General features: G+C 55.6%; 3 protein-coding genes and 1 long non-coding RNA gene across 7 annotated transcripts; 2 read left to right on the top strand and 2 right to left on the bottom strand.

The window, feature by feature from the left end:
* Positions 1-3,992: 3,992 nt before the first annotated feature.
* Positions 3,993-25,564, bottom strand: RAPGEF3 (Rap guanine nucleotide exchange factor 3). The gene is made up of 28 exons (XM_052641535.1): positions 25,273-25,564; positions 24,581-24,793; positions 18,873-18,926; positions 18,679-18,785; positions 18,358-18,479; positions 18,046-18,214; positions 17,382-17,466; positions 16,995-17,055; positions 16,832-16,908; positions 16,505-16,651; positions 15,881-15,993; positions 15,509-15,597; positions 15,133-15,211; positions 14,795-14,945; positions 14,633-14,715; positions 13,853-13,892; positions 11,043-11,124; positions 10,627-10,773; positions 8,709-8,806; positions 8,215-8,340; positions 7,947-8,128; positions 7,593-7,683; positions 7,404-7,454; positions 6,431-6,518; positions 6,038-6,102; positions 5,538-5,592; positions 5,371-5,442; positions 3,993-4,395 (listed from the first exon to the last, which is right to left on the bottom strand). The coding sequence occupies exons 1-28, from the start codon at positions 25,276-25,278 to the stop codon at positions 4,277-4,279; spliced, it is 2,772 nt and encodes a 923-aa protein (XP_052497495.1). The 5' UTR covers positions 25,279-25,564; the 3' UTR covers positions 3,993-4,276.
* A 16,478-nt stretch (positions 25,565-42,042) lies between these two features.
* SLC48A1 (solute carrier family 48 member 1) lies at positions 42,043-50,926 on the top strand. The gene is made up of 3 exons (XM_052641120.1): positions 42,043-42,250; positions 47,933-48,100; positions 48,739-50,926. Exons 1-3 carry the CDS (start codon positions 42,115-42,117, stop codon positions 48,873-48,875), a joined length of 441 nt encoding a protein of 146 aa, XP_052497080.1. The 5' UTR covers positions 42,043-42,114; the 3' UTR covers positions 48,876-50,926.
* Positions 50,890-88,116, bottom strand: HDAC7 (histone deacetylase 7). Of its 4 annotated transcripts, none has more exons than XM_052641115.1 (26): positions 87,974-88,116; positions 71,822-71,872; positions 67,853-68,040; positions 67,664-67,754; positions 67,201-67,312; positions 66,295-66,410; positions 65,998-66,123; positions 65,568-65,659; positions 65,285-65,380; positions 64,973-65,153; positions 64,592-64,788; positions 64,194-64,367; positions 62,813-63,032; positions 61,161-61,294; positions 60,888-61,008; positions 60,583-60,632; positions 59,318-59,425; positions 58,390-58,445; positions 58,112-58,199; positions 56,659-56,778; positions 56,340-56,437; positions 55,020-55,138; positions 54,277-54,410; positions 53,875-53,959; positions 52,272-52,422; positions 50,890-52,127 (listed from the first exon to the last, which is right to left on the bottom strand). In XM_052641115.1, exons 1-26 carry the CDS (start codon positions 88,017-88,019, stop codon positions 52,082-52,084), a joined length of 3,000 nt encoding a protein of 999 aa, XP_052497075.1. In that variant the 5' UTR covers positions 88,020-88,116; the 3' UTR covers positions 50,890-52,081. The 4 variants fall into 4 exon arrangements, with proteins under 4 accessions (XP_052497075.1, XP_052497076.1, XP_052497078.1 ...); XM_052641116.1 differs by having other exon boundaries at positions 52,272-52,410; XM_052641118.1 differs by lacking the exon at positions 65,285-65,380.
* Positions 81,357-83,182, top strand: LOC128048693 (uncharacterized). Its single transcript, XR_008199398.1, has 5 exons — positions 81,357-81,437; positions 81,976-82,107; positions 82,408-82,463; positions 82,739-82,898; positions 83,088-83,182. It is a non-coding gene; the product is annotated as an uncharacterized LOC128048693 (long non-coding RNA).
* Positions 88,117-109,797: the final 21,681 nt, after the last annotated feature.

Genomic DNA, 109,797 nt, shown 5'->3' with positions numbered 1-109,797 from the left:
GTTACTAAGACTTTTTTTCATATAGTTCTTCTGTATATTCTGGCTATCTCTTCTTAATTCTGCCTCTGTTAGGTCCTTACTGTTTTTGTGCTTTATTGTGCCCATGCTTACGTGAAATATTCCCTTGATATCTGCAATTTTCTTGGAGAGACTGCTAGTCTTTCCCATTGGTTTCCTCTATTTCTTTGCATTGTTCACTTAAGAAGGCTTTCTTGTCTCTCGTTGCTATCGTCTGGAACTCTGCATTCAGTTGGGTGTATCTTTCCCTTTCGCTTCTCTTTTTTCTCCCAAGTTACATACCTATGTAACAGGGACCTCCTAGAGACAACTGGAACTCAAGTAGGCTGCAGAAGGCAATATTAAGGGGCAGAGAACTCTCTGAGAATGCTTCTAACAAAATTGTGCTTGGGACTTCCCTAGTGGTCCAGGGGCTAAGACTCCCAGCTCCCAATCCAGGGGGCCCAAGTTTGATCCTTGGTTAGGGAACTGGATCCCAAATGCTGCAAGAGTTTGAATGCTGCAACTGAAGATTCTGCATGCTGCAAAGATCAACAATCCTGCATGTTGCAGTTAAGACCCAGCACAACCAAATAATTTTGTGACTGACTGTCCCTCCCACAGGCAGTCTGGCTGGGGGTTACCACGGGGAAGATTCTCAGGAAGTGGGGAGGATCCACACCCTCACGACCCAAGAGGGTCACATCGCATGTGACGCCTTGCGCTAAGTCAAAGACAGCAGTTGCAAGAAAATATCACAAGCCCTTCTAATCCAAATCCCTGTTTATTAATAAGGAAGCTCAGCCCCCAGGAGAGGAAGGGACTTGCCCAAGGCCACTGCTCGCCCATGGGAGGACTGCCCTGACACCAGCCTGTGCTGCCTCAAGCTCTGGTTTACAGAGCGCTTTTTCTGGGAGATGGAGTAAGTTTTAAATGTCCTGTTGCCAAGGACGCAGCAAAAGGTTGCCCTCTCGCCACCCCTGTGCTGGCTAGAGTCCCTTGAGTGCCAGGAAAGCCTTGCAATCTCCTTCACTCAGCAACCGTGAAGCAGCTCCAGCTGCCCACAGCTCACACACCAGTGAGGAAACTGAGGCCCAGGCCCTCCTCAAAGGCCAACAGCATGGCAGGCAGGGTCAGGCAAGGCCCTGGGCTCCCTGGCCCACAGGCCATACTGGACAGAATCTAAACACACACAAAAACCCAGAATCTTACTCTTTCCCACATGACGTGGGTCTGGGCTCCAAGCCCAGCCGTCCTCCTTCTTCTGGGGGTCCTGAGGCCCAAACTCCTGCAGCAGCAGCAGCCCTTTGGCCCCAGCAAGACCACTTGCTGGGACATACAGGTGTGGGAAGGATGACATACAGGTGTGGGAAGGATGAGCTCTCAAAGCACAGGGCAGTCGGACGCGGCTGGCTGGGAGGGATGGTAGCCCCATTTCAGAGCACTGTCAGGTTGGGGTCTATGCTCAGGTCTTGAAGAGCCCAGAGTCTCGGAGAGGGTGCCTGGATTGGCTGGGGCAACCGGATGGGCCTGAGAGGATGCTTATTTCCAGCCCATGGCCTTGGCCTTCGCGTGAGAAGCCCAGGACTCTGGGGGCAGGGGCAAGGTTTGAGGACACATTCTGGAATGCATTTATGTTCTGGCCTACAGGTCCATGGAAGGGAGGAGAGATGGAGAACAATGGCCCAGTCAGAGACTGTCCCAGCCACCAGCCACCATACTGATACTTGCATGGCTGGTGCCAGTGGTGAGCTCAGAGCGCCCCAAGCCTGGGAGGCAGAGCTGTGCAGGCAGGCGTCCAGGACTCAAGGGGGCCAGAGAGTTGCAGCCAGGGGTGCTGCTGTGGGCCTGAGTGCTTAGGGGCAAGTAGTGAGATCCCATGGCCCCAAGGATCCACTGCTCTCTGGACTTGCCCTCTGTGGCATCTCCTCCCCTCTGCCGGCCTTCTTCTGCATCAGTCTCCCTAGCTGGGTGGTCTGCTCCAGGAGGCCATAACCGCCTGTCTCATAGGTAGGACTGCCCTACCAAGCCCACAGTAAGTATTTCAAAATAAAAGGAGGGACTGCTGTGCCATTCTCAGTCGTGTCTGACTCTTTGAGGCCCCATGGACTGTAGCCCACCAGGCTCCTCTGTCCATGGAATTTTCCAAGCAAGAATACTAGAGCAGCCATTTCTTCCTTCAGGGGATCTTCCCGACCCATGGACTGAACCTGCATCTCTTGTGTCTCCTGCATTGACAGGCAGATTCTTTATCGTGGCACCACCTGGAAGGAGATATTTATAGGCAGGGTCTAGCCTGGCAAGGCCTTCCCAGACCAGCTCAAAAGGTGTCCTGCCCCAGAGACTGAGGCAGCTGGAGGTGGCCAGGCAGTCGAGGCAGAAAGGAGATTCCTGCACTGCCAAAGCTCCTTGGGGACATGGGTGTGACCACAGGAAAGAAAAAGAAAAATGCCGATGGAAGATGCCCACCATGGTTGGTTTCCACTCCTTGTCACAGGGCTGGTCTCCCCTGGGTCTGAAAGGATGCAGAAGAGCCATCCAGCTGGCTGGTCTGGACTTGGCCGAAACTTTGACACGGTTTAGGAGACAAGAAAAGCCCTGGAGTCCTGACTCACCTGGTCCACACCTCATGTCATGATTACTCAGCTCTGGAAGCTTCCATGCCCCTGGGTCTTCTATCTCCACCCATGGGTAAGGGCACTGGCTTGGTTACCCTGCTCTCTGCTCCATCCCAGGCTCTCCCTGGGGAGTGGGCTCCCCTAATTCCTCTGAGGAGACACTGCCCCCAACAGGCAGTGGACATGGGGCAGCCCTCAGCTGTCACCTCAGCTGCAGAGGCAGAGAGGCCGTTTACCTTTTTGTCGCGAAGAGCTGACCTGGGATCTTCACACCCACCTGACAAACGGAGAAATGGAGGTGAACTGTTCACTGACTTGCCCCGATTCACTTAGAAACCTGAGGTATGATCCCCCAGTTGGGCTGCCTCCTGCCAAGAGCTCTGACCCTTTCTGGAGACCAGTGCATGTCCATGACCTCAGGGATGAGATCTGGCAGCAGAGGGGTGAGGGAAGAAGGGGGTGTTCACCCTGAGCCCCTGCGCATGTGCCAGCTGCCTCCCCTCTCCAGGTGTGGGGCCCGCTTCCTCCATATGCCCCAGGGCCCTGGTACTCAGAACCTGCACCAGGGCATCTCCAAGGCTGAGAGTCCCTCTCAGGGTCAGACAGTGCACCTCACCCTGCCAAGGCTCGAGGCCACGGGAGCAGAGAGGGCTGTCCCACCTGGAATTTCCTCATGTGAGGGTCCCTATGCAGGAGGGTCCTCACGTGTGGCTGGTTACCAGGGGAGATGTGGAGGACTCAAAACCGACAGAGCTGACGGGCCCACTCATCACCGATGAGAGATGTGACTCCAGGAAGCCTCCGCCTCTGCATCACTGCCTCCGCTCAGAGCACCACCCAGCGGCAGGAGGCAGAAGGCAGGAAGTGGAGTGGGAGGGGAGGAAGGAGCAGCCTCTCAGACCGACGTGGGCTGAGGGCCACTTGGACCAGCCCCCCGCAGGGCTGCAGGCTCCCACAGCCCCTTTCCCCCGGGGGGGGGGGGGGCGGGGGAGGGGGCTGAGGCCTGGATGCAGTCAGCCACGGAGCCCTGCCGGGTCCCAGAGACCACCCCGAGCAGGGGGCGGGGCTTGGCCCTCCCTGCCCCGCCCCCAAGGGCTGGCTGGAGAACACAGCCTCTGTGCACTTAGGGTAACAATACAGCTCCTCAGGGGCCACCGCTCCTGGACAAACAGCCCTGACCACACCCAGCTGTTTATCGCCCAGGCTGTGGAAACAAAAGCGCTGCTGCTCCCCGCCTCCACCCGCTGCCTCCCCAGGCAGGGCCTGCTCCTGCCGCACGCGTGCAGACGCTCAGCCCACCAGGGAAACACACCCCAGGGGCCAGAGACGGCTGGACAACAGAGCCATGAGGCGCAGAATCTGGGAAAATCCTGTTGTGGAGAGCTCTCTGTTGAACACAAAGGAAAAACGCGCTGCTCTCCCGCTCACTCCAGGGCCTCTCTGCCCCCCACTCCTTGGCCTTGGGCCCCGGCTCCTTCCATCCGCAGGTCCTCCGTGGCCGCCAGTCATCGCGGGGGACGGGTGCCTCCACGCTGCCCGCTCCCGGGCCTCAGGTCCAGTCCTTGGAGAGCCCTGCCTGGCTCGGCCAGCCCCTGGGCCTCCTGGCCCGGCGCGCTCCGGGCTCTCCTGGCGGCCAGTGTCTGCTCCAGCCCAGGCCCTCCTCACGGCTCCAGCTCCCGGGAGAGGCGGGACAGTTCCCGCTGGTTGTCGATGACCTTCAGCTGCTGGACGTAAGCCCAGGTGCTGGCGGGACTCCGGGTGCTCAGGGACTGCTCCGAGCCTGGGGGGCAGGGAGGGCGGTCAGCACTTTGTAGAGCCCACCTTTCCCCCTTCCAAGAGGCAAATCGACCCTCCTACCTTCTGCCACCCAGCCTGCCACTCCCCACAGCCAATCTGGAAGACACCCCACCCCCCATCTGCGACAGAACAGCACAGTGAAACGGGCCCCAAATTATATGCAGCTTCATACCCCTTTTACTAAGTTCAAAAACAGTGAAAACTAAAGAATATTTTGTTGTCATAATATATATATGAGATATTTTAAAGATATATGTATATGTATATTTAATTATATGTACACACGATAAAGCTATTTTTTAAAAACAAGGAAATGGGTAACTCAAAATTCAGCATAGTGGTTTCCCTGGGTGGGGAGGGGCAAGGGAACAGGAAAGGGGACCACCACTAGGGAGATGGAAATTATTGTCAGTGTGCTCAAGCTTGGCTTGGGTCCAGAAAGGCTCATCTTATTTTCAGAATAGATCATACATAACCTAAGATAATGATGATGATGTGGTATGAACTGTGGATTACGACTAATCCCATTTCACACAAACTGAAGGCCAATTAAAAGAATACAGGTCTGGAGTAGGAGTGTGTGGGTCCCAGTTCTAACTGCTTATCTAACCAGCTCTACCTCACTTCGGCTTCCACCTGTTTTTTCAAGGCCCCAGCCCACTGTATACCTTTAAGTGGGGATAACACTCTACCTACTTCATACAGCTGTTGTGAACCATTATCACCATCGTGCTTTGCAACCCCATGGACTGTAGCCCGCCCGGCTCCTCTGCCCATGCGATGCTCCAGGCAAGAATACTGGATCTTCCCAACCCAGGGACTAAACCCAGGTCTCCCTCATTGCAGGCAGATTCTCTTCCATCTGAGCCACCGGGGAAGCCCTTTCATGTATGGATGTGCCTGTAAGTGCCAGCCAGCCATGGCCAGCTTGTCAGCACCCACCCCTGCCCTCACTTACATGTGGAAACCCTGACCGCCTGGCTGTCCTCGTGCAGGTGGGAGACTCGGCTTCTGAGCGGTGACAGAGGCACTGGGAGGTGAGGAGGGAGTTAGTGAGAGGAGACCAAGTTGGTGCCTTGCAGGGGACATCACTCAGGGGCGCCCACCGGGGATCTGCCCTCTCACCATTACTGTGGCTTCGGCAGTGGTGTAGCATCCGTGCAGCTCTGGCCATCATTCTCTGGGGGCCAAGCAAGGACATGAGACCAGATATGAGGGACGGGGCCCTGGCCTGGCCTAGGGGACAGCTGAAATGCTCCTAGGCACCAGCGGCTGTAGGAGATGGGGCTGTGCCTACTGCACCCCAGCTCACCCAAAGACCCAGCGGGAACCAGGCACTGGGAAGACAGAAGTAAGGGAGGGCTTAGAGAGGAGGAGGCCTGGTGGGGAGGGGATTCTGGTTGAAGGGCGAGATAGCTGAGGCCATCACCCCACCACTCCCTGGTGGAGACCAGATCCTCTGAGGGCATGCAATGGAGTAAGGCAGGGGCTATTTTAAAGGAAGTCTTCATATTTATGTTGTTGAGAACAACTTTGGACCGTCTCCCAACCCCCGCCCCTTCCAAAGCCATCGTCACAGCCTCCAACCTGTTCTAGCCTCAGACACCCGCTCTCCTTGGACTCACCATCTTCTCAAAGTTGATGAGATTCTCCACCAATGTGTGATTTCCCTCGTGGATGAAGGTCATGTCTGCAAAGAGATGGGCTTTGCTCATAGGTCCCCAAACTCCTTCCCCTCCCAGCAGCCAAGGAAAGGTTAGGGACCAATAACAGGGACGCCACATGGCCCTCTTCCTCCCTGCTAACCTCCTGGAGCAATTTCTTTATATCTCTTAGGCCTCATGTCATCAGCCATCTAATGTCTGCATATGTTCATTCTGCTTCTATCTGGTGAACTCCTAGTTCACCTTTGTGGCCCCAGGGCATTGGCACACTGGAATCACCCAGAGGGTCAGGTGGACACTCTGGGGCAGGGACGGATGGGATGGGAGCAGGGTGGCAGGCACTGGTGCCCTTACCTTTGAGAAGAAGGGGCATGAAGGGGATGAGGGGAGGGGAGAGCTTGGTGAGGGCCAGACGATACACTCGGTGGTTCCACGAGGGGTCCTGAGAGGGAAGAAGCCACAGTGAGAGAGGGAGGGTCCCGCACACCATGACCTACTACATGCCACAGCATAACCACATTCCCACCCGCCAAGGAGAGGCCGTGCGCACACTCCTTGGAGCTTAGCCTCCCCTCGGCCCCAGATCTCCCCAAGGCAGGCTGTGCGGCAGGCAGAGGGCCTGGAGCTGTGATGCCGGGCTGCACGACGTGGATTCCTGGCCTCCAGTTAGCCCCCAGACACTCATGGACATTGTCACAGGGGCTCTGAGGATTCCCGGAAAACTATTCTGCCCCTGTTTCTCCCTCTCTCCCTCTCTCTCTAGTGGGTACACCCCTTTGAACTTCTTCAGCCCCAGGAGGAGAATTTTTTCCTCAGGAGCTCTTGGAGCCTTGCTAATGAAAGCAGCCTGCACGAGTTCTCTCCTGAAAGCTATACACCTTTCGCTACCCCCGCTACAGTTCCCGGGAGTGGAGGGCTCAGCTCCTCAACTCTTGCCTCGTTTTTTGGCCTAGGCTCCTTGAGTCTCCTGAGGGGCCTCTGACAGACCCCAGAACACCATGGGAGTTGGGTCAAGACCTGCTTCCTGGGTCCTGAGGCAGGTCAGTGCCCCCCTGGTGGTCCCCTGGCACCTCAGACCCCAGGGCCAGCAAATGCCGCAGCAAATGCCACACGGGCCCCTATACACCTGCTGAGGCATATAATACAATACACAGACCCCCATAGTGCTAACACTGCATTTCTCAGCCAGCCCCCCAGAGCCACAGGCCAAAGGGAACCAGGCCCTGACCCAGGGTTGGAAGCCGGGAAAGTGACCAAGGACAGGCAGGGGTGCTGTGGGGAAGAAGCCGGGGGTTGGGCCAGGGTGGCGGGGGCGGGGAGCACTCACCAGCAGCCTCTCGAGGGCTGAGTAGAGCTTTCGGACTTTGTGGGGCAGCCGCTGTGAAGGAGAGGCAGGCGAGGCTGTCACTGCTCTGAGGTGCGGGCCCCATTCCCAGCCAGGACGCCCAGGACAGGCAGGGGCCTGACTCAGGACTGAGGTGGGGAGGCCCTGACCCACCCAGCAGATGGCACTCACCTCCCAGGTATGGGCCAGGCGGCTGATGGCTGAGTTGCTGAGACCAAACATGACGGCAAAGAAGGAATTAAGATTCTTTTGCTCCTTGAGGCTGTGAACAGAAGACCCAGAGACCCTCAGGGGAAGCAGCCACACACAGAGCCCCACCCCCACGCCACCCCCAAGCCACAGCACAAGACCCGGCCAGGCCAATGCTGCCCTTGCAGGGACTGGAGCTGTATGGTGTGGGGAGGCGGGGGCTCCAGGGGCCCTAGGCAGGCACGAGGGTGGGAGACTTGGCCGCACTCCGACCACAGATCGGGGGGTTAAATAAAGGCACCATGGGGCTCTGCCACCCAGCCCACCGGCACTCACTGGGCTGCCAGTTTGATGAACTTCCTGAGCAGCTGGGCCCGTAGGCCGGGCACGGAGCAGAGACACAGCTCTGTGGCCACCCAGTACTGCAGCTCGTTGAAGCGGCGCATGAAGCGCTCCAGGTTGGCGGTGGTGACGTCCCGCAGGTGCTGGGGGCCCAGTACATAGTGGATCAACTCCACCTGGGCAGGGGGGAAGCACTGCAAGGTCAGCACACAGGGCGGGGCGTCCCCATTGCCCACTCCTCCCCTCCGCTCTGCCTCAGCACCTGGTGGATGCTGTTGAAGAGGCTCCAGTCATGATCCGTGAGCTGGCCTGCCAGGTCCTTGGTGCTCACCAGGTCCAGCCCCTCGGCAGAGCCCACCGTGGGCCCCAGCTGCTCGGGGTGTGGGGTCTGCAGGTGGAAGGGTGCTCAGAGGGCTGCCTGGGGGGTCCAGGGGGCATGGTGGGAGGAGAGAGTCTGGGGCCAAAAGTCTGTGCCCAGGGCTGGAGGAACGTCAGGAGGGCAGAGGTGCTGCAGGGGTGGAGGGGCTCCCCAAGGAGGCATGCCCTGACAGCTCCCCAGTGCTGGGGCCCCTCTCCCACTTGAGAGCTCCCAACAGTTCTCCCCTTGTGACTTCCTCCATTGGCTGAGGCCCAATCCTCTCTCTTCCTCCTTAGGAGCAGCCAGAGCCAAGCCCTGCTCTCCTTTCCATGTGGCCCCCTCCTAGCACCCACCCAAAACAGCCCTTCCCGGGGCCCTGGCGCCCTGCCTGGCCCTACCAGCTTGTGCACTTCCTGTGGGTTGACAACAAAGAGCCGCTCGTTAAGCCTCAGGGATGTGGCCACACCACGGGCATCTGGCTGCAGGCCAATGGCATCTGCAAAGAGAGCAGAGGCTGTGCTGGGTGGGGACAGAGAAGGAGGCCAGGGAGCAACCAGAGGCGGGGTGCAAGCTGGAAGAAGTCTCCCAGTAGCGGCACTGGAGTCCTAGGCAGGTGTTCTAAATGCAGAGGTGTGCATGCCCACACACGCACAGCGGTAGCACAGCCAGAGGACAATGAAAGAGGAGTCTTGGTGAGACAGGCTGACACTGGGCAACGCTGGAGCCTCCCTGAGTCCCAGCTTCCTCCTTTCTCAAAAGCAGACACCAAGATTTCCCGTGACTACTCATCAGTCAAATGAAGTCACTGATATAAATAGTGGCTATAAGGATATGATACATATACAAGCCCTTTGAAAATTGGGAAATGCCTTACAGAAATCTTCGTGTGGATTTTCATCAGCTCTTGTGGACTGGGACTGTGTTTTCAGTCATGTTTGAGTCCTCAGTCCCTAGACCAGTAGCCTCCAAAGTAAGGTACACAAGACCATTCCATGCGTCCAGGAAAAAAATATTAGCACTTGTATTGATTTTTCTTACCTGTTTTGCATTTGCTTTGTGTATTGCTCTATGATCACGTAGCAACAGTGTAGGAACGTATATATGTGACTTGCAAGGAAATATACACAAATAAGGGAGTTTGTAATAAAATACTGACTACTGACATAGATGTCCATCAAAACAATCAGTGCTCTAAACAGAGACCCATGTAGGGTCTCAATTAACACTGGGTTTGGACAACTGCAACTTGCCACGTGGCCACCAGAGGGCAGTGCTTCCCAGAGGAGCACACAGGCACCGGTGCCCTCATCATCTCTCCCTCCTGAAGAAGGAGGCTTTGCTGGTCTCCCTGCCACTCCTTGCCATTATTCTCTGGATGGCCAGCTGCTTACCCTGGGCTCCCGCTGTCATACCCATGCTGTGTCTTTCATGGATAACAGTGGTTTTTAATGTCCCAAGTTCTCTAAAGGCAGGTCTTAATAATCCTCATGCTGCCATACTCTGAGCACCAACTTTACGCCAGGTCCCATGCTAAGAGCTTCAAACACAGTAGCTCATTTAATAGCCACAGCAGTCCTAGGTGATAGGTAGTTACAGTGGTCATTCAACAGACAAGGAAATGGAAGCTCACAGAGGTCAAACAACTTGGGCAGGATCATATATTCTGTAAGCAGTGGGTCTGGGAGTCCACAGTCTAGGCTCTTAACCATCAAGCTGCTCATCTTACCTGCCATGGTACCTCTGCCTCCTAACATGCTGCTGGCCCATAGATGACCCTCAAAGATGTTGATGGACTAAATGAGCAACTACCTAAATTCAAAGTCTGCCTATGCACTCAAGGGGTGAGCCTGGAAAAAATCACTGAATCCATTTGAGCTTCAGTTTCCTTGTCTGAAAACAGGATAAAAGTACCTATCTCATAAGACTGCTATTAGGATTAAATAAATGTGTAAGCATGGTAATAATGTCAGGCATCCCTGGTGGCTCAGTGGTAAAGAATCCACCTGCCAAGCAGGAGACACAGGTTCAGTCCCTGGGTCTGTGCCCATCACCTGGAGCAGGAAATAGCAACGCATTCCAGTATTCTTGCCTGGGAAAGCCCACAGACAAAGGAGCCTGGTGGGCTACAGTCCATGGGGTCACAAAGAGTCGTACCAGACTTATGCGTAATATGTACAAGTAAGATGTAATAAGCCTCTCATAAATGCTAACTACCGTTAACATTGACAGAGATGGTGATGATCTTAATTCAGGGGGTGGGCACAGCTCTGAGGGGGCCCCCTCCCTTGGGCCACCCTACCCAGAGACACAACTCACCACCTGCTGAGTTGACCTTCACCAGCACCTGCCCCTTAGTCCAGCCGTCCTCCTGGGCCAACGCTGCCATCACCTCTCTCACTGAGGCCGTCACAGGCAGCTGCAGGGTTAGCACGGAGTGGTCTGGCCGGCAGATGTCGTAGGGAACTGGAGAGGAAGATGGGACTGAACTGTGGGAGGGAGCTGCCTGGTCTCCCCGCCCCAGCAGGGAGAGAGGGAGGGAGGGTCTCAAGGATGGGGGGCAACAGCACTAAGGAGAAGCCTGGGCAGGCAGGTGGGAGAGCCTGAGGTGAGCAAGGGGGGAGCCTGAAACAGAGGCCCCGAGGAGCACAACATGCCATCTGGGCCAGGCACCCCGAAGTCCAGGTGATGAGAGCAGGGCTCGAGCTCTGCCCTGGCTGACTCAGACCACCAACCTTTGTCCCCAACTCTGATGGCGCAGTTGCTGCTGGGGAGAGGTTCATCCTGGCTGGGGAGCCAAACGGGAACATTCCGGGCCTGAGAAGGAGAGGAAGTAAGGACCAGAGGACACAGGAGAGCATGCAGGGACGGGGAGGGGCCTGTCACCCGGAGCGTGGGTCCCGCACAGCACACACACCACCTAAGGGATCTGCGTGTCCCGCAAACCCGGGACAGGTAAGGCGCTGGGGACCTGGGGACCGAGGCTGCCGGGGAAGACAGAGCAGAGCTCAGAATGAGTCTGTGCCCCTGTATATGTGTGTTACCCCCTCTGCCAAATGGGTCCAGAGCCTCTCTAATATGAACACAAGGCAGCTGTTGATCCTGGTCTTTTCCTCCTTCAGCTACCATTTACTATTTTCTATATGCTTATTTTAAGTATCTAAATATGCACAAAAGCCCTTTGACAAAATATTATTATCCCCATTTTACAGATAAAATCAGTGAGGGCTCAGAGAGCTTAAGTAACATACCCAAAGCAGCACAGCTGCTAAGTAGCCCTAAAATCCTAAACCTGCCCCCCCCCCGCTCCCCCTCCCCCATGCTCTTGTCCACCAACACTCAACTGTTAGGTGCCCCATAACGCTTCCTCCAAGGCCCCACCACAGTGGGCTCTTGGGGGCCCCCACTGCCTAAAGGCCTCCCTCACACAGCTCCTCTGCCTACCGACTATTCTTTCCAGATTTTGTACTATTTTCCTCCTCCCAACTCTGAAAGAGGCAGAGGAGGTTTAGACCTTGGTTCATGGTTCTTCCCTGGATTGCCAAAGCTCTGCACTCCCCTCAGGGCTCCTCCCAGCATCATGTACCAATGCCCCCTTTCTCTCCACCCCCAGCATATGGAAGACTCTTAAAACCATACCACTGGGCACTGAATTCTCTTGCAGACCTTGGTCTCAAATGCCCCCAGGGTCTTCCATATCTGTGCTGCCTCACCCCAAACTCGACACACTCCTCGGATGCCCTCATCCCGCCTCCCAGGCTACTCTTCCGGCCATTCCCCTGGGTTCAAGGCTCCTGCTCCCCCATGCTCCCCTCCCCCACTTCCCCACAGAGTATCATCTAGTTCCGGGGTCTCTGTGTTCCCCCTTCCGCAGCCCAGGCCATCCCCAGATCCACCAGCCCGTATCGCCTCACGCCTTATCTACTACAACAGCTCAACTATTCTCCGCCAGCCTTGCCTCTCGGGTGCTTCCCTCCCTCCCACTCCCATCTGCCTGACCAGAGCCAGATTAACCTTCCTATCATAGTGTCCAGGCCACCATTGTCTGCTGAATAAAGCTCAGGCTCCCCAGCTGACCTATTCAATATACAAATCCCATCTTGTCAATCCTGGGCTCAAATACCTCCAATGGCTTGCAATGCTTAAAGGACAAAGGCCAGGCCCCTTTCCAGGGCCCACAGGGCCCCACCTGCTCTGGCCCCCCAGGGCTCCATCAGGAGGCAGGCTTCCTTCCCCACACCTGCCTGCAGCCTCTTCTCCGTCCATCCTCTCTCCCTGCATCTCTCGGTTCCAGCAGTCACTTCTCCCTGACCCTGACACTTTCCTTTTCAGCCCTTTCCTTCCTGCCTCCAGAAACCCCATCTTTGTCCTTATTCAGCATGAGGTTGCTCTGTAGCTCCGTCCCTCACTTCCCTGTGAGCCCCTCGAGGCCAGGTGGCTCTCCCAACCCTGTACAGCATCCTTGGCACCTAAGGCATGCCGCCTGCCCTTCACTGAGCATCAGCAAGAGGTGAAGGCCCCTCAGGGATGGAGCCAGCATTCTAGTGGGCTGTGAGGGTCACCAGCAGACAATTAGCAAGGAGACAGCTAAACAAAGAAAACAATTCCACTAGGACAAGGCTTTGAGGAAAACCATTGAGGACCCCCGTGGAGAGGAGCCAGTTGGGGAGGGGCTCTCACAGGGAGATGGGAGGGGACGGCAGGTGGGGGCAGGAGACGGAGGAGGGAGGGAGCTTCACCTTTAGCAGAAAAGAAGTCAAGAGGAAGAAACGAGAAGGATGAGGTGGGAGAGCCAGCTGGGCCCTGCAGGCCCAGATGTGGCATTTGGGTGTGATTCTCACTGTGAGTCTCCACAGGCGGCCCCAACCTACCTTCCCAGTCCTCCCCACCCCATTCTTCAAATTTCACTCCACTCAGGACTCCTCCTCCCACTTTCCTCTCCCAGCCCACTGCTGGGCATGGCACTGGCCCCCAGGAGCCCCGGGGTTTCCGAGATGCCTCCAGGCACCACCCCTCACCTGCCAGGCGGGAACTGCTAACTGGCTAGAGCTGTGAGCATGAGGGGGCTTCCCAGCTGGTGCTAGTGGTAAAGAACCCGCCTGCCAATGCAGGAGACATAAGAGATGTGGGTTCGACCCCTGGGTCAGAGAAGATCTCCAGGAAGATCCCCTGGAAGAGGGCATAGCAACCCACTCCAGTATTCTTGCCTGGAGAATCTCATGGACAGAGAAGCCTGATGGACGGGCTACAGTCCATGGAGTCGCAAAAAGTTGGACACAGCTGAAGCAACTGAGCTCGCACGTGAGCATGACCAGATGGAATAAACCCCTTGTGGGGGTGGGGAGCAGTGACCTTAGACCTCTGTCTCCTGCAAGGCCCAGCCCCAGTGTCACACGCAGCCCGAGCTCCATGATCACCTATCCCAGACCAAGGATGTGCCTGTGTTTTGGGGGGACCTTCCCATGCAGAGGGGCCTGGAGGTCCTTGGAGGACGGGGAAAGCAGGGACCCGGCAGAGGCATGAGGAGCCCACTCTGGTCGGACACCTTCATCTGAGGAGACGCGTTCCCACAGCCGTTCTCCAACCTGTAGAGCAAGTGAGAGGGAGGTGAGACTGGGGGCAGGGTCCCCCAGCAGGCAGGACGATGCAGGCTCAAATGCAGAAGGATACCAGGCTCTGGATTCCCTCCACCGTCACCAGAGGCTCAGAGGTTGGCAGACTTGGAGAGGATGACCCAAAACAGGCACAACTTGAAATCCAGCCCCTGGATCCTACGATTTTCCCAGGCTATCAGGGGAGGGAAGGAGCTCAAGGGAGAAAGGGACCCAGTGTGGTGTCAGGTCAGGGAGGCCACACGTGAGCTCTCCCCGAGCCCCAGCTGCCCCCACAGGAGGCCTGGGAGGGCGGGAAGGTCTGGGAGCATGAGGTAAAGGCTGGGAAATTGGGTAGAGCAGGCGGGAGCTGGCACCAAGGGTGCTCAGCAATAAGCAGGAGCCAGTGAGCAGAGCAGGTATGCAGGGCAGTGGGAAGATGACGCACAAATGACTGTGGGCTGCCTGAGCATGGACGGATGCGTGACAGGAGGGTGTGCAGCTGGTGAGAACACTCGCTGAGATGAGCAGGACTAGACAAGTGAGCACAGCACAGGGTTTTACAGCCAGGAGCAGGAGCCCTGGGGGTGGGGTGACAGGCTCAGGGCGGCACAGCTGCAGGGCTGCAGGCTGGATTGAAGCCACGTGTTTGCCCCCCAAGGCGGTGCTCCCAGCTCCTGCCACACAGCCTGTCCTGCCCGCCCGTGACAAGCTCCCTTGAGCCAAAGCATTACCTATGGTGTCGCCGCCTCTCTGGCCACTGCTCCCGCAGCAGGTTGCTAAGCCGGGCGTCCCTGCTCACCAGGTCCGACAGTTTCTGGGGGAAGCCAAGGTTCACTGAGACCCCCGTGTCCACCCCGGGCAACCCGGCCCAGCCCCTCCTGGCTCCCAGGTACCTTGAGGAAGCTGGTGGCCACAGGGTCGGTGCGGAGCGTAGGGCCGTACAGGGTCACCCACTGACTGACCAGCCGCAGGATCTGCTGCCTCTTGTTGCAGACGTAGGAGCTGTGCTCCTGCTCGCTGCCCCCCGCGGGCTCCGCGTGGAAGGTGGGTCCCAGTCAAGGGAACCACAGTGTCCAACAGGACCACCCACCACCCTCAGGAACAGGCACAGGAAGGGCAGGACACCCGGAGCCCATGAATGGGCTGGGCCTGGAGGGTTCAGTACAGCCATGCTTCGGGGGATCCCTCCCCGCTCCACACACCATCCTCACCCCCAGGGCTGGAAGGATATTGGTGCAGGAGGGCAGCACAGAGCTGGGCAGTGGGCATGAAGACACTGTGGGTCAGGAGGAAGTCACTGAGGAATGTCTCTGTAAGGCAGGGGACAGGTGAGGGACTCAGCAGTCGAGTCTCCTGAGCTCAAGTATACGTGCAACCGGGGCACCCCTTTTACCAACCCCGCCATAGGCCAGGGAGCAGCGACACCCTGTCCCTGTCACAGCACTTCCTACACAAGCCAAGAACACAGAAACGGAAACTTCTGGCCAGCTGACCAAAGAGACCAATCGAGCACCTGATGAGGCCGGATGCAGGGTGCCTGGCCCTCTCCCAGGCGGTGCTGACCACCCTCTGAGCCAGAAAGCAGGCAGGGTGCCTCCTGCCCCTACCTGTTGGGTCATGAGCACTGGAGTCAGGCCGCATGGCCTCCAACAGAAGTTCTAGGATCTTCTCTGGGGTGCCAGACATCACCGTATACCTGGCAGAAACAGCCGGTCCATAGCACTTGAGCCCAGACTCCCCCTCCCGCAGCTGGGGCAGACATCAAGAATCAATCATATCACTCATCCCTATTTGCCAGCCCTTTCCCCACCCTATGTGGTGGAGGGGGGACTCGGGGGATGCATCTTAATCCCCGGAAGCCTCCCCACCCACTGCGGGCAGATATATGACACAGAGAAGGGAGTAAAGCCCGGGAAACAGAAGGAGAGAAGGTGGGCAAGAGAGATGGTATGGAGAGGGGAGCATGGCGGGTGTGTTACCGATTCCCGCCTGGGGTTGGGGGACGGGAAGGGCCGGTGCCCTGAGAGGTTCTCTCCAGCACTAACACCACTTTGCCATGTTCTTCCAGCCTCATGGTCTTTGCTTCCACGTCCTGGAGAATAAGCCACACCCAGTGCTCAATGCATACCACAACTCCTTTACCCATCCTAGGGCCTCTCCCCCTGCCTCCCCCATTCCAAACTCCAAGCCCCACAAGGCTCCCACAAGGACCCACAACCCTTCTCCTGCCCTAGTCAACACCCACGACCTTAGATTTGTCCCTCACAGCTGCCTCTCCCCCAGCCTGAGCCCCTCCTCCACCCTGTCCCTCCCAGTGCTCCTTCTGTGGACCCCACTCTCCATTACACTGCCTCCCCCTGCACCCCAGACCCCCACCCCTCTGTAACCTCACCCCTGGTCTCCCACGGCTCACTGAGCCTCCTCAGCAAGCCACGCACCTCCTCACACACTCAGAGCTGGGCTCCCTCCTCCAGCCATCATCCCCAAGGTTTCCACCTCCGACCTCTCCCTACTCCTTAAAGTCTCCGTCCGGTCCCTACTCCTTGCCCCACACCACTTCTCCAGACACATGTCCCTGCCCTCCCCACCCCCAGCAGCAGCACCTTGATGATACGGTTGAAGTCCTGCTTGTCCACGCGAAGAAAATGACAGTTGTCTTCTCCCAGGATGATGGTAGCTGCCCGGGGTGCATCGTTCACCAGAGCCAGCTGTCCGAAGTCGTCTCCCTCGTGCAGGGTGGTCACCAGGCCCTGCAGCCAGGCCCGAGTTACAGCCCAGCCCCCCAGCCCTCACCGGAACAGACCCAGAGCCACCAAAGCAGGAGGAGACCTGAGACGCTGGCAGCCTTGGGTCCATTAAAGGCACTGCCCACAAGGACAAGGACCAGAGACCAGCTCTGCCCCAGGGGCTGGGCATGGGGGAAGACTCACCTTGCCATGGGTCACCACGTTGACCGATCCCTTCCAGATAATGTACCACGAGGTGCCCTTGTCCCCCTGGCTGAACACTGAGAGAAGCAGCAAGAATCAGACATGCCCCCGGCACCCATCGCTTCTTCCCTGTGGCCTCCGCCCACGTCCAGGCAGGACTTACACACAGTTCCTGCCTTGCTGTGCGGTTCAAAGAGCAGGACTGCAGCCAGCTCCCGCTTCACCTGTGGGCAGGGGGACGAGAGTCAGAGAGGCGAGTCCAGGGACGAGGGGCCAGGTGAGGAAGTTAGGTCCAAAGCCACGCATACTCGGGGGACAGAGCTGTGATGAGGTCAGGTGACCTGGGATTCGGCAGGAGACAAAGCAGAGGAAGAAATGGGCACAGAGAGCCAGAAGGACCTTCAGACAAGGATGCCATGCCGGGGACAAGACATTAGACTGAAGTATCTAGGCCACGGGTGGAAGGGGAGGGGCGTGTCTTCTGGCCTAGCAGGGGTCACAGGAAGGGAGGTTTGGGGGAGGGCAAGGTGGGGCGGGGTCAGGGGCTGACCGAGTTGGAGAGGTGGGCCACAGCCTTGATGTGCAGCAGTTCCTCGAAGATGAGGTCCAGCTCCTCGTCTGTGCGCTGACCAGGGCTGCGGGCACAGGGGACCAGGAAGAAGTGATGAACAAGCCAGGTGTGGGGAGCCACAGCACCCACTCAGCCTGGGCTGGCCGGGGCCCCAGCAGTGGCCGTTCATCAATAAAGGGCCAGCCTTTGATGGGAGCACACCATGTGCCAGATGCCGGGCCAAGCACTTTACATATGACTTCATTCCACCCTCACAACAACCCCATGATGTGGGCTATCATTATCCTTTGACAAAAGAGGAAGCTGGCCAGCAGAGACCCAAGGACACAGAGCTAGTAGCCAGTTGAACTGGAATTTGAACCCAGACCTGCCATGACTGTCTTGGCCACGGGTGCTTCTCAGAGAGGGCAGGGTCCCTGGAGGCCACAGGCTGCACGGCCTCAGTTACAGAGGAAGGACCAGGTTCAGAGGGGGCAGGAGGGCTCGAGATCACACAGCATGTCCATGGCAGGTGCAGACCACAGCTCAGGCCTCGGGTCCAGCCAGGGTCCTATCCCTCCACGAGAGGTCGGGGAGAAGTCGGGGCTCACTCCCCCTCAGAGGGGAAACTACGGAGTCTGAGAGCGGGGTTTTGCCCACTTACGGCTTTCGAAGCGCCACCGTGAGCAGGGCATCGGGCCCCCGCTGGGACAAGAGGGCCAGAGCCTCCACCAGCTCCTCCTCCAGCTCATGGGCGCCCACGGGCTCTGGCTCCGGCCCCGGGAAACGGTAGAACTGGGTGTCTCGGTCCTGGAAGGCCCAGTCGTGTTTCACTGCGGGGCAGAGGCCCAGGCGAGGGGGAGGAGAGGAAATTGAGGCCACATAGGTATGAGGCTTCCATGGAGATGCCCGGCACAGGCCTGCTCCCCAGGACTGCCTGGCACTGGGTGCCCACCCACCCGGGGCTCAGGCTCACCGTGGCAGAGGGCGCCTTCATCCAGGAGCACCTGGCAGATACCCACGGCTTGGCTCCGGGAGTGGATGCCCAGCCCCAAGGCCAGGATTCCATCCACCAGCTCCCGGCCGGAGCAGCACTGCCTGGGAGGAGAAGGGGACAGGGCAGGGAAAGGAGATCAGATGGCAGGAGGGAGAGCGGGGAGGGAGGAAGTCCATCCGAACAGCACCTTCTAGAGCTAGCAGCAAGGCTGGGTCCAGAGCCTGGGCAGAGTGAAAAGGAGAGAAAACTGCTGGGGGTGGCGGGGAGGCGGGCGAGGAGGCAGCCAGGGCCGCCACTCACCGGTGGAGCCGGAGGTGGTACTTTCTGTCTCGGATGAGGTTGGGGCAGTTGGCCAGGAGGTGTCGATGCAGCTGCTTTCCCGCCCTGAGCACCCGCTCCGTGGAGGCCTGGAGGAGGCAGGCACAGCTAGCTGGCTCAACACCTGAGTCCAGGCGTGCGGGCCCCCTCCCAGCCCCACCCCTCTGGACTCATACCTGCTCCAGGCTCACGCTGAAATCCAGAGACTCCTCGCTGCTGGTGAGTGGCGTCTGAGGGCAGTGGGGAGTCTGAGTGTTAGTGCCAGGCCTTGAAACCCAGCTCTCAGGCCCCTTCACCATGACTCCCAGCCCCGGCCCAGTTCTTGACTCCAAGCATTCATTTAGCTAACGGTTCAACAAATACTCACTGGGCAACCCCCCATATGCCAGGCATCTGCCTCATCACCACCCTGCAGCCCTATTACTAGACCCATGTCTTCATGACACCATCAGCGCATCCCCAGGGATAAGGTCCAGGCTCTGCTTCCTCAGCGCCCAGTGTGCCCAGGCATCCAGGTAATTCAGCATGTAGGGGAGGGAGGGGCACAGTGGACCTGGGGGAGCATGGGGACATGAGATAAGAAGGCCAGGAAGTGAGCAGCTCAAGAGGTCCGGAGACCCACAGCCTGATGCCGAACCAGGGTCGGTCCCCAGTCACAGGACTATGGACAAACCTCCTGCCTTCTGTGGACCTTGGTGCAGCCTTGTAGTTAAAGACACAAACCCTGGAGCCAACTCCTGGATTCCAGTCCCTGCTCCTATGTAACCCTGAATACATGATTTAATCTCTCCCTGCCTATAAATCTATAAAACATTCATAATAACAACTCAAGCTTTGGAAAGGATTATGTGAGTTAATAGAGATCAAACATTTAAAGCAATGACTGGCATATACATGCAGTTGTGTGTGCACGTTAGTTATCATTACTCATCTGTGAAGCACAGCGCCGGCGGCCTGCTGGAAGGCCCTTTATTCTCCAAGATGCTGCTGCTAGTCCCTAGCCCTGCAAACATGAGTCAGTCTTGGCAGAACATGGGATGGCTCTGGAAATGGGGTTTATGTAGAATCACTGGTGAACGAGGTTCCCTGCCCTTGGCTTCCATCAGGCCATGCAGGACTCGCTGGTCTGTTCGCCCTGGGATGTCGGCCATAAAAGCCTCTCACGCTCCTCTCCTACCACCTGAGGACTGGAATTCATGAACACCCCTGAGCAGGATGCTCTACCCTTTAGGAGCCCTCCCAAAGGCAGGCACTACACAGTTCATACAGCATGTCTTTCTCGTGATTTCATCTGACTTCATAGAGAATGGGCTTCCCTTGCGGCTCAGCTGGTAAAGAATCCGCCAGTAATTCGGAAGACCTAGGTTCAATCCCTGGGTTGGGAAGATCCCCTGGAGAAAGGAAAGGCTACCCACTCCAGTATTCTGGCCTGGGATCAGACAGGAAGTAGGCAGAGCAGGCAAGGTCAGTCCTCCTTGACTTATCAGGAAACAAAACTCTAGAGGTGATGTGCCCTGGTAACTCAGACACATAGCCAGACAGCCAGGGATAAACTCAAGCCCCTTCCAGAAGTGCTCACATTCTTGGTCTCACTCCACCCAGTACACCTGCCTGTTTCTTCTCCCTCCCCTTCCTTCTCTGCAATGCCTCCCTATCAGCACTCAGGGCCTGAAGAGGACCTGGCCTGGGGCCAGAGCCCTCTCCCCTGGTCCCAGCATCTTCCCACAGTGCACTGGGCAGAGGCCTGAGGTCCAACATGCGTAGACGCCTGGCCCAGTGCCGGGCGGAAGTTGCTAGGTGTCCCAAAGGTATACTTACCCTAGTCATGGGGCCCATTCTAGGGCCAGACATGGCCCTGGAGACTCAGCAATAGGATAGGAAAAGAGAAGGAGGAGCCAAGGAGGGAGGAAGGGCAGGAATGCTACCCGGCCAGCCTCCTGTGTTGGAACAAACAGTGCCAAGTGCTAATGACTTGTTGTTGTTCATGTCAGACTACCCAGGTGGCCCCAGTCCCCCCAAAGCCCCTTGGTGTCCAGGACCCAAGCTCCAGCACACACTCCCTTCCTGGTATTATTCTGACCCTAGAGGGCACATCAGGAGGGGAGGTGCCCAGTCATGTGGCCAGGCTGGGCAAGACTCAGATCTCAGATCCGCAGGCCTCGCTTCAACCATTTCCTGTCCTGCCCCAGGGGACGTGCAGGAGGCTCAGAGCTGGAACACTGGCCCATCAGAGCTGAGGAAGAGACCTGAAGGCATCCCCCTTATTTTTCCAAGAAAAGCAGCAGGAGCCCAGAGAGATGAAGTAACTTGCCCAGAGTCACACAACTGCTTAGAAATGTACGATCCTACTGAATAATTGTTACCAACACTGATCCAGAAGTAGGTGTTTGTCTCCTGTTTCCTGGCTAGAGAAAAGGAGGCACAGAGGCTATGTAACCTGCCCTTTTCAAGCTGGTAAATAGGGGCACCAGAATTCACCCTGTGCCCATCTGATTCCAAAGCCCATGATCTTAGCCACTAAGCCCTGTCATCTCCCATGGCACCTCCACGGTGCTGGGCCTCCCCCACTGTGCGCGATGGACGCAGAAGTGGTAAATTCTGTCCTCAGGAATGTTCCGCCGGCAGGGAAGTCTGAACAATCCTGGGTTAGACGAAGTTCCCTATCTGTGTCATCACAGTCCCTCTGAACCCCTGCCGTGTTCCTATGCATGGGGACCTCCTGGGATCATGGTGGGGGTGCTATTCAGGGGCTGCGGTCAGCTGTGTGGGCTCTGGAGTCAGGTGCCTGGGTTCAAATCTTGGTTCCCCGCTACCAGCTTGTTGTGTGACCCTGGGCTGCTTATAAAGCCCTCTGTGCTTCAGCCTCCTCATCTATAATGTGGGGTTGGTCGCAATAGTACTTATCCCATAGGGTAATTTTGAGGATCAAATAAGTTAATTAATAATATGGAGCATTCAAAGCCATGCCTGCTTTGCAGTAACTACTTACTCAATGGTAACTTAACATAACTCTTCCCTCATGATGGGCAGCTGTCACCTGGACACGGTGAAAGACATGCTGTACTCTGACTGATGCTGTACCTGATCTGATGACCCTGAGTGTCAGCTTAGGGGCTTCTCAGTTAGAAAGCAGCGGCTGGTATGGGTAGGGGTGGAGGCCCTCACCCACCACCTCCTGTCAGGTTTGGACAAGAAGGACTCAGGGTGGAAGAAGAGGTCTTAGTTTCCCTGCACAGGATCATGGCTTGCCCCACCCCCCTCCCTGTCACTGAGTGTCAGAGTCACACTGGAGGGGCAGGCACAGAGCCAGACAGCCACATGGGGACTCGTCAGACCAGTTCCCTTAGGCCACGGCTAGGGTCTCAGGCCAGGGTTGTGTGCGATGGGACTGGGAAAGGATGCATGAAGCAGGGTGAGGTTCTGGAGTGTCAGTGGTACCTTCTGTAGCAAGAGAATATACACCACAAACTTGAACTCTGCAGCCAGACTGTCTCGGACCCAAGCCCAGCTTGTCCCTTAGCAGCTGTGTAACCCTAGACTGTCACTTAGCCTCTCTGGGCTTCTGCCTTTGCATCTATAAAATGAAATGATGGCGTTAGTAGCTATTTCTCAGGGCTTCTGTGAGATTATTTGATGTGATTAAAGCTCATAATAGCACTTTGGATATAAATACTGCACAAACACTAGCTACTTCCATCATTTGGACAGGCTGAATGAAAGCATGTTTTCTGAGTTAGAGACTAAAGACACCTCTCCTAAAACAATCACTCAAAGAGTAGCATCTCAGGGTTCTCTAAGCTCAGGGGACCCACGAGAGGTCATCCTGACCTTGCCCCTGCCTCTAGATAGACTGGTTTCTGTGTTGGCTCCCAGACATCCGATAAGATCTCATGTACCCCTAATGTTTATCAAAGGAGACGTTCTTCCATCCTATTCCAGCATCAACTTTGCCATGGTTGTTAAGTCCTTTCTGTATCAAACCTCAGGGTCTCCTGCTGTAAACTGCTTTAATTTTCTCTTGTTCTGGTCTAATGGGAACAGAAAGTGCTCTCTTCAGGCCTCAGGAGGTTGATGGATTTCCCCCTCAGTTTTCTAAAGGTGGCCATGGCCTGGGTAACTCCCAGCACTGTCCTCCTGGGACCCTGGGCTCCACCCCCTTAGAACATCCACCCATCACCCTGTGTGTGCACATTCCCTGCCAGACACTTGTTCCCTCACATGAGCCCCCTCAGCCAAAGGCATCATCCCAGAGGTGAGAATTAATAGCTTCACAGGGACCCAGAGTCTCTTAAACAGAGACACAATGGGCTGAAACCACCTCACCCCTATTCCCCAGAGACGGTCCTCAGGAGAGGATGTGGCCCCTGCCTCAAGCCCTAAAAATCTAAGTTCCCTCTAATCATCAATTCATGCACATACACCTGGTGGGGGAGGGGCCTTGTTTCTGTGCCTCTGATTCCATCCCTCACACCACTGATCCTCACCCCCACCTTTCTGGCCTCCCCTCGCATACCAGCCCTTCAATTCTGGGACTGAGGGAGTCAGGAGACAGCCTGGCAGCCTCCTCCACTCTCTCCCTTACTTTGGGTCCCAGGGGATCCTCCAGTGACCTCATTGTCCTGGCCCCTGACCTTCCCCCCACTCCCCACCTAGCCTCCACAAGCTAGGAAAGGGACAGGAAATGCACAAGTAATTATAGCCTGAGAGGGAAGGAGGGAGGGAGGGTTCCAGCCCACAGGCTCCAAGCAATAGCTACTGCCAGTGACCTGGGGTGGGGCTGGGTCTGGGGATGGGGGTGGGAGGGACAGACAGCTAAGCCCCAAAAGACCATGGCTCCCCTGCTCCGTGCAGAGTGCCATCTGCAGCAGGACCCAGGCCAATGAGGCCCCTTCTCAGTAAGACCCAGGGAGGGAGGGGATGGAGGACAGCTGGGGACTGACACCTAGATTCTCCTCTCGCTTCCCAAGGGGGACCCCATTATCTTGGTGGGCCTTGGTTTTCTCAACTCAGCTTCATATTTTGGCACATTTGGTAAATATAAATGGCTATATTTGGTAAATATATAAATGGGTGAGGTAGGAAGAGGGAGGCAGAAGGTGGTGGTCATTCTACTCAAAAGAATGCTCCTAAGAAAGGGGTTCTCCCAACTCTATCACCTGATCCAACTCCACCCCTTTGCCCCTATGCCCTCCCCATACCTACTTGCACACACATCACAGACACATACCAGAGCTCAGGTGAAGAAACTCAATTATTAAGTCTGGGTGGTTGGGGAGAACTTCCCTGATGTTTTGGATCCTGCAACCATATCCTACCCACCATCCACCATCTCCCCCCTCCCCAATTCTCTTTCCCTCATTCTTGCAGCTCCAGAGATGTTCTTAACTGGCAAAGGGAGCTCCGTTCATCTCACAGTCTCCAAACTTCTCATAATTCTCCCCTGAGCCCCTCTAAGCCAGATGCCAAGCAACGTTCACATGACCATTTCACCCCAGATCAAGACACAGACTCCACGCAGTTCAGTCCTCACTAAAGGAGAATGCTGCCACGGTGATGTTTAAAGAATAGTACCAAACTTACCTCCCCAGCACTTGACCTGACCCCTGTATTTCATACATGTCTCCCACCCCCACCTGAAGAACACACGAGCACCTAACTCAAGCCACACGGAAGTGACAAGTTCTTTTCCCCTTCGCCACATGCCTGAATAGGGGGATTGGGCACCACACGCATGCACAACGCAGTTGTGTGAGCCACCCACACTGCAGCCAGGCTGCCCACCCCAAGTGTATCCCCCATGCCTGCAGAGCAAGCTGGACTGCCAGCAGCATGGTCGCCCTCCCAGTTGGGCCCCCTCCAGCCGAGGCACGGGGATGGGACTCACCCAGCGCAGCCCCTGGATGCAGCTGGGGCGCTGGTGTTCGAGCAGCAGCTGGTAGGAGCAGCTTCGGGACCGGTACATCCTCCTGAGCACCATGTTGAGCAGCGTCCCCTCCGGCACCACGTCCGGGAGGCCTCCCAACGGCGGTGCTCCCAGAATCGAGTCGCCCTCCACAGCCAGGCCCACCTGCCAGCGGCTCTCACCTGGCCAGCCCACCTGTGATGGGAAGAGGACGGCAGACAGCCATGAGGCTGGGTCCGGGGCAGCTGGACCAAAGCACGGCCCGGCCGCCCCAGGCAGAAGCACTTCCTTCGAATCCTCTGGACTGGTCAGGCGGAGGTGCTGCGCCCCTGCCAGGAGCCGGGGGAGGGACAGGAAGACCTTCACTGGGGCCTGCCGCTCTGGCTCACTTAGGGGTCTCCAGCCGGCGGCGGCGGCGGCGGCATACCAGAGATCTGGCCCTTCTTTGGAATTCTGCCCCACCCCACCGACCATAGACCTGCAGGGATCTCCACCAACTCCCAGAATGGAGCTGTGGACTCACTGGATCCCCGAGAAACGCAGCTTCAGCTCAAACCCTTCTTTTCTCCTCCTTCCTCACCCTTGACCAAGCCTCTGTCTCCCACCCCAACTCCCCCACCGTGTCAGCTTCCTCCCCTGCTCCTCCTCCCCTGCTCCCACCCCACCATACCCACCTTCATGTTCCTCCTTCAAGCTCGCACAGCCGTGCAGGCTCTAGCAGAAGGCAAGGGGTGGCGGGAGCACCCGCCCGCCCCACAACGAGCCACTGTGTGCCCCCGGCCTGTAAGTTCCAGGCGAAGTGAGCAGACCAATTCGTAGCTGAAGCCGCTTCCAAGGCAGCCCCAGCCAGGCTGGGTGGAAAGGCTCCTCTCGGGTTGGGGGAGAACTGGGGACTTGGTGGGGGTACAACGTCACCCCCGCCCCCAGCGACAAGGAACCCCGAGCCTCCCCTCCGTCCCAAACGAAAGAGCCAGCTGGCACCGGGCGCTGAAGCGAGGCTGCAGCTGGCACTGATCCGGGCGGGAGCTGTCACACCCCCTGCGCGGCCCGCCCCCTTCCCCTCCCGGGCCGACAGGAGGGGGCGGGGAGGACGCGCCCCGCGCTCGGGCAGGGGAGGGGGCGGGCTCCGGCAGGGGGCGGAGTCGGAGCGCCGGGTACCCGGAGCTGGCGGGAACCTTGGCCTCGAGAAACCCCGGGGGCCGTAGCGTGCTGGGAGTGTGTGCCCGGGGGCGCCGGCGGCGGCGGCGGGGCTGCTGGGGTAGGGGCTGCGGGGTAGGGCCGCCACGCGGCCGGGAAGAGAAACGCAAACAAGGAAACGGGGGGAAGGGGGAAGGGGGTGAGTCATTGCGGCCCCACCCGGGAGGGAAATCCGGGCTGGGGCCGCTTCCCGGCCGGGGGCGCCCTGCCTCCTGTTTCGGTTCAGGGTCTCGAACAGGCTGGGGGAGGGACTGGGCCATTTTCCCGGAGGGAATCCCGCTGCCCAGCCTCCCACCGCAGCGCTTCTGTGCATGCACCCCATCCGCCGCCTTCTCCCCGCCCTACACGCGCACGCACACCCCCGGCACGGGTGGGGAAGTCGAGGCTGGAATGGAAGGACGGCGCTCGCGGACGGTGGGGGCTGGAGTCGGGGCCGAGCTCTGGGAGGAGGGGTTAGAAGGCCTGGCCCCGCCCGCGGTTCCGGAGTCTCAGGCCGGCTATGTGTGGAGGGCCATCGCCTTCCCGGGCCTCAGTTCCCACTGCCGCGTCGGTGGCCCAGCGCCCCCTCTTCACCCTTCTGCTTCTGAGGCGGCGGAGAGACAGTGGCTCCGGGTCAGCTATTCCCCCGGCGCCAGCGGCGTAACTGGTCCCATTCTTCAGTGAGGGTTTTGGAAGGAGTCGCGCGCCCCGCCCCCGGCTTTCTAGAACGCACCCTCTTTTTGCCCCATCAGTGTCCCTTTCCCTCTGCAGCTGAGCCTGCCTGGACAGAGGAAGGCACATCTCTAACATACCATGTCCCTTGGGGGTGTGGGTGTGGATTTTCATTGTGATTAAAACCTCAATTTCAATGTGTCTTGAAAAGTCTTCACAGGAGCTTATCAAATGTAAGTTCCAGCCCCTTAAATTCAGATTCAGTCTTACTGGCATGAAATGCAAAATCTGTGTTTTGAGCAAATACCCTAAAGTTGTCCGCTGGGTTCACACTTTGAGAAATGTTAGTGGAGTTTTAAATGCTCCCTCAGGGTAGACGAGGTTAGGTATGCGTCCTCAGTCGCTCAGTCGTGTCTCTTTGTGACCCCATGGACTTTAGCCCACCAGGCCCTTGTCCATGGGATTTTCCAGACAAGAACACTGGAGGGGGTTTGCCATTTCCTCCTTCAGGGGACCTTCCCAGCCCAGGATGAAAGATGAGTCTCCTGCATTGGCAGGAAGATTCTTTACCACTGAGCCACCTGGGAGGGGAGCCTAAAGATGATTCTAGCCCCAAGCCCAAACCTAGCCACCCAAGTTCAGGGAAAGATGATGCTGTGAAAGTGCTGCACTCAATATGCCAACAAATTTGGAACACTCAGCAGTGGCCACAGGACTGGAAAAAGTCAGTTTTCATTCCAATCCCAAAGAAAGGCAATGCCAAAGAATGCTCAATTCAGTTAGGCAGGTGGAAAAGGAGCCAGTGAGTAAGGCAGGACCCTTGCGTCCCTCACAGCAGACCACAATAGCCTATAAGTGCCTGGCACTGTTCCGGGTGTTCACAGGCATTTTCTCTCTGCCCCCAGCCTATGAATTAGTACTACTGTCATTACCACCTAAGATGGTGAAGATGAGACTCAGAGGTATGAAGTAACTTGCCAAGGTCACACAGCTATTCAGTGATAGAACTGGGGCTTGAACCTGGGTGGCCTGGCTGCACTTAACCCCCAGGCTATGCTGCACTGTGTGTACATCATATTCATTTTCTGATCCAGACTACATGCCTTAGAGAGGGGGCTACAGAAACAGAATTGAGTATGGTGGAGGGTAAGGTGCCGCTATCCAAAGAAAGTCATCACATGGGACCTTCAAACTTGTTTCTGTATCTCTGAAGAGCAGGCAGATACCCCCACCTCCCACCAAGGCAAATGACTGAGCAGGTGTTGCCTTCTTAGGATTCCTGGTTGAGACTGGTCGGTGGATTGAATGCTCAGTAGATTTTTGATTGGAGGCTGAGGCCTGGAGGGGGCAGGGGTCTAAAGGAGTGTGTCTGAGGAAGACACTTTAAGCTAGATGGTGACTCATCATGGGGACAATCGTGCCATGCCCCGGTACAACCTCCACCCTCCCCCAACTATCTTTAGATGCCTGAAAGGTGTGTTAGGACAGATAAATAATAACAATAGTTAGCATGCACTGGGCTATGTTCTTGACACTTGTTATACATTCACAGATTTAATCATCACAACAATCCTATCAGATAGGCACTATTGTTATCCCATTTTGCAGATGAGATGGAGACATGGAAAAGTTAACTGATGTGCCCAAAGTCTCACAGCTAGGATGGGGAGCACTGAGTGATTCTCCCCAACACTTACAAATCTGTGTGTGCTTTATTTACCACTCTGCAGTCCTGCCTCTCAAATATACTGACAGCTCCCTCAAAGGCAAAGCTCACATCCAGAGTCCTTTCCCCCACACCTGGGTGCACAGGCTCCAAGAGGTGGGGAGTGGGACAGACAGATGATGGAGGCTGAGCACCTGGGCCCCTTGACACCGTCCACCTCCATGCTGAGCTCTCTGCCAGGACACAAGCCTCCTGGAACCATGCCTCCCTGTTTTCAGATTGGTAGCAGAGGAAGGCAGAGGCTCCCAGGGAGTAGTCCAGGAGGGTCGATGGGTAAGGAGGGCTTCTTGGCCCGCTGTGGCTCTGGGCCATAGTCCTCACCCAGGCCTCTCTGCTGAGCTCTACACTGGTGGAGCCCACAGCCTCCTGGATCTTCACACTGTATACATGAGTGAAAAACTGCCTTCCCACCCTAGCTGCCCCTCTTCCCACCCTGCCTCTCTCAGCTCCCTGCTCCAGGATCGCCACCACTGCCTAAGCAGGGCACCTCATACCTCAATCCTTCCTTCTCTCACATCCAGTTCAGTTCAGTTTAGTTGCTCAGTCATATCCGACTCTTTGTGACCCCATGAATTGCAGCACGCCAGGCCTCCCTGTCCATCACCAACTCCCGGAGTCTACCCAAACCCATGTCCATCGAGTCGGTGATGTCATCCAGCTATCTCATCCTCTGTCATTCCCTTCTCCTTCTGCCCCCAATCCCTCCCAGCATCAGGGTCTTTTCCAATGAGTCAACTCTTCAAATGAGGTGGCCAAAGTATTGGAGTTTCAGCTTCAGCTTCAGTCCTTCCAATGAACACCCAGGACTGATCTCCTTTAGGATGGACTGGTTGGATCTTCTTGCAGTCCAAGGGACTCTCAAGAGTCTTCTCCACAGTTCAAAAGCATCGATTCTTCAGCGCTCAGCTTTCTTCACCGTCCAACTCTCACATCCAAACATGACTACTGGAAAAACCATAGCCTTGACTAGAAGGACCTTTGTTGACAAAGTAATGTCTCTGCTTTTGAATATGCTATCTAGGTTGGTCATAACTTTCCTTCCAAGGAATAAGCATCTTTTAATTTCATGGCTGCAATCACTATCTGCAGTGATTTCGAAGCCCCCCAAAATAAAGCCTGACACTATTTCCACTGTTTCCCCATCTATTTCCCATGAAGTGATGGGACCAGATGCCATGATCTTTGTTTTCTGAATGTGGAGCTTTAAGCCAACTTTTTCACTCTCCTCTTTCACTTTCATCAAGAGGCTTTTTAGCTCCTCTTCACTTTCTGCCATAAGGGTGGTGTCATCTGCATATCTGAGGTTATTGATATTTCCTCCACGGTTCACGTGTTGCTGAAGCCTGGCTTGGAGAATTTTGAGCGTTACTTTACTAGTGCGTGAGATGAGTGCAATTATGCAGTAGTTTGAGCATTTTTTTGGCATTGCCTTTCTTTGGTATTGGAATGAAAACCAGCCTCCAATTTGGGCTGATTCAACCAGTGGATAACCTCTTGCATCCATCCATTATGCCCCAGTTCAGTTCAGTTCAGCAGCACCCTGTCCATCACCAACTCCTGGAACTCACTCAAACTCATGTCCATAGAGTTGGTGATGCCCCATCCCCTCTGAAACTGCTCTAGCCCAAGGATGGTCTCTTCCAGCACTTACTCTATGCAGGGTAATCTGCTTATTACTTTAGAGACATCACCTTTTAACCCTCAAAACAATCACTATTTACCAGTGAAGACCCTGAGGAACAGAGAGGTGAAGTAATGTAGCCAAGGTCACATAACTAGTAAGCAGTAATGCCAGACTCAGTCAGTCTGACCGCAGAGCCCACACTCAGTCACAGTTTGGTACTGCCTCCCTGATCACTGATGCTGAAGCTCCAACACTTTGGTCACCTGATGTGAAGAGCTGACTCATCAGAAAAGCCCGGATGCTGGGAAAGATTACGGGCAAGAGGAGAAGGGGTGACTGAGGATGAAATGATTGGATGGCATCACCTACTCAACAGACATGAGTTTGAGCAAACTCCGAGAGATAGTGAAGGACAGGGGAAGCCTGGTGTGCTGCAGTCCAGAGTTGCAACGAGTCAGACACAACTGAGTGACTGAACTCTCCTGATCACTACTGTCAGCCTTGTCGTCCTCAGCCATTCCTATGCAATGCCACAAGAATCTTTAATTTCTTCAGCAGCATTTATTGTAAGTGTTAGGAACTCTGCCATAAACCAGGCAGATACTAGGCTCCAGGGCCATGGAGCCTGGTGGAATTTTCTGGTAACTCCCTACTACTCTGGTCAGGCCTCTACCCAGCGCAGTGTCTGGCATATAGTGGGTGCTTAATTATTCCGGGGGGAAATGAGATGAAGTCTGGGAGGAGTCAGCCGGGGCCAGCTGTGGGCATGTACCAACGGCAGGGCAGAAGGGACAGCAGCTGCTCTTCCAGTTCGTTTTCAGGACATTTTACTTCGTCTCCTTCCCTCCTGGCTGCTTCCTTTTCTCCTATTCTTTCCTTCTTCTCCTATGCTACAGACCTTGCTCACGAGGCTCAGCTACATCCTTTGAAGTTGTTGGTAGGATGGAAGGTGCAGGTTGGAGGTTGGAGGGCATCTTAGCTAACAGGCCTCCTGTGGGACTATGGAAAAGGGCCAGCTTGGAGACCAGAGGGTGTACGGGCTATTCTTCAGCCTGCTGCAGCCTCCCTCAGCATCCCCACCATTCTCCCTTAGCCACGGCTTATCGACAATGGAGAGAGACTGAGAATTGAAAGAGCCCAGCTCCCCTCACCTGCGCTCCACCACCCAGCTCTGTAGGGCTGAAAGTCCACTTGGCCAGGCTCCTGACCCCAAGGGTGGTTCCAGTCCAGTTCCCCCATCTCCTCTCCTCCGCATTCCTGGGGTGGGGACTGAGGCAGGGAGCTGGAACACTGATGGGACCCAAGCCAAAGCTTCCTAGGACCAGCAGGTCAGAGCTAGACACTCTTGAACTGCTAAGGACCATGAGGGTAGAGTGAGGGGCAGAGGAGAGACTGGCTCCCACTTCTCCCAGAGAGCAAGCAAGCTGGAGAGAGGTCTATGAGGGTGGACAGAGCTGGGGACCAGTGGGGAGCTGACCGAGGCCAGAGCTGGGACCCCACACTTAACTGGAGGTACATTTTTCTGGCTGGTGGTCAAGCTACCCGTGCATGATGAGGGCAAGGAAACGGTCACTGAACAGGCCTGTGGTGCTGACAGCGGTGGCCAGAGGGCAAGGAGAGGCTGGGAGAGCGAAAGAGAAAGCAGGGGCAGGTCTGGAGCTGTGCTACGGGAGGGAACAGGCCTGCCTAGCGGGCAAGTTTGGTGGTGTTTGAATGTGCAGGAGGGGCCTTCCCTCTCCAGCTTCTGCTTCTCAAGGGTGTGTGTGTGTGTGTGTGTGTGTGTTACACACACCCAGAAGACACTGCCTCTGCCCTTGAGTGATCAATGCTTTGGAACGCGGCTCCAGCCTAGTCATGACTACTTCCTCTCAGAGTCTTCTCCTTGGTCCTTGCTCCTGCACCCCTATTAGAGCTTCTAGTCTACACTCGCCTTTACCTGAACCCTCCCCACTCCCTGCCTCTCCCTGGGGCTCACCACCCTCACTACCTCCTCCCCCAGCCTTCTCTCAACATCCCCCACCCTCCCCAAACCCTCATCTCTGGGGCTCCCATCTTCCACCCACCCTGGGCCCTGGACCCTTGCTCAGGATGCAAACTCTGCACCCACTTGGCCCTCGTGTTTTAGAGATGTGGCAGGGGTGCTGCAGGAGCCTGAGGGAGGGTTCTGTCTGATCTAGAGCCCTGGCCAGGGAGAGAGTAAGGCTGTGGGTAACCAGGCAAGCAGGCCAGGCAAAGAAGCCCCTTCCGAGCACCAGAGCAGACCCCAACCCTGCCCCCAGATCCCAGTCCAGAAGAGCTAGGGCCACAGGAAGCTGAACAGTCCAAAGACTTGGCACCAGACCCACTGCCCATTTCCTCTGTCCAGACAGGACACAGCGAAAGGCCAGGGAGGCTGCAAAGAAGGGGTCCAGAGAGGGAAACAGAAAAGAGAGGTGACATCCTTTGTCTGAAGGTCTGACTGAGAAGGGGCTGCAGGCCACTCCCTCCTCTCCTGGGATCAGTCCTGGCTCCAGGATGGAGGGGCGGCCACCAGCTGCTCCGACTTCCTCCCAGCCCCACCCCAGGCCTCAGGAAGTCCTTCCTGCTCTTGCCTCAGCACCCTCTCCTCTAGGAGCTTCACTTTCAGAGAAATGGAGAGGCAGCAGGCTCCCCTTTTAAACCCGTGGCATGGGGGCATGGTGCCCACCTCATGCCTCCCCTTCTCATTCCACCTCTCATTCCACAGAGGGCTGGATTCTGATTTCACATGCAAGCCCCTTCAGGCCCCAGCTCCTGGGGCCTCGGCTGACGGAGCCCCTATGGTTTGGGTTTTTCACCTGCTTTGCCCCAGCACGGCTCATCTCCCACACAGAACCGGCCTGTGTCAGTTCCTCCTGTGGGGCCCCATCTCCCTGCCGCACGCCTGGCACTCAGCTCAACTGCAGATTAGAAATTTCACAGAAGTTGCTTCTTCGCAGTGACTTTGGCGGGCCGGAGCTGGCTGCGCGTTGCCCCAGGCCGCCTGGCTTAGCACAGCCAGGGGGAGGCACAGAGGCCCTCAGAAGAGGTTTCCTGGGTTGCAGAGGTCAACTCATTGCCCAGCTCCTGCTGCGGGTCCCTTTGCCCTCCTCCTGTCTCCCGCAGCTCTGCCTTTCCTGCCGCTACCTTTCTACCCAGTTTTCTTGACCCACCCCCATTCCTCACCCTGCTTCAGTCTATTTCTCACCCACCCTCTGCCTCCTCCCGGCCCTCAGATTCCTGCCTCAAACCTCTCTAAGGTGCTATCCGTGGGTCCCACGCACCAGACTAAGCACAGAACAGTCTTCTTTCTTGTTCCTTAACTTTACCCAGTGCCTTTTGCAGCTAGACCAGAGGTGATTCCTGTGTGTTGATTGAGTCTCTCCAGTGACCTTCTCATTCTATAAATCCGATCCCTAAACACAAATCTAGAGGCTAAATGTGTACTAATCCCTGTCCTGGCCTCTGTCCTTTAGGGAGAGTTGGTGCCCTCCCCTCCAGCCTTTGTTGTCTCTCACTTCCCATGGCTCCAGGCTCTTGCCTTGCAGGGGTTAACTCCCAGCTTTCTCTCTCTCTGTCCCCTCACCCAACAGCAATCCCACAGTGAAACAGGAAGGGAAAGAGCATTGGAGGACATACCTGTGACCGAGGGGTTCAGGTCAGGAGACGGAGGTCACCAGAGGAATAGAGAGGCGAGTAGGCCTGGGCCCCAGGCCCCTCCTTGTTGCCCGTCCAAATGCCTCGGCAGCTGTGATCGCTCGCACGCACCCACATCCTCCCACTCCACACTTGTCTGTCTCTGGTGCTCATCTAGCTCTGGGGCTCGGAGACCCGTTGCTTCCGCTCAGCATCTTCTCACTCAGCGTCCTATCCTCTGCATGGACCTCCAGGTTGTCAGTGCACAGGCAGAGGAAGTGGGGTTTCAGTGAGAAGCCAGACTGTGAGCGGTTTCACTCTGGCTGTACAAGATGAAGATGTCCCCTTCTAGGGGCAGAAAGCAGCCACAGTCCTAGGGAGCAGCACTGGAGGAGGGGGAGGCCAAGGTGACCCCCCTGGCTCTGAGTCCTCAACTTAGGCTTACTTCCTTCAGCCTGGGCAGCTGGGATGCTCACGATGGGCCTAGCTCCTCCCTGCAGTGAGCCACCTACTGCTCGTCTCTAGAACAGTCCTTTCTGCTCTGTGGTCTACAAGCTGACCTCAAGAGGAAGATGAAGCTGCAGGAGGGCAAGCTGAGGTGTCAGGCACAGCCTCAGGATACCTTCGCCAGGGTCCTCAGCCTTGAACCCCACAAGGGTTGGGGGTGGGCAAGGGGACCACATAAGGTCTGGGGAGAATCTTGCAGAATTTGCTGGACTTCCCTGGTGGCTCAGACGGTAAAGCGTCTGTCTATAATGCGAGAGACCTGGGTTCAATCCCTGGGTTGGGAGGATTCCCTAGAGAAGGAAATGGCAACCCACTCCAGTACTCTTGCCTTGAAAATCTCATGGACGGAGGAGCTTGGTGCAGGCTACTGTCCATGGGGTCGCAAAGAGTCGGCACGACTGAGCGACTTTACTTTCTTCTCTCTTTCTTTGTGGAATCTGCCACCTAAATACACGCATAGGAGAGTCTTACCCCAATCTTGGCACAGCTGAATCTCAAGGCACAAGATTGGAGAATGCTGCCCCCTAGAGCCAGGATTAAAGAATTCTTCACAGACAGCTGGCCATTCTTTCCTTTATTTATAGAACAAATATTTATTGAGTTCCTACCTAAGCCCCTGGCATTAGACTAGGAACTGGGAATACAGAAGTGATCAAGGCAGGCGATAAGACCACTAACCATGAGAATTTTCCATAGACTCAGGGATTTCTTGAAATGTTGGACCTGTGATGGCACAGTCCCAGACAAACCTAGAGGAGCTGGTCCCTAACAGATAAAGCCCCCGCCTTCATGGAAGTTTATATTCAATGGGATGGCAAGGATGAGGGTGAAAAGATTAAACAAATATATACAACAATTTCACGTAGTGATAAGATGTCACTTATCACAAGGTGTAAGACAGAGTAGGGGGCTGTGCTGCTGCTGCTAAGCCGCTTCAGTCGTGTCCGACTCTGTGCAATCCCATAGATGGCAGCCCACCAGGCTCCCCTATCCCTGGGATTCTTCAGGCAAGAACACTGGAGTGGGTTGCCATTTCCTTCTCCAGTGCATGAAAGTGAAAAGTGAAAGTGAAGTCGCTCAATCATGTCTGACTTCACAACCCCATGGACTGCAGCCTACCAGGCTCCTCTGTCCATGGGATTTTCCAGGCAAGAGTACTGGAGTGGGTTGCCACTGCCTTTTCCAAGTAGGGGTTGTACTTTAGAGAATAAGGACAGGATTGCCTCTCTGATGAAGTAACATGTGACCTGAGGCTTGAATGATGAAGGATCAGTCTTATGAGCACTCAGAGAAGAGTTTTCCAGGACTTCCCTGGCAGTCCAGTAGTTAGGACTCCACATTATCACTGCTGGGGGCGTGGGTTAGATCCCTGGTCAAGGACTAGGATCCCACATCCTGCTTGCTGGGCTTTCCTGGTGGCTTAGATGGTACAGAATCTGCCTGCAATGTAGGAGACCCAGGTTCAATCTCTGGGTCAGGAAGATCCCAGAAAAGGGAATGGCAACTCACCCCAGTACTCTTGCCTGGAGAATCCCATGGTGGAACCTGGCGGGCTATAATCCATGAGGTCACAAGAGTCAGACAAGGCATGGCCAAAAAAAAGAGAGAGAGAAGTGCTGTCTAGACACAAAGTTACTAACACCCCAGAGCAGGAACAACCTTTGCACATTCAAGAAACAGAAAGAAGACCAGTGTACCTGAACTGAAATGGGCAGAGGTGAGACTGGTTGGAGTTGGCAAGGCTCTGATTTGCTTACCCAAATTGCTATGGAAAATATTGAGGGATTTAAGCAGGGGAGAGCTGTATTCTGGTTGTTATCTTTAAAAGACCATTCCAGTAAAATAAAAATAAAAATTAAAAAAATAAATAAATACTAAAAAAAAAAAGACCATTCCAGCTGCTGAGTGGACTGGAGGGGCAAGAAGGAGCAGAGGAAGGGCAGGTAGTGACGATTGGTGCTTAGACTAAGTGTGGGGACAGAGAGAGAGCACAGAGGGCAGACCCAACTGTGCTTGCTAATGAGTTGGACATAGGGGTGAAGCCATAGTGAACAAGGATATATCCCAAAGGACATCAGAGTTCCTTCCATGTGGGGATTAAGCAGCGAGGAGGAAGCCCTGACACATCCAATGAACTCAATCAACTGGCGTACAGCTCGGTAGCATTGTGCTGTTGTTGTTCAGTCATTCGGTCGTGTCCAACTCTTTGCCACCCCATAGACTGCAGCATGCCAGGCTCCCCTATGCTTTACTGTCTCTCGGAGTTTGCTCAAATTCGCGTCCATCAAGTCAGTGATGCCATCCAACCGTCTCATCCTCTGTCACCCTCTTCTCTTCCTGCCCTCAATCTTTCCCAGCATCAGGGTCTTTTCCAATGAGTTGGCATTGTGGGAGGAGATCTATGTCTGGAATGTGCCTGCTTAGGAGGAGTGAGGAAGAAATGTCTTAGGAGACAAGATGCCCATGGGTGGGAGTTAGGAGTCTGTCTTAATATTGATGTGGTCCAATTTAAAAGTGACATCAGAGGTTATGCATGTAAGAGATGTTTACATGACCTGAAATGGAATGAGGGATGGTAAATTAGGGTAATGAGGTTAATTGTAACAAGCCTGAAATCTCAGGGACTTAGTGCACACACACAAAAAGTGCTTTTCATTCATATTACAGTCCAGGCAGGGTCTGGGGAATGGAGTGGGTAGTTCTGTTCATTCATTCATTTAAGGGTCCCAGGCTCTTTCTATCATGTGGCACAGCTGTCTTCAACATGTGGCTTCTAAAATCATCACAGAATGGGAAGAGGGAATGCATGGTGCACAGGAGACTGTACGGGTCCAGCCTGGAAATGGGGCACTTTGCTTCTGCTTTGATTCCAATGCTCAGAACTTTCTCTGATAGCATCAACTTAACTGCAAGGAAGCTGGGACGTGTTCAAAGTTCCAATTCAGTAGGTCATGGGCCAGAAAAAGAGATGCTCATGGTGAGCACTGCTGGTCTCTGCTGCAGGCAGGGAGAGTGGCTGCCTCTCTTAGGGATGTTGGGTGAGGGGGGTGGTGTTTTCTTGAGTTAGGATTGCAATGAGAGCTCACTCTCTGAAAGCCCCTTGGAAAGGAAGCTGATGTGGGGAGAAGAGCATGTGTGATGCACACTTGTGTGCTTTGCAACTTCATAATCCTCCCATGTTTTCCCCTTCTCCTGGCCTTTCTCCAGGTAAGATCTTTTTTTTTTTTTGGCTGCTCCAGGTCTTAGTTGTGGTATATAGGATCTTCAGTCTTTGTTGCGGTGTGCAGGATCTTTTAATTGTGGCATATAGGATCTAGTTCCCGGATCAGGGATCAAACCCAGGCCCCCTACATTGGGAGCTCAGAGTCTAAATGACCACCAGGAAAGTCCCCAGATAAGATCTTTATCCCACATCATATCATTAAAATAGCATTGTGAATGCTTTCCCCTCTACAATTTTCTTTTCCCATCAAATTTAACTTGATATTAAAGTCTAAATAATCTTTCCTAAGACATGGTTTTTGTTGTGCTATCCCTGTTCAGTAATAACAACAACAACAATTTCAAAAATGGCAATAATAACTTGTCAGATTACCGCGTTGAGTACTTTAACTTCGGCATCCCAATATTTCTCAGTTGCTGTAACAAGGTGATTACACATCAATCATTCCCACCCTACAGATAGAGCAGCAGAAATTCTGAGAGGTTCCTGTACTGTCTAATGTGCTGTCTAATATGGCAGCCACTAGCCATGTGTAGCCACTAGCCACTAGGCACCCTTCATGGTAAATAGATGAAGAAAAAGTGGAAACAGTGGCAGATTTTATTTTTTGGGCTCCCAAGTCACTTTGGATGGTAACTGCAGCCACGAAATTAAAAGACGCTCCTTGAAAGAAAAGCTATGACAAACCTAGACAGTATATTAAACCTAGACAGCATATTGGAGAAGGCAATGGCACCCCACTCTAGTACTCTTGCCTGGAGAATCCCATGGACAGAAGAGCCTGGTGGGCTGCAGTCTATGGGGCCACTATTAGTCGGACACGACTGAGCAACTTCACTTTCACTTTTCACTTTCATGCATTGGAGAAGGAAATGGCAACCCACTCCAGTGTTCTTGCCTGGAGAATCCCAGGGATGGGGGAGCCTGGTGGGCTGCCGTCTATGGGGTCTCACAGAGTCGGACACGACTGAAGCGACTTAGCAGCAGCAGACAGCATATTAAAAAGCTGCATAATCAAAGCTATGGTTTTTCCAGCAGTCATTGCAGATGTGAGAGTTGGACCATAAAGAAGACTGAGCACCAAAGAATTGATGCCTTTGAACTGTGGTGCTGGAGAAGACTTTTGGGAGTCCCTTGGACTGCAAGGAGACCAAACCAGTCAATCCTAAAGGAAATCAAACCTAAATATTCATTGGAAGGACTGATGCTGAAGCTCCAATACTTTGGCCACCTGATGTGAAGAGCTGACTCATTGGAAAAGACCTTGATGCTGGGAAAGATTGAGGGCAGGAGGAGAAGGGGGTGACAGGGGTGGTGGTGAGATGGTTGGATGGCATCACTGACTTAAGGGACATGAGTTTGAGCAAACTCTAGGAGATAGTGAAGGACAGGGAAGCCTGGCACGCTGCAACCCATGGGGTCACAAAGAGACACAACTGAGCAACTGAACAACAATAAGCCATGTGTAGCCATTTAGATTAAAATCAATTAAAAATTTAGTTCTTCAGTCATATGCAGTTCAGTTCAGTTCAGTCGCTCAGTTGCGTCCGACTCTTCGTGACCCCATGAATCGCAGCACACCAGGCCTCCTTGTCCACCACCAACTCCGGGAGTATACCCAAACTCATGTGCATCGAGTTGGTGATGCCATCCAGCCATCTCATCCTCTGTTGTCCCCTTCTCCTCCTGCCCACAATCCCTCCCAGCATCAGGGTCTTTTCCAATGAGTCAACTCTTCGCATGAGGTGGCCAAAGTATTGGGGTCTCAGCCTCAGCATCAGTCCTTCCAATGAACACCCAGGACTGGTCTCCTTTAGGATGGACTGGTTGGATCTCCTTGCAGTCCAAGGGACTCTCAAGAGTCTTTTCCACCACCATAGTTCAAAAGTCATGTTAGGTACATACCAAATTTATGTGGCCAGTAGCTACCAGTGTAGAGAGGGCAGATATAGAAAATTATTTTCCTCTGGGCAGAAAGTTCTCCTGAGTTAGGGGAAACCTACTTATGTGACATAGTAAGTGGTAACCGCATCTGAGCATGAAATTCTTCAACAGCTCCTTGTTGCTTTCACAGTTAAGCCAAAGTTTCAGCCTGCTTTTAACCTTCTTGTGTTATATCCTGGGCCCAAGCTACTGTTACATAATGATCTCTCATTATTTTCTTGCACAACCTCACTCTCCAGTGTAACGAGTTTGTTCACTCCTCTCCATTAGTCCTGACATGTGCATTCATAAATATTTTTGCTCTCCTCCTTTCTATCTGCCCAGCTAGTTAATTGCTACCTGACCTTACGGTTCAAATAGCATAAATATTTCTTGAATCAGTTCCCTCTTCCCCATTCTCGCTGACAGCCTGAACCACCTTTCATTCTCCCCTCACCATCTCTTGTCCTCACAGCCTTTCCGCTGCTACTAACCATACTCGCTGGCGTTTAAGAAGCACCTACTGCATTCTAGTTACTCTTCTAAGCACTGACTCGTCACAAAATACTTTGAAGCGAACAACACAGCTGCCTGCATTTTACAGATGGGACAACCAAAGCATAGGGAGACGAAGGATTTGAATGGCCTCTCTGCTTTCTGCTCTTTTCAAAGGAAGTTCATCCTCACACTATTACCCTGGCCACATTTCTTAAACACAGAACTGTTACTTCCCTCCCCTGGCTCCACAGAGAGGGGGAAACCTTCTAAGAAGAGCAAGCAAGGCCATTTTCGTTCAGAATAATTCCAACCTCAAAACCCTTTACATCACCCACAGACCACAAACTACTTACAGGTTCCCAAACCTGCCACATTATTTCTTCCTGCTGGGCTGTCCCCCAGGCTGCTCCCACCGCATGGAGTGCTACCCCACGGGCCAGCTCTGACGTCATCCACGGCAGTGCACTCTGGACCACAGGGCCTGCTCCCTCCTCGGAACAGCCAGCAGTGACTCCCTCCATCAGCAGCTCCCAAAGGAGGGCTGGACACCGAGCTCACCAAATTGAAATCACTTCTCATTAAAAATATATATACTTCCAAGATTCAAACTTAATAAGGCAGGGGTGGATTCTGGGGTCATTTTTTTTTTTTTTTTTAAAGAAGCTCCCCAGGCTATTCAGAAGTGAAGCAAATATTTCCTTTGTAGCTCAGAGGATAAGAATCTGCCTGTCAATGCAGGGGACTCAGGTTAGATCCCTGGTCTCAGGAAGACCGCACATGCCTTGGAGCAACTAAGCCCCGGCCACAACTACTGAGCTGGCACGCTAGAGCCTTCTTCTCTTGTGCTCCACAAGAGAAGCCACCACAATGAGAAGCCCCTGCACCCCAAGGAAGAGTAGCCCCCACTTGCTGCAGCTAGAGAAAGCCTGTGAAAAAGCAATAAAGGTCCAGTGCAGCCAAAAAAAAAAAGTGAGGCAAATGTGGTTTACATCATTCACTTGGCAACTAATCATGTCCTGACTAGAGTTCTTGTATATGATCTCCTTTATTGTTATTTAATTCTTACCTTCATTCACTCACATTCATCCACTCAACAAATGTTTACCAAGGGGATTTGAAATGTTGGAAACTCTTTTATGTGTTGGTGTGAATGAAAGAGGCACAGATGCTGTTCATGGAGATGACATTCCAGAGAGATGTGATAGTTGAATAATGGGCCACCAAGATGTCAGTGTCCTGATCCCCAGAATTTGTGAATTTATTACTTCACATGCCAAAGGGATTTTGCTGGTGCGATTAAGTTAAGGATCTTAATGGGGAAATTACTTTGGATTATCCAGGTTTTTAATCACAAGGGTCCTAATTAGGGAAAAGAAGGAGGCAGCAGAGTTAGTGAGAGAAAAGAAGATGTAAGGACAGAAACAGAGGTCGAGGTGGTGTGATTGTTGGCTTTGAAGATGGAGTTGGCTTTGAAGACACTCAGGAATCAAGGGCTGTGGGCAGCTCTAGAAGCTGAAAAATGCAAGAAAACAGCTTTTCCCCCTCATGCCTCCAAAAGGAAGGCTGCCCTGCCCTCCCCTAGACTTTAGCCCTCTGAGTTCCATTTTTGGACACCTGACCTATGGAACTGTGAGATAATAAATGTGTGTTGTTTGAAGCCACTAGATCTGTGGTAATTTGCTACAGCAGGGAAAAGAAATAAATACAAGGTATATTGGATACTCACTTCTTGCCAGTATGCGATGAGCCTCCTCCACTATATTATAAATGTTTGAGGGCTCCGTGGGCTACATTCTGGTCTTCTCTGCGGGCCCCCAGCACGGCACTGGGCCCGCAGCCGTAGCTCAGTATACATCTGATACAGATTCCAGTCTCTTCTTGGGTTTGTCTGACTCTGATGGAAGTGGCGTTCGGGTAGATTTGGGGTGGGAGGGATACGCTTGTGGAGATAAAAGAAAGGAGCTGTCCTTGACGGGAAGGAAGACCGGAAGGGTTCCGAGAGAAGCATCTGCTGAGACTGCTTAACGCCTGAGGAGGGAACCTGATGGACAGATAGGCGCGAAAGCAATCATATTCGCCGTATAATTTCCTATATCTTAATTTTTTATAATTGATTTTTAACGAGAAATTTACATCTTACATTTTAAACGAGAACGTGATAAATTTTAAAGGCAAACACCGCAGCTAGTTTGTAGAGCTGAGTGTTTCCGGGCCCCGCCAAGGCCTAAATATCCCGATACGGTAGCTCAGACGACGAGCCCCGGAACCTGCCCTTTTAGGCGGCATCCCCAAGAGATGCGGGCCGCAGACTGCAGGCAAGCCCAGGACGCGCTCGCCGCGGTGGTTCCGGGCGCGGGCGGCCTCCGGCCGGGGAGGGCGCTGTGCCGGCGGCGCAGGGGGCGGGCCGGGGGCGGAGCGCGGGCGGCCGGCGGCTCCGGCTCGGCTCCCGGCTCCCCGCTCCGGCTCCCGGCCTTGCACCTGTGACCAGCGGCCGCGCTCGCCCTCCGCGCCCGGCGCCCGCAGCCCGCAGCCCCATGGCCCCGTCCCGCCTGCAGCTCGGCCTTCGCGCCGCCTACTCGGGTCTCAGCTCCGTGGCCGGCTTCTCCATCTTCCTCGTCTGGACGGTGGTCTACAGACAGCCGGGCACCGCGGCCATGGGGGGGCTCGCAGGTACCCCGGGGCGCGCGGGGGGCGCTGGGGTCCGGCTCCCGCGGCTCGGGCGCCCGGCTGCGGGGAGGCGCCGGCGGCTGCTCCGGGAAGCTCCTCCCGGGCGGCGCTTCCCCGGGGAGTGGGTGGCGTGTTTACTCAAGACTGGCCGTGGGCAGAGCAGGCCCCGCGTGGGCCAGGGCTTCTGGGCATCCCTAGGGGGCCTCGGGGACCCAATGCCCGCCCCAAGCCCGGGGCCCCGATGTCCCGCCTCTGCCGTTTTCACCAGCCCCGCAGCCCCCAGGTTAGCCCGTCCGCTCTCCACCCTGTGCCTCGGTGACAGCGCCCCTGTGCGCCCGCTGCCCTCGCCACCTCCTATGGGCGGCCAGGTGTGAAGACACCCAAACACACAGGCACTTGTTCTGGGGGATCCGCGCCTCTTCCCTGGAGGCTGGGTGAGCGCGGAGAGGGAGTCAGTGGAAAGGAGGGCTGGGTTTCTCGGGGAAGCCCGGCTGCCTCCTTCCAGGGTGGAGCCCAGCCCCGGCAGAGTCCTCAGCGGGGACTCAGGGCTGCGCTACGGGTCTGAGGGAAACTGACGTTTTCTTTCCACCACGTCGGTCTCTCTGTGCCACCCTTCTGCTGTGGCTCCTGGGCCAAGGTCCGTTAAACGCCGCCAGCCTCTCCTTCTGTGCCCCCGGTAGGGCAGAGGAGGCTAGCACTGGTGTTGAGAACGTCAGCGCGCTGGTGGAGGTCCCGTGCTTACCAACGCTCTGTGCTCGCTCTGCCTCTTTGGGCATGTTCTTAACCTGTCTATGTTGTAGAGGTGGTGAGAAGAAGAAACATATTTTTCCTACTTGCTCACCTTTTTTTTTTTTTTTTTAGCGCTTTCTATATGTCGGGCACCCTGTTAAGCAAACTGCTTCCGTCATCTCATTTAATCCTTAATTAGTTAGGCATTATTCCTGTGTCCATTTTACAGGTCAGGCTTAAACTGAGGCTTAGTGTAAATAAATAGCTTACCCAGGGTTACACAGCTCCATGAAATAATATGTGTGGGAAAGCACTCTGGGAAAAAAGTACATGTGAGGATAATGCTTCTACATTAGGATGATCTTATTGGTAACTAAACTCTGCCAAAAGAGCCCTAAATGGACTAACTAAAAATAACTAGATTTGCTCATTGCCCTGAAGCTTACTGACTACTGTCTGGATAGAGGAGGAACGGAGGTGGGGTTTCTGCCTTGTAAGAGAGGCACAGGTTACCGCAGCCTAAGCAATGCCAAGCCGAGCACTGGGGGTCTCCAAGGAAGGGTGAGTGGGTGCCCTGCTGGGCTGCTCCTCATGCCCGCCTGGATTCCCCACCTGTGGGTTCCTGTCCTCCTGGGGGCCAGCCTGCCCACCTCTGCTCAGTTATCTAAGGACCCCTGGCCCCTTTCCGCTCTGCACCCCGCTCTCCCCTGCCTGCCATGTTCCTCCTGGTTCTCTTGTCCTTGCAGAGTATTCCCATTTCCCTCGACCCTGCTGCTTTCCCCTCTGGATGGCGGGGTGACTCCTCAGGCGAGGCCCAGGGGTTGCCCTGATGAGACCTGACAGGAGGGGGCTGCTTGGGGGTGAGGAGGAAGGGCCACCCCTGGAATCCGAGCTGGGTGTGTGGAGTCTGACCTGATGGAGTGAGCCCCACCGAGCCGTGTGACCGCAGCACATCGATGCCTCCTGGGCTCAGTTTCCTCTTCTGTTAGGAATGGGAGGAGATGCTGCCGACAGGCGTGCTGTGTGAGGCCCCCATTCAGGTCTAGAATGTAACAGCTGTCTGTCCTCTCCCTGAATCACCCATCTTGCAGCTTCCTGTTGGGTGGCAGCCCTGGGGAGTCCCAGGGTTTCCCTCTGACCCAGTCCTGCCTTCTATCCCTCCCTGAAGACCTCCCTTAGCCTCCGAGACAGGCCAGCTATGGAGCTCCTGCGGGGAGAGGTGTGAGGGCAGCAACAGCTGAGGCAGGATCCTGGCACCTCCCTGCCAGCCACGGCAGAACCCAAGATGCCCAGTGACGGTGGTAGTGGCTGCCGTGGTTGTGGCCCTCGTGGTAGCAGCGTGGCAGGTGGGGGGGAGGGGCAGTGAGGGCCACACGCCCGCTCCATGTGAAAGGGTGCTGAGAGTGTTGCAGCCAGTCAGCCTCTTCCTCTTTTGGGGGTGAATCATCAGCAGATTTGTGCGCACCCCACTTCTGACTCGGCATTTTCAGAAACTGCCGAGTCACCGGAGGGCAGCCCCAGTGCACTCCTTCCCCTGTGTGCCAGGTGGGGCTGCTGGGGAGTGCTGGTTTCCTGGAGCCCCTGGGAAAATGTGCCTGGGTGGAGACCCACTCTCCCCGATCCTGGTGGTTGTCTGGGAAGAAGTGGCTTGGAGGAGAAGCTGGAGAAATGGTTTTGCTTGGGAACCCTTGGGAAGAAGACGGACTCTAGGTCTAGTAGACCGAAACAGAGAGTAAGATTGGAAAGCTTGGCTGGGTGTCTAGTGGGCTCTGGGCTCTTCCCGTGAGCTGTGAGTGAGAGAAGCAGGGCTGGGGGAGGGGTGGGGCAACAGAGTGGGCCCCAGCTTCAGTGGCTCACTCGTCTGCGTTTCCCTGTGGGCCCCCCTGGGCTCCTCCTGGCTCCTCACCTGTAACCCAGCCGCTGGGGGTTCTTTCACTGACTAGCTGTGTGCCTTTAATGCCCCGAGCCAAGCAGGGCCCTACTCCTTGAGGCAGGTGGGCTGGAGCAAGGAGTGAGGTCTGGCATGGACACGCAGCTGGGTGGACCTGGGAAACTCTCCGCTCTGCCCTGAGTCATGCAGACCAGGCTTCCTGCAGTCAGTGTCCCAGGGAAGGGAGCAGGGCTGAGGCGAGGGAGGGACCCTGGGGGCTCTTGCTGCCTCACTGACCACCTGGGTGGAGTTAGGGCTGGTCCCTCTTCTATGGGCAGAGGCAGTAACCAGGGTGAATGGGGATGGGCCTGCTTCCAGATGTGGCTGGTGTTTATCTGGAGGCCAGGCCTGTGAGCAGGGGAAGTGAGAGGTGGGGGCAGGTTGTGCCTGCTTATTAACGGAGAGCTGGGATCTGGAACACCCCAAATGGTCGTCTTCCTTTTCCTCCTGCTCAGCCCTTTTTGCTACATGGGTGGATGTGGGGGTGGATACATGGGTGTTTGGGAGGCACCGCTGGAGCGCAGCTAGTGGGCTAAGAGAGGGCATCTCACAGGCCCTTATTTCAGCATTTCCTAACCCAGAAATTGCTGAGTCACAGGGGAATCGCTCTGACCTCCTTATTTTTCCCCTAAGCTGGCTTCCAGAATCTTTAAGTGTAAAACATCAGAGAGCCATCTATTTCAGCCCCTCCATGGCACAGTGAGGTGACAGAGGGCAAGTGGAGCTGTGACAGAGGGCAAGTGGAGCTGTGACAGAGGTGCCCATCTGATGGCTCCTTGGATGTGCATGGTGACAATATCCTTCCTTCCTAGGGCCCTTTAAGAAATCAAACAGCTCCCCCAGTGAACACTTAGGATGCACGTGAGATGATTGGGAAAGACTTCTGGGAAGGGTGACTAGCACAGCATCCATTCAGATCATGGAAGATGTATGCAGAAGCCGGGGGGTTGGTATTCTGTCCTTCTCTGGCCTGGACCCGCTTCCTGCCTAGGCAGGGATGAGGACATGCTTGTCCTGGCTCGACCTGACTCTAGGGCCACATTCCAGGCCCCTAACCCCTGAGGGAGGTGGGGGTTGAGCAGGGGCCGAGCTGGGAGAGCGTGGGTCAAACATCGTGGGAGAGGAAGCCTCAGGTGTCAGCGGAGGTGAGTCCTCATTAGCGGGGAGCCTTGTGTCACCCAGTTTCCAGGTTGGTGGGACCTTCGGGCGTCCCTTCTTTCAGATGTGGAGGCTCTGAGAGTCACAAGCAGCCCCGCAGTGCCAAGCCCAGGCTTCCTGGCTGGCAGTCTCGTGGTTCTCTGTCCCTTGCCAGGCTGCCTAAATTGTGACAGCTTCTGAGGTGGTTCCCAGAGTAGAGATCTGTGATAACTCCCCCTCTACCTTCTTATTTTCCCCCAACTTTAAAAAATATTATGAAATATTTCAGGCACATAAAAAGGGATAGACAATTTAGCGAACTCCCTTAAATATCGTAGATTCAGTCAAAGCACTCTCCCCCACTCAGATCTCCCTATCTGCGTCCCCTCCCTCTTTCCCCTGCCAGAGCTGACCACCGCTTTCCCCAGCCTTCCAGTGCCCCTCTGCATGTAGTGTGTGCGGCTCACTTTCTGAAAAGCCTCCTGACTCTCAGGATACAGCAACCTCCACACAGCTGACTCTGCCTCATTCCTCATTCCTCACTTGTCGGGACCCTGCAGCTCTGCCCCAGACCTTTGCCAGTGGAATTAATATTTGCTTCTCTCTTTGGGCTGCAGTGGCAGGCAGCGCCTGGCACAGAGGGCACTCATTGTATTGGCTGACTGGCAGCTGGCATTGGAGGGGAAGAGCCCAGCCAGGCCCAGAGGGCAAACCTAGGACTGGCTGGGGGCAACTAGCCTGCCGTTTCAGCAAACAACTTGGGAAATGGAGGCATCAGGGGATTTCCCCGGCAGTCCAGTGATGAAGACACCACGCTTCCACTGCCGGGGTCTGATCCCTGGTCAGGGAACTACAGGCCTGAATGCCACATGGCACAGCCAAATAATAAAATGGAGTCTGGCCAAGAGCAAGAAGAAGGCCACTGGGGCACTGGGTGGTCCTGGGGGTTTTACCACTAGGCCTCCCCAACCCATAAAACCAATACATGGAGTTTGGGAAGGGCCCCACTGCCCACGCGATTAGCCTTTCAATGTGGTGGTGGTGGTGGCCTCTGAAGATGGGGGAACAGGAGCATCAGAAGTGCTAGCCACTCAGTCATGTCTCACTGTTTGTGACCCTATGGACTTTGGCCCATCAAGCTCCTCTGTCCATGGGATTCTCCAGGCAAGGATACTGAAGTAGGTTGCCATTCCCTTTTCCAGGGGATCTTCTCGACCCAGGGATCAAACGTTGGTCTCCTACCTCGCAGGCAGATTCTTTGCCGCTGAGCCACCTGGGAAGCCCAGGAGGGGCACCAGGGTGGGAGCAATGCCCCCACATCTGTGGCCCCCAGGTTGGGTAGTAGGGAGTCCTTGGAAAGCAGGTTTGACTGCAGTGGTCCTCTAACTTTCTGACTTCAGGACCCCTTTATGCTCTTAAAATATGGGTAAATCCCAAGGGAATTTTGTTGATGTGGGTTATATCTATCAATAATACTGTATTAGAAATTAATACTGAGGAATTAAAATTTTTTAACCATTTTAAACTATAATACTAAAAATAACATTGTGATAAGTAACATTTTTTTGGTAAGAAATATTCAGGTTTTCCAAAACAAACAAAAAACTAAGGAGAAGAATGACATGGTTTCATATTTTTGCAAATCTCTTTAATGTCTGGCTTACTGGAAGGCAGCCAGACTCAGCTGCTTTTGCATCCGTGTCCTCTTTACATCACAGGCCGCTGTGGACTCCAGCAAACTCCGCTCCACAGGGACAGAGAAAAGGCCCCTCCTGCCTTACTGCTTTTTTGTGAGAACAGTCTGGTCTGGGGGGACCCGCAGGCCCTGGGGGTCGGCATGTGGGGACGAAAGGGCCCTGCCTGAGCCTCTTTCGGTCTCTCCCCGGCAGGTGTGCTGGCGCTGTGGGTGCTGGTGACACACGTGATGTACATGCAGGATTACTGGAGGACGTGGCTCAAGGGGCTGCGCGGCTTCTTCTTCGTGGGCGTGCTCTTCTCGGCTGTCTCCGTCGCCACGTTCTGCACCTTCCTGGTGCTGGCCATCACTGGACACCAGAGTAAGGGCTTCCGCCGGGGCAGAGAGAGTATGGGTTGGGCCGCTGGGTGGGGCGCTCAGCAGACCCCAGATTACCTTGCTACGTCCAACGTTTATGCCCACAGGACTGGGCAGATCTCTTAACTTCCCCGTACCGAGGTTTTCTCATTGTTAAAGTGCGGAGAATGGACTCCCCCCACCCCCGCCCGCCCCCCGCCCAACATCTGGGTTAGAAGGGGGGAAGTGTGAGCTGCAGTCAGCATCCAGGAGTGCGCGGTTAGCAGCACCTTTAAGTCTCCTGCCCAGCTCCGGGATGGGAGCGCCCCCTGGTGGCTGCAGTAAGCAAGTAGCCAAAGGCCCTTCCTGCCCGCTCCGATGCTGAAGCAGATTGGAAGGTAGAGGTCTAAGGTCAGTGTCACAATAGCAGGGTGGATGATGATACAGACCTGTGATTAGCCAGCCCTGACCTAACTGCATCCCCACTGCTTCCTGCTAGCAAACTCTGAACGCTCCGGAACCTCTATTACACCTAATCTCTCCACTGGATCGGTTTAGCCTCTGTTGGAGACTGGGGAAGAATGGCCCGGGGCTTGTGGCATGGTGGCTAGGGGTCAAGGGCAAGGTCCTTTGGAGTCACAGTCGGATTCTTCTGCCCTGCAGGCCTCACAGACCCCAACAGCTACTACCTCTCTTGTGTCTGGAGCTTCATTTCCTTCAAGTGGGCCTTCCTGCTTAGCCTCTACGCCCACCGCTACCGGGCTGACTTTGCTGACATTAGCATCCTCAGCGATTTCTGACCCCACGGGATGAGGGCTCTGCACCCTGACGGTCCTCAGGACCTGGACTCAGCCTCTGAGACATCAGGCGGACTTGTACACCCCCTGGGAACCCTGGAACTGAGGCGGAAAATCTACAGCAGGAGGACGGATGGTGTTTGTGAAGCTGTCCTGTCCCCTTTGGGGGAGCCCTGGGTGCTGTGGGGAGGGGCCCCGCCATGTTGCTCATCAGCCTGGCTGGAGGGCAGCTTTAGACCTTTAAAATGTGGATCTATTTTCTTAGCACTCGGTGGGCAGTCTTTGTAAGCAGGCCAGGGCAACAGTGGAGGCAGTGGGGGCCGTGCCTGGGGCCCAGGGGCAGGCAGTATGGTCTCTGCTGCCCTGGGCCCTCTCCCTCAGGCAGGGTGGGACCCTGGGGAGGTCAGGTCAAATAAGGGATCTCTAGTAAAGGCTTCTCAACCCCCTACCCCAGCACCCCCATCCTTGTGTCCCCCAAGTGTCAGGTAGTTGAACTCATTGGTCCCAGGGGTGGGTGATTGGCTCTTTTCCCAAGGCCTGGGGACCTGCGGGGAGTTCAGCATCCCTCTCCCCACCCTGTTCCCACAGCGGTGGCTCCAAGATTGTGCTAGAGCCGTTGCCCTTTCACAACGCACATCAGAGCAGGAAGCCCCAAATGAGGCCAGACTCATGGTCTTGGGGGAGGTGCTCCTGCCCCACAAAGGGCTTTGGGGAAGGGGGCAGCACAGATTGGGCTAGAAGCAACTCTCAAATGAGGCTTCTATAGCCCAACATTTCCAGTCTTCTCACACCTGCTCCTCCTGGCACCCGAGTCACCGCAGCCCCCAGACGTGCCCTAGTACCGCCCCTGCCAGCTGCCCTTCATGAGAGCTTTTTATCTTTCAAAATCTCCCTTCCGAAGGACAAAATCTGTCCTTTACTACCTGTACACTGGCCCAAGGGCTCACCACACCCGGGGGGAAGGGGCTACATCAGTCTTTTCTTCGGCTGCCATTTTGCACGGTCCACCCCTTTCCTACCCGACGTGTCCTGCCCCTCGGCTCTCTGCCTTATCTGTGTCACTGTCACTTCAGCAGAAGCACAGCAGCCATTCATATCAGCCAGCCTCCAGTGCTTTCTTGCTGGGTGGACTGTGGGAGCAGTGGGTGGGAAGGGTGGGGATGGGAGGGCTCTCCAGTTGTCTCATTAAGCCATTTCCGTAACAGAGGAAGTTCTCTCCCTCTGGTCCCACTTGAAGGACTCCCCATGGGGGAACCCCAAGGCCAGCACTCCTCCTCCAGCCCCCTCAGCATACCCCCAGCCAGGGTGAGAATGCCCCCGGGCACAGCTTCAGCAATGCCTATGGGACTGAGTGCCTGTCGCCCAAGAGGCCGGGACAGAAGGATGGACATGCTTTCCTTGTGTTCTCCAGGCTCTGAAGACTTGGGGCCAGATCCTAGCTAATGAGGCTGCTGCTTCTGCTGCCTGAAGAAGCCTGGCCATCTCAGAACTGTAAAGACAGGCGCCGGCAGCCCCAGCACCTCACAGTGGGTGAGCGTGCCCAGTCCTGTCGTCTCACCGTTCTCTCTTCTAGGCTCAGTAGATGCTTAAAGAGTCAAGGTACATCAGAGCAGGCCGGAACCCAACAGTGTCTATTTCAGGAGACTTCAGCTGATAAACAGAGGCCCCAGGAGGTGATGTGACTTACCTGACATGACTTACCAGTCCCGGTTGGGACTGAGACTCTATAGGGAAGCCCGAGTGAGTGGGTCTGCAGGCCTCCATGTCCCCCACCCCTTAACCGGTCCTCTGTCTGTGGACCCAGAGCTGCCGCCTCACTGTTACCCAGAGGTGGGGCAGGCGGGGACAGCCAGGGTGGGTTCAGGATAGATTCTTCCTGCAAGGCAGCTGCCACAGATCAAGGAGCTGGAGGGAGCTGCCTCCCAGCCCAACAGTCCCTTCTCTTCCACATCAAATCAGGTATAAACTGTTGTATAGCTGTAGGCCCACTCCCCTCCCCTCATCCCCCGGAGGCCCTTTCACATGCACCTTTAAAGCAAATAAAACATTTATTGTTCAGATTTTTTTCCATTTTTTTCTTTTTTACAAAAACATGCATACATACACAGGGTATAGTGGTCCTGGGGAAGACACGCGCGCTTGCACACACACACACTCCCTCTTACTCTTTCACTCGTACACGCGTGCATGCACGCGTGCACGCACGCACGCACGCACGCACACACACACACACACACACACACAAATACTTTCCTTCCTGGCCCCAGGCCTCAACCCCAGAAGCCTCGAAGACTGTGCCAGGGTAGCCTCCCCCTCCCCCATGTCTTCCATCCACTCTCCCCTCAGCCAAGCTAGTCCTATGTAGGGCAAAAGTCAGCTGGGGTCTAGGAGACCCCAGAAAGAGAGAAGGCTCACAGAGGGGCATGGTGACTGAGGGAGCCCTGGGGGGGTCACGCTGTGCTTCTGAGGAGAGATGAGGGTTTGGCACCATTGGATCAGGAAGCACGAACTCCAAGAGCACCTGTCTGCTCCACCAGGGCACTGAGATGGTCGACGCAGGGAGTCCTCTGACAGGGGCAGGGGCCAGATGGGAGGCCTGCCGTGCCTGCTCTCAGAGGGGGTTTTGCCTCACTGCCCCATGATGGGGAGGAAGCTTCCAGAGTCATCTGAGGGAGCAGGAGAGGAGGAGCTCCCCTGCACCCAGGGACACGGGACCCCTCGGTTCCTCCTAACCATCCTCCCCCGACTCCAGCCCCCAGAGCCTAGGAAGGGCCTCTCCGGCAGAGGCCACGTTCACATTTCTGTGTGAAGCCTGGGGCTGTGTGCAAAGTCCGGGGTCTACAGAGCCTAGAATAGTGGTTACGGGCTGGGCCCAGCTGAGCCAGTCCTCCTCTGTGCAGTCCTGAGGAGCCGGGCCCAGCTAGGGGCCGGGACCCAGAGGGGTAGACTCTGCTTTGGGGAGAGGCCTACCAGGGCCCGGCTGGCTGCGCAGCCTGCCTCCTCCAAGGTCCTCTGGTCCCTGTCCTAGACCCCGGGCCTTCTCGGGGTCCTTGGGGTGACTGTCAAGGCTGTTCTCTGGCCCCGACTACCTGCCCGAAGGATCTCTGAAGACCCCGGGAACCGGTACTGCTGCCAGAAGTTGGAGGAGAACCAGGTCCACGGGGTGGGGTGGGGCGGGGCGCAGCGGGTGGCAGATCCGTTCTGGAGCCTCAGAGATTCATGGGTTCCTCCTCCTCCACCAGCTGCCCTGAGGTCCTGGGAGAGGGACAAGGCTGGTGCTGCCAGAGGGCCTGGGGCTGCAGGAAGCACTGGGGCCCAGCTTCCTGAGAAGCCTGGAGTGGCTATGCTGGGACCTGGGGGGATCCCTGCAGGGGAGGGGCCGTCAGCCCAGGCTCTTACCGCTCTTCAGCCAGGATGCCCACGGAGAGGGATGCCAACGCCGTCACTGCCTCCACTTCTTCTGCATCGGCCCCTGGCACCCTGTGCACCCAGGAGTCTGGACGGGAGGCCAGGCGCTGCATGCAGCCCCAGTATTCACCTGGGCAAGAAGCTGATTCAGAAGCGTCAGGGATACGAGGCCCCCCACCTGCCAGCCACGTGTCCTAGACTGGCACTGAGGCTGCACATCTCAGGCCAAGGGCCCCAGAGTAGCAGGCGTGTCTGCAGCATGGGGTCAGTTCTCAGCTGCCTCCACCTCCACACAACACCCTCCCCAACTTGATCCCCACAACCCTGAGAAAGTGAGGGTTCAATGTGCTGTGAGGAGCCCTCACAAAGCCCAGGCCACTCCCCCACCCCTACGGCGGACCCTTTCCCATGGGTATAGGGTTCCCGTGAGCACCATCTGGGCCTCTTTCCCCTGGATGGGGTCTGCGTCACAGTGACCTCATAGAGCCCTGAGTCCCAGCCTCCTGGAGCGCAGGGTCCCCCTCAATGCTCAGCCAAGCACAGGACAGGGGAGGTGGGAAGGACACAGGAGGGAGAGCTGAGCCGATACTGCAGCCGCTCTGTGTGGCCGTCGGAAGTCACTTATCTGCCCAGGGCTCCCACTGCCCTATCTAGAGCATGGACATGACCATCTTGCCTACTGTTGTGAGAAAGAATGTCCACGGAACATGCCCAGCACAGAGCCTGGCCAGCTCTGTGGGGCTCCATGCCAAGCACAGCAGCGCCTTCAGTGTCAATGCATGGCCCCGTGCTGAGCCCAGATGTGGGAAATCTGCTTATTCATTTTTGTATCCCTAGCATAGGTCATGGGGCTTCCCTAGTGGCTCAGACGGTAAAGAATATTCCTGCAATGCAGAAGGCCCAGGTTTGATCCCTAGGTCAGGAAGATCCCTTGGAGGAGGAAATGGCAACCCATTTCAGTATTCTTGCCTGGAGAATTCCATGGGCAGAGGAGCCTGGAGGGCTACAGTCCATGGAGGGCTACAGTCCATGGAGTCTCAAACAACTGGACACGACTGAACAACTAACACACACACACACACACACACACACACACACACACTCACTCTACACAGATCATGGGTAGCATATAAAGTGCTCCACAGATGCTGAGCTGAAGTTGAAAATTTAAAGTGCTTTCCAAATGTGGGGTTAACCTAGGACACAGCTCCCAAAGCAGGTAGAGTTCCTAAGATGCTGTGGCCAGAACTGAGGGTCAGGGTGGGAACCAGCACTTCCACAAACGAGGCCTGAGTGCTGCTGGGGGCAGGGACCTGGCCTAGGGCAGCAGCTGGGGAAGGGAAGCCAGTCCTGCCTGGTCCCCACTGTCTGCTGGTCCCTGCTGGGTCCATCTGGAAGCCTCTGAGGGTATTCACCTGTGGGGGCACCTGCCCCCCATTACTATGGGGTACTTTACAGAATGCCTACTCCGAAGCAGCAGCAGCTCCCCTGGGCTGGCTGGGGTTGGAAGACCTGGGGCTCTGGTCCCTGGGGGCAACAGACCCCCGAGTTTTCCCCAAATCTGGGGTCAGCAGTGTCCTCTCTCCACACTCACTGTGCACTCGGATCACAGCTTCCAGGGAGCGGATGGCATTGAGGTTGGGTTTCTGCTTCCAGCCTTCTTCTGAGAGGGGATCCACCTACAGAAGAAAGCATGCATCAGTTGCCTGCCTCGCAGGGACCCGCAGGCCCAGCTCTCCCCCACCCCAGGGCCCTCGCTTTCCAGCCTCAGATAGGCATGTGCTCCTGGCTCTGCCTGGGGCAGGGGACGCTGACCTGAGGTCTGACCCAGAGAAGAGGCATCCACTCTGTTCCCCTCAGTCCAGGCCTGGCCACCCCCACCCTGCCCATCTGCAAGCCCCCAGGGAGGCGCCCCAACTGCCTGCTCCTTGGGGTGCTCCTGGGAAAACTGGACTGCCTGCCCCACAGCTGCACGGATCGAGGGTGGGCACCTCACCTTGTTGCCCAGAAGAGCAGCCACGCAGGCCTCGGAGGCATCACAGATGGCTGTGAGGTCATGGCCCCCCTCCAGGGCCAGCACCACCGCACCTCCAGCCAAGCTCATGAGCTGCTGTGTCATGTACCCAAAGCCTGCATGGTGGGTGAGAGGGTTAGGAGGGGCCGGGGCAGGGCGGGGAAGCCCTCTCTACCTCTGTTATTTCCCTGCTCGGCTCCTCCCTGAGAAAGAGTGACTCGGGGGACAAATCTCTACTTCACCAATGGCTTTCACATGGAACCCCCTGTAAATCTTATTAGTGTGCCTCACTGAATGCTCAGTGAGGTTAAGGGTGGCTAGTAAGTGACAGGGCAAGGACTCGAACCCGGGGTAGGGACTCCAGCCCATGTCTTTTCCGCTGAGACACACCATATTCCTCCCTGTCCTCCAGGCTCAGCACTGCTGAGTGGGCTCCCTCTGTTCTGAGAACTCTGCTCCTCCCCATCCACCCCCGCCCAGCCTGGGAAGGACACAGTCAGGGTGGGAGAAGTCCTGTGACCGAGCCTCCAGTCTGCAGGACTTGAGTCCCCAGGTGTGACTTAGGCCTTGCTCGATGAACTGACCTGGCCTGTGCATGATCCTCGTCTCATGCTCATGGCCCTGGGCCAGCCACTGTCACCTCCCTGTTGACTTGGGCAGCGCTGCCCACCCCCCCGGCCCAGCCTTCATGCCCTTGCCGCCCCCCTAGCCAGGGCCCTCCTTACACTTGGCAGAAACATGGTAGCCACCCAGTGGGGGCGGGTGACCCTCGGCAGCATCAAACCCAGCCGACACCAGGACCAGGTCCGGAGAGAACTCCCGGGCGATGGGCATCACAACTATCCTGTGTGCGGGGAAGGGGGGCTCACAGGCTGTGCAGGGCCGCCCGGCAGCAGAGGTGGAGGGCCCTGCCTGGGGCCAGTCCTCTCCCACTAACTCTATGGGGGAGCACCCTACTTTCAGGACTCCCAGCAGGATGAGCGGATGCCTCTGGCTTCTCGACCTTGGCCCACCATCCATGTCCCTGGTACAGCCTAAGGACTCAGCCACCCAGGGCTCTTAACTGGCAAGAGGCAGGAAGGAGCCAAGGATGAGGGGATGAAAGAGGAGCCGGTGCACTGTGTTCGGTGGGGAGTGGTGGGCAGGGCCACAGGCAAAGGGCAGGTTACTAAAGCCTCAGGGCAACACCGGAAATACTCAGCGCTCAGCTGCCACCTGCTTAGGACTGTGTCGGCCACACTTCACCACTCACCGCCTAAGAGCTGACCAGGGCAACAGATCCTCTGAGGTCCTGGGCCACCAGATCCATGCTCATCCTTTGCACCTGCCAGCTCCTCACAGCTACCTCCCTCCACCGCTCATCCCTCACCCAATCCTAGGTCCACTTTGCTGTCCTTCAAGACCCTGGATGCACAGATGCCAGGAACCCCAGCCCAGGGCTCCTACAAAATTAACTCTCATTAAGAATACTCCAGAAAAGTATACAGAGACCTATTTCCAGGCTTCCCTTTCTCCAAATGGAGTCTAGGAACCCCCAGAGAGAAATACACAACAGCTCCTGAGCCAAGTCCCCCTTACAGAATGGCTTTGCTTAAGCAACGACCCCAATATGGATATCACCTGCTTGTTTTCCCTCCTCCTCCACAGTTTAGGCTTCTCGGCTCCTATGCAAAGTCCATCTCCTCCAGGCAGCTTTCTTCGCCTTAACATAGCAGCTCTGCTGCTCACTGCCCCCGCCTGTCTCCCTGCACTCAGCTCAACACTGGCTCTCGGTAGCGTGTGACATTATAAAGTACGCCTTGACCTTTTCAGTCTGTTTTCCTGTCTCCCCACAGGGACTGGATGCCCCTAGAGTCTAGCGTAACCATGCCTTTCCCTATGTCTCAGTCCACAGGCCCACTCCAGGGCTGGCTTATAATGTCTAATGATTAGATGAGGACGAGCTGACAAGCCACCCGATCACCTCCAAGCTGGTGCTGCTGGAAAAGGGGAAGAGAGGGGGGCCCTGCTGGGCGAGGCCTCCTCTGGGCCCCTGGTGAGCTTACCTGAAGGCAGCCAGGTACTCAGGATCCCCCATGGGGGGGTCAAGACCTCCAGCCCAGGCCACGTTGACATTGAAGCCCTCACCGCTGCCAGCTCCCACCTGGAACACAAGAGGCAGGAGAGATGTGAAGAGAGCAGTGTCCCGGGAGCAGAACCCCTGGATGTCAGTGCTACGAGAGCAGCTCATGCAGCCCCTTCACTTCCACATGTAGAAACGGAGGATCCGAGAGGCTCAGCAGCCTACCCAGGATCACACAGCTAGCTGTGACAGAGACAGTGAGGGCTACCCATGAGAGTCAGCGGGCCGGAAGATGGGGTTACCTCATCCACAGCCCCACTGCCAGGGAAGAAGTTGCCGTCGTCATGGCGATGAAGGGAGATGTACAGCACATTGGGGTCCTGGTAGAAGGTCTGCTGGGTGCCGTTGCCATGGTGAACGTCCTGTGGAGGGAGATGGGCAGTGGATTAGGGCAGGTCTGAAAGCAGAGAGATGGGGGCTAGGACAGGCTGGAAAGGTCTCCAGGTCAGTGACCATTGTGAAGGTCGGGAGTCTAGACCTGGGGGTGAGAACACGGGGGCTCCTAGAGTTAAACTGTCAAGGGACCCATGGGTGTTTTGTAAGCCTCAGTCTCCCCGCGTTATGTACAGATATGTACATAACACGCTGGGTGGGGGTGATGATAACATGAGGCCCGGAAGGGGAGGAGCTGCACTGAGGGCAGGCCAGCCAGAGCCAGAGGGAGAGTACGTGTTGGGGGAGGGTGAGTGCCAGGAGAGGGAAAAGTCCAGGGTCACACATCAGGAACCCTTACTACTGCGTCTTGCTCAAGGTCAGGGCGTGATGCAAGCGATGGAAACCACATTCCATTACAGAGGGGCTAGGACAACAAGGCCCAGCCCCATCCTCAGAGGAGGGCCGAGCACCGCCCCCAGGCTCCTGCTTGGCCTGGGACCGCGAAGGTGGACTGCGCATGCGCACAAGTGTGGCCTGGTCCCTCTGCGCTGGAATATCCCGTAAGTAGATGTGAATACGAAGTGGTCAAACACAGGTGCTCCAGGGCTAAGGGGCCTCGGGTCTCAGGGCTTACAAGGTGTACGGCTGTGTACAGGTTAACCTAACCCCTCTGTGATGACTTCCCTTATCTGTAAACCAGGGCAGAGTCAGGATTAAATATGTGATGTGTGAAACCATCAGTGTCTGGATGAGAAGGGCTGACTCATTGGAAAAGACCCTGATGCTGGGAAAGATTGGGGGCAGGAGGAGAAGGGGACGACAGAGGATGAGATGGCTGGATGGCATCACCGACTCGATGGACATGGGTTTGGGTGGACTCCGGGAGTTGGTGATGGACAGGGAGGCCTGGCGTGCTGCGGTTCACGGGGTTGCAAAGAGTTGGACACGACTGAGCGACTGAACTGAACTGAGGCTGATGTTATGTGCTATTATTGGCACTCTCACTACCTGCAGGGGAAAAGCAGAAGTGACCAGATCTACAGAGGGAAGCCAACAGAGGCCCAAAGTTAGCATTCAGATGGCTCCTCCCCTGTGGGAGCCGGTTATGGCTCAGCCCTTCCCACAGGCCAACTCCTCCGGGCCTCCCAAAGGCCCCGTGATGGGGGCACTCTCTGCACCCATGTTTACACACAGGGAAACCGAGGCTCGGGAAGGCGAATGCAGAACTAGGCGGGACACAAAGCCTCGTCTCGGGTCGCCAGGCTCAGGGCTCTTTCCACAGGGCTCTCGGACCTGCAGGGGCCAGGAGCTGGGACCTACCCAGTCCACAATGAGTATCTTGCTGGCCTTGCCCTGCTGTTGCAGCTGCCGGCAGGCGATGGCCACTGAGTTGAAGAAGCAGAAGCCCCTGAGAGGAAAAGACAGAGGTCGTGCCAGCCCGTTCCCTCCCCGTGCCACCCCCGCTCCCGCTCCACCTGTCTCCAGCCCAGCCCCAGAAGGCTAACAGGAAGGAGGGGCCAACCAAGGACCCTCCCCAACAGGAGGGCCGTGAGGGCCTGCCCCCCACTCCAGCCCATCTAGGCCTCCCCGGGCCTTACATGGCTGTGGAATGGTCTGCATGGTGTCCTGGGGGCCGAACCACAGCAAAACCATTCTGGAAACAGAAAGAATGCTTGTCAACCAAACAGCCAACTGTCTGCCCCACACCTCCATGAAGCCGTCCCCCAGCCGCAGGCTCTTCCCCTGAGAAGGGACTACAAGACAGTGTGACTGACCAAGGGGCCCTCTGCTGACCCCCAGGCCGTGAACACAGAAACTCCCATCCTGGGGGCTCCTGGCTGTTATCACTTTGTAATAACAGCTATTATATTGGGCAAAATCTATGTGCCTGCCACTGTGCTAAGCACAGGGTAAACACTGGATTTCACTCGCACAACGTTCTGAGGTAAATGTTACCTAATCTTCATAACATCTTCATAAGATAAACATTGTGATTATCTGGTTTACAGATAGGAGAAACCTGGAGCCTCAGGTGGATTTAATATTAATAACTCGTGCGAAGTTGCCTGATAGCAGAGCCAAGACTTGGGCCATGAGCTCCTAAACAGAGGGGGCTCAACACAAGCTCGCATAAGGTGCCAAGCCCAGGGCAAACAAGCATGGGTGTCAGCCCAGTGTGTAAAACTTCAGCATCACAAAAGGCCACTCTGCCAGTGCACGGGGCCCTGGAGAGGCTCCACGACTTGCCTGCGGTCACACAGCAAATATGTTAACTGACCCCGCATGAGCATGGGCCTGCCTCTCTTAGAGACCACAGGACCAGGGGCCCAGTGACTTGATTCCTCAGCAGGTAACGTGAGCCTAGGATTCAGATCTCATCTGGGTCCCCAGAGCTTTCGGTGTCCCTCCCGAAACCCTGTGGTGATCTCCAGGAACGCGATGCTGGGGGCTGGGTCTGCCTTCCCTGCTGCCCGTCCCCTGCCTCCTTCCTCCATGAGTCATCCACCCTCCACTCAAGCCTCCTACCTTTAGCTCACGGGAGGCCACTTTGAAGGCGAGGTCGGTGACACTGCCAGCAGCCCAGCGGGCCGCATTGGAGGAGTGCAGCTCATTCCAGATGGTGTCGGTGTCCACCTGTGGGGGCCAGAGTCAAGGACCGCCTCACCCACGGCCTCCCACAGGAGCCAGGGCCTCAGGGGCAGTGCCCACCCCATGGCTAGGACCCCAGGGGCAGGGAGCTGGGCAGATGGCTGCCTCCCCCATGCCCCACCGCCCAAAGGCAAGGCCTCCCGTGTCCCCCAGTCCCAGCACAGCTTCTTCCCAGCTTCAGTCCACATCACCAGCCCGCACCTGGCCAGCACTCTGCTGGTAGCAGCGCGCCTGCCCCCCCGGTCAGAGGAGGGGGCATGGCGTTACCTGGGCGGGACTTGGGGTTTGGGCCTGGAGGGGGTTTTAAGCCCCCGCTGACTCTGCTCAGGCCCTCGGGATGGTCGGAGCTCGAGGGGCCGTCTGCACCACTGTCTTCCACTCAGGGCCCCTAGCCCAGGCTGGGAGGCCCCCCAAACCCAGTCCCTGGGCCTCAAGGCTAGGGAGGGGCCGGGGGGCGTGATGGGGAGATGGGGAGGGCGAGGCGGACCGAGAGAGGCGAGGAAGGCAGAGAGAGTCGCAAGAGGCTGGAGAAAGAGAGAAAGACAGAGACAGAGAGGGAGAGGAGGGAGGAGAAAACAGAAGCAACAACAGTTGGAAAAATCAGAAAGTGGCAAGAAATGGGAAGTTGTGAACAGGGCGCTGACCGGCTCCCACACAGCCTCCCAGAGACAGTTCCCATCCCTCCAGGACTAGGCCTCTGTCCCCTGCTCCACATGCCCGGCCAGGAAACCACCACGGGGACATTTTGAAGTGAGGAAGGGCACTGCCAGGAGGCAGAAGTCCCCAGGCAGAGTGAGAAGGAGCAGGGAAAGCTAGGGCATCCAAGGATGCCAGAGGCACCCCACAGCCCCGGGCCGGGTGGCCTGGAGGCCAGCGTGCTCTCAGAGGGAGATGAGCCCAAGCCCCAGGCTCAGCCCTGCTCTCTCAGCCTCCTCAACCTCCACCAGAGGCCTTCGAAGTGCAAGGCAAGGGGCTCTACACTCAGGAGGACACACCCACCAACGAGGAGCTTCTAGCCGGCAGAGGGGGCACTAGGGGAAAGCCCCGGCCCACTGGGCCCGGCAGGACCACCGAAACAAGCAGGCAGGGGCCGGGCCTGGGGGAACTGGGAGGGAGGAGGTCTGGAGAGCCTGCACACTTACCCCAACGCCGCCACAAGGCAGCATCACGAACATCCGCTGTGCCAGGAGGCCTGCAGGGAGAGGCCCAGGTGCATGAACTGAACCCGCTCAGCCTCTGGCCCAGCCCGGAGCAGGGGGTCCCTGAGAAGAGGGCTGGGAAGGGCTGGCAGGGAGGGGTGGAGGTGGGCAGCAGAGGAACCAGGGGCAGCACAGGGATGCCTGGATGCTGAAGGGACGAGCTCCATGGCGCGAAGACCAGAGCACAGGAGGATGCTCGGGCTGGGTGAGCCAGTGGCGTGGGGCGGGGGGAGTCTGGGGGCCCCTACCTGCCAGCTTCCCATTGTCCAGTTTGAGGCGGCTGAGCGGGTTGGTGCCGTAGAGGAGTACGTGCCGCTCAGAGTGCACCGACTGCAGCTCCTCCAGGGAGGCCTTCCGGCCCCGGAGAGACTGAGGAAGGACCCACAGAGCCCCTGAGCCTCTGCTTTGGGCAGCCCTCTCCTGCCATTCCCACCACCCAGACTGGCTCCAGGCCCTCCTAGCTCCTTCCCTCCCACAGCCCTCACGCACTCTAACCCCAAAGCCCCCACCTGCCTCCTCACCTCACACTGGCTCCGGAGCCCCCGTTCCAGCAGCCGGGACCAGATGCTCTGGATACGGCCCGCGTGCTCCGGGTGCCTGCTGTTGTCCCCGCAGGAGCACTGGTGCTTCAGCATCACCGAGTCATAGACCAGCCCTGCGGGGAGTGGGCTCAGGGGTCAGGGCCCCGGGGAGCCCCAGACACACCCCACACAGTCCCCCATGCCCCGTCCTACCCCTTGGCGCCTGCACACACACCCCTAGCTCCTTACCCAGGCAGCCTCGGGCACCTCACCCACATACCCCCCAGCCCCAACCTACACAACTGCCACATACTACTGCCTTCCCGACTCACTGACCTTCCTCATGTGGCCCAAGGACCATAACCTCAAGAGCTTGGAGCCTAACAAAGGGAGGCCTGAGGCTGGGGGCTCGCCTGGATATGATGACCCAAATAGGAGCCCCAGACCTGGGAGCTGGGAAGCGACACCGGGCCATGTGACAAGACAGATGTGGCTTTGGGGAAATTCAAATGGGGGAAAATGAATAACCACCTAACTGCTCGACCAGTAAGAAACGTTTACACTAAAATACTATGATGACACACTATAAATTCTCATTTTCAGGGCTTCCCTGGTGGCTCAGTGGTCACGAATCTGCCTGCCAATGCAGGAGACATGGGTTTGGTCCTTGGTCCGGGAAGATCCCACATGCCAAGGAGCAACTGAGCGCATGTGCCAGAACTGCTGAGCCTGTGCTCCACAGCAACAGAAGCCACTGCATGGAAAACCCACACACTGCAACTGGGGAGCAACCTCCACTCACCGCAGCTAGAGAAAAGCCTGCACAGCAGTGAAGACCCAGGTCGGCCAAAAATAATAGATAAAATCATTACTTTTTAAAATCTCACTTTTAAAGGTTGATTATATCACAAAGTATTCATAATGTGTAAAGTGAATAGCGTATAAAATGTAGCCACAAAACGTAGTGTCTATGGGATTTATACGTGTGGCTAGAACGAAGACTGGCCTGAAATACGGCAGCATTTATGAGGGGTTGCCGCTGGGTGATGGGATACTGGCTCATGATTTTTTTTATGAATTTAAAGGTCACACCTGTATTTTTTTCTTTCCTTTTTTAATATTTATTGATTTGGCTGCACCAGGTCTTCATTGTGGCCGGCAGCGTGTGAATTCTTAGTTGCAGCATGTGGGGTCTAGTTCCCTGAAGATTGGACCTGGGGCCCCTGCACTGAGAGCATGGAGTCCTAGCCACCGCATCACCAAGGAAGTCCCCTGGCTGGTGGTTTTTTTCCCGTTCTTATGCTTGTCTATTATTTTTCAAATTTCTAAAATGCTTGTGAGTTCTTCTCACAAGCAGAGCAACAGTGTAATTTCTGAAAGGCCTGAATTAATTGTCAGGAGACCTGAATTCTTAGCCTGGCCTGACTGCCAGCCAGCTGTCCCCTTGATTTCCCGAGCCTGGGTCTCCTTAACTGTAACATGGATACAACCACCTGCTCCATGGGACACTGAGTAGACCTCCTCAGACTAAGAAAGGGCTCTGTGCTCTCGAAACATGTCCAGAGTGAATTATGACACAGGGAATTATGGAATCCCCTCCGAGCCCCCGTGTGCCCCGGCCTCGTCCTCCTGCCCTCTAATCCAAGCCTTACCCGTGGTGAAGGGCAGGGTCCGGGCAGGGGTCTCTGAGCTGGGCAGGATACGGGCCTGGCTGGCGGGCTCTGGGGTCGGCAGCGAGGCAGGTGCGGCCGGGGACGACTGAGCCCTGGACAGGGGCCGGTGACTGCCCGGGGCCAGGGGAAGCAGCATGGAGTCTCCAGTGGCTCCTCGGGGGAGCCGCCCAGCCAGCCGCTGCTGCTCCCAGAGGAACACCTGAGGGACACAGGGGGCCTCAGGCTCTAGGTTCTCAGACCCTGCTCCATTCGCCTCTGCCCACAGCCAAGAAACTTCCCGTCAGGCCCCTCTCCTGCAGAAGCCTCTGACCCTGCCGCCCAGCTGGGCGTTGAGTCTCTGAGCTCCCTGCCCATATACTCCCCCAAAGATCTGCAGCCCAAACTGACCACCCCATTCCACCAGCACTCCCTGAGCCCTTGAGACTCCAACACCAGAACTAGGGTGAGGGGCCTCAGGTTGGCTCTGACCAGGATCTCCTCCTGGTCTCTGAGGACTACCCACTGCCCGAGGACACAGGGGCCTGTGTGAGCCGCCGCACTCTGTGCACTGTTACCACATCTTATGGGCTGAGCTGTGTCCCTTCCCACCTTGTATTTAGGATGGGACACCCAGTCCCCTCAGAACGTGACCTGATCGGAGACAGGGTTTTCACAGAGGTACTCAAGTTAAAATGAGGTCATCAGGGTAAGCTCCAATATGATTCTTGTCCTTATAAACAGGGGAAGTCGGCATACAGACGTGGACAGAAGACAACGTGCAGACCCAGGGAGAAGGCGGCCGTCCACAAGCCGAGGGAAGAGGCCTTCCTTCACAGGGCTCAGAGGGAGCCAACCCACCAACACCCCGGTTTCAGACCTCTAGCCTCCAGAACTGTGGGGAAAGGAACACCTGCTGTTTCAGGCACACGTTTTGTAGTACTTGTTACATGAGCCCCAGCAAATGAAGACTCCACGGCTTGACTCGTGCTGCTGAAGGGCCAAGCCCGGCTCTGCCCCACCTCCTGCCCTAGCACCTTCCTGGAAACAGCACTAACAGTCACGGGGGGATGTCCTAGAGCGGGAGTGCATGGGGCTCCATGTGCCAGTCTCACCACTGGAAAGGCACATGGCTTCACCCTGAGGCTGGAAGGCTGCTGGAGGTGCACGCACATGTATGTGTGTATGAATGCACGTATGCATGTGTGTGAATGCATGTATGCCTGCGTGTGTGTCTGTCTGTACCTCAGTGTGGGTTTGGCAGAGAAACCATGGTCCTAGAGTTGTCCCCTGCACTGACATCCCATCTCCCTCCCTTCCACCATTACCAGGCCCCAGAGTCTCCTGACTCTACCTTCCAAGAGGCCCCTGGGCCCGACCATACCTGCTGGTGCTGCTGGAGAGGAACAGGGCCTCTGGCCTCCTGCTGCCCATGACTGGACTCCCTATGTTCCAGGCCATCATCCCGCAGCGGCCCCACGCTCCCACTGTCCGTCTCGAGGTCCTCAGCTGAGGGTATCTGCCGCAGTCGGGGCTTCTCACTCGGCTTGGCTGACCTCTGGGGGTGGGGGAGATGACTACTGAGGAGACTTGCTTTGGCACAGGGCGTGAGGTGGGGAGTGGTGGTCGGGGCCAGATCGTCCTGCATCCCGCTGGGACTCTAGTGGTCACGCAGCCCTGGGCCCCACACATCCCCTCTCTGGCCCTGCCCCTCCTGAGTCTCCCTTCTTTCAGCCCCAGTTCAGCCACCCCTCACTGCCTCCCCTACCCCGTTCCCCTCACCTTGATCAGCTGGACGTGAGGTTTGAGCCGCTCCAGGCGGGGCTGCAGGGGGCCCAGCAGTGAGGGGGCAGTGGCGCTTGGGGGCAGGGGCTCTGAGCGGGTCCGGCTCAGTGGCCGGTGGAGGCCTGATCCAGAGGGCCGCTCGGTGGTCAGTAAGGACTGGGCAAAGTGGAAGGGCAGTGGCCCAAGCCCGGGCACTGGAAAGAATGGGGTGGGGGGCATAAGGAGGGGACCACAAGGAAGAGTGGAGGGAAGCCAGGGTTGGGGGGTGAGGCGAGCCAGGGACTCAGCAGCAAGACGCACAGGAGGACGGGACCCTGGCCATGCTTGGCCCTCGGCAGGGTACTGGGATCCAGCCCTTCTGGAGAAGCTGGTACTCACCAGTCAGCAGAGGGGTGTGAGACACTGAGGGATCCACGAGGAGAATGGGCTGCAGGCGAGAGGGCAGGGGGCCCCCAGCCTCGGGCTCCAGGCCATGGGGCAGGAAGAGGTGAGCATGGGGGTTCCCCAGGACTGGGCCCCGAGGGCCCAGAGTCGCATGGGTCCTGCGGTCACCATCAGCCTGGGGGAGAGTGGGGGAACATCACTGGCGAAAAGACCCCAGAGGGGAGGACAGTGAAGGCCAGGGGCGGGGTGTAGGAGAAGGGATGGAGAGATCTCGGGTGTTTGGGGGAGGGCGCCTCAGCCACTCACCCTGGCAGGGGCGGGCAGCCCCAGTGTGATTGTGGGCAGCAAGGCGAGCGGGGCCAGAGAGGTCTCCTGCAGCCGCAGCCGCTGGCCCAAGTGCGCCTGCCACGGGAGCAGGGCAGGGGTCACCGGTTCCAGACCTCCACCCCCAGGCACACGTTCCCCGGAGCCCCCCAGAGGCTTGGGCTGGGGCTGCCCAGATGCTGAAGCCCCAGCCTGGCCGGGCTGCCTGCTGAGGGCCGCTGAGCCCCAGAGATGCCCCGGGGAGCCCAGCCTGCCAAGGCCTTACCTCGGAGCCCAGGACGGGGTTGGGGCCATGCTCGCTGTCGTTGGGGGAGCTGCACCCTGATGCCGGCGTGCTGCTACTACTAGGGGAGGAGTCTGAGGGTTGGGGAGAGGGGGGTGCTCAGTTAGGAGCCAAGAGTGGCCAGGAGGGGGCCAGGAACAAGCCCCTTCCGCGGTGGGTGGGCTCTGCTTCCTGCTTTCTTCCCAGCGGGACAGGAAGGCCATCACCAGCCTCCAGCACTTCTGAACACTTGGTTTTTTTAAGATGCCCCTTCTTTTGGGCAGACGTCAGATTAGCCAATGGAGCAGGAGCTGGGTTCTGCCCCAACTCACCCCCTGGCAAGTGTGTAGGCCACCCTGTGACAACCACCCACCGGAGCCCTGGGGGAGGGCACCAGGCCTGCCCGCCACCCACCCACCCTGCCGGGCCTCACCACCAAGGGTCTCTGCTGGCCGCCGACGGAGGCTGGGAGGGGCGCTCTCCTTCCGCAGTAGCGGGTTCTTCCTCCGCTCCAGGGACTTCTTGGGCTTGTAGCGCAGCTTCAGGTTGGGCTCGGAGACTGCAGGAGCGCCGGGATCACTCGGTGCACGCCCACCCCGTCTCTGCCCTAAGCCTTCCCTTCCAACCTTCTCTGAGACAGACAGGAGAAGGCAGTATCCCCTCCCTGACCCTCCCCCAAGGCTCTTCCCCCTTAGCCCCTTTGGAGATCCCTGCTGGCCTGTCCACGCACCTGTCTTGCGCAGAGGGAAGTGTTCCGGGGGGTCGCAAGGCAGGCTGGGAACAGGAGGCAGGAAGCTGCCGAGCATGGAACGGGCAGCTCCCTCCGTCTCCAAGGGCTCGAGAGTTCTGCGGAGTGAGCACCAAGGCTGCTTCAGAAGGGCAGGGATGCCCAGAGGCGTAGCAGCCATCTCCTTCCACCCTTTGGGACCTGCCGGGGGAGGCAGCGGGGCTTCCCAGGTGGCGCTAGTGGTAAAGAACCCTCCTGCCAATGCAGGAGACATGAGATGTGGGTTCGATTCCTGGGTTGGGAAGATGCCCTGGAGGTGGGCACGGCAACCTACTCCAGTATTCTTGCCTGGAGAATCCCATGGACAGAGGAGCATGGCGGGCTACAGTCCATGGGGTCACAAAGAGTCGGACACGACTGAAGCGACTTATGATGCAGGCATGCTGGAGTGGAGGCAGCCAGCAGGGCCAGGCGGAGTGCATGGCCAGTAGGAACAGGGACCATCTCCAGGGGGCAGTACTGGGCCACACATCCTGATCTGTCCTTAGGAGCCAGGGTCCCAGACACAAAGGGAGGAAGCTGTTCTAGGAATCTGGATATTTCTGTGCTTAGGGGAAAATACAGAGCAGAAAGCCAGCGTGGTGTGCGTGAGAGAGTGTATGTGGGGGGAGGAAAGGCTTGTAGGGAAGAAGGGCCTCAGGCGGAGTGAGGCGAGATAATTAAAGGCCAGAGGAGAGCAGGTATCAGCTGGGAGAGAGGGTCGGAGAGGCACTAGGATTAGAGGTGAGGGGTGAGGATTAGGTGAAGGGCACCTGAGAGCAGCGGTCTGCGTGTGCTGTGTGCTCATTGGCGGACATCCGGAGGGGGGCGTGGCAAGGACACAAGGAGGCGGGGCGGAGAGGGAGTTACCTGTAGGGAACGCTGGGGCTATTAGGATGAACCGTTCTCTCTAGGGCCGCCTGTTGTTTCTTCAGAATCACCTCTGCCAGCTTCTGCTTGACCACACTGCTGGCTACGGCACCTGCAGGGGCGGAAATCATGAGTGCTTTGGGGGGTAGATGGGTGGGTGGCCTCCCTGGAATATTTTCTGCCCGTTGCCCTGATCACGCCCCCCGCCGCACCCCCCCCCCCCCCCCCCCCCCCCCGCGACTAGGCTTCCCAGAGGCCCTTCATGCAGCAGTCAAGCCTGAGGCTACATCCCTTCTGTGAAGCCCGCGGGTCCCCCTTCACCTCCTCCCGCGTTCACCCGCAGTGCCTGGCAGGCAGAGACCCCGACTGAGGCTGGCATCCTCCTCCCCCCGCAACACAGGGGGCCGTGGACACGCCGGGGGAGGCTTCCACCCTTACTTCCGGGGGAGGCTTCCACCCTTACTTCGCTTGCTCTTGTCCTTATTGAGAAGCTGCCGCAGCTCTTGTTCCTGCTGCCCCATCTGCAACTCGGGCATCGGCGTGTCCATTGAGAGCTGTGGGGAGGGGGCGAGGAGTTGAGGACAGAGGTGGAGGCTGAAGGGAGGGCGGGGCCGGGTCTGGGCTCGAGGCTTCGTGGGAGCTTTAGCTTTACCCGCATGGGCTCTGCCGAGCGCTGGGGCTGCAGGCCCGCCAAGAAGAGGTGGTGGTGGAGGCGCTGGGGGTGCTGCAGGGCCAGCAGTGTGGGCTCCGGCGGGGCATCCACCGCGGGCCGCTGGCCCACCCGCAGGTCCATGGGCTGGGGCTGAGGGCCTGGCGTGTCTGCGCGGGGCCTGGGCCAGCCTGAGGGCGCACAGAGAGGGCAGGGTGAGCGGGGAAGGCCCGCAGGTGAGCGGTTACCTAATCAGCCTCCTTCAGCCTCACTTGACAAGGCACAACACCCTCCAGGGGCCTTTCCCTTGGGGGCCCTCAGCACAGTCCTGCCAGGTAGGTATTTTCAATTCTGTTTCACCCGAGAGAAAGGAGGTCACATACACCATGGCCTTAGTCTATCGCCGGTGGTGGTGAGCTGAGCCTTTTGACCCCAAGCGTAGTTTTCTACTAAATATATTGCCTCTCCAGGCCACGGTTGGGGGCTGTGGGATTTAGGAATGGACTGAGGACCCTTTAGTGATACATCCTGGACCCTGACCTCTCCTTCCCTTCTTCCCCCCTGGAGGAGGATTGGACACACATGCCCTCTGATAAACTGATCTCAAAAACAGCAATAGGACAGGCGGTTCCCTTTGTTCTGCCTCCAAGCCCAAAGGGCACCCCAGGCCCTCAGCGCCATCCTCCCTACTTTATCCCAGGCCACAGGATAAAGAGGTGCCTCAAACCCACAGCCAGCCCTGGCCAGCACCCTAGGCCTGCACAGCCCATGTGCCCAGGGAGCTCCTAGGTACCCTCACGCCAGCTCCGGGCAGGGCGTGGCAAGGACGGCAGCTTCAGCACCTCGAGTGTCCCCTGTGCCCACGCCAGGAGCACCCTGCCAAGGCCATGGACGCAGGGGCTATATATAACCAGTTGCCAGACTAGGTCCCATGGCAGCACCGCCAGCTAGGCCAGGCTGCGCTCAGCAGCCAGACATTCCCAGTTATCCTAGAAAAGAGGTCGCAGGTGGGGCTGGGAGCAGGTGAGAGCACACAAGCGGAGGAACCTTTTCAGAGAGGCTTCCTTCAGCTAATGCAGTGCTGGGCATCCCCTGTGGAGGCAGCCATGGGCTGTCTTCCAGGCCAGCACTGAAGAGGACTGGAAGGCGCTGGGGCAAAGACCAGCCAGGGACTCAGGAAACACAGCCTCCAGGTCCAGCTGAACCATTATCTTAACATCCACAGCACATGTATGGACTTGCTGCAAACCCTTTCATCTCATCACCCTGGGGCCCTGGGAGGGAGCTACTACTGTTCCCACAGGAAGAAACTGAGGCTCGGGTGAAGGGACCTGGCCAAGGGCACCAGCCCAGGGCACAGTGAGCTCAGGCTCTGTCCTGCTGAGACCAGCCCTCTGGCTCCACTTTCCCATCCACTTTCAGGAAGTCGCCTGCCCTGCCTCTCACCCCAGGATGGGTTTCTCGCTGGAGAAAGGCAGAGGGGCTTGCAATAGGTGGTCACTAAGTGATGCCTGCTCTTATATTCTCTGACTGTGAGATGGAGACGAGAGAGAAGCAGAGCAGGGAGGTGCCTGTTCCCATTCTCTGGATGTCAAGAGACCAGAGCGGATGGCTGGGCACCCAGATACTGACGACAGCAGGCAATGCACCACTTTGATGTCCCCACTTCTTGCTCATGCCTCCACTCAGGGACCCCAAATTCTCATTCTGGGTTGAGTTTGGGCCCTGATGCCACTGCACTCCTGCCCCAGGAAGGGTCTCAGTCCTCTCATGGCAGGTGTTCTGGCTTCCTGGGGGGACTCCCTCAGCGATGCATGAGGGTCCTCAGGGCAGGCCCCCTGGACTTGTGGCCAGCAGCTTTGGCCACACAGACTGGGAGCAACCCATTCCGCTCTCCCTCACTGCCTCAGCCCCTTCCACCGCTGGGAAGGTGGGAGGGGCTCTGCCTTCAACCCTGGGAACCCCTCTCAGGGTGAATTAGCATTTGAGGGTCTCCACAGTCTGGTGCTAAGCTGGTCTCTCTCCGCTTTGTCTCCCACATCTGAACACGGACCCTCCACCTAAGCTCCCGTCTCATCACAGCCCACGTACCTTCCATCCTCTGAGCTTGTGCTCATAAAGTCCCCCCGCTGGTGCTGTCTTCACCCCTCAATTCCACTTTTCTAGATCTTGCCAGACTTCCAAGCCTTGCTGGAGTCTTTCCCCTTTCCTGAAGCCAGCCCAGGGTCCCGTGTCCAGCCCTCCTCTGGATTTCCATCATGCTGGTGGTTCTGTCCCCTGAAAGCACCGGCGAGGCAGGTACCAAATCTGAGCTACGCTCCAAGGGCAGGGACTTGCTTCTCCCTATTGCTCACTATCCCAACACCTAGAACCAGAACCTAGCGCATGACAGGCACTCAGAAAATATTGTCTGAATCAATAAATAAATCCCTATGTCCTCTGTGCCCTGGAATAGAGATGGAGTTCATTCATGCTTCTTTTTCTTTTTCCAATTTCTTTCAATGTTTAGAAAATTACACAGCTGCTGCTGCTAAGTCACTTCCGACTCTGTGTAACCCCACAGAGGGCAGCCCACCAGGCTCCCCCATCCCTGGGATTCTCCAGGCAAGAACACTGCAGTGGGTTGCCATTTCCTTCTCCAATGCATGAAAGTGAAAAGTAAAAGTGAAGTCGCTCAGTCATGTCTGACTTCACAACCCCATGGACTGCAGCCCACCAGGCTCCTCCATCCATGGGATTTCCCAGGCAAGAGCACTGGAGTGGGGTGCCACCGCCTTCTCCAATGCATGAAAGTGAAAAGTGAAAATGAAGTCGCTCAGTCGTGTCCGACTCCCAGCGACCCCATGGACTACAGCCCACCAGGCTCCTCTATCCATGGGATTTCCCAGGCAAGAGCACTGGAGTGGGTTGCCATTGCCTTCTCCAATGCATGAAAGTGAAAAGTGAAAATGAACTCACTCAGTCGTGTCCGACTCCCAGCGACCCCATGGACTGTAGCCCACCAGGCTCCTCCGTCCACAGGATTTTCCAGGCAAGAGCACTGGAGTGGGGTGCCACTGCCTTCTCCGATTACACAGCTAGGAGGACTAAATGACAGTAGGTGGTGAACTCAATGCTTCTTGAATGGGTGGATGAATTCCTTAATCAGCTGCTGCCGCCTTTCACATAGATCACATATTACATTCTACCATTATTTCTCTCTTTATTTGTGTGTCTCATCTCCCCAGGTCTGCAAGCTTTCGACAGCAAGGACTGGAGCAAAGAGGACATGCCCTTCCTTTTTCACTGCCCTAGGCTGGGTGTCAGGTGTGGAACCTGCACCCAGAAGACCCTCAGTGGATCTGGTTGAAATTAAGGACAAAGCAGCCCTCAGTCAGTCCAGCCTCACCCACCCCAGCCCAACCACGGGCACATCCTAAACCATGGACATCCACCCCCCCTCGCCCAACACAGCCTGACAGCAGCGGGGGTGTGGAACGCTGAGAGGATCACGGAGGGGGGTCCTCAACCTCCACCCAAGCACCACAAGGCATCTTCCCATCCTGCAAGGGCTGCTGTGCCCAACCTGCAGGGCTGGCGTGAGGACCTCAGAGCTGACAAACAAGAATGCACCCCCTCCCCAGAGCCCCCGAGGCAGGGACCTGAGCATAAATATTAGCTTCCTACTTGCCTTCCTGTTTCGCTGCCCCAGGGCGGACAAGAAGAGCATCCTGCCTTTCCTTTTCCTGTTGTGCTTCCCAGCTCTGGGGCCCGCCTGGACCCAGAATTGCCGCTCTTATCCCCCACCCTCACCTCTTCCCCACAAAACCCCAACTTTGCCCCCTCCCCCAGAACTCCAGTCTCCCAACTCTGGCCCATCCTCCAGGCACCCTGGTGAACCACCTTCTGTCCTTTTCAGCTCCTCACCCTCCTTTGTCCTTTCCAGCCTCATCTTCCACTCCCCACCACACTCCCCCTCGGGCATACTCTTACCTATGATGGGCGGGCTGGAGCAGGGGGCAGCAGGGCTCACCTGGGTCCCATCTGTACAGAGAAGAGATGGAGTGAATCAGCTGCCAGGAGAGGAGGGGCAGGGGAGGGAGAGGAGAGAGGGCTAAGCCAGGCAGGCTGCCTGCCTGTCCAGGAAGCCCCACTCCAGCCTGAGCATGCCAAAACCTGGCACCTCCACCGGAAGCTAGCCAGAAAGTCAAGACCCCACCCCATTCCTTTCCTTGAACTCCCATGCTGCTTAAGAGTGATCCCCAGCTCCATCTTCCTCATCAGATCTATCAAGCAGCTCAGATATCTTGCTCTTCTGGAGCTCAGTCCTGGACAGGAAACTCAGGTGGTTCCAGTTTACCCAGCAGTGTCAGCCCTCCCTGAGGTGCCCAGCCTTCTCTGGGCAGCCGAGGCAGGCTCCCAGAGTTGGAAGGGGAAGGAGAGGGCTGAGGGGTGAGGCGGACAGCAGGCTGGTGAGACTGCACTAAGGATGCCTGGAGGGAGACAAGGGGAAGAGGGAGCAGGACTGAAAAGGGAGCTGGGCCCCCCTCCACAGTGGGGGAGGGATTAGGTCGTGGCCTGGAGGTCAGGTCAGATCTGATGGGAGCTGCGAAGGGGTGGGTCTGGAATGCACAGCTTGAGGACCCCACAAGAGGAACTCCCTCTTCCTACTGCCCCATCCTGGGTCTTGCAGCCTCTGTGCCCCCAGAGAAGGGAATCACAGCCTTTGTTTCACGGATAACCTGAAAAAAGAAGTCTTTCCTTCTGGAAACGGCCACCTATCCCAGACTCCTAGGTCCAGTGCAGGGCCCCCAACCCCACCTCCATCCAGTTCAGAGCCCATGGAATCCCATGGTAGGGCAGTCAGCAGCAGAGAGGCCTAGCGGAGCCCAGAGACTGGCTGGGGTGGGGAAAGCTGAGTCCTGAGGCCACCTTGCCCTCCTGCTGTCCAGCTCAGGGCAGAGGACGGAGCTGGAGACCAGAGGCGTCCTGAAGGGGCAAGTGGTAGACACACAGAAGCCCTCCTCAGACCAGATTTGGGGCAGAAGGGGTGTTTTTCTGAAGGTCAGCTGGCAGGTACTGCTCTGCGGCCTAAGAGCAGCCTCAGTCCTCTTTCAGAAGCTGGACAAGTAGAAGTCCCTGCAAGCAGGTGCCTGTCGGGGAGGGGCGCCTCTGCGCACAGAGAGAGAGACTCCCACCAACTGCCCCCAGATACTAGCGGCCAGCGCCCGGATGACATTTGGTAGGGAAATGTCGCTCCGCCTATTCAAATGAGGCCTATCCTCTCAAGTCCAGCCCAAGCCCATCTCCTCAGGAAGCTCCCCCTGACCTCTCCCTCCTCACCTCCCCCAGTACCTACTTGGTACCCACCACCTTGAAACTTCAGTAATCGGGGTCTCTGCAGTGCCACTGGTGAGCTATGACCTAATACCTTGCTTGGCACAGGGCAGGCTGTTAGGAACTGGTGACTCGAACACAATGACACTCTCCTGGCCCCATGCCTAGGACATGGCATGCGTATCTCTCAAGGTTTGTGAGCCTCAAGGAACAGGAGTGCGGGAGGCAGCCTCCCGGATGGGATGGCCCCCCACCCCGGGGCTCTCTCAGGACCTCGTGCTCTGAGAGAGGCTTCAAAACTAGGCTCGCGGCTGCACGTCCAGAGACTGTAGAGTCCTGTGTCTCCAGTGCCTGCTGCTGGGAACTGTCTCCTACAGCCCTCGGTCCTTGCCTGGGGGCTGGCCAGCAGCACGCGCTGTAGGGGCACAGCCAGCTTCTCTGCACCCCACTCCCCTGTAACCACGGGTTCCGGACACCATGCACCCTCTGGAGGGGACAAAACTAATGGCCCTGAACTCCGTAGTGTTTGTTACGGGGCTCAGAAGAGACGCTGTGATGATGATATGATGTAAACTCTTTTTAGGAAAGCTGGGTGTGTGTGTGTGTGTGGTTTGCCTACCAACAGGGGTGGATTTTAGAAGAAATGCCTGGAAAGAGCTCTGCTTCTCTCAAGCCCCTGAGTCCATGCTGAGAGACCAGGGGTTCAGAAGCGCCCAGAGCAACAGAGATAATTGTTGGGGAGCATCTCTCCTGTGTCCCAGAGAGAAGAAAAGGCACCCGGTCAGCAGCTGACCTGAAACCATGAAGTGACCACCTGGCATCTCAGACTTGGGGATGAAGTTGGGGGCCCTTCTCATCAGCCCCCCTCACAGTGCTATTACCACTAATTTGGGTGCAATCAGGAGTGAAATGTGGGCATTCCTAGTGGCTCAGACAGTAACGAATCTGCCTGCAATGCAGGAGACCCGGGTTCGATCCCTAGGTCAGGAAGGTCCCTGGAGAAGGAAATGGCTACCCACTCCAGTATTCTCACCTGGAGAATTCCATAGACAGAGGAGGTTGGTGGGCCACAGTCCATGAGGTCACAAAGCGCTGGACACGACTGAGCGACTGACACTTTCACGAGTGAAATACAATCAGGACTGAATGGACCCAAGGGATGGAAAACACAGCATAGGTCTGGCCCTTTTGCACACTGCTCCAGGCCTGCGTGGACAGCTTTCATTTCTGGAATCCTGGTCACTCCCTATTCCTACCTTCTTTGGAGGCAACTGCAGTCAGGCTGAAGAGATGGTTTACCAGGTGCTGAAGTTTCCATCAAGTCACCTTCCCCAACTGGACACCTGATCTTACCCAGAAATTCTGCCCCAGTGGGTCTGCCCTGGCCCTCAGCCACCTCCAGGGCAGACATAAGTGCAGCTCTCCCGTCCCCGAGCACCTGTACAAGCTGGCCTCCCGCTCTTCCCTTGTTTCCCCTTGGCCCTCACCTGTCCAGCAGATGTGACTGGAAACCTGAGCTCGGCCTGGCCACCTGCTCTCCCTGGCGCTGCCAGTCCTATGTCAGGGGAGGGCTTCCCCAACAGCATGGCCACCCACAACCCCTCTGAATGCTTTCCATGTCTTTGTCAAAGCTGTGTCCCCCTCCCTGGTCTCCTGAGGAGTTGAAAAAGGAGGAGCAGGCAGATCTCTGCCCTGCAGGCACGAGGCAGCGAAGCCCTGGATCCTGGGCTGACTCTCCCCCCTCCCTCCCCCAGCCCCCTCAGCTCAGGTCTTCTTCCCCTGACAAAACTTGACTCCGCAGCGGGCTGGCAGAGAAGACAAAGCTGGGAGTGAAATGGCCAAGAAGGTCCAAGAATCAATAAACAAAAGAGAGAACGTCACAGTTGCCCGACTGACAGAGTGAGGACTGTGTGGTGCATGTTAGGAGCTGATGAGGCTTCAGAGATTGTGCAGGCAACACTCTCACTTCCCAGAGAAGGGAAAGAGAGAGGGGAGGGGGGCTAGGTCACAGTCACCCAGCGGGGCAGCAGTACAACCAGGCCAGACCAGTGCGGGGAGAACCCAAGAAGTCGACCCCAAAAGAGGGTTCTAAGTACCTCTCAGTGAGGGCACTGGTCTTGGACTCAAAGGGGTGGAAAAGTGGATAAAACCTGACTTTCACTTTCAGGAGTTTCAACTCCAGACAGCCCACGATTTTTTAAAAATTGAAAAGTATATGACTTGTAGACACTAAAAACATTTCAAAGAGCCCCTCAAAGTATGAAACTAGAAGCTTCTCACTCATCCAACTCCCTAGGACTTCCTTAGACTCAACTCCTTTTAACAGTTTCTTATGTCCCCCTTCCAGAAATTCTCTTGCTACTTACTAATTCTATCGCTCATGATCTTGGCACCAAGCTGCTTATTACTCAGATTTATCCAGAACCCAGTGTGCTGCAAGCTGGATGGGAACTCTGGCCCCACGAAGTGAGAGAAGTGAGGGTCCGCAGCACGGAGGATGTTGGCTTTGGGGTTAGATAGACCGGTGTTCACACTCCGACTCCCTCAGTGACCGGCAGGGATAGCCAGGGACACGCTGCAGCCTGGGCAAGGCTTGGCTGTGCCTCTGAAATTCGACGGTAAGAATATGGACCAGGAAGAGGTCATCTGAGATGAGCGACGCTGTGCGTGAAGCACGGGGCACATGGCAGGTACTCCCCGCCAGGGTTGTGATTCATCCTGTTTGCCCCTGAACTCACCTGCAGCTGCCCTCTGGCATAAGCATCTCAGCATCTGGTCCCGTCTGCGTTTTGCCCTCGTCTCTCTGTCCACTTGCTCCCAGATGCGTTCCTGTCCAGTCTCTTATCTCCTGACTCTCCCAAAACAGGCTCTTCTCTTTCTTCTCCATCTGAACTTTTGTAACTAGCAGTTTACTATGTGCCCTGTGTTTGCTAGTTCATCTAACCCTGAAGACAAACCTATGTGGTGGCTACTATTTTTATCCCTATTATATAGATTAGTCAACTGAGGCCCAGCAGTATTAAATAACTCATCTGGAGGCACATAACAGGGAAGTGGCTAAGTTGGGACTTCAGCCAGATAAATGGGCTCCAAAATCCATGTTCTTAAGCAACACTCGTGGCTGCTTCTCCCCAGCACCTCGACTCTACAGGCTACTGGGTGGACAGCCGAATGCAGGACTTGGCTGGGCACAGGGAAAGGTAAAAATCACACAGCTCCCAGGAAACCTGAACCAGCGGCAGACTCCAGTCCTGCTGCAGGTGAGAGGGCGGAAACTGCCTGTCCCATCTCTAGGCCCCGGTGAGGACAGTCCTCCCAGATCACAGATAGACACCAACTGCTGACTCTGCAGATGCCATGCCAAGCGATGACTTCGGACTATAGGTGGGAACAGGGGCTGGCACCGACAAGGCGGGAACTTGGACGAGCACCGCCTTCATCTTCAGGCTCTCGGGTATCCTCCTTTGTCCCTTCCTTAGATGCTCCCAAGGGCTTCTGAGGCTTTCTCATTAGCGTCTCAAAGCAAGCTCCACCAGGCAGGCAGGAAGGCGGGCGGGGCTCCCAGGTGAGCGGCCTGGGACGCAGGCCTGCCCAGACAAAGGCCTCCAGTCAGGCCGAAGCGCGGGGCCCAAGCTCGCAGGCTCCGCAGCTGTGTAGCAGGCAGGAGGCTGATGTGAGGGCCACAAGGCCGGCCCTCCGCCTCCGCCTCCGCAGCAAGCATGCCCCTTTCCCCACGCCTGGGGCCCTGGGGCAGCTATTTTTAGCTCTTGACACCTGGGTATTTTGCAGCCGCAGGATGTCCGGTTTGGAGTCTCTTTCTGGGAATCCCACATGCGGCTGTTGTAAACAGCCCCACGCAGCGGTGGCCTGTGCTGGGAGCTGGCACCCCCCTTTCTGTTGTTTGAGATGAATCAAACAGGAAGCAGATGTAACCATGGCAGCGGCAGCTTGAGCTCCCTGGGGGTGGGATGGCGTCCTCTCTGGCTTCTTGTCCCTGCCCCGGGGTCCAGTCCCTTCTGTGGCCTCTCCTGGCGGATGGAGACCACGCTGAGGCAGGGGAGCTGGGCCTTTCTGAGTCCTGAGGGGCTGGCGGTTCCTGGGACTCTCTGGGGCATCTCACTGCCCTCTGGCAAGGAAAAATGGGAGTCTCTCCAAACCCGGCGGCCTCGGGGCCACTACCCAGTCTCCCCGGTCTATTCTCTGTGACGGTGGGAAGGGGAAGGCAGAACCACTTGCTCAGGGTGTGTGGCATCGCTCAGCAGCAGGCTCCCCCCAGTCCCAGGCCAGGCCCCCTCGTCCAGACTGCCCTAGGCTTTCTCAGGTCCCCAAAGGCCTCAGAAACCAAAGTTGCCACTTACCCTCAGCCCTCTGCTCCAGGAGCGCCAAGCCCCAAAATAGGAAGTTCACCACGATGTCTGCCCACCATCTGTCTTTCCTATCACAAGCAAAACAACCTGAGCAGTCAAGATGGGGGCCCCATCTGTAATTCGGGGAGAAGAACTGAGTTTCTGTCAAGCTTCTGCCTTTGTCTCTCCCCCTCCCCCACCCCCTGGTGCCCCACTGAGACCAGCTGCTCCCTCTTAGCCGCCAGCCCCAGCCCCAGCCAGTCTTTCTCAAGGGCCAGCGCTTGCCCCAACAGGAAGCACGGTCACCGCCCTGGGGCTGTCTCAGAGCTGCTCCTTTCTCCCCTCTGAGGTCTGTGTTCACTCCCTCGCCCTCACTGGTCCCCCAGCTCCTGGGCCCTCCTTGGCCAGACCCTGCCTCCCTCTGCACCCCACTTCTGCCTCCCACTGGTTCTGTCTCTCTCAGCTATGCCTTTCTGGCTCTGCTCACTGGTGCCACCCACGAGGCCACTCAGTCCACTCCAGAGACTGCCAGGGAAAAGTTTAAGTCATATTAATATAAATCATTATTATTTTATTATTACCAGTAATTAGTAATATTAGTAAGGATCCACAACCATGTACTGACTGCTTACTGGGTGCTGGTTACTGTGCTAAGTATCTGACTTGTACTCTCTCATTCGATCCTCACAAGCACCCTGTAAGCTCAACACTGCTACCATCCTCAAATTACAAAGGAGGTAACTGAGGCTCAGAGAGGTTTCGAAACTTGCCAAGGTTACACACATGGTAAGTGGGGCTTCAGGGACTCCAGAATCTAAGCACATAATCCCTAGACTGGTGTGTACAATGAGCCCCACCCACTGAGATGAGGTGAGGCCACCTGGGGGTCACTGGACAGAGTGTGGTCGGTCCCAGCATCAGAAGGCCTGGGCGTGACTCACGTGTTCCCACAACGCCGGCACTTCATCCAGAAGACAACAACAAAAGTAAAAACAGGACCATCTCTGCCTGTGCCTCCATGAGGCCTCCAAGAGGCACTCCCCAACTCCATCTTCACTTCCTTTTTCATCCTTTCCATTTTCCCTACTTTTTAAATGTACTTGTTACCATTTCATCGTTTCCTGTAAGCTGCCCCCAGCCGCCTATAACTAAACAAGCAAACCCCCAGGCCTGCCTCGGAGGACAAACGCTGTGTGAAGGCACTCTGGAAACCGTCAGGCCCTGTCTAAAACGCGAGTTACATAACCCAAGCAAGACACTCACAGAGCGGCTACTTGGGAGTGAATCCCCAGAGAGAAGATGCTCTCTTCTCTCTCCCTCTCTTGCCCAGGCCTTACACACTCCGGCAGGCCATGGCAGGGGTGGAGGGGGCCCCACGTGCAAAAGAGAGCCCCCATCCTCAGGGCTTCCCTGGTAGCTCAGTGGTAAAGAATCTTCAGGAGACCTGGGTTTGATCCTTGGGTTAGGAAAATCCTCTGGAGAAGAGAATGGCAACCCATTCCAGTATTCTTGCCTGGAAAATCCTATGGACAGAGGAGCCTGGCAGGCTAGTTTATGGGATCACTAGAGTCAGACATGACTTAGTGACTAAACTGCCACGATCCTCAGGGCAGGCTCCTGAGGGGATAGGAACACAAGCAAACAGCCATCAGCACCCCTGGACCTGGATGTCTGGAGAGAGACAGAGATCATGGTGGAGACCCTGGCCTGCTCCATGGCCTGGGGCATCATGGATATGAGTCCATGAATAGTAACAAGCTATGAATGCTGGCACTCACAGGATGCCACATTAATATTCATGACAGTTAAATACCAGATCCCCATCCCAGCTAAGCCCCGGAATCCCACTCATTTCGCCTGTTATTTTTGGAAGGTGGCGGGTAGATTCTCCAGGTGACACAATTCCCTTTTGCGGCCAGGGCTGCCCTTCAGGCTTGCTCGGCTGGGGTGTCTCCAGACCACAGACCCAGCTAGGGTGCATGCACAGCTCTCAGGGAACTCAAATGCCAGATGCAAGGTACTGGGTACTGATTTGGGCCAACCAGCTGTCTTGGAAAATTTCTAGCCAACTGGGGATTTGATGAGATGAAAATTTACTGTAGTGGAAGGTAGAGATCACTGACTGAAAAAACGGCATACACTGTATGGTCTTGTTTCGGTAAAATACACAACACAGGAAGGCGTGTCAGGAGATGGAAAGGTGCTCAGAGGGACCGTGGCAGTGGTCTCCCGTTGCTGGGACTGGGTGTTTCTTACTCTTTCACCTGCGCTCTTCTGTGTCGTCTGGCTCTCTGCGAGGCGCACGAACTGCCTCTGTAACAGTGAAGCAGGATTGATCTGTATATATACACCCCATGCACAATCAAGACGGCACTGCCAATGGGCATGTAAGCTCTGGATCCCGTGAGAACTAGGACACAGGGCTCTCACTGATTGCTCATATTCTTGGACCCCGTATCCTCTGGGGTTCTGCATTATCTACAGCCCAGGATCCTCGACCTCTCCCTGAAGCACGCAGAAGGCCGAGCACGGGCCTGGGCACCAAGTCAGGACTGACTTAATGGATGCCTGCAGCCTGAATAATGATCATTTCCTGAAAGAAATGCCTCCCGCCTCTTCCAGGGCCGCTGTGCTGGGAATAGAGACTGCTGACATCACTGACCTTCTCATCCCTCCCCTGCCTCATGCTCCTTTTAAAAGTTGCCAGGGAGGGGCTAAAATAAAGGTCATTCCGGCAGATGCTGGCAAGGTACTTACTGCACAGCAGGGCCATCAGGGCCAGTCCCATCCCAGACCCTCCCTGTGCCAGCTGGTAGCGAGGCCCTAGGGTCCCTTGCATCCTGCCTCACTGGGAGAGCCGGGGGTGAGGGAGTGAAAGAGAGAAGGGGTCCACCCTGTGACTTCTGGCTACAGACTCCTGCTGTTCCAGGCCCTTATGGGTGGAGGAATCTGTGAATTTGGCCTGATTTTTCTGTGAACTGGGGCTGAGCCCAGTTTCTGTTCTTCATGTCTTTAACATTCCCTATCCCTGACCTTCAAAAATATGAACAATAACATCAATGATGGTGATGATGTTCTCTGTGCACTGACCTCATACCGGGCACAGTGCTAGTCTTACTTACTTGAATCTTGAGAGCAACTCAAGGAGCTTGAAGCAATTATTACTTTCATATTACAGAGATGAGGAAACCGAGGCACAGAGAGACCTACACTTGGTTTTTTGCAGGAGGAAAATAGGGACGCTACCATATTCCTCCCTGTGCCCTCACTAGAGGGCCCTTCTGCAAGCTCTGCGATGGGCCCAGGAGAGTGAAGGTGATCACTCACACCTGCAGGGTGCATTTGAATCTGCAGAGGGTTGACAGGCACATATGAGTAAATCCCCGCTTGAAAGATTAGGAAATCAGGTGTCAGAGTCCTTGGCAGCCTTGCACAAGGTTCCTCTGCCTATTCAACTGGGATTCAAACCCAGGTCTCTGGTCTGAGAATGATTTCTTCCCCACTACCACACTATCTCCATGGCCGGACTCTCCAGAGGACTCTGAAGGCCTGGAAGGGAGAGGCCGTCCTTCCAGTGCCCTGGAGCCGAAGTCAGGGCCCAGCCCCTCGCCCGGTGGGGTGGGGGTGGGGGGCTGTGCCAGCGCGCCTCCTCAGCTCCACCGTGACTCACTCCTGGGACCCAGGGGAAACACAGCCCTGAGCTGCGAGCAAACACGGCCTGCCGCCTGCCCCGCCTCCAGCTCCCCGCCTCCACATTTGCTAACCGAAACCCGGCTGTTGCTATTTTTAACCCTCCAGCTCCCCCTTGCCTGGGGCTCCCCCCTTCACCCCCCGCCCCCCCTGCCCCAACCGGGTGCCACCGGCCTGTCATTCTGAGAGCAGTTCCACAACCTGAACGCCCCTGGGCGCAGCGGATGCCCGTGCAGGTTTGTGGGGCAAGCAAAACAACACGGTTACAGCCCTGTCGCCCCAGTCGCCGAATTCCCCCACCCCGACTCTTTCCGAACCTGTGACTCCCAGCCTGCCCTGCTTCTCCCTGTCATCCTGGCAGCGGGGGAGGGAGAAATGGGACTTCAAGGGCTGGGGGAGGGCAGGTGGGGGGAGACTCCAGGAGCCAGAGCTGGCCTCATGGGGGTGGGAGGGAGCTGAGCTGGACTCCTGAAGGGGGACAGGGTCCCCCTCACTCACTCCAGGGTGCCAGTCTCTCCCTGAAGGCCCAAGGTCTCTGCCCACCAGGATTTCCAATCCCTGCAGGCAACATGGGGGAAAAAAGGAAGTGGCTGGTGACGGGTGGGGATGGTGAGTTTAGCCCAGGGCCCTCCTCATGAGCCGTCCTCTCCCCCTGCTGGGCGGAAGGCCGGGGAGACACAGGAGTCCACGGAGTGAGTGCACCAGAAGCCTAAAGGAGGCCCAGGGTGGAAGGACTCCAGGCGGGTGGTTGGAGGCCTCTTCTTTTACATGAAGGCTCCTCTGATACACAGCCCTCTGGGGAGAGGGCCGGATCATCCTGCAGCCCACAGCTCTGGGGCCCCCAGAAAAACCTACCAGAAGAGGCTGGAGGCGAGAGGGTCTGAAGGCTGCTGGCTGACGTGAAAGGTAACCTTCTGAGAAGGGACCGAAGGGGCAGGCCTGCAGGGGGGCCAGAGGGGCCCGGCCTTCTAGCTGTCTTCTGGCGCCCCCACTCAATGCCTCCCAACCCCGCCCCGTGCACAGAATCTCTCCCGGTTTGAGGAGCAGATTCCAAGGGCCCAGGAGAGGCTCTGCAGTGCCCAGCCCAAGGTCTCCTCCTCTCTCTCTCCTGCCCCAGGCCCTACTCGACCAGCCTCAGCCCCCACTTTGCTCTGTCCTCACTGGCCTCGGCCCCAGTCCTTTTTTCTGGTGTGTCCTCTCTTCCAGGGCCCAAGTCTTCTCTACATAGGATCCCCCTCTCTCCTCGGTGACTCCTGAACCAGGTAAATAGATCCCAGTGGCCACAGAGGCAGCCAGGCTAGACCAAGAAGGGAGGGACTTGGCACAGGAGTCACAGGGTGGCGAGAGGGGGAGGAAGGGAATGAGGAGGGAGGAAGGTGAAGCAGGGGTGGCACTTTGCTGCCGCCTCCCTGGCACCCAACACATCCATGGCCCTGGACTCAGCCCCTGGAAGGGAAAGAGGCTACTCCCCCGAGCGCTGAAGCAGCCTGAGGTCAGCCCTGTCCAGCTCCCCCCTCCTCTTCTCCCCTTTCATCAGCCTCTGTGGATTGCCTGAGGAGCCGAGACCCCGATGTCTTCCGTGCCAGGCCAAAGGCTGGCCCTCAAGCTCTAATCCTCAGCCTAGGTCCCTCACCTGAATCCAGGTGGTTGCCAAGCATGGCTCAGATGCTCCGAGGGCTCACTTGCAGGCTGGGAAGGTGAGAGCAGGCATCCATTTCACTTCTCGGGCAGACCTCCCCTGGCCTCCCTGTCTAAGGAAGTCCCCCCTTGTTATTCTCTGTTGCTGCGCCCGGTTCATTTCCTTCTTAGGGTTCATCACAATGGGTAACTAAATGTATCTACTCATTTCTTGACTTGCTTACTTGTCTTACCGTCTCCGCCACTAGAGTGGAAGTTCCCTGAGGTCAGACGCCCTGCCTATGAGATCACTGTGTATCTGTGCCCAGGACTTGGCATACAGCAAGGCTCAGTAAGCACCCAGTGAGTAAATAAATAGCTGAATGCTTGGCACAGCAAAGGGGGCCTTCTGGTTGCCAACGTCACTTTTAGGATTGATGAGCCACAAGTCCAGGATTTCCCCAGGGAGAAGGAAGCAGTATGTAAAAGGAAAAGCAAGGTCAGGAAGCCTGGGACCCCAGGGAAAAGGTCAAGGCCAGCGAGCATCCACTCCAGTTCCGTCCGGCCCATGGTGTCACGCTGAGTGTGGACATGTACACAATCGCACACCCGGAGGACGCATGGGTGAGTCCTGGACTGGTGTTGAAAGGCTGGGATTTTGTCCTGGTTCTTGTCTTACTATCCTTGTGTCCTTGGACAAAGCACATACCTTCTGCGGGTCTCAGTTTCCTCAAAGGAAAAACTGAAGAGGTTGGCCCAGACCAGCAGTCCTCAAACATGGCTTGGCACCAGATCACCTGAAGCACGTGTCAACATCCAGACTCCCAGGACCCACCCCTGCAGATTCTGAGTCTGGAATGGGGCCTGAGGATCTTTATTTTGAATACATTCCCAAGTATTGAAATGTACCTGGAATTGGAAATGTCCTAGGAAGCCAAAACGGGAAGGGAGGTGTCAGATTTAAGGACTCCTCCTAATACTCAGACCACTAAGGAAAGGGTTGTCTAGGGGCACTTTCCTGCAGTTCCAAGTGTCCTGAACTCTAAAGCAAGTGGTCTGGGAACCAGCATTTGAAGAGAGATGAGCATGCTTTCCAGCAAATACCTGGACTTAAAAAAAAAAAAAAAAGCCATTCCTGCACAGGCATACATCCCCTCCAAACACGTCCATCCACCCCATGCAGAGCCGTGAGTGCAAAGGTGCACAACTCTAGAGACCACAAACATCCATACTACATGTGTGCATGTTCCCCAGACACCCAACAAAGAGCCACCACACGGACTGCAAATTGCCATGGAATCACCACCTCTACATACAAGCCTAGGGGCACACGTGCAGACCCCCCACCACTCACTCAATGTGCATACACACCCATCACGTGTTGATCCACACGAAATAGACACTATGCTGAATTTATTCGGCTTCTGGGAAGTGGTGCAGGACCAAAGAAGCTATGCTCTGCTGATGAAAACATCTCTCCCACCTCTGCCACTCCTCCCCACCCCCGACCCTTTGTCCCTGGCAGCATGGTGTCCAGTTCCCTTTCACAGGGGGAGAGCTGGAGGACAGTGGAGAGATGGGATGAGGAGAGGCACAGAGCCCCCTACCCCAAAAGTCCAGCAAAAATGTCTCTTCTGCTTCCCCAACCAGGAGGTGCAAAAGGGCCTCCACCCAGCCCAGCCACCCACCACCCACCCCCAATGCTCAGTTACTTGCCTAGATTCCCAAGCCCCGGTCCCCAGGAGCCAAAATGGTAAGGGAGGTGGCCAGATTTAAGGACTCCTCCTAATATTCAGACCACTAAGGAAAGGGCTGTCTGGGGGCACTTTCCTGCAGTTCCAAGGCCTGGGTCCCCCTGGGAAGGTTGCCACAGAAACAGGGGGAAATATCACAGGGAAACACAATACCCGGCAGGGTCACCTGCTGACCAGGCTTCCTGCTGTGTTGCCCACCGCAGCCCCGCCTCCCCATCTCATTGCCCTCTTGGCCTCCTTCTCTGGCCTTACCGGGGCCTCCTCACCGAAGCTCTCCTTCCTGCCTCCCCTGCCTTATACAGAAAGCTCTGCTCTTTTTGGTTCCAAACAACATCAGGGATCGCCCAGAGCTGAGTCCCCCACTCCTAATCCTACCAGCGGCCCCCACCACAGGAAATCAAAGCTTCCTGCCCCAGAGGAAGTGCCCCATCTAGTGAACAAATCCAACACAGAAACGACAGTCCCAGAGCCTTGGAAAGACAGATGCCAGCTCCCAGGCCTCACCCCGGCCCTGCTTCCAGCAGTACCCCTCACCCCACCACAGGCCCTAGTCTCAAGTCTGCCTAAGGACAGGTCAGGCCAAGGCATGACGAGGGTGTGGGTGGGACCTGAGCCTGGCCGGGGAGGAGAAGGCCAGGAGTATGGGCACTGGCAGAGTTAGAAGGTCTGGTCCTGGCCTCACTTGGCCTGCCATTCCCTGGCTGGGTGACCCTGGGGCTTACCTTAGCTTATCTTCTCTCAGACCCCTGACAACTTCAAAATTACCAGCTCTTAAAATGAAAGGCCAGGAGAAGGAAGGCAAAGAGGTGGTGGAGGTTACGCAGGCTTCTGCCTTGGGCAAGGACGCCTGCAGCCCAAGGAGGGTACCCATTCCTCACACCCATCACACGTGAGATTCCCATATCCAAGGCCTTTCTATCCAGATTGAGGAGAGGATGGTGGAAAAGAAAGTTCCAACTCTCATTCCCAGAAAAGAATGAAAGCTGGGGTCCACTATTACTGAAGGAAATGGGGGCCATAACAAGCCCCATCCTGGACACCAGTACATCTCCTATTGTCAGCCTCTCCTCCTCTGTGGTCACTTTATTGATGGGGAAACTCTTCAGTGTCAAAGTGGAGTGACCAGTTTAGATTCTTGGAATGGTCAGTGCAAGACCTGAATGCAATCTTCCCAGCCACAGGATAACAGCTTAAGACTTGGTGGCCAGAGCCACCCACCCCTGGGCTCAGGCTAAGGAACACAGAGACCTCAGGACAACACTGCCCTGGGGCCATTCCAGGCGTAATACCAAGAAGCAGCTCTGAGCCTGGCCTTGGCGGGGTCCAGAAACATCAAGGGACTAAAGGCCAAGGAAGAGTCCCAGCAGGTCCCGGACCTCGTTCCAGTTCAGGTTCACTGGGAGCAGCACAGCGAGACTGCTTTGTGCCTTCGTTTCCCCAGCAGTGACTCCATGGAAGAGAAACATTACTTCTTAGTTCAGTGGGTAGAGGGGACAGAGAGAAGAAAGCAGGGAGGCTGGGATGCTGAGCAATGAACTCTGCAAGAGGTCTTGCAGAGGCTGGAGAAGGAGCTTCCAAGAGGGTTGGTATAAGGAGAGGAGTGTGTGACTGCCCAAGCCACTTGGAGGACCTGACCTATGGGGTACTACAGGGGAGAAATGAGCCACTGTTAGGGAGCAGGGAAACCAAGTCACAGTCTCCTTTCTTTCAACCCAGTGGCTGGGCAGGGTTCTTGAGGAAAGTCCTCATCAACCCAGGTGCATGTCCAGGGAATAGGATGATGAATCCAGATGTTGAGTCCCCAGCAGGGCCACTGAAACTGGCAGGCAGAGCTGGGCCTCAAGCAGATGCTGAATGAGGGTGTGGGGAGGGATGGGCAGCAGCAGGACAGGCAGTGTCCAGATGCAGGGGGAGGCCTCTGGGGTATGCAAGACCGCCAGCAGGGACAGGGAATGGCCTGAACTGGGTGGGAGGAGCCCCAGTGGCTGGCCAGGTCAGATCTGAAAGAGTAGCTTGGGGCAGCAGGAGAGAAGGAAATAGGGGTGGAGGTGCTGGCTGGCCTACAAGTCCCACCGGTCCCTCTCTTAGTTCACAGGCCCAGAATCAGAGCCCAGCCCAGACGCCGGATTTGCCGCCTGCTCTCACTCCCCAGGACCAGCGGACCCCAGGTTTGGGGGGCACACATCCTGTCCCCCACCGCTCAGGACACAGCCTGCAGTCCCCATCTTCCCGCGCCCCGACAGCACCTCCACAGCTCACTTGAGCACAGGTGTCTCTTCACCCAGATGGGTGAGCAGGGGGGTGGGGGGGGGGGGCGGCGGCGGGCGGGGGGCGTTGCTCAGAGAAACCTCGCTGTCAGAGACCCTCCCTCCTAGGGATCACTTTCCCCAGCAGAGGGGTCGGAGTAACGTCCAGCCGGGGTCCGCGGGCTGGGGGCGCTGATGTTCGGGCTCAGAGTGTGGCCCCAACTCAACGGGTCCTGCCCTTTGCCCAGCGCTTCCAAACCTTCCGCCCGGGAGCACCGCCCCCTCCCGGGGCCGCGGCGGCCGTCCCTCCCTCCAGGGTCCCCCGGTCAGTCCTCCCCGCGAATGGGGGTGATGGGACGCCGGGCCCGAGCACCGGCGGCCCGGGGCCTCCAACTCCCTTCCTCGGGCCTGTCGCTGCCCCGGGGCGGGCGGATGTGGGCGCCCCGCAGGAGGCCCTTAACCCTCCGGCCCCGGAACCAGCCCGGGCCGGGAGCCTGCCAGAGCCCCGCGGAGCCGGGCGACGCGGGCACGATCGCGGGGGCGCACGCCGGGCTGGGCCCGCGGGGCCGCCCGGAGCCCCGCGCGGGAGCCGGAGCCGGAGCCCAAGCCCGGGCGGGCGGCGCTGGGTGCCGCGCGCAGGGCGGGGCGGCCGGGGGGCGGCAGCCCAGTACTCACCAGCGCCGGGGCTGTGCATCCAGGGGCCGGGGCCCTCAGAGCGGGGGGCTCATGGCGGGGCGGGGGGCTGGGGCGCCGGCCTTACATCCCCCCCGGTCGCCGGAGGCTGCGGAGCGACTGTGAGACGGCGAGAGGAAGGGAGGGGGCCGGGAGGGGGAGGGCCCTGGCAGCCCGGCCGGCCGGGTAGGATGACAATGGAAGGAAATGCTTTATCTGAGTCTGAGAGCGGGCCAAGGGGGAGGGGAGAGAGGGGGCAGGCGCTCGCGGCCCGGGGACACACCACCCGGCAGACACGGCGCGGCGCCCGGGCTGGCGGACGGGCGGGCGGACACCCCGCGCGGCCGGAGCGCGGGGAGGCAGCGCCGAACCCGGAACGCGGGGGACGCGGCCCCGACCCGCGCGCGGCCGCCCCGCTGCAGCCCAAGTCCCGGCCGCCGCGCGGCGCAGCGACCCGCGCACAATTCCCGGAAACCCAGATACCTGAGCGCACGCACCCTCGCGGGCGACCGGGGCCGCGAGCACACATCCATGTTGGCCCGGGGCAGAGTCGTCTACACAGACACGCCGCAGGGAAGGACCCCCGCGCTCAAAGGCACAAGCACGCAAGGCCCAGCAGCCAGCAGTTACACGGGGAGGGGCGGGAGGCGCGGGACGCGCGTGGAGTCACCGGTCCCGGCGAGGAATCCCAAACGGACACCCCCGACCCCGCCCCAAGCACAACGTGCCTGAGAAAAGTTCCAGGATCTGATTTGAATCACTGCCCAGCCCTCCCCCTCTGCCATGCTCCCCCCCCCTCCCGCCCCACACACACCATGCCTGCTGAGGGGAATAGAAGGGTCCAGCCTGTTCCTATTAAAAGAAAAAGGGGGTGGGGTGGTGCGGATTTTGAAAGTTTTCTTTTTTTAAAGAAATTTCTCAAGGGATTTCCTTCCCTCCTGTCCTCTTCCTCTCTTCCTCCCATTCCTCTCCCCCCCACCACCCTCCCCCCCTACTTTACCCCTCCCGGTCCCTATGAGTCAAACTTCAGCAATGTGCCCAGTGTCTCCCAGTGCATTACAGCGGATCATAGAAATGTTCCAGTCTGTGAGTCGGAATGTAGCCGCCTCCAGCCCTCCCTCGGCTAATAAACTCAGCTCCGGGCTGGCTTTGCACAGCAGCCCTCCCTGCCCGGCTCCCTGTTAGCAAGACCAGAAGGTCAGGGTCAGAGGTCAGGGGCTGAGGACCTCCCCATTGTGCTTCCCGGCCTGGTCTGTCAGCCCTGTGCCTCTGGCAATCTGCTGGGTCAGAGACACAGAGGCTCCAGCGAAGTGGAGAAGTCTACAGGAAGCGCTGGTCTCTCCCTGATGGTGGGGGGCTCACCCCCTGGAAGGCAGAGGACAGCTTCCCTCTGACCCCATCCTGCTTCCCTCGATCCTGGGAAGCCTGGAGTGCCACGATGCTACAGAAAAAGAAATTGAGGCTGAGCCAGAGACGTGTCAGATTAGAAGCAAGAGCCCCAGTGGCCTAAGAGAGCTTGGCCATGCTGAGGTCCAACATCTGACCATAGCTACCCTGTTCCTGCAAACCTGGCTCCAGTCTCACCTGTTACTTCAACTTCCTACCTCAGGCCGTTTTGTGGTCCCAGTACTCACAAAGCAGGCAGATCTAACCCCTTTGCCCTTGTTCACTTATCCTTACAGACCCCTTTCCCAGCATGAAGGCCTCCTACAGCATGGCACCACACATGCCTCTCTCCCCGCCCCTTCCACTGTTCTGCTCAGGGCCTGGAGGTACTTAGTGCTCAGTACTTAGATGTTAGTACTAAGTACTTAGATGTTAGTACTAAGTACTTAGATGTCAGTTGCTGTTGTTACTATTATTAATATTATTTCAGCCAAACCGGGCTACTGGCTGTCCCCCTCATGTCCTCATGCACTCCCATCCCCCTACTTTGGCTCATGCCATTCCCTCCAAAAATGAATGTCCTCCCTCCCCCTTCTATTCTGTTAAAATCTGTCTAATCCTGTCTATCCCACCTTCTCCAGGAGGCTTTCCCTGATTCCCATAACCAGAGGGATTCTTTCTTCTCCTTGAAGGACTCCACTCCAGCATCTTGTCAGTCTTCCTCTGTACTTTGACCTTCACCCACTTGTATACTTGTCTCAGCTCTCACCTCCTTCGCAAGAATGTTCCAGAGTGGACGTCCCCTGAGCCCAGCTACTGCCTTAGTCAGGGGTGCGTTCCTTGTAGTGTCTTGCTGAGCGTCTTCCACAGAATTCAGGCTCAGTCTGGGTCATTTTTGGAATTGAAACAGATTCATGGACTTCAAGGACCATCCCCCAGCGGAACAACCTCAATTATACCTTTTTCCTAGTGACTCTTAAAGACACATGTTCTTCCGCCTCAGGTGTGTTTTTCCCAGCCCTCACTTCCAAACCAAATCCCTCTCTGTGCCCACGGCCTCCATACACACAGCCTCCAGAAAAATCACTTGGCTGCTTCAGACACTCAGCCTCTCCTCTGCTGTGTGTCTCCTTTAGCCTCACAATGCCCCCTCCTGACACCCCCCAGGACTCCTGTAGCTATTTCTGGACTGAAATCAGGCATTTGTTTGCTCATTTCTACCATGTGCATCATTCATGTATTTGTTTGTGAGTTTTCTTTTTCTTTTTGACCTAATCACTGAGTTCTAAGAGATTTGCACACAAAGGTTATCTCCTCTCAACCCCTACCTGTGCCCTCGGTACTCCACACATGGCTTTCTACATACACCAGAATTCCCTACCTGAAGTCAAGGCAGAGAGAAAGACAGCAGGTGAGTCCTACATCCAGAAGCTGGACTATGCCCCTTCTTATCTTGCCCCTTTACTTACCACCACCCCACTCGCATCTCATGGTCCAATCTTAATCCAGTTTCTAAGTCACACCTCCCTTGCTGGGGTATGTTAGGGAGTCTCCAGAAAAGAGACCTGAGGCAGAAAAGTACAGGCTACCTTTTTCTCTTCTACCCTGGTTACCATGTGGAGAGGTTAGTTTTGTTTTGTTTTTGCACAGACCGCTCAGTTAAGCGCCCTGCAGAAGAGATGAGTCTTATAGAACCTGCCTTGGCTCCCTGGTATCTTACTTGAGGCTCTGGCCATACAAAGCCTGAGGGCACTGCCTTCTGCTTCCTTTGGGGCTCTGGGGCTACCTGACATTCTCTCTTTCCCTTTCTTCTTTCCTTCTCTTGCTTAGCTACCTTTTACTGTTTACTGTGTAGCAGCCCTATGCCATCCCCCTGGCAAATATTAGATCATTTATTCATAACAGTAATCCTTGTTATGCTTGTGATTAACGTACGGATGACGGCTCATAAAGGCTGAGAAACCTGACCACAGTTACACAGCTGGAAATTGAGGAGGGTATTCATCTATTCAACAGGTGTTATTGGGTGCCCACCTTGTGCCAGGGTTTAAAGCTCCATCCAGAGTCATCTGGTCTAAACCTCAGGCCTCTGAGACCACTCCTGACCCAGCTTTCTAGATGTGGTAGCTGAAGCCACAATCCCTCCCCTAACCCACACTTCCCCCACACTCTCCACAAGGCCAATCAGAAAGTGTTCATTCCTGGCCTGGGTAGATCTCAGAGGGACAGCCACGTCCTTGGGTGGGTTGGGCCTTAGATTCCAGTTTCTGAACCTGGAATCAGATGCCAATGCATGGACTAGAAATATAAATAGGGGAGATAGATCCCCATATCCAAATAAAGTGTTTCAAGGAGCCAGATATAACAAGTGGAAGGAAGGAGAGGGAGGGTAATTAGGATTTATCAAGAGGCTCCTTTGTATCACATGCTGTTCAAAACCCTTTCACTTATACCTCAGTATTATCCCCACTGTTTTAGTTAGCTCAGTAAGACAAAGTGTTTTGTCCAAGGCTGGAGTTTCCCACATGGCTCAGTGGTAAAGAATCTGCCTACAATGTGGGAGACCTGGGTTTGATCCCTGGGTTGGGAAGATCCCCTGGAGAAGGGAAAGGCCACCCACTTCAGTATTCTGACCTAGAGAATTCCATGGACTGAATAGGCCATGGGCTGACAAAGAGTCAGATACAACTTAGTGACTGGGCACGCACGCAGGCATAGAACCAGTAAGTGAATCACAAATGAGCCTGATTCAGAGCCTGTGCAGTTTCTTCTAACAGATCAAAACAATGCAGAAGCTGTGGCCAGGTCTCCTTCTCCAGTGCAACCTGGTTACTAGAGGTCCCCGCTGATCAAGGAGTGACATCCTAGATGCCACGTTTCCTTCCTCACCGACCCGTCATGTCCTGTCATCCCTGGTCTCCACCTTTGTCTGCTGCATTGCTCTGGAGGGATCAGAGGAGCTATGTAAATGTTCTGGCTAGGATGGAGGGGTGCGACTTCGGGGTGCAGCTAGGCAGACTCCCACTCAGAATTTTAGGATCTGAGAGAAGAAGCCATACGTTCTCCTGGATCAGAGTTAAATTAAGAAGAGGCTGGATCATGGCCACCAGTTCAGATAGCCCCAGCTGGGAGGCGAGATGACTGTGGGGACAGAGGCAGGTAGAGAAAACTAAGCAAGTTCCTTCCTCGTCCCCCTACCTCCCTCATCCCCTACCTCCCTCATCCCCCTACCTCCCTCCATTGTCAACAAAGGTGATGTGGTTTCCCCTGTGGTCTGTTGCCCTAGACACCTGCAGTTCTGGGCATATATGTGTATGTGTGTTTGTGCCACCCATGCCCTAGGGGGACATGGGGAGAAAGCAGTGGACAGGATGGGGAGGGGCAGGAAGCCAAAGACAAGGCCCCCTCACCCCAAGGTGAGGAAGGCTCAGTGGCTGAGGACGGCAGAGGCCACCCCCTTGGCTACTCCAGGTCCCAGCCAGAAGCCCAGGAGAGCATCGTGGCTATCAGGACCCCGGCTCCGCTGGGAGCCGTGGAACTTGAGTTCTCGGCCCGGTTCTGCCATTAACTTCCTGGGTCACACCTTTCTAAGTCTCAGTTTCCTGCTTTGTAAAATAGCAAGGCCTTGGTTATCTACCTCACAGGCCTGGTCTGAGATTGTACAAATAATATATGCAGAAGGCTGTACGACTGTGAGACTTAGAAATATTACAGTTGGCCCCTCCACACACGCACGCGCGCACACACACACACACACACACACACCATAGTGCAGATAAAGGACAAAAATAAAAGCAAAAGCGCAGTTTCTGCCCTCATTTTGCTCACACTGTGTTGAGGAAATAAAATAAACACATAAAATATTTGAAAGCCTCTTGTGCAGCCAACTATTTTAAAAATCTCACCACTGTGTGATCTTGGCTCAATCAAGACCTCTCTGGGCCTCAGGCTGGTTTCTCATCTATTAAATGTGAGAGCGGGTCTAAATCATCTCTACTTACTTTTCTGAGTCTGAGGCAGTTTTCTGATTCTGTTATTTCAAATGTACATGGCAAAGAGGAAAGACCTGAGCAGATCACAGCCTAAATGAAATCAGTGAGCTTTAAGCTGGGTTTTGAAGGAGCCCAGAAATGCGAATCGGTGTGGGGGAAGGGGGTGACATTCCAGGTAGAGAGAATGGCATGTGTGCAAGGGCGAGGCAAGGAAGCGGAGGGTGGCAAACAGATTAGTGAGGCTCAGGAATGAGGTTGGTGAGGACTGAGGGAGCCTGGGGAGGAAGTGGGGACCGGAGGAGGAGAAGGGTCAGTCCCCAGGGGTGAGGCTGCTGAGACTGAAAGTGGGGCAGGAATATGGATGGGAAGATACTCTCCCAGCTTCTGAGGCTAGTGCCAAAGCCCATCCAGCCAAACTCCACCCAGGAGGGAGAGAAAGAAAGTCCCCTGGCCAAGAGGCCCCACCTACAGGGACGGCCCATTCCTCCCTTCCTTTCTCTCCCAATTCTGCTCCAGCTGGGAGGTAAGCGAGCACCCTCCTCCTAGCCCCCCCACCAAGCCAGAGCCCTGTTAGTGACACAGACAGATAGAAGAGGGCTCTGCCATGTCCCTCCCTAACAATAATGCCAGCCGTGAAATAATAATAGAAAGAGTAACGATGACCAAAATACTGAAACACCAGTCACTGTGTCTTGTAACAGAAACTAACAGAATGTCGGAGGTCAATTGTGCTTCAAAACAAACACACAAACAAATTCCTCAAGAAAGAGATGAGGTTTGTGGTCACCAGAGACTTAGAGGCAGGGGAATTGGAGAAGGGTAGTCAAACAGCAACCCACTCCAGTATTCTTGCTAGAGAAATCCCCTGGACAGAGGAGACTGGCGGGTTGCAGTCCTCGGGGTCACAAAGAGTCGGGCACAATGGAGTCAAAAGGCACAAACTTCCAGTAATAAGATAAATAAGTACCAGGGATATAATGATAACGTACAACATGATAAATATAATTAGTACCGCTTTATATCTAGGAAATTGTTAAGAGAGTAAATCCTGAGTTCTCATCCCAGGGAAAAATCTTTCTTCCTGTCTTTGGTTTTGTGTCCATATGAATTGATGCATGTTCACTAAGCTTATTGTAATACACGTTTCATGATGTCTACGAGTCAAACCATTATGCAGTATACCTTATACAGTGTTATAATGTCAATTATATCTCAACAACACTGGGAAAAATAGTAATTGATGATGAAATAAACTACTTGCCCTCTGATAAAACCCCACAGCACCAAAACCTCTTGTTATGGCTGTTCCATTTACTAGAATCTTTGCTCCTAAGAGCCGCAAGCGGTGTGTAAAACTATGCAATCTGTAGGATCTCCCAAACCTGACATTATATCAAAATCATGCAGAAGAACCTGTGAATAGCAGATTCCTGGGCCCTCTCACAGTCTCTACCTTTTGGGGTGCTGGGGGTGTGGGGTACCTAGTAATCTGCAGCTCCCCAGGTAATTCTAAGGTGTGTTTAGGTTTGGAATACTCTGATCTATTCAAACCACTCCTTTCTAGTTGAGGAAACCGAGGACCCAGTGTCCTTGCCGGAGGTGTCATGGTTAATCAGTGGTGGGGAGCAGGCAGAGAAGTCAGGCGTCCCAGCTTCTAGGTCAGCGCTCCTTCCCCAGCCTGCACCGCCCAGCCCCGGAGATGCCTGTGCCAGCAGAGATTATGGTCAGGGAGGCAGCCACTGGGCCATACCCTAATCATGAGCGAGAAGAAATTCGTCTGAGTTGCAAAATGCCTCTCTGCAGCCAGCTCACAATTACTCGCTCCAGTGGCCCCTGCAGGGATGCTACAGTCCACCCACTGGTGGGCTTGGGAGCTCGGCCTTGTCACATGGCCCAGCAGGGCCGTCTCTACCCCAGTGACTCTATCGACTGGAGGGCAGGATCCTACCTCGTTACCTATCTTAATGGTCCCTCTTGAGAGCACTTACCTCTGACCCTGGAATCTCCAGCAAAGACCTTGAGGAGTCCTGGCCTAAGAACACTTCTCTCTCTTCCCCAGGCATGTCTTTAGGGTGGGTTTCAACTAGACTCCTGTGTGCACTAGAAGAGCTTCAGCATAAGGTGTGGGTGAAAGGGGGTGAGGGTAACTATATAGCGGGGTGAGTGGGAGCGTCCTTGCTACGACCTTGAAGTATCCACCCACGTGTGACCACCACTACTACTCCTTTTCAATAAGTATAATTGGTTATTTTTTGAGCATCTCCTCTGGCTCAGGTTCTTGGGCACAGAGGCAAAGGGAGCCACAGTCCTTATCCCTGGTGAATTCATCATGTCCAGGAGCAGGATACAGCCAAAGAAAAGAACCTGAAATGGAGAAACCTGCCAGATGCGGGACTACAACACCAGTGCTGCAGAGGATGCTGGGTTCCCGAGTCACGGGAGCTCCACACTGGAGGGGCACTGATGGACCATCAGGTCCTTGTGGGTGAGGGCAGTGGCTCTGCTCTGTGCTGCCCACTCTGTGCCTGGAATGGTGATTCTAGACGCCCCCGTCCTGCTCTCACCTCCCTCATTCTAGCTTGGCCTGAGTGGCAGGGGCAGGAGGGCACAGGAGGCATCGAGACAGCCACTCTCCCCCTGGGCAGACCCTGAGGCTGGGCTCCAGGCTTCTCTGCGTGCAGCTTTCAATGAACCATTTAAATAAAACCCACAGGGGACCGGCTGAGGGAGCCTGTGTTGTCCTGTCATTAAAACTGAGACTCTGGAGTCAGGGTGCTTGGGTGGAATATCTTGGTTTTCTCATCTGCAAACTGGGGCATGAAGTGCCTGCCACATTCGGGTTGTTGTGAAGACTGACGGGACCAGGACATGAAGCGCTCAGTGCGGAGCCTGCGGTCCACTGACTGTCAGGGATGAAGCCCGAGCTGACGTTACTAATAGGAGACAGCATCCTGTCCCTTCCGTCCTTCTCAGTTGAACTTTTCCCCTAAACAGTCAGTCTCAAAATCAGCACTGACCTAATTTATGCAAAGACATCCAAATGGGTCTTTCCTTAGCTGTCCATTCTCAGATCCGGAATGTGGAAGTGGAGAACGTGTGGGGGAGCTTCCCCCCACACCCCCCACCCCTTCTCAGGTGTTGTTGACGCAGAGCTGAGGAGGGGACAGACCCTGAACCAGGCTGCAGGGAATGCCCGCACCACCTGAAGAGAGGCCCTCGCCTGCCCTCCCCCCTTGTCCTGGCACTGCACATCTGCAGTGGGCTGAGCATCTGGCTGCATCCCTGGGGCAATGGCCACAGCTGCTGACATTTGAGGGAGGCGAGATCCAGCCCCTCAATCGGGGCCTGGGGGCTATAAATAACCAGCTGAGAGGGCCAGGGGGACAAGGTTGACCTTTGTGGGGGGGTGGGGGGGGCGGGAGCGGCTGGCGACTGACTTCCCCCACCTCCTTGGGTCCAGAGCCAGAGTTTTAGCAAAACAGGAAGAGGCAGCAGCAGCTGCTGGGAAGGCAGGAGTGACTCCCCTCCCCCCACTCGCCTGGGGCCTGCGGATCCCAGCCAGGACCTGGGAGAGGTGGAGTCCTCTCGGCTGGGTGGGGTGGGAGCTGCTGGTGCCCTCCTACCGCAAGGCTGGGGCCTGGGCAATGGGAGGATGAGCCAGAGCAGGGCAGCCCAGTGAGTTGTGCCTACCTCCCACCCCCCTAACCCCAGCCACCTCCTGTTCCCTTTCTGTTCTTCTGTCACTGGGACAAGAGGAAGGATAGGCATTAGAAATGGAACATAAACCATGTCTGTGGCCCAGCTGGTGTATCTAGAGGCCCACCTTCCTCTCTCATCCCCTCCCAGCCCACACGTGGGCTGAGCCAAAGCCCGAGTGGGTGGGAGGATGCTTCTGGCTCCTGCAGAAGGGTCTGGCCCCAGTGGAATGATGGAGAACTTCCTCAAGAAGTCTTGAGGTGGGGAGAGATCCAAAACTCTGGGGGACCATTCTCTTGGAGTAACTTGTCCACAGGAACAAGCTCTGCAGAATAAGCGCCAGCTCAGAGGCTTCGTGAAGTCCAGGAGGAAAGTCGTTATCCAGGAAATGCTGCTTCGCTCTGCCTTGCCTGGCGGAGACACGCCACTGCCTGGCTGGTGACATCTGGTTGGACTTCAGCTGGCCTGCATCTCCAGTGGGTCTCTGTCTGCATCTGTCATGACCCCTCAGTGGAGCCACTCAGCCTAGAGCCTGCTATTTTGCCTGCTGGGAGGGGCTAGACCAGCACGGCCCAATAGTAACAGAATGGGAACCATATTTGTAACTTGATCTTAAAAAAAGTAAAAATACATTGGTGACATCTATTTTAATCATATATTTATTCAACCTAATATATGTAAAAACATCATTCCAGCATGCAATCAAAGCACAAAATTGTTAAAGAGACCATTTTACATGCTTTTTTTCAAACTAAATCCTTGAAACCCCGTGTGTATTTTACTTGCAGTACATTGTAGCCGTGTTTTAGGTGCTCAGTAGCACTGGTGCCTAGTGGCTACGGTATCGAGCTGCACAGGTTTAGAGGAGATGGCAGCTTAACCTCTTCTTCAGCCCTTCTAGTCCCTTACTGGGGAAGAAGCTCAAGAAGTGAAAGGGAAGGCCAGTGAGGTCAACGTCCAGGGTTGATTTGCTGTAGAAGGACGGCATCCCACCTTGGCTTTCAAGCACCCATCACTAGACCTGGGCCCAGTCCTGGTCGACAGGGAAGCAGGGAGACTGAGTCGCAGTGGGCCATCTCCCTAGACAATAGTCGCCTTCTCCTCTCCCCAGTCCTGGCCCTAAGCTGAAGACAGGATCTCATTGGTAGAATCTCGTTTCCTCTTCAGGTGTCAGCCTCTGTGCCTTCTCCTTCCAAACATCACCCGAAGGCCTTCAGGCAGCAGAGTTAGGGGATGTGGAGTGAGAATCAAATTTGGAGTGAAAAGCAGAGTCAAGCTATGGACACATGGACTGAGGTGCTGGTGGGGCAGTCCAGGGGAAGTTGAGTGAATAGTTGGTCTCCAGAACTCAGAAGAGAAGGGAAGGACCAGTAAAGGCCTGGGATCACTGGTGAGAGAGGAGGGGGAACGGTCAGAGATTTAAAAGAACAAGAGGAAGTGCCGTGTCAGAGTCCAAAATGGGGAGAAGGTCACAAACGAGAGGGGTCCACTTGGTTGCCATGGACGATGCTTTAAAAACACTGAAACAGGGGTGGATTAAAACTCAAAGCACAGAAAGGATTTTTCAAGGAAAGGTGAAACATAGCCAGTAAGCAAATGCGGGGGAACATTCAACCTGCTTGTTGTCTAAGTGATGCCAGTTGAAACAAGTTGAAGGCAGGCACCATTTTCAAGCATTAGTGAGAATGTGGTGAAATGTACATGTTGTTGTTGTTGCTGTAACTGCTTTTTGAAATCAGTTTGGCAATATATAGTAAGAGCTAGAAGATGTTTTTACCGTTTGGCTCAATAACCCCACCCAAAATACCCTAAAACCAAAATTCGAGGTGGGGCAAGTGGAATATGTGCATAGCAATGTTCATCACCACATTCTTTACCATATGGAAAATGAGAAACAATCTGAACACCTACAGTTGGAAAATTGCAAAGCAAATTATATTTCCACTTAATAGAAAATTATGAAGCTGCTAAAAAGATGTTTTGAATGTGATATAGCATGGCAGCTGAATACAGATTTCCCCGCGTCCAGTGATGGTGACTGTGTTTAAAGAAACCCGATATAAGCACAGAGGAAAAGATTGAGAGGAAATATGAGTGACAGGGAATGATTGTGTGGCATGGTATGAAGGTCCACATTTTTCTAGTCTTTTTCTTTTTGGTTGTGTCACATGGTATGTGGGATCTTAGTTCCCCAACCAGGCTCAAACCTGTGTCCCCTGCATTAAGAGCAAGAAATCTTAGCCACTGGACCTCCAAGGAAGTCCCTCTAGTTGTTTAAGAACTGTCAGTGTTGCGAAACGTTGGGGAGATTGGGGTTGAGGGTTGACCACCAGCTTCCACTGGGCTACAGGGAGGGCCCTGAGGACCGGAGGGAGGTCCTCAATTCATTCCTCCAGCGGATATATTAACTGGACCATCCATCTGCAGACCATCACTGCGGGCACTGTCCACTGAAGGCTCCCAGAGCTCAGTTGACTCTCAAGTCCATGCTGGGGGCAAGACTTTGTGCTGGGGCTGGAAAAGTGTTAGTTGCTCAGTCATGTATGACTCTTTGTGACCCCATGGACTGTAGCCCTCCAGGCTCCTTTGTCCATGGGATTCTCCAGGCAAGACTACTGGAGTGGGTTGCCATTCCTTTTTCCAGGCGATCTTCCTGACCCAGGGATCGAACCTGGGTCTCCCACATTGTAGGTAGATTCTTTACCGTCTGAGCCCCTGGAAGTGTTAGGTGCTCAATCGTGTCCAACTCTTTGCAATTCCTTGCACTGTAGCCCACCAGACTCTTCTGTCTGTGGGATTCTCCAGGCAAGAATACTGGGGTGAGTTGTCATTTCTTTCTCCAGGGCGATCTTCCTGACCCAGGGATCAAACCGGGGTCTCCTGCATGGCAGGCAGATTTTTTACCATCTGAGCCACCAGGGAAGCCCCTGAGCCCCTGGAGGGATGGCCCAAAGAGGATAGACACTGGGGAAGGGAACAGTGTGGGGGGTAGCAGTGGCCCAGGGAGGTCACGGGAGGGCTGGGGGATCACCAAGGAGCTTAGGGTGTGTGAGGGCTGCTCTGCCCTGGGGGAGGGGTTGGCAGGCTGTGGTCGGCCACCTGCTGTTTCATATAATGCTGAAGGTGACAAGAGGTGTGAGTGGGCCCTCACCTCCACCACCCCACCACAGGAACTCTACCTGGGCCCCCACCTACAAGCACCATCCGGCCCGGGCAGCCTCCTGCTCCTCCCCCCTCAGCTCTCTTCCGACAATGCACACTGGGGCCTTGAAATAACATATCTTTATTTATGCCATCATTTCCACATAATTTGCCTATGATTCATCTGTTGTCAAGAGGCATTAAAACCTCCAGCCTCAACCCCCAGGCACCCACCAGTCCCCATCCCACTCTCTCCTGGGACCCACTCTGCCCCTTGCCACCATCTCTTGTCTAGCTCTCACCCAACCCCAGCAGCCCCTCTTCACAGTGCCTCTTCCTCCACAAGCGCCCCCACCCCAAGCTCCTCCCCACTGGGCTTTTTGGGGAGTGGGAGGCAGGGGCTGGGACTCTCCATCATCTCCCCCAGCCCAGACCCTGCCTGGCCTGAGGCAGGCCCTGCTGAGACTCCAGATGAACTAACACGAGCAAGAAAAGGGAAGAAGCTTCTCCTGGCCCAGAAGCAGGGAGCTATGGAACCCCTTCAGGGACTTCCACACTCTACTTCCTCAGGCTGGATTTTCCTGGTACCTCAAGGCTGGTCCCTGAGCCCCTCCTTCCCCTTTATTCTGCTCTGACAGGGCACAGGGGTGTAGAGTTTCCAGAGTGCGTGTGTGTGTGTGTGTGTGTGTGTGTGTGTGCACATGTGTTGGGGGGTAGGAATAGGAAGGGTCGTCTCACACCCTCATTGATTACCTAGTAAGGCTTTAAGGCTTTGGGGACCCCTCCCCAGCCCTCCCCGGGGAAATGTGAGTGAGTCAGGGAGCCGCAAGGTGGGGGAGGCAGGGGAGGAAGAGGATGGGGGCGAGGAGGGGGCTCTAGAAGGCGGCGGGGGTGAGGGGCGCTGTGGTTGTGTTATCTGATGTGAGGAGCCAGGTGTGCTCTGGGGGTGGGGGGAAGAGCAGCCTGAGAGAGAGAGGCAGAAACTGCACACTCGGCCTGGAGAAGCAGAGAGGCCGAACAAGAAAGGCAGAGCCAGCCTGGGAGGCCCATCAAGGTCTCTCCTCGGCAGAGACCCGTTTCCCACTCGAGCTCTGGAGGCAACCCGGGGTGGGGGCATTGTCCTCCTGGCGGCCCCCAGCCTGGCTCCCCTAGCTCCCAGAGAAGCAGGCAGCCTCTCTCCACTGCAGGACAGAGCTGGGGTGGCCAGGGCAGTGTGGTGTGGGCGAGGTCCAGCCTCGTCCCGAATCAGGGCAGTTGGAAACGGTTGAGGGTCTGTAATCTCGGTTGGGGGTTGATGGGTGGAGGAGGCTTTGCAGAAGGAGATAATGGGGAGGAGCCGAGCCCTGGCCTGGAACAGGGAGCCGGGGGCAGCCTTCCCCCTCCTCAGCGGCTTGGGCAGGCCTGTGAGCACCACTCGGGCACCGGTGGGGTCCTCCACAAGTGGACCCACCAGGTGTGAGTCCCGCCTGCACCAGCCCCAGCTTAGGTGTGTGTACGATGGGGGAGGACGACTGAAGAGAGGAGTGGATCCCCCGGGAGGAGATGAAAGTTCTAAGAACAAAGTCTAAGGGTCACCAAGCACTCACTGCGTGCGCACCAGGCACAAGTCTCAACGTCTCCCAAGTGAGGATCACCAGCGTCTTCACTCTGTGGGAGAGACAGACCCTGTCCATCTGCCAGCAGTCCTGGCAGCAGCTACTTCAATCTGGCTGCTCCCCTAGTTGGAGGCCCTGCCGGAGCGGCAAGCTCCCCTCTGTTAGCTTCACAAAGACCCTGCGTTGCCCTTCATGCAGGGGAAACCAAGGCCCCCAGATCTCCAGTCGCCGCCCCCAGGTCACACAGCTGGTGAGAGGTGTAACAGGCTTCAGGACCACCTGCCGCCTAGTCCCTCTCCACCACTGTGGCTGCTTTCCTCAAGGCCAGGAGTGGTGTGGGGTGGAGGGGCAGGGGCCCCCCTTGTGGCCCTCTGCCTCTGCACCCTCAGCCCAGTCCCTGCTGGCCTGCAGTGGGGACAGCCGTGGGGAGCACCCAAGAGAACCAACACCCACTGAACCGTCCACTGCCCAGGCGGCTGACATCCTGCCCGCCGACAGCACTCCCTCTGCTCCCGCCCATCCACTCCTCCACCACCTCAAGGCCTTCCTGTGAACAAGGCGAAGGCAGGAGTCCCTTGGGGCGGGGTCCCTATCAGAGAGGAAGTGAAGCTGGCTTCTTTCCCATCCCCTTTATCACTTCTCCCCATCCCTACTTTATCACCCAGGGCTGTTCCACCATCCCCACCCCCCCACCCCCCGTTGCTCCCCTGGGGCTCCAGGATGGGAGAGGGGAAGAAATTTAAATCAGTGGAACTGGGGGTGGGGCTGGAGGGAAACAGAAGGGACAGCAGGAAGGAGTTTCCCTGGCTCTCTGAACCCAGTTGCTCATTGGTCCTCTGCTCTGGGCTGGGCTGGCCTTGGTTGCAGAGCCTTTTCTGGTGGGCTGCTTGCCCTACCTGGCCCTGCAGGGAGGCAGAGGGAGAAAAAGGAGCTAGGGACAGACACAGCTGGGGCCTCTGCTCTCCCCTCGCCTTGTCCTTGCCCCATGCTGGCTGCCACAGGTGTTCACAGAATTTCTCATGAGATGGAGTTGGGTCTGGGTGGCAGGGACCTTTCCAAATGCCCTGGAGGATTCTGATGCAAGTGAATAGGACTGTGGGAGGCCCCACGGAGCTAAATAAGTGCTGCCAGGCTGCGCTGCATGCAGCTTCTCCACTTTTCACCATGGCATCTCTTGGCGGGTGCCTCAGGAGAGTCCTGCCCGCTGCCCACTGTCTTCCCCTCTCAGTAACCAGGATCTAAAAGACTATGCCTTTCTTCCCCCAAGTCTAGCTCAGACAGTATTTGCAGAACAATCCAGCTTGGAATCTGATACTTGATCCACCCCTTCCTGCACCCCCTGTATCAGATATCCTTGGATCCCCGAGCCTTGGCTCAGATCTGGTCTAATTCTGTAAGAATCTGTTCAGACTTGGGGTGAGATGGTTGGGTCTTGGAGAGGGAGGGGCTATAGAAGCATTGCCAAGTTCCCCAAATTCTTGTGAATGCCTGGGATTTTGCAAGGCATCCACTCACCTCCTCAAGACTCAGTCTCATTACCCACCCCTTCCCTTGTTCCCAGGGAAGTCTTGAACAACCAAGCCAAAGGGCTCTGGTCAGGACACTAGTGTCAGCCTGCAAAAAGGCATTGTCTTAGCTCTGTCTTAACCAACTCTGTACTTGATTTGCAGACCTAAATTTTGGAAGATGCAAGGCCAGCGTGGATAGTCAGAATGTCAGATGACAAAGTGAGGATTCCAAAGATTTGAACAGACTAAAATGTGGGCAAAATCAAATCAGACAGATATGAATAGGGATAAATGCCATGATAAATTCTGCCTGTTGGTCCCCAAACCCAATCATTCACATACAGAATAAGGGAGATATGGCAGCTGCTGTAGAGAGAGGCAGTTAACATATGGGTTCTGAAGCTAAAGGGACTTAACTTCTCAGTTTCCAAAGTTCAAGGGAAGGTGTTGAAATTTGCATAAGTCTGTTTGCATCTCATCTTCCATCAGGGACCCACACAGAATTTTTTTTTTTTTTAACTTGACTTCTATTGTGAAGATCAAATCTTTGAGACAGTGACAGAAGTGGGTGGCACATTGCCTCATTTTTACTCATTCATTCATGTATTTTTATTCAACTACATTCATGGAATCCCTCCTCTATTCCAGTCTGGTAGGGAGCCCCAAAGGCCAACCAGAAATGTAAAACAACTACAACGTACACTTCATTCTACGAGAGTGGGTGCACCATTCTATCCGAAGGGTCAAGGGAAGGTACAGTGTGGTGAAGTTCAGGGAAGAATTTGTGCAAGACATGAAGCCTGAGCTGGAAGTTGAAGCAGCAGGAAGAGTCTGACAGGTTGAGAAGACTAGGAGATGGAGAACAGGGTGGGGCAAAATCAGGCCAAAGAAACCAAGCTTAGAAGGATGTGCAGAGTAGAGTTCAGAGTGTAGGCTGGGACTCCTGTGGATTCCTGAGCCCCTTTTAGGAGCTCTGCAAGGTTGAAACTACTTTCATAATAATACCAATACGTTAAGTGCCCTTTAAACTCTCATTCTCTCACTTGTGTATACAGAAGTCTCCCAAAGTTTTCATGATGTGCGTTACTCTAGCTGAGGGGCTGCAGAACCAGTTATGAGAATCTAGCTGCCTCTATGAAGCCAGACATCAAAGAGATTTGCAACACTGTCAAACAATCCCTTCTTGTCACTAAACTTGTTTGTTGCTTTTAGTAAAAGTTGTGTTATCTTATAATAGATTCATTACTATTTTTTAATTTAATGAGTATTTAATATTTTTCTCAATTTAAATTTCTAATAAAAATGGTATAGATGATCTTATTTGCAAGGCAGAAATACAGACACAGATGTGGGAAACAAACGTATGAACACCAAGGGGGAAATAGGGAGGGGGACGATTGGGATGAATTGGGAGACTGGGATTGACATATATACACTAGTGATACTACGTATAAAACAGATGAGTAATGAGAACACACTGTGTAGCTCCGAGAACTCTACTCAGTGCTCCGTGGTGACCTTCATAAAAAACAAAACAAAACAGAGATATGGGTATATGTAACCCACTCCAGTGTTCTTGCCTGGAGAATCCCAGGGACGGGGGAGCCTGGTGGGCTGCCGTCTATGGGGTCACACAGAGTCGCACACGACTGAAGCATATGCCATAGCTGATTCACTTTGCCGTACAGTAGAAACCAACACAACTGTGAAGCAACTATACTCCAATAGAAATTAATTTAAAATGTTTCTAACTTGGCAAATATTGATGGCTATAACCCACATAGACGAAAGTTCTTTGTGGGTGGGGGGTAGGCATTTTGGGGGCTTCCCAGATGGCTCAGTGGGTGAAGAATCCGCCTGCAATACTGGAGATGGGGGTTCAGTCCCTGGCTTGGGAAGATCCCCTGGAGGAGGGCATGGCACCCCACTCCAGTATTCTTGCCTGGAGAATCCCATGGACAGAGGAGCCTGGCGGGCTACAGTCCATAGAGTCGCAGAGTGAGACACGACTAAAGCGACTGAGCACGCACGCAGGCGTTCTTTACTGTTAATGGCCCAAAGACCGAAACATTTGAAAAGAGCTGATGTGGAAGCAGCCTTCGAAGCCACGGTCACAGCAGCAAGTGGGTGAATGTGACCATAGCTAGTCTCACAGTCTGGACAGTGACGTGTGCTCCTCGATCACTGTGGGCTGTGCACCCCACCAAGGGAGCGTGGGTCCAGTGAACACCAAGGTGAGAGAGGAGAAACTGACACAACAGATACGCGGAGCAAGCCTGGTGCTTGCGGCTCATCGCGATTCCCCTCTGCGAGCCACTTAGGTCCAGAGAATCCTGACTTTAGTTACGGGGTGGGTAATATGTGTACAGTCAGATCACTGGGGAAGCGAAGCTGGTAAAGAAAGACCATAATTGAAGGAAGCTGGGAACAGCATTAACTAGAGTTCCCGTTTGTTGAATTTCTGTGCCTGCCTTCCCGTCTCTCCCACAATTTTCTCTCCAGCGGAGCGGTTTCAATTCAGGCCTGTTTGGCTTATTAAATTGCACACCTGCCCCCTGGTGGCCGAATGGAGCAATGACGCCTTCTCCCCTCGCCGATAGATTTTCATGGAGCAGGAGCTTACGGCTTCCAGAGGCTGAGATCAGCGTGGCGGGGTCAGCCAGATCCCTCCGGAGCTACTCCAGAGAGCCTAGCAGGGATCAGTCGTTAGAGGGCTGGAGCGGTGTCAACGTCCAGTGAAAACTTGTTTGACCAACCCTTCACTCTGCAAGTTAATAATTATGCTGGCAGCATTTATGATAAGGGCTTTTCACAGATTGTATCACAACAACGAACTAGAAGTGGGTACTATTATTGTTGCATTGTATAGATGAAGATTCTAAGACTCAAATACATTAATTCACTTGCCCAAGGTCACACAGATAGCCATTGGCAGAGCCAAGACAAGGACCGGTCCGTCAGTTTATGCCATTAAGTGTTTGGCTTCTGCTTGTGCTCCTGGTGATGGCCTGTTTGCAGGTCTGTCTTCTTCCAGTGGACTGTGCCTTTCTTGGGGTGCGGCAGCTGTCCTGTTCATCGCTGTATCCCCAGCACTGAGGCCAGTGCTGGGTTTGTGCTAAGAGACACTGCAAGGACTGCACAACCAAGCTGGACCTCAGGGGGAACCGGAGGCCAGCAGGGAAGGTGCTCAGAGGCTCCAGACAAAAGGGGTCAGGCACCTTCACAGAGATAAAAGGCGAGAGCAGGTTAGGGGGAGAGGAGTTGGGGAGAGTGGCCAGGCAAATAGCCCAAACCTGTCCCTGTAGGGCAGTAGCACCACCTAGTGGTGGAACTCAGCGTGACTTAGGGGGGAAAAACACTAGACAGTCCAAAGCTCATAAGAAGCTGGGAACAGCTCCCTCTGGAGGGAGCCCCAGGAACTATTGCTGCCCACTCCCTAGAGCCAAAAAGAAGGGCCTGGAAGCGTGCTGGGCCTTCCTCAAGGCGTCAGGTTGTACAAAATGTGAAGAAACAACCCCTAATTCTTCCCTAGTCTTGGCTGAAAAGAGGACGCATGAAGTTCACACTCTTTTCTGGGGGGAAGCCTGCATCCAATGACCAGGAATGTAAAAGCCAGCTCCCTCACCTCAGCTCGGGGCAATCTGAAGGGCCATCCCAACCTTTCAGAGCCCCCGTAAGGGCTGGTTGAGACCTCTGTTGAGACTGCACCGCACCCTCCACCTGATTCCGCCTTCTTCCCTGCCACCCACAATGATGATCTTGTGACTGCTCCCCGGTGAGCTCCCTGCACTTCCATCTGCATTTCAGAGTTGGCTTCCCCAGAACCCAGCGTGCAGCAGCACTGTCTCCTGAGTCACATACGGTGTGTCTCAGTGTATAAATTCCAAGCAGCTGTCTGGACCAGTGACCACCCCCATCCCTACCCCCAGTCTCTGCTCCACATCCTGCTATGCTTCTTGGTCAGCTGGAGCACACACCCCCCTCCAGGAGCCTTGCAGACATCATGCCTACAGTGAGTGCCAATTGGCAGGAAGAGGCATTCCCTTGGTCACACTGGGATGTCACGCATCACCCTTGTCCCCTGCAGGACCACAGGGCAGGCAGACAGACCTGAGGTGCATAGACAGCCTCCAGGGAATCTCAGTAGCAGCCAGAGACCGTGATCTGAGGGCTCTGGTCACTCCAGACAAAGCCTCCCTGTTTGCTGGTCCCCAGAACTGAGGTAAATAGTATGTCCTGGCACAGTGCTGACCTATTTATGCCACAGGAAGCTCTGAGCCTATCAGCTTTGTGATCTGTGAGTTGTTTTCTTACTTACATTTCTTCTGAGGAGCGGATGTATTCACAGCAGTCCCATTGCAATGTTGCTTGATGTAAAGGGAGGGTGTTTCCTAAATAGCCTCTGGTGGTGGTGGTTTAGTCGCTAAGTTGTGTCCAACTCTTGTGATCCCATTGACTGTAGCCCACCAGGCTCCTTTGTCCATGGGATTTTTTAGGCAAGAATACTGGAGTGGGCTGCCATTTCCTTCTCCAGGGAGTATCTCCCCGACCTGGGGACTGAACCCATGTCTCCTCCATTGCAGGCAGATTCTTTACCACTTAGCTACCAGGGAAGCATTTGACACCTCTATATGGTATCAAATACTTAGTGGCCATCTGACTGACAGATGGACAGAAATGTACCATCTGTGAACAGGATGCATTGTGTAGACCAACCCTGTCCAACAGAACTTCCTGCAAAGAGGGAAATGGTCTGTCCATTCCCATAGGCCTGAGGCTACTGGGCACTAAGAATATGGTGAGTGCAGCTGAAGAGCTAAATGTTTGCTTTTATTTAATTTTAATGAATTTTAATTTAAATAGTCGCATGTAGTTACCTTATTGAACAACACAGATGTGGACCCAAGGCCTGGAATATGAAAACTAAAAATCACTTTCTCCTAACTGGATGCATTCTTCTCTGTTTACCTGGAAAAGTTGATTGTAACACAAAGCCTTGGAGATTTTGTGTTCCTCCGGATCGTCTATAAAAATGCTAAATAAGAGCCTCCTAACGGTTTCTGGGGACTCGTCTTCACATTTTTTCCTGCCAGAGATGTACCCTGGGATGGTATTTCTCTAAACTCATTCACTTTTCTTAACAAAACAGCCCTCAAGCCCCATCCCCAATTCTTCTACTCCCATCCCATCCCCCACTGACACATTTGATTTGAAATCAAATTTTTCAGATGCTCCTGAAAAATTAAATCACATCCAGAAGTTCTCCGACCAGTTTATCCTAAATAAATACATTGGTTATGTTTTCCCGCGTGTTTCCCCTGAGATGACCATTCTGTGTCTGTGCCAGCTTTTTGTGCGTGTGTGTTTAGCAAAGCTGCCCTTTATTATGTGTGCTGTGCTAAGTCTCTTCAGTCATGTCTGGCTCTTGTGACCCCATGGACCATAGCCCATCAGGCTTCTCTGTCCCTGGGATTCCCCAGGCAAGAATATTGGAGTAGGTTACCATTCCCTCCTCCAGGGGAATCTTCCTGGCCCAGGGATCAAACCAGTGACTCTGAGGCCTCCTGCTTTGGCTGGGGCGGGGGGGGGCTCTTTACCACTAGCATCACTTGTGAAGCCCCATCCTTTATCATAAACCCCACCTTTTTTTGGAAATGGAGGGGGTCTTTTGAAGTCCTGTATATTCACAAGAGTCATTTGCACTTTGCCAAGTCATGTCAAAGAGTCGGACACGATTGAGCGACTGAACTGAACTGAACTGAAGTCATGTCAAATACAGGCACAGTTTAGTCAACAGGCGCCTGGTTTCTATTCTGGAGGTTTTAGGGGCCCCACAGAAATGGACACAAGACATGCTGCTGAATGCTTCCTGAGAGCAGAGCCCTGTTGGGTCCAGCACCTCCAATTTCTCTTTCCCAAAGTCTGCTTGAGGAATGGGAGCCTCCCTTACACCCCTTTTCGTAGAGAGCTGGCATGACTAGCTGTCATTTGTCAGCCCCTTCGGCTCAGCAGGAATCAGTGTAGCGTAGCAGGTAATTAACGGTTTCTGGAGCTAGCTGCCAAGGTTCAAACCCCATCTCTCACTTACCACCAGTGCCGCTTTGGGCAAGTTATCCGCTCTGTTAAATGAGTATAGTAGTTGTCCATTTCCCCAAAGGGTCCTTAAAAGGATAAAGCAAGCTGGTTTGCATAAAGCATTTATTTACAGCAGTACTTGACATAAAGTAAGTGCTATGTAAGTATCCGCCATCTTTATTACCATATGGGAAGTATTCATCGGTTTTATTTGACAAATTATTCGTAAATGTTTTTTCTCTTTGGAAATCACCAGGAACCATTCTTCAAAGCCCTCTTTGCTGTTTTATTTGCAGATTTAACCAGATCTGCTTGCTGTACGTTCCCAGCTTCCCTGTTGACCTCATTCAGATTCTCCTACTTCTTCCAGGCAGCCAGAGAAGGCTTTTCCTATCTCCCAGAATCTTGTTTATTTGGCATTTTTGGTGTATACTTTCCTGGCTTCCCTGGTGACTCAGAGGGTAAATAATTTGTCTGCAATGTAGGAGACGTGGGTTCAATCCCTGCGTCGGGAAGATCCCCTGGAGAAGGAAATGGCAAACCACTCCAGTATCGTCTGGAAAATCCCATGGACAGAGGAGGCTGGTGGGCTATAGTCCATGGGGTGGCAAAGAATCGGACATGACTGAGGGACTAACACTTCCTGGCTTTCCAATAATATACTTTAAAAGGTTGAGATTTATGACTGTCTGCCTTCACATTCTCTCATTCTGAAACAGAGAGATGACCACATTTTCTTTCAGTTGAGGAAGCCTCACTTTTCTCTCCCTTCCAGCTGCTAGACTGGACTTTGGGACTACATGGGGCTGTCAGGGGCGCCGAGGCTGAGGAACAGCATCCTCCGTGTGCCCTGCCGTGCTCCCTGGGGGAGGCAGGGCTGGGGAGCACTGGGGAGGTGAAGGCAGTACAAAGGC

Source organism: Budorcas taxicolor, chromosome 5 (assembly GCF_023091745.1).
Source record: "Budorcas taxicolor isolate Tak-1 chromosome 5, Takin1.1, whole genome shotgun sequence".
NCBI classification, from domain to species: domain Eukaryota; kingdom Metazoa; phylum Chordata; class Mammalia; order Artiodactyla; family Bovidae; genus Budorcas; species Budorcas taxicolor.
This window is presented reverse-complemented; position numbering and strand designations above follow the sequence as displayed.

What these genes read in the sequence shown, in the direction of transcription:
- RAPGEF3 (XM_052641535.1), bottom strand. An exon ending in ACGGTGGCGCTTCGAAAGCC is followed by an intron (nt 17,467 to 18,045) that starts GTAAGTGGGCAA and finishes CTGTGCCCGCAG; the next exon opens with CCCTGGTCAGCGCACAGACG. An exon ending in TGGCCCACCTCTCCAACTCG is followed by an intron (nt 17,056 to 17,381) that starts GTCAGCCCCTGA and finishes CCCTGCCCACAG; the next exon opens with GTGAAGCGGGAGCTGGCTGC.
- SLC48A1 (XM_052641120.1), top strand. Translation starts at nt 42,115, where the DNA reads ATGGCCCCGTCCCGCCTGCAGCTCGGCCTTCGCGCCGCCTACTCGGGT. An exon ending in GGCCATGGGGGGGCTCGCAG is followed by an intron (nt 42,251 to 47,932) that starts GTACCCCGGGGC and finishes TCTCCCCGGCAG; the next exon opens with GTGTGCTGGCGCTGTGGGTG. An exon ending in GGCCATCACTGGACACCAGA is followed by an intron (nt 48,101 to 48,738) that starts GTAAGGGCTTCC and finishes TCTGCCCTGCAG; the next exon opens with GCCTCACAGACCCCAACAGC.
- HDAC7 (XM_052641115.1), bottom strand. Translation starts at nt 88,019, where the DNA reads ATGTGTGCTCGCGGCCCCGGTCGCCCGCGAGGGTGCGTGCGCTCAG. An exon ending in CTCCAGCCCGCCCATCATAG is followed by an intron (nt 68,041 to 71,821) that starts GTAAGAGTATGC and finishes GTGCGCCCTCAG; the next exon opens with GCTGGCCCAGGCCCCGCGCA. An exon ending in GGCATCCTGGCTGAAGAGCG is followed by an intron (nt 52,128 to 52,271) that starts GTAAGAGCCTGG and finishes TCCCTCTCCCAG; the next exon opens with GACCTCAGGGCAGCTGGTGG.